General features: G+C 39.6%; 9 protein-coding genes and 2 long non-coding RNA genes across 13 annotated transcripts; 8 read left to right on the forward strand and 3 right to left on the reverse strand.

Annotated features, from left to right (window-relative positions):
- The first annotated feature begins 4,467 nt into the window (after positions 1–4,467).
- On the forward strand, positions 4,468–10,163 carry LOC104446256 (disease resistance protein RPP13). 2 transcript variants are annotated; one of them, XM_039312366.1, is made up of 4 exons: positions 4,468–4,603; positions 5,868–5,979; positions 6,587–6,717; positions 6,798–10,163. In XM_039312366.1, exon 4 carries the CDS (start codon positions 7,061–7,063, stop codon positions 8,879–8,881), a length of 1,821 nt encoding a protein of 606 aa, XP_039168300.1. In that variant the 5' UTR covers positions 4,468–4,603; positions 5,868–5,979; positions 6,587–6,717; positions 6,798–7,060; the 3' UTR covers positions 8,882–10,163. The 2 variants fall into 2 exon arrangements, with proteins under 2 accessions (XP_039168300.1, XP_039168301.1); XM_039312367.1 differs by having other exon boundaries at positions 6,587–6,654.
- A 15,941-nt stretch (positions 10,164–26,104) lies between these two features.
- On the forward strand, positions 26,105–28,323 carry LOC104444271 (disease resistance protein RPM1). The gene is made up of 2 exons (XM_039313347.1): positions 26,105–27,877; positions 27,967–28,323. Exons 1-2 carry the CDS (start codon positions 26,132–26,134, stop codon positions 28,321–28,323), a joined length of 2,103 nt encoding a protein of 700 aa, XP_039169281.1. The 5' UTR covers positions 26,105–26,131.
- A 21,967-nt stretch (positions 28,324–50,290) lies between these two features.
- On the reverse strand, positions 50,291–62,430 carry LOC120294125. The gene is made up of 3 exons (XR_005551607.1): positions 62,411–62,430; positions 51,106–51,229; positions 50,291–50,431 (listed from the first exon to the last, which is right to left on the reverse strand). It is a non-coding gene; the product is annotated as an uncharacterized LOC120294125 (long non-coding RNA).
- Positions 62,431–66,535: 4,105 nt separating this feature from the next.
- On the forward strand, positions 66,536–68,611 carry LOC120293644 (disease resistance protein RPM1-like). Its single transcript, XM_039313348.1, has 2 exons — positions 66,536–67,359; positions 67,444–68,611. The coding sequence occupies exons 1-2, from the start codon at positions 66,536–66,538 to the stop codon at positions 68,609–68,611; spliced, it is 1,992 nt and encodes a 663-aa protein (XP_039169282.1).
- Positions 68,612–74,729: 6,118 nt separating this feature from the next.
- LOC120293645 (disease resistance protein RPM1-like) lies at positions 74,730–77,498 on the forward strand. The gene is given in 3 exon segments (XM_039313349.1): positions 74,730–75,387; positions 75,390–76,603; positions 76,701–77,498. Coding segments are annotated over 3 exon segments (2,670 nt in total).
- Positions 77,499–92,702: 15,204 nt separating this feature from the next.
- Positions 92,703–95,193, forward strand: LOC120293646 (disease resistance protein RPM1-like). The gene is made up of 3 exons (XM_039313350.1): positions 92,703–93,828; positions 93,924–94,896; positions 95,019–95,193. Exons 1-3 carry the CDS (start codon positions 92,703–92,705, stop codon positions 95,191–95,193), a joined length of 2,274 nt encoding a protein of 757 aa, XP_039169284.1.
- A 5,844-nt stretch (positions 95,194–101,037) lies between these two features.
- On the reverse strand, positions 101,038–102,232 carry LOC120294140. 2 transcript variants are annotated; one of them, XR_005551625.1, is made up of 3 exons: positions 102,119–102,232; positions 101,943–102,033; positions 101,038–101,692 (listed from the first exon to the last, which is right to left on the reverse strand). It is a non-coding gene; the product is annotated as an uncharacterized LOC120294140 (long non-coding RNA). The 2 variants fall into 2 exon arrangements; XR_005551624.1 differs by lacking the exon at positions 102,119–102,232 and having other exon boundaries at positions 101,943–102,111.
- A 9,038-nt stretch (positions 102,233–111,270) lies between these two features.
- Positions 111,271–114,559, reverse strand: LOC104444272 (disease resistance protein RPM1). The gene has a single exon (XM_010057921.3). The coding sequence runs from the start codon at positions 114,440–114,442 to the stop codon at positions 111,632–111,634; it is 2,811 nt and encodes a 936-aa protein (XP_010056223.2). The 5' UTR covers positions 114,443–114,559; the 3' UTR covers positions 111,271–111,631.
- An 11,275-nt stretch (positions 114,560–125,834) lies between these two features.
- Positions 125,835–128,399, forward strand: LOC120293392 (disease resistance protein RPM1-like). The gene has a single exon (XM_039312569.1). It carries the CDS (start codon positions 125,862–125,864, stop codon positions 126,636–126,638), a length of 777 nt encoding a protein of 258 aa, XP_039168503.1. The 5' UTR covers positions 125,835–125,861; the 3' UTR covers positions 126,639–128,399.
- Positions 126,666–128,054, forward strand: LOC120293647 (disease resistance protein RPM1-like). Its single transcript, XM_039313351.1, has one exon. The coding sequence runs from the start codon at positions 126,666–126,668 to the stop codon at positions 128,052–128,054; it is 1,389 nt and encodes a 462-aa protein (XP_039169285.1).
- Positions 128,400–133,776: 5,377 nt separating the features above from the next.
- LOC120293648 (disease resistance protein RPM1-like) lies at positions 133,777–136,550 on the forward strand. The gene is given in 2 exon segments (XM_039313352.1): positions 133,777–134,725; positions 134,728–136,550. Coding segments are annotated over 2 exon segments (2,772 nt in total).
- Positions 136,551–144,179: the final 7,629 nt, after the last annotated feature.

Genomic DNA, 144,179 nt, shown 5'->3' on the forward strand with positions numbered 1-144,179 from the left:
TTAAGATTAATATGAAAATATATTCGGTACTTGCAGCGAACTTGCCTAATAAACGGGAAATTTTGACTATGAAGGAAAAAGTCACGCTCAGTCGCACTCAGTCCCATTAGTATAAAACTATATTCAGTACTTGCAGCGAACTTGCCAAGCAACAGGAATCTTGACTATTCAGAAAAATATCAGTCTCATTTTCATTAGTATAAAAGTATATTCAGCACTTGCAATGAACTTGCTCAGTAAAAATAAATTAATATGAACCATATCAGAAGTTTCCGTACACAGAACGTGAATGAATTGAAAAATAATTTTCTTATCATTTCCTTTGAAGAAGAAGAAGAAGAAGAAGAAGCGTTTACAATTCAATGACCCGCCAAACTGATTCAACTCCGAAAGAAGAAGAAGAAGAAGGAGGAGGAGGAGGAGGAGGAGGGGAAGGATTTACAATTTGGACACCCAACAAACTGATTCGACTCTGAATTGCAAAGTCGGGTAAGAGTTCAAGCTCTTTGTTCATTTAATCGGAGTGATTTTCAGAATTAGTGCTCAAATTCAGAATTAATTGAAATTGGAATTGTAAGGTCTGGTTTAGGAGTTGTTAAGCTGAGAAATTATGGAGGATTGATAGTTTAGGGTGTTTTAGAGTTATAGCATTTTACAAAACTCCATTTGAGCTTACGATTTGCCCAAAATAAATTTTCAAAGTTTTCCATGCATAATGAACAATGCGCAAGCAGCAGCTTTTGGTCCAAATTTTGTTGATTTCGGCTCGATTCTGAGTTAATTAGGTTATGGGTCTTCTAATGTTTTAAAATCTTTCTTTTCACAGTAAGCTCACTTGAAATGGGGTTTGACAAAGGGAGTTATCTCGCGAAACCATGTTGTAAATAACTTTGACTATCCACTTCGATTGAAAGTTTTGTTAAGGTGCTATCGTTTAGACCTAGGGAAAAGTACCAAAAAAATCCTTAATTTATGGCATTAATACCAATTCAATCATAAACTTTTAATTTGACCAATTTAGTTCTAGACCTTTTAACATTGGTAATAATTCAGTCCTTCCGATCAATTTTGGCTGGCCGACGCTAACGTGGACACCGGGTGACCGGCAAATGCTTGACCTGGTAATTTTTAATAATTTTTTTTCATTTTTTTCAATTTTTTCCTTTTTTTTTTTTTTTTTTTCCTTTTTTTTCCCCTTTCCTCTTCTTCCTCTTGGCTTCTCCTCCTACGATGGCCGATGAGCCTTAGGTGGCTCACCGTCCACTAGGCAAGGGCCGCAAAGCACTTGCCTGACCTCCCCCAAGGCCATAGGAGAGGCGGTTTTACCCAGGCAAGGCTAGCCTTGCCCAAATCTTGGTGAGGCTAGCCTCGCCATGGCCTAGTCACGGGTGAAGGTGGCTAGACCATTGTTGGGGCTAGCCTCGCCCAAATCTAGGTGAAGCCACATCGCTCGAGGCCCTAGGCAATGTTAAGCCTTACCGAAGCGAGGAGGAAGAAGAGGAAAAGGGCAAAAAATAAAAGGGAAAAAATAAAAATTAATAAAAAAATCGAAAATAATAAATTTAAAAAAAAATTGCCACATTAGTGCTCGCCCGCAGGCCGATGTCCACGCCAATGCCAATCGATCAAAATTGGTCGGAAGAACTAAATTTGTATCAATGTGAAAAAGTTTAGGATTTAATTGGTCTAATTAAAAGATTTAGAGCTGATTGGTATTAATGCCATAGGTTTATGAATTTTTAGTACTTTTCCCTTTAAATTTAGTATTGTCGTTTCACAGTTGTCATAGTATTTTACTCGGTTTTGATGTTAATTCTCATTTAATTGTTAGAATTACCAGATTGGCTCGTTCAATTGAGTGTTGTTGGTTTTGGACATTCCTAGGTGAGTGGTGCTATCTTTTCGTTGAGTTAGTAAATTCATATTTGGAAAGCAATGTAGATTGTGTATGGTATGAGTTACAAAATAGCATGGTCACTACATAAAAAGTTGGATCGAGCATTTACTAGTTCTTGATTATTTACTAATGGTTTACAAAACATATTATGGAAGGTGTTGAGAAAGTTTATAAATATAAATTACATTAGAACTTATTTATGGAATGAGTTCTAAAATGATTTGGGAAATGTTTAATAAAAGACATGTATATATATATTGTTTGATGAACAGAGTTGGGAAAGATAATATATTTTGGGTTTGCAAAACCTTTTTGTGAAAGAATTACATTGACTTTGAGTATAGTTTATGAAAGATAATTTGATTTGGTATGTGAAACTAATTTTTGATACAGATTATGTATTGTTTTTGTGGAAAGAATTGATTGGTGAAATGCTATATTTTGGTTTATGAAATTAACTGTGATATCGACTGGCAAAGGATTAAATGTTATACAATAATATAACTTCATGGGAGTCACCTCTAAAGCCTTGAAGTCAAAGGATAAATGCTACACAACAACTCAAGTCATATGGGAGCCATCTCAATGGGCATTGAGATGTGATGTCATACAAGTTTGGTCAATGAAATAGACTATTAACATATGATTTGAAATTAGGCAAGGGACTGAACCATTGATCATATGTTTTGATACTACTTAGAAAATGAGTATTTTAAATATTGATATAGCTTTGTTGAAAAAATAAAACGTGTTCTTGACTACGTACATACCATACTAAGTGTGACATCTTAGATTTTCAATTCTGTTTTCTACTGGATAAATTGGACATTTCATTGACGCGCCTATAAAGCTGTTCTCAGAGTTGATCACTCTCGAGATAACTAAACTATTTGGAGAAACCATTAAAGATTTTAAGGCAAATAGACTTAAAAATTCAATCAGGAATTGACTTCTCAACCGTGTCCATCTTTAGATGCCATTATGGCACAGAAAAAAATCGATTTGAAATCAGAGATAGGTTGGTTGACAAAGATGTGTGCCTAATCGTGGGTAACACCACTAAATTGGAAAATTCTCGTCAGCATGCACTAAACTGATTTTATTATTATTTTGGTACCCTGTGTCTGTATTTGGATCATCGAGATTTTCACGATAATTGAGAGTCGTCAATGTGTCAAATAGATTCATTGTGGCTCAAAGAAAATCAATCACGGGTCATTTGCACTAAAAATATCTAAAAACTACCCAGTAGCCTAGGTCATGCTAAAAAACTCGCCGAATGAAAATTAACTGTGAATTTAAGTCCGATTTCAGAAATTGAAGATTCTGTCATGTTACAATAAATTCTAGGAACATCGACTCAGCCTCAGAAGAATTTTCAGAGATTCCGAAATTTTTGCAGAAAATCGATTTGGACATTACGGACAATTAGCGGAAATTCGTACAGGCCAAATTAAAGGAAAATTTGACTTTCAAGCTGAGCCTTTAAGTATCAGGGATTGGCAGAAAATTGTGGACTTACCATCAATGCAAGGGATATATATGTGGACTTTTGGTCTAGGATGATGAATTGGATATTTTCTTCTTGACTTATCCCCCTACCCTACGGCAGCTTCTTGATCACGCCTCCTTCGCCCCGTCTTCTTCACATTTCTCTTGTTCTACTTTCAATTTCCTCTGCAACCGAAGCTGCCCATCATCTCGCCTACATCCACCACCGAAATTTCTCCACCAGCTGCTTCTCCCGCACGCCAACCGCCTGTTTCCATCTTTTGTTACTCCTGCCATCTTCATTTTCCTCTTCGAAAACCCCAGCTCGACGCACGCCCCAAATTCCACTGCCCGCAGCTTCATTTCTCTCTCTGCCTTCGCCGCACGAAGCAAGTCAACTGAAGCTGCTCCCTCTTGCCGTTTGTTGACCAGATTTTTCAATCCCTGCACCCCCCCCACCACCGAAAATTCGGTCAACAGCCACACTCACGAAGCCCTTCCGCTGACCGCCCTCAGCTCCACGCGTCTTCAATTCCTGCCGAGCTGCCATCTTCAATTGTTTCTTCAACAGAAATCCCACGTTCACGAAGCTGCTTTCGTCCGTGTCTTCTGCCAGCACGCCTGCACCACCTGGCGTCTTCTTCAGTCGAACAACCAGCAGCGAAGACCCTCCACCGAAGCAGATCCGTGGCCGCGTCTCCCCCCGGCTCGAAGACCAGCGAAGCCACACGATTTCAGTCCACGAAGCTTTCAATCCCAGCGACCAGCGTCTCCACGTTGCTTCTTCCGCGGGCCTCCTCCAGCAGCAACCGCATCTTCAATCAGCGGCCCATCTCCAGCGAATTCAGCCCCGAAACCCAGCGTCCAATCCTTCTCCTTTGGGCCACCAAATCCACTGAGCCCATCTCCACAGCTGCTTCATGTCCAGCCCAATCGTAGGCATCAGCTGCAGCAGCCCGCGAACGTCAGCTCCATCGAAGACCAGGCCCAATTCCAGCCCATGTGAATTTTGTTGCAAGTTCAGCTCGCCAATTGAAGCCCAGCGAAATTTTGAGGCCCAAGCCCAGCGTCTGCAGTGAGCCCAGTCCAACAAAAAAACAAATCTTAGATTGGACTGAGATTTGTTTGGCCCGTTTTAGGCTCTGCTCGAGCGCCCGTCGACATCGCCGAAACTTCATATTTCGGCTGCCGTCACACCGCCATCACAATGATCCGGTCTCCACTTTCAATCAAATGAGTTTTACTCACTAATGCTTTCTTAGTTTGCTAACTATGCTTAAGGGTTGATTAGATTTAATTAAGTGCAATTAAGTTGTTAGATTATAGTAAATTAGTGATTATTAGATAATTGTGATGCATGTTAAACAATTGAATTGTGCAATTAGCAAGTAGAGACGTACTATTATTTATCGAATGCATCTCGGGATTTTTCTCGACCCATCTTGGGCTTCAATTAGGCATTACGGGCCTAAATTGAATTTTTAGTATTTAATTATTAATTTTCGAAATTAATTTAATTATTTTTTTTTTCAAAAATTAGGCAGGGATAGTTGACGACCGGAATTTTTTGCTGATTGTCGTGGTGTAGTCTGTTTATTTAATTGAGCTTTATTTCGTGCTAAATTGAATTATTTGTGAAAGTGGGAAATTATTCTTTAATTGGATAATCGTTGGTTATTAATTGAAAAATAACCGGGCATCAATTGACAATGCCAAAAATATTTGAGTGGACTACAGAAAACGTGGAAGCTATGGAAATGAAAATATTATATTTTGGCTAAGGCCGACCGTGTCCCCACATAAGGCTACTTTATCGAGAATGATAAAAAAAAAAAAATGGAATTGATTGCATGATTGGGATGGTATACTATATTGACTTACGGGCGATATGTCAGCTTAGCAGAAAGCAGTATACCGGTATACTATATCAGCCTACGGGCGATACATCAGCATAGCAGAGAGCAGTATACCTTATTAGTTTTGATTGAAAATGTCGGTACACTATATCAGCTTACGGGTGATATGTCGGCTTAGCAGAGAACAGTATACCTTATCAGCTTAGATTGAACACTGTCGTTATACTATATTGGCCTAAAGGCGATATGGCAACTTAGTAGAGAGCGGTATACACAATCATCTCAGAAGCGAACTATACTATCTATTTATCAGCTTAGTAGTGAATAGTCCTGATATGAACGGACTTTATAGATAGTATGAGACTAGCTGACCAAGAAAGGGTTGTGGTGACATGTCATCGACTAGGTCGATTGCTCAATGATTTGATCTATTGTAGTGACTTGATTGATTTGGGTGTCTATTCGAACTGTGCTAATATGCAGGTAGAATCTAAGGCCAAGGTAAGTCCTCTGACCCTTGCATGCATAGGCAACCCAAATAGCATATTGGTTTACTAATCAGGTCTTAGGGGGTAGAACTTGCTGAGACGTAGTCTTATCCCAGTTGTGGGACAATATTTCAGGACCCTGATGAGAAACCTGAAGAAGAGGAAGATTTAGAAGAAGAAGATGATCCAGAGGAGGATCCTGAATACAACCCGGATGAGGACTGAAATCCCATGACCTTGATTATAGGTGGATAAGTGTTAGATCATACCCATGTGAATAGTATTATATTATATACTATGAGGTGCTTGTATAAAAGTGTAGTTGTGAATTTCAATATAAAAATTATGGCATTGCTATTCTATCCCATTGTTTTATTGTCTGAGAATTTATAACTACTTCCGCATGTGCTATTGAAAATAAAAGGGTCGGCGATATGTAATCCTGGGATATCGCATTTTGAAATCGACCAAAGATGAAGGATGGGCAAGTGACCGAGAATCGGAGCGTGACACTAAGGATTTCTAATATGTGTAGAGTTTTGTGGAAAAATAATACCCGCTTTTGGTATTGTATGTATATGAACTATGGTATTTGAAAATAAAGAGTATTTTACTATTTTGCCATTCTTGTGACCTCATATTTCATTGTTCATTTTGACCTTATGTGCACAAAAATTTGCTGAAAGTAAATAACTTATATTTGAAGTTGTACGTGGGTTATCAATTGGATTTGGGATTATTAAGTTTCGTTATGACCTTATAAATGTGCATAATGGCTACTCGATCTGTTTAGAAGAGATGCACTACTCATTAGGTCGTATTTATTCATTCCACTTATCTTTCATATTTTTCAGGTTCAGTGATTAGCGGCAAGTAAAGCGAGAGTACTATCAACAAGGAACTTTTGGTAGTAGGATTCCAGGTCTGAAGCTAAGCTCGTTGTATGATTTTTTGAGTAAATACTCATTTACTTAAGTTTTGAGATGTAAGTATTCTTGATAATTCATTTTAGAAACTCTAATGTTGGAACAACCTGCTTGCTTATAATCTATATTTTGATAACAGGCTGTCAATTGTGGTTGAGGCTGCGTTCTTCGTGTGGATCCCCTATTCTTTTTGGATTCGGGTGTGACAATCAATACAAAGCGTGCAAGGTGTCTTAATTTGTTATGCGGGTGTGCATCATGACCAAACAGCCATGAGCTGATGGATGACTAGACATCAGAAGCTTGACCATTTCCACATCAAGCCCCCAGCCTGTGGAGGCACTATGTTAGAGAATACCAGCTAGTTTATTCTCCAGAACTTAAATATATGCAAAATAGAGCATGGCAAATATTGCAGTAAACTACCTTGTTAACAAGCTCAAGGACTTTCTAGAGAATGGGGTTCTAGTGAGCGGTGCCGAGGAAGAAGTTACTTTAGTGAAGAGACAATTGGACAACGTAAGGGCATTCCTGAGGATTGCAGATTCCCTGGAAGAGAGGGATGAGGAAGTCAAAGTTTGGGTGAAGCAGCTGAGAGAAATCGCATATGACACTGAAGACTCTCTAGATGAGTTCAAACTTCTCCTGGCGCATGATCATGGAATTGGATTTCCCGGTCTTCTCTCCAAGATGTCCTGCTGTATCAAGAACATGAAAGGTCGATACCGAATTGTTTCGGAGATGAAATCCATCAACTCCAGAATCAGAAACATATATGATGGACACTGGAGAGTCCGAGACAAATTAAATAAAGTCGAACATCGCTATGGCTCTAGTAAGCCAGACGACACATGGCAGGACCAGCGAGGAAATGCTCTTCTTTTAGACAAAGCTGAGCTGGTAGGCATCAGTGAACCGACAAAAAAGCTGGTCGGCTGGCTGATTGAGGGCGCTTCCACTCGGCAAGTAATCTCAGTCGTGGGGATGGGAGGACTGGGGAAAACTACATTAGTGAAGCAAGTTTACGAAGATCCAGAAGTGAAGAAACATTTCATGGTACGTGCTTGGACAACTCTTTCTCAATCTCCAAATATAGAAGAGATCCTTCAAGGCATGGTTCGACAAATTATGAGGCATACCCAACAACCAGTTCCTCCTATAGAGGACAACGTGGATAGATTATACCAAAAGATGATTATCAAGGACCTGCTACAAAATGCGAGGTACCTGATCATCATAGATGATGCGTGGCGCATGAATGATTGGGATGCAATCAAACATGCATTACCTAACAACAACTGCGGCAGCCGAATAATCATCACATCCAGGAATTCTGATTTAGCACATACCTCCTGCGGGGAATTTGGAGGGATGGTTTACAAGATGGAGCCACTACCAGCTGAAGAGTCATGGAAGCTTTTCTGCGCAAAGACATTCCAGGGGAACTCCTGCCCTCATCATCTAGAGGAGACCTGTAGGCTCATTCTAAGAAAGTGCAAGGGATTGCCACTTGCTATTGTGGCCATCAGTGGTGTTTTGGTTTCCAAAGACACGAGAAAAAAGGATGAATGGGATCTGGTTCGCCAAAGTCTTCATACTGAAGTCAATTGCAATGACAAGTTCAGAACCTTCAAAAGAGTCCTATCACTTAGTTTTGATGACCTGCCATACTACTTGAAGTCCTGTTTCCTGCACTTGAGCGTATTTCCCAGGGGTTACCTCATTAGCTGTGGGAAATTAATTCGACAATGGATTGCAGAAGGATTTGTAGACAAGAAAGAAGGCATGACAGTAGAAGAAGTAGCCCGGGACTACTTATATGAGCTCATTAACAGAAGCCTGATAGAGGTGGCTGCTCAAAGAGGCGATGGAAGGATTATGTATTGTTCTGTCCATGATTTTCTGCTGGATATAATTACTTCAAAGTCGAGCAACCACGGCTTTGCAGAAACAGCCATAGATAAACATCATAAATGGCCTGATAAAGTTCGTCGCCTATCTATACAGAACGGCCAGCAAGCTATGCAACAGAGAAGGTCATTGTCTCGGCTACGCTCTTTATACATGTTTGGGGTAGAGAGATCTTCCACGGATGCTGTTCTAGGTAGTGAAATGAGACTGCTCACTGTTCTGGACTTGCAAACTGCTCCTTTGACAAGGATCCCAGCTCAAGTTGCTGAGTGGTGCCACATGAGATATCTGAGTTTAGGTACAGCAAGGTGAGAACTGTTCCAAATTCCATAGCGAAGCTTCAAAACCTAGAAACCCTGGACCTTAAACAGACGTATGTCACAGAATTGCCAGTTGAGATCTTGAAGCTCCAACAACTTCGTCATTTACTCATATATCGTTATAGATGGTACTCTAATGGATGGTACTCCAACTGCGGCTTCAAGTGCCCAGAAGAAATAGGGGCTCTACAGTCCCTGCAAAAGATCTCCTTCATAAGAGTAGGTAATGAGAGAAACAGCAGCTTAATACGAGAGCTTGGGAAGTTGAAACAATTGAATAGGTTAGGCATCGTGAAGTTGAGAAAAGAAAGTGCAAGGGAATTGTGCTCGTCAATTGAAAAATTAACGAAGCTTCAAGCATTATCCATAAGTTCAGTCGATGAAAATGAGATTATTGATCTACAACCCCTCTCTACTCCACCTTCATTTCTCCAGAGACTCTACTTGACAGGACGTCTGGGGGCATTACCACGTTGGATATCATCTCTTGATAGCCTAATGGTATTGAAGCTGAAACATAGTCAGCTAAAGGATAGTCCATTGTCATCTTTGGGGAATTTGCCTAATCTTGTAAATCTCCAGTTGATTCAGGCTTATGAAGGAACCAAGTTGCGTTTCAATGCCAACAGCTTTCTGAAGCTACAGGTTCTGAGCCTTGGTTGTTTTGACAAACTCAAATGCGTGGAAGTGGAGAAGGGATCAATGCCTTGTCTTGAGAGTTTGCTTATTAGGAGTTGTAAGCTAATGGAGGAGCTTCCATCAGGTATTGAGCAGCTGGAAAAGCTGACAAGGCTGCGGTTTATCAACATGCCTGATGAGTTCGTGAAGAAACTTACGCAAGATGGACAAGACGATTATTACCTCAAACTGGCCCATGTTCCAGAAGTATATTACGGTTACTGGAGAAGATCCCGGGGACGCTTTGCTCACCGAAGCCTTTGTGTGAGGAGCGTTGAATTCCCTCCATGCTCAAAATGGGCGGCTGAGCCTAGAATGCAGTATAATGCTTCTCCTGAGGTATGAGTGATTGAATGATTGAAATTCTAGAAAATAGTTGTTATTTTGTGATAAAAATTGAAACGCGTGGTCTAAGGTCACAACAGGATCTGTAAATGACATTTCGTGGTTGGTTCGCATTATTCTGCAGCATCCCTTTGCCTCAGAGAAGAGAACGGTCAAGTGGGATGGTGTATATTCAACTTTGAACTTCCTAGAGTGTATGCGGATTTAAGATTAAATTCTGCTATTACGAGAAGCCAATTCCATGTTTTTCACCACTTTGTGTGATTACTTGAAGGGAAAAGACCATCAAAAACTCCAAACTTTGCCTAAAGTGACAAATTTACCCCAAACTTTTTTTTGTGACATGAAAAACCCCAAATTTTACAAACTATGACACATTTACCTCATTAAGGGCATTTTCGTCTTATTCTTTCTGTTTTTTCTTTTTCTTTTGTTTTAACTTTTTTTTCTTCTCTTTTCCCTTCGCCTGCCATGGCGAAGCCAGCGGAGGCAAGCCGGCATTTGGCAAGGGCTGCCCTCGCCAACGTCAGGTGAGGGTCACTCTCGCTTAGGCTAGCTAGGGCCACTCTCACCGGTATCGGACGAGGGCAACCCTCGGCTGGGTCGGGCGAGGGCGGTCCTCGCCCGTCACCGGCGAGGGGTGCTCTCGCCCGACGCTAGCGAGGGCCAGCGAGGGCCTAGCAAGAGGTGCCCTCGCCGGACTCGGGCGAGGGGTGCCCTCGCCGACGCCGAGCCAGGGGTGCCCTCGCTAGATCCAGGTGAGGGCAGCCCTCCCCGAACGCCGACTTCCCTCCGCCGGCTCCGCCATGGCCGGCGGAGGGAAGAAAGGAGAAAAAAAAAAAATTAAAAGTAAAAAGACCAAAATGTCCCTATAATTTAGGGTAAATGTGTCACATAAATAAAAGTTCACGGTTTTTTGTGTCACAAAAAAAAAGTTTGGGGTAAATTTGTCACTTTTGATAAAGTTTGGGATTTTTTTTGTGGTTTTTTCCCTTACTTGAATGCTTCTTTTTGCGGGCTTGGGCCAAATGGAAAGTGTCTGGTCGACACAATCTTACCTATGAATAACTCAAAAGGACCTTTTCCATCCGATGCAAGACTTGAGGATTTGCAATTAGAGTCCCTTTCATCCACTAAGTAGCCTCGACATTGCTCTTCTCACGAACGGCATCCTCAGTTGGCATAGAAAAAGAAAGATGCACGCCTTAGCCCATCTTCACTCTGAAGGTTTCAAACAAAAGCCAACCCTCCTGGAACTCACTGAATTTTACCTCGGATAGAGACTTTAACATGGTTTTTGCTGCCTTGACTGTAATTTATTGGCCAAACTAATAGATATTTTTAAGCCAACCCATTGAAAAGCTCGGCCCAAGCCCAACTCACTTACTTCTTTCTTCTTCAATGCAATTGAAGCGTACAATGAAAGAAGTTAGCAAGTGGCTGAATCAACGAAGAAAAGAGGAGGCGGCTCATTAGTGGAGAGAAATTTCACGCGTTCACAATCTATACAACTTGACAAGCCGAATCAATAGAAATCGCAACACCTGGTGAGTATTTAATAACAGTGTCAAAAGCTGAATCGAAAACCAAATCAAATCCAACCGAAAAGTTTGATTTTTTATTTATTTAGTTCTGATAATATTAAAATCCAAAACTTTTTTAACTAGTTTGATTTTTATCGGTTTGGTTAACCGAACCAAACCGATATAATCTAAAATTTTTGAATACCTTCTTATACCTCACTTTCCTTCATAAACTATCTTTTCCTTTTATTTTTTATTTTTTATTTTTTAAATCGATTTTTAATTTTTTTTTATTTTCTTTATTTTCTTTTTTTCCTTTTCTTTATTTTTCCCCTTTTTTCTTTCTTTTTCTTCTTCCTTTTCATTGGCCGGTGAGGTCAAGCCTCGTCGGCATGTGGCAAGGCTTCGCTTCACCTAATTAGGTAAGGCCGAGCTCACCCGACATCGGCGGGCTCAAGCTCCTCCGAGATCTAGCCACCTAGGTGGGGCTCGAGCCTCGCCCAACTTGCCTACCTCGCTTGATCAAGGGAGGCTCCAACTCTCCTCTGGGTAGTCACCAGCCACTGACATGGCCAGCAACTAGTCAATGAAGAAGAAGAAGAAGAAGAAGAAGAAAAAAGGAAAAAAAGAATAAAAAATTGATTTAAAAAAATTATTGAAAGGGGTACAATATATAATAGCAAAAAAAAACAAAAGTAAAAACTGAAAAACTAAACTAAATCAAACCGGGATTTTGGTTCTATTCGGTTTCGATTCGAATCAGATTTCGATTCGATTTAGTGAATTTCCTTATTAGTTCAGTTCGGTTTGGTTTTCCAAAAAAACCGAACCGAACCACTTACACCCCTAGTATTGAAGCCAATCATTCATTTAATTGGAGCAATTTTCTGTTTTAGGGCACAACGTCGAACTTATGTCAATTTTGAACTACGATGTTCAATTGAGGGGTTGTTTGTCTGTGGTTCTTGTGGAAATGATAGTTCAAGACACCGTGGAGCTATGGGGTTTGATGAAAATTAGATTCGAAAAATAGGTTGTTTGGAATGAAATTTTGAAGTTCCTGTGCAAGTCACACGTAATGAATAATACTCGCAAGGAAAAGGATGAGCGTGTGCCTTAAACGGGGTTACTCGTTAGAGTGTAGAAGTCATTTTATTGACGATTAAATGTGATTTAGTCGAGTCATTCGTTAGAGTTGTGTATTACTCGGTTTTTAATATCATTTTTCAATTAATTGATAAGAATGCAAGTGCGCAAGCTCTAGTAACCATCTTAGGTTGGTTTTTGGCTTTCCTAGGTGAGTGATACTATTTTTTCTTTTTATTTTAAACTCATGTTTTGAAAAACATTATGGATTAAGTATGATATGAGTTAATAAATGGCTTATTTTGTTGCATAAAATAGAATTGAGCCTTTACTGTTGTTTTGTTGTTTGAAATGGGAAGTCATCTCTTGACTTCAACTCGAGTAATTGCCTATAAATGGTTTGTGAAACCTTCTATGAAAGAAACATGAAAAGCTATGATTTGGTTATTAAACCTGAATTGTGAGATGGTTTCGGGTTTGGTTGTGGATCACTAGAGATTATGTTTGATGGTTTATGCCTAGTGTCTCTTTGATCCATTGAGAGGTGTGTGGCTATGCACATACTAATCTAGGATATTCTTGTAGGCCAAACCATCAGTTAACCTAACCAAGGGGAAATCTTTATCGTCTTGTCACAGACATTACGCATGATCATGACTAGATACTTGAGCATGAGATGTGTCAATGGACCATTCCATTGACATGTATTTTTATGAGATTGACTAATGGACTGGACTATTGATGTTTGCTTTGTTATCGTCTTGAGTATTTTGGTTATGGACATATTATGCTAAAGAAAGAAATATTCCATTTTTAGTCTTGAAGGTTTGTTAAATTCTGGATTTGGCAAAAATGAGTAATGTTTGTGGTTTGAATGTGCATAGTAATCATTCGATCTGCTTACGAAAAATGTATTACTCACTAAGCCGTGGTAGCTCATTCATTCCTTCTTATCATGTTTTTCAGGTCCTTTAGTTAGTGATCGTTAGTGGGAACATTTTGGAGCTAGATATTTGGGAGGAGAATTACCAAAAAAGTTATAAACTTATTGCAATTGTGTCAATTCAGTTCTAAACTTCTTCTTTTTTGCCAATTTAGTCATAAACCTTTTTATAATTGTGTCAATTCAGTCTATCCAATCAAAATTGGCCGACCAGTGCTGACATGGACACCGATGGGGGACAGCCGGCCGACGAACGCTAATGTGGCAATTTTTTAATATTTTTTTATTTTTTTCAAATTTTTAAAATATTTTTATTTTTTTAATTCTTTTTTTCTTCTTTTTTTTCTCACATTCTCCTTCCTGCGCCGAGGCGAGGGCTGGCAAGGTCAACCTCGCCGGCCATTGGCGAGGCTCGCCCCCGCCGGCCAAGAGGTGAGGGCCGGTGAGGTTGACAAGGGTGAGGCCCCACCAAATCGGCAAGGGCGAGGCCTCGCCGCGCGCCCTCGCCTCCGCCAGCGCCATGGGCTAGGGGAAGGAGAAAATGGGGAAAAAAAAAGAAAAAAAGAATTCAAAAATATTTAAAAAGAAGTATTTAAAAATTTAAAAAAATATTTTAAAAATGCCACGTCAGCGTTCATCGACGGCTAGCGTCCACATCGGCGCCGGCCGGCCAATTTTGGCCGGATGGACTGAATTAACACAATTGTAAAAGGTTTAGGACTAAATTGGGCCAAAAAAAAAAAGTTTATGACTGAATTGGCACAATTGTAATAGATTTAGGAGAAAGGATGGTTGTGTCACTCTCCCTCAACCTTATATCGTCCATATAGCATACAAGACTTTCCGGAGGTCCTGGGTGTTGTTTCTCTCAAACTTACATGTTTTTTCCATAATCCTCCCTCCCTCCCTCCCTCCCTCTCTCTCTCTCTCTCTCCCTCTCTCTCTCTCTCTCACCTGATCGGACAACAATTTGGAGTGAAAAAACAACTTCAACCGCGGATGCAATGATCCAGGATTTTTTCACCGATTAGGAGGATGATCCCATTGAATCAGCAAGGAGAGAAACGAGACAGACCACAATCAACTTCCTTGGCCAGACAAATATCCATTCATAACAAGTGTGGAATCTTGATGGAGAGGAAAAACTCTTCCATCAAAAAATTGCATTCATTTCCTATACATTTTGCAACATTTTCAACAGAATGCTGTCAATTCCTAACTATTGGGCGTACGCATCCACAAAAGGACTGGTGTCCACGATAAGAAAATGCCGACAAGTTGCTGTCTCGGTGTGAAAGAATACCACAAAAGTTTCTCGCTAAGGCTCTCATCCTTTTCGCTGAGTAGTCTTATTTTAAAAATGCTGTCGACGAGATCATATCAACTAGCCATTCAAGAAGACCATAATACGTGTAGTTTATAAACAATTCAAAGAAGTCAGTTATGAGAATGTCAAGCATGAACAATCAGTGTCACCTACAAAATTATTTTATTAATTGCAAAACTTCCCGCCCTGCCAAAAAATGTTCTCCATTACATTGTCAGAGTTAGTTACATTTTCGACAGCTTTTATAGTAACCAAATTACATAAACCGACTAGCCACACCCTTCGAAGGATAACCACAAAAACTGGAATCTTCAACCGATCAAAACCTCAGCTTCCAGATTCACTGGTTTCGGGGATAATCCTCGCAGCGCCAAAATTGTCCACCTTGATTATGCTCCTCTAAGTGAGCCAAAACTCCCCATCTAATGCATCCATCAACCCAAAAAGGTGAGCAGGGGCCCTTGCTTGCTCAGTTTTCCAGCTGGCTCCAATAAATCCTGATGCCATCAAAATTTTCACGACACTCGGTTATTCGAGGGCTCTTATGAGACATGGTCGCCTAAATAAGCATACACTCTCCGTTTAAATGCTCTTCCCAATTCAACGACCTCAGATTCCCTCATCTGCCCATGCATTCTGTCTAGCTACATAATCCTAATGTTTCTTTGGGACATCCGATTAGCAACGTTAATGGTCAAGCTGGCCATATCTATGCTGTTCGTCAACATTTGTAAGCTAGCAGCAGAATACGCGAGTTGAACACAAGTCGGTTGAGTAATATCAAAGCTCCCCACATCAATAAGCTCCTGAGAAATAGTACTAGTTAGTGCACAAGAAAGGAAGGCAAGAGAAACTAAGTCAACAGCAAAGACCCCAATAGGGATATTACAGGACTGATACAACCGGTTTTCCAAGAGTGACACACTGAAAATAAATCCAAGAACAAGCATCTTCAAATATCAAAGATAATGGCACTGACATATGACTAAGGTGTTAAATTTAACTACCAAATAAAGGAATCATCAATTAGAGAAGAATTAAAAGGAAGAGTAATGCTTCCAGCATACTGTTTGTGCAAACTGTAGAGCCTCGCAATGTCTTTAGTTAGTTTTGTCATGGTACAGACTACAGTTAGTGACGCCACTTACAGAAATACATCATTCTTGTACTGGCACGCAGCAGGACTTGTCACCTTTGCCGGAAAGTTTGTTCGATAAAATATTTCTTACTGGTTTTTTAAGAACTTAGAAGAGGGGCCTTAAAGATCAAACTAAAGAGGCAAGGAAATTAATGTAGCAATGTCTCACAACAAATATAATCTTGATATATTCTACAGGGAATTGCTAATTTGCTACAATAAATCAAGCTACTTGCAAAGGAAGAAGGGGAGCCAAACACACATCAAGATGATGGTCATAATCAAGTGCCTCTCTTTCAAGACCGATCTGGCCACCAACGAATGAACCGCTGCCTGGGAAAAGATGAGCTCCTCGGTCGCCACATCCGCCAAATCGAAACGGTCACCAATACCAAAATAGACTATGGGTGCGTTTGGTTCAACATTCCCAAGGGACTTTCAGCCTCCAAAGCCCATTGGGGAAATGCTAGACTATTTGGCAACAATTTTGAACTAACTTTCAAGTGAAAGTCAGTATTAGGAAGGCTAAAAGCCCAATGCTAGTAAGGACTAGCTTTGAGCTTTCAGCACTTAGCCAAATGCTAAAACTTAGTTTTTTATTCCAAAATTATCCTCACTCATTCTTCAAATTTCTGATTTTGCCCTCATTATTATTTTTTAAAATGCCAAGTAATGCTAAAAAAATCAAATATATATGAATGCTAAAAAATTAAATATATTTTGGTCTTTTTAAAAACAATATTTATATATTTGATTTTTTTTAGCATTATTGTCAAAATTTATATTTAAAAAGTTGCATCCATTATTTTTTTTCAATTTTAAACAAATAAAAATTAAAAAATTCCGACGAAGGGTTTGGTCTTTTTTTAAAAAATATATATATATATATATATATATATATATGTATGTATTTGATTTCTTAGCATTATTTTCAAATTTATATTTAAAAATCACACACACTATTTTTTCAAATTCTAAAAAATAAAAATAAACAATTTCGACGAAGGATTTGGTCTTTTTTTAATATATATATATATATATATATATATATATATATGATTTTTTTAGTATTATTGTCAAAATTTATATTTAAAAAGTTGCATGCATTATTTTTTTAATTTTAAACAAATAAAAATTAATAAATTTCCCTGAAGGATTTGGTCTTTGTTTTTTTTTTATATATATATATATATATATATATATATGATTTTTTTAGCATTATTGTGAAAAAAAAATTATTTTAAAAGTTGCATACATCATTTTTTTCAATTTTAAGCAAATAAAAATTTAAAAATTCAGATGAAGGGTTTGGTCTTTTTTTTTAAAAAATTATGTATGTATCAATTTGTATTATTGTCAAATTTATATTTAAAAAGTTGCATACATTATTTTTTTCAATTTTAAACAAATAAAATTTAAAAACTAATATTAATCACCCAAAAAACTTTTCAAATGTGTTATCTACCAAATAGCATTTCTCTCCAAGTTGCTTCTCAAAACGTAGTTTACCAAATGGCATTTGCATTTGTCTAAAGTCATTTAGGCTAAACTGCTTTGCATTTTTCCAATGTACTTTCAAAATACTAAACTAAACATAGCCTACGAACTTCCCCTGTCCATTTCATCACAAATTGAATGATTATTGGAGAGATAGAGAGAAGCAATGCACGCTCAAGTATAAATTGTTAAGAAGATGATTTGAACCATTCAAAACAAACAACGACTTTAATTTTGCCCAATTCCTAAATTTAGGTGATTTAGCCCAATTGTCAATATGGGCCAAAGGATGTTATTTACACACTATTTTGTCGACTTCATCTCAACGGGGAGACACAGTGGCCAATTTGTATTAAATTAATGCCATGTCAGAGCTTCTGGCTACACAAATCGCCGATAGCAATCAAGCGAAATATTTTTTATTAATGTGACATACAGTTGATCGAAAAAAGTTATGGCACTCAACGACGTCTTATGAAAGTTTAACACTCGTGATGTACTTTTTCCTTGTAATCATTGATTTAATTGAGTCAATTAAGTCAAAATTTCACTAAATATGATAATTAAGGGAGGGATTATTATTCAATAAAAAGAAAAACTCATCAATGACAAGAAGAATCTTGCCAAATATATTTCTAAAACCTACCAATAATGATCGTTGTCTTATGTTTTGTATGAGCTTAATAATGTTCATCCAACAACTCTTTATTGTTATTTGGGAAAATTCCAAAATGGGCTCGAAGTACCCTTGTTTTTTTTTTTTTTTTTTTTTTTTTCAAATTAGGCCTGAAGTGGATCTTATTTCAAATAAAGGCCTGAAGTTGCCATATCAATCTCAAAGAAAGATCTGAAGTGGTTATGACTATTTCAAATAAGGACCTAGCACCGTTGGCTCGCTAGCTGGCAAAAATTTCAACCAATCAAGAATATTTCCATCCAAATATAATTTCAATTAAAATCAAATTTATATAATAAAAAAAAGTAGCAAAAACAAAGGCAGGAAGGTCTCCTGCCAATGGTCACCATCACAGCACTAGTGAGGCAACAACGATGGCTGGCGGGGTCGTCGGTGCCTGAACGAGAGCCGGCAACCCTCTCCAGAGATAAGAAAGGGCCCCGATAGGGCGGCGAGCACAAATGGGAGCGAGAGCTCCTTCATGTGTTCTTCTTTGTTTTTTAAGTTAAATTTTATTTGAGTTTGGAAAGAAAAAACATAAAAAAGAAAGAAAAACAAAAAATAAATAAATTTAAAAGATGAAATTACGCTTCACCAAACGGTGAGTTCATACCCTTATTTGAGATTGATATAGTTAGTCCAAGCTCTTATTTGAAATAAAACCTGCTAAGACTCTTATTTGAGAAAATAATGACACTTTAGACTCTTACTTGAAATAATGTTCGTTCTTATTCAAGAAAATAATTGCACTTCAAATCTTTATTTGGATTTTTGCCTTGTTATTTTCAACCCTACCAAATTTAAAATTCAATCCTTAAATTTTCAATATTTTATTAATCATATATATCAATGATTTAAAAGATCCAATGAAATATAGAATTTTCTTAATATATAAAATAAGACAGGAATTACTTAATTCATTCAAGAGAAAAAATAATTGATGGCAAATAGAAACTTGCCAAATTTAGTGTTCAACCTTCTTATTATGGTACAAGTCCGGTATTACAATTTACAGTGTGCCTTTACGAAAAGATGGTTCTGAAAGCAAGGTGTGACACCCCGAATTCTTCAAAGATAGGAGTAATAACCCAGCAACCCTTCTACTAGAATAACACAACCTTAAACCACTCAAAATCCCAACTATAAAAATTCCCCACGATAGTGCTCTCACTCTAACAATCACTAACTGAGGAACCTAAAACACACAAAAGATGAATGAATTAAGTAATCACAAGCTAGTGAGTATTGCATATCTCTTATAAATAGATCAAGCACCTAATATGCATAATTACAAAATCAAACCACAACCAGTTAACCCAAATCCAGAATATAACAAACTTATAATTAGGGAATAAGTTATATATGCTTCAATATAGCTATATTTATAGCATAAATATCCATTTCACAATCATATCAAAACAAATATTGATGGCCTAACCCATTGATTGACCAATCTCATCAAAATCACACGCCAATTATCCATTCCTTTAACCAAACTCATATCATATCACACACCAATAGTCCATTCTATTGGCCAATCTCGTGCTTAGGTATCAACCATGGTCATGCATAATGCCTCGTGACAAGGCAACCAAACTCCCCTCTTAGCAAAGTCTCCACCTATATTGCCGATAGTTAGCCCACAAAGATATTCTTAACTAGTATGCATACCCACAAAGCCTCCAAAAACCATTTCATATATCACAATACGTTTTTCAAACTATTTCAAACTTCATTTCATAAACAAGTTCATAAATCAATTTTCATAAACCGTATTTAAATTCAAAGATTCCTCATGAGTTTTGCCAAAAGGTTTTGCAAACCCTGGTCAATTAGTTTAGACTATAATACAAAGGCAAACGAACGTTTCAAGTGCCAAAAGTTAACACAAAGGGATAGTTAAGTGCCAAAATTTACTAAAATGACACTTAAGTGCCACTTTTTTTTATGAAAAATGGGACACTTGAGTGCCACATTCGGCGAGCCTCACCGGAAATCTTACGTGACATTTTTTTTATTAATTTTCTCGCTTACATGGCTCGTTAGAATGCCGAATCAACAAAACACACACAAAAACGACTTCTTTTTGGCATAATTCAAATATAATAAAAAATTAAATTAAATTAAATTTATAATAATAATAATAATAATAATAATAATAATAATAATAATAATAATAATAATAATAATAATAATAATAATAAATTTAATATTTAAAAAAAAATAGAGGAAAAGGAGGAGGAGGAGGGCAGCTGGTGGCCGAGGGCCGAGCCCTCGTCGCCGTTGCCTCCCGTTGTCGCCGGAAGGTGGGGAGGGTCGACCAAGGCCGCCGAGCCCTAGTCGAGGGTCGGCGACCCCAACCGACCAACGGCGAGGGCCTGCGTGCCCTCATCTAGATCCGACGACCCTCGCCCGGATCTAAGGCGAGGGCACACAGTCCTCACCGCCGGTCGGCCTAAGGCCGCCGGCCCCCGACCCGGCTTAGCGGCCCCAACCAACCCTCCCCCACCTCCTCGGCGACGGAGGGGAGGCAGCGCAGTGGTGGCGGCGAGGGCTGAGCCCTCGTCGCCAGCTACCTCCTCCTTTAAAAAAAAATAAATAATAATAACTTTTTAATTTTTTTAAATTTAATTTAATTAATTATTATATTAAAATTCGAATTATACTAAAACGACATTGTTTTGACACTGTTTAGCCACATCAGCATACAAAACGATGTTGTTTTGCGTGCAGCTCGCCGGAAAATTGCCACGTCGGCATTTTGACCGGATTTTCTCGTCGGTGGCATTTAAGTGATCTATTTTACTCCAATTTTGGCACTTAAGTGTCACTTTCGTAACTTTTGGCTCTTAAGTGTCCCTTTATACCAATTTTTGGCACTTTAGAGGTTCGGGTGTCATAATACAAAGATAACATTTTCATATCTAATACGCAAATGATAGTAAATGCTCGATCCTAATATACTCATTCTTAACTCATAGCATAACTAATCTATTTTGTTTTCGAAATTTGAGTTTACAAACCTAAAGAAGAGATAGCACCACTCACCCAGGAATGCCGAAACCAAACAACACATAATTAAACGAGTGGACGACCTTGTAATTCTAACATTTAAACAAGATTCGACGTTAAAATCAAGTAAAATTCTATCTCGATTGCAAAATAGTTAAACTATGCCTATATGCTAACAAAACGACTTCTAAAAGGTAACAAATAGCTAACCCAAAGCGGTTATTCACACCTAAAAGTAAACGCAAGCGGAACTCGAACACAAAACCCTAAAATTTTGCTTTAACTAAACCATTTCGCCAAAACAACTCCTATCAAAACCACAACTCTATAATGTCATCATCCACCATTTCCCTAAAATCTTACAGCTCAACAACTCAAAAATCGGATTTCATGGCTCAATTTTTACAAAATTTCAACTACATAATTGAACTCCAGAAAATACTCCAATTGTAATATGAAAGGACTCCCGACGTTGCAATTCATAGTTGATTTAGCTTGACAAAGCTGTCGCGACCAAATTTTTGGATACCACCTAGGGTTTGACTAATGAATTACTAAGCCTAAACTTAACTTAGGCTCTCCCAAGCCCATATCAATTCGCGACTTAGGTTCAAGTTTTTTTATTTTTCAATTAGGAGTCGTCACTAATCTATTTTTGGTGGGTCGATTAGAAACCCAAGTAAAATAACGGGAGATTTACTTTACTTTTGCGAATCAAAAATTTGTGAGTTCGAGGAGAGATTTGTGAGTTCGATGACTTGATTACACTAGCTTTCACTAACGCCATTTCGGTACATTTCTCTTTTATTTCGAAAAAAATATTTTGTAAGCAGCTTGAATTGATTTTAATTTATTTCCCTAAAATGTGAGATTATTAAGCGGGTGTGTAAATCACCAATTTAACACTCAAACAAAGCAGTGAGTAAATTGCAAGACTTATATCATAGCAACGAAAGCATCTGCAATGTTAGATAAGAATTCACATCGACGGTCTCATATATTATTTATAATTAACACGCAATTTCTTTTTTTTTTATTTTCAATTATTTAATGAAAATCATGCTTTATGCAATGCATGTTACTAATCTAGCATGAAATGATATAACATAGTAATATGACCTAAATTATATGACATAAATAAAATATCAGCATGCAATCTATCCTAGAAAATTAATTAATTTATCCTAAGACAATTTTTTTCGTTTTTCTTCATAAATTCGAAAGTAAAGAAATGCAACAATTAAATGTGCAATCTAAATTAACCAAATGACCTGATTCTGATGATAGGCAATTCCTAATTAAATGAACCTAGCAGCAATCATTAAATGACGTGCATTTCATGAACTTAATTCTATATAACATGGGCATTTTTTGTATTTTTTTATGAAAATTCATAATTAAAATTGCTAAAAATAAAAATCTAAAGTGAGATATTATCTATTTCGACATGCAATTTAATTCAAAAAAATTATTTAACCTAGATACTATCTAAACATGCATTATTCTATCATGCAATTTTATCTAGGAAAATCAATCCTAATCCACATAACATGCAAATGCAATTTTTTTGGATTTTTGGGGTAGATAAAACAATTAAAAGATATACACCAAATAATCCATGATCATCGAAGTTATTATTCATTATTCGAATTTAGAAATGATATCTAATCAAACAAAAATCAATAAATTGATTTTAAGCCTTAAAGATCAAAATATCAATTTTATTCATGCGCGATTAATTATCCCATCAAAGACTTATAGATGGAATAAAAAAAAAAAATCATGTACGGTTGCGAATTAGGTGGTGCGTTGAGAATTTCAACAATGCATTGAGAAATATTTCAAATAAAAAAAAACAAAACATCAAAAACTAAAATAAGATAAACTAAATCTACCTAACAAAATAAAATAAATCTCTACCTAATAAAATAAAATAAATCTACCTAAATTTGAATTTTTTTTCCAAAAATCCGATCGGTAGAATGGACCACGATTGAGGCTCGGCGCGCGTCTAGGCTCAAGGACGGTGGCTGTGGTGGTGGGTCACCGTCGGTCGGAGGTCTCGTTCGTCGGAGCTCCGGCGAAAGTGGACCAGCAGCGAAACAGGGGAGTCCGGCGTCGCGGGGGCTGCAGGGCAATCGCTCGGGGAAGCTCGGAGCAGGCGCGGTGCTGGGCTGAGAGGTGACCAAGGCTGGCAGGGCGGCAACGCAGCGTCCGGCGGGGCAGCAGAGCGGCGGTGCGTCGGAGCAGAGACGGAGCTAGGCGGCTCGGGCGGCTCACGGACAGAGCAGGAGGAGCCGGCTCGAGATCTGCTGGGCGCGGGCAGAACCGGAGCAGAAGTGGCGTCACAGGCAGCAGCTTCGAGCGGGCGGAGCAGAGGGCGCTGGGCTGACGGAGGCGGGTCGCGACGGCGAGGGGCGGAACTTCGGACAGAGCAGGGAGAGGCGGAGTGGCGAGGCAGCAGGGCGAAGTCGCGGTGGGCTTCGGCTCCTGGCGGCGTCGGCACGGCGAGCAGGGACGTCGGATCGCTGGGGGGGAGGGGGTTGCGACGGTGACTGGCAGTAGGCGCGGCGGAGACCGGCGCAGCGGAAGCCGGCAGCGGAACGGCGAGGGGAGACGCGAAGAAGACGATGAACAGATTTTTCTAGTGCTCTCTCTCTCTCTCTCTCTGCTCCCTGCCCGCACGTCCACTCTCTCTTTCCTTTTGCTTTTACTTTTTTTGACTTTTCCACCAGATTTTTCCTTTTTTCTAGTGCTCCTATTCTTCAAAGGGACAAAAAAAAAGAAAACGGAAGAGCTTTCCTCTCTTTCTGTTGTGTTGATTTTTCTTCTACGCAAGAGAAAACCAAAAAAAAAAAACCCGCAAAACCCTGTATGCGTTTAATTTATTTATAGGCCACGAATTAAGGTTTTAATTTTTTCAAATTAATATCCACAAAGATTTTCTTTCCGAACGCAATATTTATTTTTGATACAATTCTTGAAATTTCAAATCCTACAAAGTTGAGCTCGCAATATTTTTTGTCACACCTACCCTATCCGAAAATCTAAAAAATTCTCATCATATCCTGAAAATTTTAAATTTCTATTTTTTCACAAGATAATTTTATATCATTATATAAATAAAAAAAAAAAGGCTTTGGCAAATTTGCTCACCTCGTAGTCTTAGTCCTGGTCTGTCAATTTAAAGCTCAAAATTACCAATTTAAATCCATTCGTCACCAGTCCAATGCAAATGTAATGATAATAAATAAATACATTTAAAACTATATGCTATGTAACTTAATTAATTAATTTTTTTCATTATTTTTTAGGGGTTAAAAATTAATTCCTAATTTTTATGCAATAAATAAATAAATGAATCGTCAAAATTTACGTGTTAACAATAAGGTCTCGTGGCATGTACATGCAAAACTCCTTTGCTTTAATCATCTTTCTTCTTTCCTTTTTTTCTTCTCTCTATTCCCCCCCCCCTTTTTTTTTTTTTCTTGCAAGTGCCCTTAGTCTCATCTGTCCTAGCCGAGCGGCTCCTTTCTCTCTTTATTGACCAAATCAAAGTACTTTTTTAAAAAAAATTTTTTTGTAAAGGTAGTTCCCACCACTTTGAAAAGGCAATATTACACAGGAAGCCTCGCCAATAGAAGAGCAGCTTAAGAGAATTAGGCATGTTGGTACTCAAGTCACAAACAAAGCAAATTAAGTAGCATGCAGTCATACTAAAAGATATGAATAACGGTCATTTACAGCTTACTCAAGACCAAGAGTGTAAGGTTTTTTAATTTGTTAAGTGGGTGTGCATCATGACCAAACAACCATAAATTGATGGAATGACTATGTTGGAATTTGCAATTGCACAAAGCATGATTTTAATATCAATGGTAGATTTTGTTAGAGATGTGCAATTTCATGTGTGTGAAGGAAAAATAATAGAGGATGGACAAGGGACAAGATAGGATAGTTTAGGAATATAGGTCATGAGATGAAATAAAATAGTTTCATTAGATGAAAAAAAATAGTTGTACAAATACAGCTGATGGGGTGTTGGTGGAGGAGCTAAAGAAGTGGATCTATGAGCTCACTCCCCACACATTCATCATGAATGAGTAATGCCTATTTACAGGCAACTTCACTGCCTTAGCATTACAACCACCTTGGAAGATAGCACAAGTTCAGCCAATTCTCTTGTCCTTTTGCAATCATATTTCAACCTACTTTCTTATCTTATGGCTGCAACTCCTCTTTGCTTGCTGCTCACGTCCATCTAAAGTAGTCTAGATTGGACTAGAGATTTCTTTGTCAACAATGGATCGCCAATTTTCAACAGACTAGACGTCACAAGCTTGACCATTTCCACACCAAACCCCCAGCCTGTGGAAGCACTATGTTAGAGAATACTAGCTAGTGTATTCTCCAGAACTTCGACATATGCAAAATAGAGCATGGCAGATATTGCAGTAAACTACCTTGTTGACAAGCTCAAGGACTTTCTAGAGAATGGGGTTCTATTGAGCGGTGCCGAGGAAGAAGTTACTTTAGTGAAGAGACAATTGGAGTACGTAAGGGCACTCCTGAGGATTGCAGATTCCCTGGAAGAGAGTGATGAGGAAGTCAAAGTTTGGGTGAAGCAGATGAGAGAAATCGCATATGACACTGAAGACTCTCTTGATGAGTTCAAACTTCTCCTGGCGCATGATCATGGAATTGGATTTCCGGGTCTTCTCTCCAAAATGTCATGCTGTATCAAGAACATGAAAGGTCGATACCGAATTGTTTCGGAGATGAAATCCATCAACTCCAGAATCAGAAACGTATATGATGGACACTGGAGAATCCGAGACAAATTAAAAGTCAAACATCGCTATGGCTCTAGTAAGCCAGACGACACATGGCAGGACCAGCGAGGGAATGCTCTTCTTTTAGACAAAGCTGAGCTGGTGGGCGTCAGTGAACCGACAAAAATCTGGTCGGCTGGCTGATTGAGGGCGCTTCCACTCGGCAAGTAATCTCAGTCGTGGGGATGGGAGGGCTGGGGAAAACTACATTAGTGAAGCAAGTTTACGAAGATCCAGAAGTGAAGAAACATTTCATGATCCGTGCTTGGATGACTCTTTCTCAATCTCCAAACATAGAAGAGCTCCTTCAAGGCATGGTTCGACAAATTATGAGGCATACCCAAGAACCAGTTCCTCCTCTGGAGTACAACATGGACAGATTATGCCAGAAGATGATTATCAAGGACTTGCTACAAAATGCAAGGTACCTGATCATCGTAGATGATGCGTGGCACATAAATGATTGGGATGCGATCAAACATGCATTGCCTAACAACAACTGTGGCAGCCGAATAATCATCACATCCAGGAATTCTGATTTGGCATATACTTCATGTGGGGAATTCACAGGGATGGTTTACAAGATGGGGCCACTGCCAGCTGAACAGTCATGGAAGCTTTTCTGCGCAAAGACTTTTCAGGGAAACTCATGCCCTCCTCATCTAGAGGAGACCTGTAGGCTTATTCTAAGAAAGTGTGAGGGATTGCCACTTGCTATTGTGGCCATCAGTGGTGTTTTGGTTTCAAAAGACACAAGAAAAAAGAATGAATGGGATCTAGTTCATCGCAGTCTTCGTACTGAAATCGATTGCAATGACAAATTCAAAGCCCTGAAAAGAGTCCTTTCACTTAGTTTTGATGACCTGCCATACTACTTGAAGTCCTGTTTCTTGCACTTGAGTGTATTTCCCAGGGGTTACCTCATTAAGCGTGGGAGATTGCTTCGATTATGGATTGCAGAAGGATTTGTTGACAAGAAAGAAGGCATGACGGAAGAAGAAGTAGCCCACAGCTACTTAAATGAGCTCATGAGCAGAAGTCTAGTAGAGATGGCTATCAAAACAATCGATGGAAGGATCGAGTATTGCCGTGTCCATGATTTTCTGCTGGATATTATTACTTCAAAGTCGAGCATCCAAGGCTTTGCAGAAATAGCCATAGAAAAACATCATAAATGGCCTGACAAAGTTCGTCGCCTATCTATACAGAACAGCCTGCAATCTATCCAGCAGAAAAGGTCATTGTCTCAACTCCGTTCTTTATACATATTTGGGGTAGAGAGATCTTACACGGATGCTGTTCTAGGTAGTGAAATGAGATTGCTCACTGTTCTGGACTTGCAAACTCCTTCTTTGACAAGGTTCCCAGCTCAATTTGCCGAGTGGTGCTTCCTAAGATATCTAAGTTTCAGAGGTAGCAAGGTGAGAGCTGTTCCAAATTCCATAGGGAAGCTTCAAAACCTAGAGACCCTAGACCTTAAAAATACACATGTCACAGAATTGCCAGTCTTTATCTTGAAGCTCCAACGACTTCGCCATCTAATCATATTACATCGTAGAAAAGCACCTTACCCATGGTTTAGGTATGGCTTCAAGTTCCTAGAAGAAATGGTGGCTCTACAGTTCCTGCAAAAGCTATACTACATAGAAGCTGGTGAAGAGAGAAACGGCAGCTTAATGAGAGAGCTTGGAAAGTTGAAACAATTGAGTAAGTTAGCCATCTTGAAGTTGAGAAAAGAACATGGAAGGGAATTGTGCTCGTCAATTGAAAAATTAACCAAGCTTCAATCGATATCTCTAACTTCAGTCAACGAAAATGAGATTATTGATCTACAACCCCTCTCTTCTCCACCTCCATTTCTCCGGAGAATAAACTTGGCAGGATGTCTGGACGCATTACCACATTGGATATCATCTCTTGATAGCCTGATGGTATTGAGCTGCGATATAGTCGGCTAAAGGATAATCCACTGTCGTCTCTTGGGAATTTGCCTAATCTTGTGTGTCTCGAGTTGGTTCAGGCTTATGAAGGAACCAAGTTGCGTTTCAACACCAACAACTTCATGAAGCTACGGATTCTGGTCCTTGGTCCGTTTGAAAGACCCGAGCGTGTGGAAGTGGAGAAGGGATCAATGCCTTGTCTTGAGGATTTGACTATGGAGAGTTGTAAGCTAATGGAGAAGCTTCCATCCGGTATTGACCACCTGGAAAAGCTGGAAGTGCTGAAGTTTATTGACATGCCTGATGAGTTAGTGAAGAAACTTAGGCGGGATGGACAAGATGATGATTACCTGAAAGTGGCCCATGTTCCAGAAGTATATTATGGTTACCGGAGAGATGGGGGATGGCACGTCGTGCTCACCAAAGCATTTGTATGAGGAGTGTTGAATTTCCTCCGTGCTCAAAATGAGCAGCTGAGCCTAGAACGCGTGTAATACTTCTCAAGAGGCACGAGTCATTGAACGACTTATCATAGAAAATAGTTGTTCCTTTGTGATAAAAATTTGAACACGTAGTCCAAGGTTTCTATGGGTCTGTAAATGACAATTAGTGGCTGGTTCGCATCATTGTGCAACGTCCCTTTTCCTTAGATAAGAGAAGGGTCTTAGTGGGATGGTGTATATTCACTTTGAACTTCTTGGAGGATATGCACATTTAAGATGAAACTCTGCTCTTGTGAGAAACCTATTAAATGTTTGTCACCAACTTATATGATTACTTGAGTATTCCTTTTGTGAGCTTGACCCTAATGGAACATCTCATGATATTGCAATCTTACTTATGAATCACTCAAGAAGACCTCTTGAGACTTAGAGATGCAATTAGAGTCGCTTCCATCCACTGAACAGTCTCAACATTGCTCTTCTCGTAAATGGCATCCTCAGCTGGCAAAGAAAAAGAGAGTTTCACACCTTGGAGTCCTTTGCTCTTCTACAAGTCAGTGAAGACACTTTCCCATGTTTTCCTCATTTAGCCCACCTTCGCAGGTGTTAGTTTCAAACAAAGGGCAACGCTCCTGGAGTTCTCCATGGAATTTCATTTTGGGTAGAGACTTTAAAATGGTTTTTGCTGCCTTATCATGACAAGTCTCTTACAGTTGTATTAGTCGTATACTGTCCCTATGCCTGGAATTTTAGCGTATGAGACTTCTGGTGAAGGTCCTAGGTCTTGTTTCCCTCGAACTTCATGTTTTTTCCATAGCGTTACAATATCCTTTCAGCAATTTTAAGTGAAACTTGAACAACTTCAACCATGAACCGAATGTTCCCAGATTTTGCACTCAAAATGAACTTGAGGCAGGCGATCACAATAGACAACAAGCACCGATTAGGAGGAGGATCCATATTGAATCAGCAAGGAGTGAAACGAAAGTGACCACAATCTACTTCCTTGGCCATAAAAATGAATATTCCTGGAAGGGCGATATCTTCTTGCTGGTGAGGAAAAGCTCTTCCGTCAAAATATTCCATTCATTTCCTATTTATTTTGCAACATCTTCAACCGCATGCTGTTACTTCCAAAGTATTGGGCAGACGCATCTCACGACAGGACTGGAGTCAACAATATAAAGATGCTGAGAAGTTCCCAGATCTGCGTTAAAGAATAGCACCATAGCTTCACGCTATAGCTCCAGTCCTTTTCACTAAGTAGTTTCATGTTGAAAATGCTGTTGATGAGATCATACCATCAAGCCACACTAGAAGATTTGTGTAATTGGAAAAAATTCCTTGAGGTCAATTATGAAAATATCAGCACAAGAAATCAGTGTTGCATACAAAATCATTCTTATTGATGACAAAACTTCCCAGCATGCCGGAAAATGTTCTTTATTACAATTTTCAGGGATAATTACATTTCTGAGAGCTTTTATAATAACCAAATTTTATAAACTGATTAGCCACTCACCTCGGAGCATAAGAACAAAAGCTGGAATCTTGAGCCGACCAGAACTTCAGCTTCCATTTCAGTAGTTCAGGGTATAATCCTTTCAGCGCCAAAATTGTCCACCTTGATTGTGCTCCACTTAAGTGAGCCAAAACTCCTCATCTAATGCATCCATCATCCCAAAAAGGTGAGCAGCGGCCCTCGCTTTCTCATTTTTTCAGCTGGCTTCAATAGATGCTGATGCCATCAAAATTTTTATGACACTCAATTATTTGAGGGCTCTTATGCTACATGATCACCTAAATAAGCATAAACTCTTCGTTTAAATGCTCATCCCAATTCAACGACCACAGATTCCCCCATCTGCCTGTGCATGCTGTCTAGCTGCATAATCCTAATGTTTCTTTCAGACATCCGGTTAGCTACGTTAATGGTCAAGCTGACTAAATCTCTACTGTTTGTCAACATCTGTAAGCTAGCAGCAGAATACACAGGGTTGGATACAAGTCGGTTAAGAAATATCAAAGCTTCCGCATCAGTAAGCTCCTGAGAAATAGTACAGGTTAGTGCATGAGAACAGAAGGCAAGAGAAACTAAGGCTCCACTTCTTTCACGGAAAATAAATGATATGAAATATATTTTTTTCAAAAATGATCACTCATATCACTCATAAAAATGAATGTACAAAAAAATCCTCATCATCCATGACAATGTTTAGACATAAATTATCGTAAAAAAATGAAAATATTTCCATTGACTAATTATTTCCAATAATATTAATGATTATTTTTAAAAAAAATATTTTCCAAATCACTTTTTTTCTCAAAATTGTTGGGAATAACGAATCCCGAAAACCGGATTCGACACTAAATCGAACCCCTAAATCAATGCGGAAGCGTAGCCCGGGAAAATCACGTATCACCAATCGTAAAGCACACCATGGATTCGAGCGTACCTTGTTAGCCACAGATTAAACACCAATGCTAAAGACCAAGGAAGAAATTCTGATCCGATGATGTCAATTCGCCTTGAAAGGAAGACGGTATCGCCGTAAGCGTTTTTCTTCTTTTTGGAGGGAGAGTGGGAGAGAACGTACGTTGGAATTGTGCCAAAGGGTGTCTTCTCTCTCTCTCTCTCCTCCCTTTTATATCTTCCCCCATCCACGGGCCCTATTCCCGTGGGCCGGGCTTTTTGGGCCCAACTTGGGCGGACGGGCCAACTCAGGCCCATCAATAAAGAAAAAATCCATCATCTCCCACTCGCACATGGTGGTCCAAAACCAACATGGGCGGACAGGCCCTACTTAACCCCATCAGAGAAAAATCCATCATAGACTCTCACTTAACATGATGAGCCGAACAGAATCCTCTTTTCCTCTCTTCAACATTCATACCGGTGAATAATCCGTGCGACCAGCATACTTTGAGAACTCGTTGCCATACATCTGTTAGGAATATATAGCAGCTCATAATGGGCATTTCACTTCGAGTAGATTTAGTATGCAGTACCCTAGATCGATCGATCACATTTATATCTCTCTTGATCTCTTTTAAACAATGATATATATATATATATATATATATATATATATATATATTGTATTCACAATTATGATTATCCCAAAGATAGTCATAATTAGTTAACCGGTGAATACAAAACTACAATGTGATTCTCCAAAATCGATCTTCCTCTTTCCTTCAAACTCTCAATTTCAGTTCAGCTTGCTTTTCTAGAAATGCCCCATTAGATCGAATCAAACTCATGACCATTGGCAACATCCTAAGATAGCAAACACTAAATAGAAATCTTGAGAATAAGTAAGAGTCATGAGGGGACTAAAAAATTGAGGAATTATTTTCCTCAAGAGTCTCACACGACATAAAAAAGTTGAGATCAAACTTTTGCCACTCTTATTGGTCGTCTCATGCATACGTAGTATGAAATACGTATTACGGTATCAACTCATTTCCCATGGAGCGTATGTCTACACCTTTCAATACCGTACAGATGATAGTTCAGACATACCCAATGTCTAACTTGAGTTCACGTATCTACTCATTCACTAAATTCATCAGAACTCACATCTGGCATCTTAGACAGATAAAGTAAAATATGTGGGGTATTTTACTTTCGGACATCGTAAGAATTATGTCCTCATCTTAACACTCAGTTAAGGCGACATACGTGTTTTAAGCTTGAGCTCTCAATTATCACCTAGATAATAAGTTTAAAAACAGTCTCATCTCTATTTATCACACAGTAAACAGAGGCGATTACCTGTGTGAGTGGGCTAATCTTATATCTGTCCGACATACTTCTCATAACTTAAAGTAATGCACTGAGCATTAAGATGCATAAAGATCAAACAAAGATTCATAGGCATTAATGATGAAAACACAAATTCATCAAATTGTGAACACTTAGGGAAATTAAAATATTCAGTACATCAGACTCTACGCAATCCTAGAGATTTCATATAGCCACAAAACACATCTCTAGGTATTGGCTTTGTCATAGGATCTGCTACCATTCTATGCGTAGTATGTACTATAAGTTCACATCTTTTCGTGCAACCATATCTTTGACGAAATTATACTTGGTATCTATATGTTTGGTCTTGCCATGATATTTTGGATCTTTGGTGTACACTTTTGCTGCTTGGCTATCACAGTTAACCAATAATGAATCTGCAGCACTTCCAATAACACCTAAATGATCCAAAAAATCTCTTAAGCCAAATACCTTCTTATACTGCTGCTGATAATGCCACGAACTCAACTTACATCGTGAACAAGGCTATACACTTTTGTTTCTTACTACTCCAACATATGGTGCCATTATTCGGTAAGAAAACAAACCCGAGAGATAGATTTTCTTTCATCTAAATCTCCTCCCCAAACAGCATCAAAATAGCCTTAGAGTCGCAGATCCCTTCCTTAATAACTCAACGTATTATCAGCAGTCCCCTTTAGATACCTTAGTATTCTCTTAACGGCTTTTCAATGTGCTTGACCTGGATTGGATTGGTAACTACTCACCATTCCAACTGTAAAACATATGTCAGGTCTTGTACACATCATAGCGTACATAAAGCTTCATATAGCACTAGCATAAGGAACATGTTTCATTTGTTCCTTCTCTTGTGGAGTCCTTGGACACGTCTATGGCTCAATCCTTCACCTTTGCAATAGGAGTGTCTATGGGTTTACAATCCCATATCCTTCAATTCAAAATTGGAAGACAACCAACTTTTGATAGTATTGACAAACTACATATTGCTTCCGGCAATTAGTATATCATCAACATATAATGATATGATCACAAATTGATCATTGGATATTTTGATATATACACAATGATCATCATCTATCATTGTAAAGTCATATGCCATTATGGCATTATGAAAACGTATATATCATTGTCTTGACGACTGCTTAAGGCCATATATCGACCCCCAAAGTCGACATACCTTTTCTTCTTGGCCTTTCACTATGAAACCAGCAGGTTGTTCCATATATGCTCCTTCCTCTAATTCTCCATTGAGGAAAGCAGTCTTTACATCCATTTGATGTAACTCAAGATCCATACTAGTCACTATTGCCAGAATAATGCGAATCAAGGTAAATCTCACCACGGGAGAAAATGTATCTTCATAATCAATTTCTTCCCGTTGATTATACCCTTCGCCACAAGGCGAGCCTTATGCCTTTCTATCGAGCCATCAGCCTTTCGCTTTATTTTGAGAACCCACTTGTTCCCAATAGCTCGCGTCCCTTTTGGAAGATCAACCAGTTCCCAGGACTTGGTTTGACTTCATTGACTCCATCTCCTCTTTCATTGCATAAATCCATTTTTCCTTACTAGGGCATTTAAGAGCCTCATTAATATTTCTTGGCTCATCCTCATCTTGTGGAGCAACCATAAAGTTTCCCTTTCAATGTCAAAACATCGACGGAGAATACTTTGGCGACTTGTTCACCGTATGGGAGATTGTACACTTAGCACACCATTCCCCATCATGCTCCCACTTGGATTAGGTAATGATGATGTCGTCACATCAGGTGGTTGCAATTGAGAATGAGTTGAATTCAATTCATCACATCTCATATTACTCCCACTTGGACGAACTCCACTGATATCATTATCTTGATCCAAGGTTTCAAATAGGGAGTAATCTTCCCTATTTCGCCCCTTTTAGGAAATTCATCCACTAAGGATGTGACATCCCGTGATTCAAATTCAGTTATACTCTCACTTTCCTGCTCACCTATGAACACATACCCTTTTGAGTGTTCGCAGTATCTCATGAAAATACTCTTATTTTCTTTCGGGACCCAATTTCCCAAACTTGTGAGAGGACTCATGAGTATAGGCAGCACAACCCCATGGCTTAAGAAAACTTAAGTCTGGTTTTCTAACTGTCCATAACTCATACGAAGTGGAAATAACTGATTTGGAAGGCACCCGGTTAAGTATTTAGGCAGCGATTAACAACATATCACTCCAAAAGTGATAGGTAAGTTAGCATGCGCCATCATGGACCTAACCATTCCAAGAGGGTTCTGTTTCTTCTCTACGCAACACCATTTTGTTGAGGAGTATATGGAATAGACAACGATCTTTCTATTCCTTTTTTTCATCACATAATTTTATGAACTTATCAGATAAATATTCTCAACATCGATCGGATCTAAATACCTTTATTTTCTTGTCTAATTGATTTTCTGCCAGGTTCATAAACCTTCTGAAACAACTTATGCTTCATATTCATGAGAAATCAAATAGACATATCCGACTCGAGTATAATCATCTATAAAAAAAGTAATGAAATAAACAGCCCATTGCATTCCTCTCACAGTCATTGGACCACAGACATCAGAATGGATTAAATGTAGAGGAAATTAAGCTCTTTTTATCTTTTCTAAATGGTTTCCTTGTTGTTTTCCCTACTAGGCAATGCTCACATATGGACAAATCAACTTTTTCAATGTTGCCCAACAAGCCCTCTATGGCTAGTCTATTCATACGTTGTTGGCCCATATGACCAAGTCTAGCATGCCACCTTATTCACATCATTATCATATAAGGTAGAAGACGTGAAACGGGGGAATAACATATTGACATCATCACAGTCAACATTTAGTACAATAAAACCATTTCAGAAAGTGACCACAATCATAGTAGTTTGTATCTAAACACAAATCTACACCTTTATTATGGAAGTTTATACCAAAACCAAGCTTAACCAACACTAAGACAGACACTAAATTTCGACGAATCTCCAGAGCATATAGAACATCAAGATGCGTCCACCATGCATGTTCAATTGGCAGGTGCCAATCCCTTTAACTTCAGCTCTAGAGTCATATCCCACATAGATCCACTTAGTTCCAGTTGGTACTCGTCGGAATTCCACAAAGGATCCTCTATCCTTCGCTATATGGTCTATCGCTTATGAATCTACAGTCCACATAGGATTGGATTCAGCCAATATTTCAGAACTTGACACATAAGCAAAGTTCTTAAATGTACAAGAGGTGTTGACCTTTTCGGCTCACTACAGTTGCGAGTATAGTGACCTCTCTTGTCACAATTGTAACATTTCACCCTTGACATTTTCTTCACTTGAGGACGTTTTCCTCTCTTGTGTTGGTTAACTCTTGATTTCTTGCAATAAGAACTTGATCCTTTGCATTCCCACATATTGACCGAATCAATACGCTTGCGCTTAAAGCACAAAGCCCTTTCTGAGCTAGAACCAGCATTGAAAATATCTATTTTCAGCTCAAATGCCGTTAGACGGTCCTCAGCTAGCTCAAGATGGCGCACAGCATCCTCAAGATCTTCCATAACATGGTCAAGAGCTTTTAGTGCTTCTTGCTTTTTCAGCACATATTGAATCTTCATATTCAATATTTCACAATTGTTGTCGTTCATATCAGCAATAACGTTCTTAGTTGCTGAAAACATCGTTCTGAACACATCAGATATACATGCACGAATAATTAATACCTATCATTTATGCATCCCTATTTGCATAGACCCATCATATTAATGAATAATTTCAAGTAAGGCTTCAAAATCAAAAGGTCACTATGTTTCCAATCATCCTCCAAAAATCCTAACTCAAAATTATTATTAATATAATTGTCTTATGCAAAATCAATTCTATGAAGCTACAAAAGCTTTTAAAACTACCTACAGCTAATTACCCCAAACAACCAGCAATAACAGAAAGCAAATAAAATCTTAACATCCAATAAATTAACAATGCTTTCACATGATACAACTAATATATCGGTTGCTACATCAACAACAATCAGGTAGTAAACATTACATAATTAATCAAAGAAATAAATAGGGAATGTCCCTTCTAATCTATCAGCCATAATATCTGAGAAATTTGAAGGCACATTTGCTAACCATGGAAAAACTTTTTAAGAGCTTTCATGTTGCCTCCAAGGCGCATTCACTCGGCGCCATGTGGCGCTCAATCTAAGGGTTGAAGTTTTGGCCAACTCAATCCTATAGTGCTCTCTTACAAAAGCTTTCACCAGCCTCCTATAACCCGGGACCACGTTGACCTCCCATAGCCGATCTAACACTACTTGCCATTCGGGTGGAAGAGTGTTCATCAAAGCCCAGCACTTTCTCAAAAATCCGGCATAAGATAACCATTCCGGATGATGTCCTGTATCATCTGATTGACCCTGACCACATGTGATACTAAATCATCATCATGCCACCGATAATTAGCTAATTCTGACATCAGCCTTTTAAGTCTTGCATTTCCCTCGTCCGTTCTTGGGATTGCAGGTATCCTTGCATAACACATCATAGTTCCTGCAACAAATGCAGAACTAAAAATGGATCACTTATAATCAATAATAAATATAAGGGAAAATACATAATTTTCCAAAATTCATGCAACAAATGCAGAATTAAAAATGGATTACTTATAACCCACATAGGCATGACTGAAAAAGAAACAACTTTTTTTTTTTTTCGGGTCAACGGTCGTCGGTCAACGGGTCGGGTCAACGGGCGCGCGGGTCGGAGGCCCGGTCGGACCGGTCGGGCCGGTCGGACGAACCGACGCACGTGCCGCGCGCGTGCCCCGGCTGACGTCACGCAGACGTCATCCGGCACGTGCCTCGCGCGTGAGCGTGCTGACGTCACGCAGACGTCAGCCGCACGTGCGCGGCATGCGCCAGGCTGATCGGGTCGGGTCGGTCGCCGTCGGGTCGGGTCGCCGGCCGGTGACCGGCCGGCCAACCGTCGTCGCGCGACGTCATCCCGACGGTTATCGGCCGTTGGGTGACGTCACGATGACGTCGGGCGGGTGACGTCGGCACGCGTCGGTTCGCCGACCGGCGCGTGCCGTTTCGCCGGTCGCCGACACGCACGTGCCGGTTCGTCACCGGCGCGTGTGGCCATTGCCAGCGCTTCGGGCGCGTCGCGCCCACGCGCAGCGGCTTCTGGCCGCGCGTGTGGGCGCGTGCGGCGTCTCTCGGCGGCGTGCGACATGTCGCCGGACTCGTCTCGACGTCGCCTTTCTTCCCATGTGTTCAGAAAACGATTTCGACTTACGAAAACTCAGAAAAATGACCGAACAACGCTCAGGTGTTGGGATTTCTCGCCCCGATCCGTACGGCCGAAAATTTTTCGCGAAAAATCAATCAAAAAACATCAAATTGATCGGGAAAACGTGAACTAGGGCTCGATACCAATGTTGGGAATAATAGATCTCAGAAAACCGGATTCGACACTAAATCGAACCCCTAAATCAATGCGGAAGCGTAGCCCGGAAAATCACGTATCACCGATCGTAAAGCACACAACGGATTCGAGCGTACCTTGTTAGCCACAGATTAAACACCAATGCTGAAGACCAAGGAAGAAATTCTGATCCGATGATGTCAATTCGCCTTGAAAGGAAGACGGTATCGCCGTAAGCGTTTTTTCTTCTTTTTGGAGGGAGAGTGGGAGAGAACGTACGTTGGAATTGTGCCAAAGGGTGTCTTCTCTCTCTCTCTCTCCTCCCTTTTATACCTTCCCCCATCCACGGGCCCTATTCCCGTGGGCCGGGCTTTTTGGGCCCAACTTGGGCGGACGGGCCAACTCAGGCCCATCAATAAAGAAAAAATCCATCAAAAATAAATGAAGCCAAGTCAACGGGCAAAAGCCCCGATAGGGGATGTCACAAGACTAATAATCAACTAGTATTTCAAAAATAAAATGCTGAAGATAGATGCAAGCAAAAGCACCTTCAAATCCCAAAGGTAACGGCATCACCGTATGCCTAAGGCGTTAAATTTAACTATCTAACAAATAATCATCCGATAAAAGAAGACTGCCTTAGCTTTAGCTAAAAGCGTGAAGTCTTCTGTTCAGTTGCTGCCGTGGGAAGAACGTGCGTTAATAAAAGAAGAACGTGAGTTGATTCTTCTTTTCCCTTATTTAAAGATAGCCCATTGTAATAGGGCCACAAATCATGTGGCTAAATGGGTAGCAAAGACCCATAGAAAGAAAGCCCTCCCTCTGAATTGGTTGGCCCATCCTCTGTTGGCCCTGAAAGAACTGCTATGTGATGAGACTCCGCTAGTGAGCTCCTTTTCTTCAAATTATCAATGAAAAGTACATATTTCGGACCAAAAAAACAATAACAATAATAATAATCATCCCATAAAGAAGAACTAAAAGGAAGAGTACTGCATCCAGCATACTGTTTGTGTAAACCGCGAAACCTTGCAATATCCTTAGGGCATGTTTGGTAACACTCCTAAGAATAACTGATTCTATTGTTTTGTTCCCAGAAAAAAAAAAAAAAGAATAGAAATTCGTTTGATAAATTTTTTTCTGGGAACAAAAATTCATTTTTTCTCTCGAAAATAGATTTGGAACAGAATTGAGAAAAAAAAAGTTATTTCTTATTCCCCAAAACAATTCCAAGAATCAAATCTAATTTTTTTCTTTACTCTCCTCTTTCCTTCTCTTTCATTTTCTTCTTCTTTCTTTTGGCTGGTCATCGACTCCCAGGCTCTCATGAGAGCGTCGACGACCCCCACCAATGCCAAGCCATAGCAAGACTCGTCAGCTTAAGCGTCGCGGTGGCTAGGCAAGGCTCTAATGAGCTCACTAGACCTTGCCCGCAAGGCTTTGGCAAACTTGTTGGACCTCACCCAGTTGTCGTCAACCATCGCTATGGCTAGTGACCGACCATAAAGAAGAAGAAAGAATAAGAGAAAAGGGAAAAGAAAAAAAATATATATATATATATATATAATAAAAAGTTAAAAAATTAAAAGAAATAAAAGAATTTAAGAATTCTATTAAACTCATTTCTATCCTAAGAATGAAAATTTTGTACAGTTATTAAACGCGTTCTTTTACTCAAAAATTATTCGAAAATAGAATTAGAAAAAATTATTTCTAATAAAAAAGTGTTCTTTGAAAAGAATGGTTACCAAATTCACCCTTAGCTAATTTTATCATGGTACAGACTAGTTGGTGAAGCCACCTATAGAAATAGGTGATTCTTGTACCAGCATGCCGCAAGACTTGTCGCCTTTCCCCGAAAATTTGTTCGATAAAATATATGTTGCTGGGTTCTAGAAAATTCAGGAGAGAGGCCCTAAAGATCAAAGAGGCGAGGAAATTGAAGTAGCAATGTCTCACAACAAATATCATCTTTGATATATTCTACAGGGAATTGCTAAAACAAACCAATAAATCAAGCTACGTGCAACGGAAGAAGTGGAGGCAAAAAGATATCAAGAGATACCGGTTATAATCAATTGCCTTATGCCGGTTATAATCAATTGCCTTTCTTTCAAGATTTCTGGTGGCTCAGTTGGGCCTCCTGCTTCCACATCCGTCTCTGATGTCAATGCTTGCAAGATCAACATATGGTTTTCAAAGCCAGTTGTTCCAGATGAGGCTAAGCAACAAAAGGAAGTTCGCAGGGGGTTGAATATGGAGTGTCCTACTTTTCCTCACTAGTCCGTTTTCCAAAGGTTTGATAAAATGCCAAGCAGGGGACGGAAAATAAGGTACAGAACACCCGACGTTACGAGTACACAAAGGTATGAGTGACTCAGAACATGTGTCTTGGAATGGTTTTTTAACTTTTAGAAAGCATTTTCGTGTTCATTCGGGAGATTGGTGCTGGTAAAAGTAGCTTTCTCATCCTCATGAAATAGCCTTTTCGCCCCCAGCCTGGGGCCCGACAGCAGAGCAACTTCGTCGGGCAGGAAGCCGGCTCAAGGTCGTTGCGGCCACAATGGTGCTAATGTTAGCAGCAATGGGTTAGGGCTTTGTCTATTTCTCACTTGGCTGGGAAGGTAAGAAATCTACTTAAATAGAGACTAGAGCCCAGAAATTAGCTTGAAACTGGACATATAAGGATCTCTGCCCTAGTGTCACTGAATGATGTTCACTGAATGATGTTCCTATTAGCATGAAGCCATGGAAGGATCAAAGAAGAGCACAATGAAAATTTTAAGGATATGAGCTCAGTTGCTTGTCTAGCATTCGTACTAGTCCCCTTTCCTCGGTGATAATGGACTTTACAAGTATCTCAGCAACAAGTCACATGAACCTCTTAAGCCTTCATGACAACACTAACTCGAACAAGAAATAGCCCAGAAATTGCTAGGTGAATACCAGTAACTTCTTTTGCGTTAGCTTCTGGGGAGGTTTCAGTTCATAAGTCTTGTCCATTTCGAAGCTTTGTACGAAGTTAAGTTGCTTCATATCCATAAAGACCTGGCCAATTCTTTTACTCAAAAAGCAAGCTTTGGAAAGCTTTAACACAATGGTATTCTGAAATAGAGCAGTTAGCCCGCTAATTTATGGTAACCTGAAACAGAATAGTTTGCCAGCAAATTTTCAGTGACTTTCACTGGAAACAATTATCAATAGCTGGCCAATAGTCATTCAGGGAAAATGTCACTCTCATTAACATTAGCATGGACAATTTGTTCAGTACTTGCAGCGAACTTGCTTAGTGAATAGGAACTTTGACCATTCAGAAATAAGTCACTCCCTCAGCAACATTATTATAAAAATTTATTCAGCACTAGCAGCGAACTTGCCTGGTAGCAGATCTTGACCATTCAAGAAAAAGTCACTCTCATTAACATTAGTATAAAAGTATATTCAGCACTTGCAAACAGCTTCTTTGACGAGGTTCCCAGCTCAAGTTGCCGAGTGGTGCTGCCTGAGATATCTAAGTTTCAGGTACAGCAAGGTGAGAACTGTTCCATATTCCATAGGGAACCTTCAAAACCTAGAGACCCTAGACCTTAAACACACATATGTCACAGAATTGCCAGTTGTGATTTTGAAGCTTCGACAACTTCGTCATCTACTCGTATATCATTATGCAAACAGAGCCTACTCATGGTTTAAGTATGGCTTCAAGTTCCCAGATGGAATAGGGACTCTACAGTCCCTACAAAAGCTCTGCTACATAGAAGCAGGTAGTGAGAGAAACAGCAGCTTAATGAGAGAGCTTGGAAAGTTGAAACAATTGAATAGGTTAGGCATCGTGAAGTTGAGAAAAGAAGATGCAAGGGAACTGTGCTTGTCCATTGAAAAGTTGACCAAGCTTCAAGCATTATCTGTAAATTCAGTGGATGAAAATGAGATTATTGATCTACAACCCCTCTCTTCTCCACCTCCATTTCTCCAGAGAGTCTACTTGACAGGACGTCTTGAGGCGTTACCAGATTGGATATCATCTCTTGATAGCCTAACGGTATTGTATCTGAGATGTAGTCAGTTAAAGGATAATCCTCTGCCATCTCTTGGGAAATTGCCTAATCTTGTGCATCTCGCCTTGCTTCAGGCTTATGAAGGAACCAAGCTGTGTTTCAAAGCCTACGACTTTATGAAGCTAAGGTTTCTGATCCTTGGTCCTTTTGACAAACTCAAATGCGTGGAAGTGGAAAAGGGATCCATGCCTTGTCTTGAGGAGTTGATTATTGAGAGTTGTAAGTTATTGAAGAAGCTTCCATCCGGAATTGAGCACCTGGAAAAGCTGAAAGTGATGAAGTTTGTTGACATGCCTGATGAGTTTGTGAAGAAACTTATGCCAGATGGACAAGACGATATTTACCTGAAAGTGGCCCATGTTCCAGAAGTATATTACGGTTGCCGGAGAGGTGGAGGATGGGAAGTCGTGCTCACCAAGGCATTTGTGTGAGGAGCGTTGAATTTCCTCCATGCTTGAAATGACTGGCTGAGCCTAGGCTGTATAATACTTTTGCGAGGTATTAGCGATTGAATGACTGTAATGCTCGAAAATCCTTGTTACTTCGTGATAATAGTTTAAAAGCATAGTGTAGGGTTACTATGGGTCTGTAAATGACATTTAGCAGCTGTTGGCAATATTCTGCAACGTCCCTTTTCCTCACAGAAGAGAAGGGTCAAGTGATGGTGTATATACACCTTTGAACTTCTTGGAGTGTATGCAGATTTGAGATGAAATTCTGCTATTATGAGAAACCATTTAGATGTTTGTCACCACCGTACATGATTATTTGAGTATTACTTTTGCGGGCTAGGCCCAAATGGTGCGTATCAGGTTGTTAAGAGTCCTACTTGTGAAGCATCCGATGCGCCACCTGGGGTGTTACAGTTTCAGTCCCCGAACAGTCCTACAAGTCAGTGAAGACACTTTCCCATGTTTTCTTCTTTAAAAATGGCTTTTGCTGCCTTGACCACGACAAGTCTCTTGCGGTTCCGTTAATCGTATAACGTCCCCATGCCAGGAATTTTAGCATACGAGACTTCTGGTGAAGGTCCAAAGTTTTGTTTTCCGGGAACTTAAATGCTTTTTTCCATAAACATCCTCTCTCTCTCTCTCTCTCTCTCTCTCTCTCTCTCTCTCTCTCCCCTCCCCCAACCTCAATGGACAGTAACTTCACTCTATTTGTTTCGCAAAAAATTTTGACATTTCTGAAAAAAATTCCTATGCAAGGTTCCTGAACCAAGCCTCTGTGGACCCAAGCTTGGCATTTGTAGACCTGGGCCAAGCCTCGATGGACCCAAACCGGAGCATCGATGACTTGAACATGATGGTCAAGTACCCAAGCAAGGGCACCGGGGTCTAGGGGCCCAGCCTCGAGAGACACAGGCCTGAGTGCCATTGACCCAGCCACAAGAGTCGGGTACTTGAGCACTGCCGCCAGGAACCCCAACACAGATACCAGGGTCTTGGACCCAGCCTCCAGGACCTAGACTCGGCCTTTACGAACCCCGACCCACGTGTGACGGGGGCGCATGAGCCAAGTACCTGAGCATGGCTGCCCAAGACTCGCGCTCCTACATCAGGATCTCAGGCCCGGGTGCCTGGTATCTTGATGGAGGCAAAGTAAAACGACAACTTCAACCATGAATCGTATGTTTTAGGATTTTGCGCTCAAACAAAACTCGAGGAAGGCAGTGACAACCGACAATAAGCACCAACTAGGAAGAGGATCCATATTGAATCGGCAAGGAGTGAGACGAAAGTGACCACTGTCAATTTCCCTGGCCATACAAATGCCCATTCACGCAACGGCGGAATCTTGATGGAGAGGAAAAGCTCTTCCATCAAGGAATTGCATTCATTTCCTTCGTATTTTGCAACATCTTCAACAGCAAGATGTTACTTCCAAATTACTGGGCGAACGTTCCACAACAGGACAGGTCTCAACCATAATCAAGTACCTTTCTTTCAAGATTTCTTGTGGCTCAGTAGGACCTCCTGCTTCCCCATCCATATCTGATATCAATGCTTGCAAGCTCAACATAAGGAAGTTCGCTCCATTGGATAGCTTGTGATTCATAAGGATTTCAAAGCCAGCCGTCCCTGATCAGGCAAAGCATGTTCGCAGAGGTTTGAACATGGAGTGTCCTACTTTTCATCACAAGTACGTCCACCGAATGTTCAATAAAATGCCAAGCAGGAAACGGTAAAGAAGGTACAAAACGGTAGACATTCCGAATACACGGAGTTATGAGTGACTCAGAACGTGTCTTGGAATTGGTTTTATTATTATTATTATTTTTTTATTTTATTTTTTTCGGGTATAGCACGTTCATTCAGGAGATTGGTGCTAGTAAAAGTAGCTTTCTCATCCTCATGGGATAGCCTTTTCACCCCCGGCATGGGAAGTCAGCTCGAGGTCGTCGTGACCGATGGTGCTAATGTTAGCAACGATCAGTTAGGGCATGGTCTATTTCTCACTTGTCTGGGAAGGGCAAGAAATCTAGTTCATTGGAGACTAGATCCTAGAAATTCGATTGAAGGTAGACATGTAAAATCTCTGCATGCTGGTCACTGAATGAAGCCATGGAAGAATCAAAGAAGAGAGCACGTTGAAAATTTTAAGCATATGGCCTCAGTTGCTTGTGTAGCATAGTAGGTGAACTAGTCTCCCTTTCCTCAGAAACAATGAACTTCACGAGTATCTCAGCAATAAGTCACATGATCCTCTTACGCCATCATGACAGCACTAACTACAACAAGTTGCACAGAAATTGCTCGGAGAATACCAATAACTTCTTTTTGCCTGAGCTTCTAAGGAGGTTTCAGTTCAAGTCTTGTCCGTTTTGAAGCTTTGTACGAAGTTAGGTTGCTTCATATCCATAAAGCCCTGACCGATTCTTTTACTCAATGAAGCAAGCTTCAGAAAGCTTAAACACAATGGTATCCTGAAACAGAATAGTTTGCCTGCAAATGTTCAGTAACTTTCACTGGATACAATTATCGAAAATCAATGGCCGGCCGATAGCCATTCAGCAAAAAGTCACTTTCATTATCATTAGTATGAAAATATATTCAGTACTTGCAGTGAACTTGCCTAGTAAACAGGAACTCTGACCATTTAGGAAAAAGTCACTCCCACTGACATTAGTATAAAAATATATTCAGTACTTGCAGTGAACTTGTCTAGTAACAGAAATCTTGACCATTTAGGAAAAAGTCACTCTCATGAACATTAGTATAAAAGTATATTCAGTACTTGCAGTGAACTTGTCTAGTAACAGGAATCTTGACCATTCGGGAAAAAGTCACTCTCATGAACATTAGTATAAAAGTATATTCAGCACTTGCAGTGAACTTGCCCAGTAAAGAAAAAAATTGATTAGAACCACATCAGAAGTTTGCGAGTATAAAACATGAGTGAATTGGAAAATAATTTTCTTGTCATTTCCTTTGAAAAGTTAAACAACAATCTTAATAAAAGTTTCAGAGAGTCAGGTATATTTGTACACAAACCAAGCAACTTAAGTAGCACGCAATCCTACTAAAAGATATCAATAATGGTTATTTTCAACTTACTAAGTCAGAGTGTGCGGTTTTTTAATTTGTTAAGCAGGTTTGCATAATAACCAAACAGCCATGAACTGATGGATGACTAGACATCAGAAGCTTTGACCATTTCCACACCAAACCCCCAGCCTGTGGGAGCACTATGTTAGAGGATACCAGCTAGTGTATTCTCCAGAACTTCAATATACGCAAAATAGAGCATGGCAGAAATTGCAGTGAACTGCCTCCTTGACAAGCTCAAGACTTTAGAGAAAACGGGGTTCTATTCAGAGGTGCCGAGGAAGAAGCAGAGCCAAAAAACATCAAGGTGCTGGTCATAATCAAGTACCTCTCTTTCAAGACGGATCTGGCCACCAACGAATGAACCGCTTCCTAGGAGAAAGATGAGCTCGTCGATCGCCACATTCGCTAAATCAAAATGGTCACTAACACCGAAACAGACGATGAACTTCCCCTATCTATTTCATCATAAACTGAATGATTGTTGGAGAGACACACAGAGGGAATGCACGCTCAAGTATAAATTGTGAAGAAGACCGATTTGAATCATTCAAAACACTGAGAACAACTTTAATTTTGTCCTAATTCCTCAATTCAGGTGATTCAGCCCAATTCGTTGATTTGGGCCAAAAGGACGTTATTTACGCTCTATTTTGTTGACTTCATTTCAGCGGCAAGACACAATGGCCAATTTGTATTAAATTGATGCTTGATGCCATGTCGGATCTTTTGGCCACACAAATTGCCTATGGCGATCAAGTGAACAATTTTTAACTAATGTGGCATATAATTGATAGAAATAAGTTACCGCACCCACGTGAGTACCGTATAAAAGTAATGACACTTGTGATGTACTTTTCCTTTTATGAGCATTGACTTAATTGAGTCAATTAAGTCAAAAATTCACTTAATATGATAAATAAGGGAGTTAATTCAATAAATAGAAAAACTAATTGATGACAAGTAAAAACTAGCTAAATATATTTCTAAAACCTTCCAATAATGATCGGTGTCTTATGTTTTGTATGAGCTTAATAATATTTAACTATTAATTTCTAATAATCATCAAACAAATATTTATTGTTAACACCACCAACCATTAAAATTCAGTACTTAAATTTTCAATATTTTAATAACCTTATTTATCATTGACTTAAAAGATCCAATAAAATCCAGAATTTTCATAATAAATCCAGAATTTTCATGATATGGTAAATAAGGTAATGATTCATGCAACATCAAAAACAATTGATGGCAAGTGGAACATGCAAAATATACTGTTCAACCTTCCAATACTGGTCCGTGTTCGGCATCACAGCGTACAGCGAGCCTTTACTAGAAGATGGTGCGAGAAGCAGGCAAGCCTAGTCGACAGAAGAGCAGCCTAGTCCGTCTATCTATGTGATCCTTTCTTTTTGTTACTGTATAAACAAGGTAAAAAACCAGGAAGGCCTACTGAAAAGCCTAGACTAATCAGCCAACAAGACTGAAAGGGCCGATAATGGCTGTGTCTTAAGCAGGCACATTTCCAGATTCATATTCAAGGAAGAAATTTCACAGCATGTTCACTGAGAATCCCATCACTCTGATTCTATCCACTACACAACTTACGGAAGGATCACACAAGATGTCCACCTTTTCTGCAGAAACAAAGTAGTAACAATCTGCAATCTCCAAACGGTAAGTGCCTGATAAACTGGAAGGACCAATTAAAATGAAGTTGGTTTTGAGAGCCGGGACTGCTTAGTAATGATGCCTCCACAGTGATTCAGATTGAGGATTTCAGATCCTAACGAATAAATTATCGCCTTCAGATCTTGCCATTTAATAGAGCTCAGTGGACGAACTTTGACCGCCTCTCTTCATCCGAATCGACCCCGCATGACACACCGGTGACTACTTCTTAAACTTATCCAGAAGGGTGCCATCAATTTAATAGTCATCAAGGTACCTGCTGATGCCCCTTTATTGCTAAAGCTACCGTCACCAGCCATGAAGACGAAATTTGTTTCGCAAATTGTTGTCTAAGGATTTTTAAGTATACTATAAACAGAAAACTCATTTTTGCAAGGTATTGAATTAAGTGAAGTGCACTAATTTACGACATTAGAAGAACATTAAATATATAAACAAATCACATTAATATTTTTCCAAGGCACACTGACTACAATTCACCTCATTTATATAGCAAGCGCGTGGACACTAACCCTTAGACAACAGCCATTGAGACTTGGTCTATTTTTTGCTTACCTGGAAGGGCAAGAAATCTACTTTATCAGAGACTAGAGCCTAGAAATTTGCTCGAAGGCAGACAGATAAGATCTCTGTGTGAGTGTCACCGAATGATGTTTCTATTAGCATGAAGCCATTGAGGAATCAAAGAAGAGCACGAGGGAGATTACAAGTATATGACCTCACTTGCTGGTCCCGTCATAGTTGGTGAAACTAATTTTCACTTTCTCAGCAGTAATGAACCTTACCAGCATCTCAGCAATGAGTCGCTTGATCTTCTTAAGCTTTCGTGACAACGCTAACTCCAACAAGAAGTTGCACAGAAATTGTTAGGTGAATACCAATAAGTTCTTTTTGCCTGAGCTTCTGAAGAGGTGACTGTTCAAAAGTCTTGTCCACTATAAAGTCTTGTGTGAAGTGAAGTTGATTCGTTACCATAAACCCCCGACCGATTCTTTTACTTGATGAAGCAAGCTTTTGAAAGCTTTTAAAACAATGGTGTTCTGAAACAAAATAGTTGACTGCAAATGTTCATTAACTTTCCCCGGAAACAATCATCTGAAATTGAAAGCATGCGAGAAAAGCGCAGGAACACTCTGCGCTCTCGTAGCGCTCTCCCCCTCATCATTGGCGTGAGCTCCTTCTCTGTCCTCGTTGACAGCTTTCCCCTGCACCCAAATCTGAGGCTTCTCTCAATCAAATGGCCTCTCCACCGGATAATCTCCTTTCACCCAGTTTTCGAACCCCAAGCTCACCAAAACCCTAACCCTCCCAGATTCTACCTTTCAATCGCATCATCCCCAAACCTTCTTCTACGAACAATGGCTGACTGAGCCGAATGGACTTGCAAAATTTCTCATACCTTTCAAATGCCTCCACATCACACTTCGATCATCACCGCTTCCCAGTCTTTACCACAAACCCTACCAAACCCTCCACTCAATAGCATAATACCCTATAATCTCCTCTCTGTAATTATCTATACCCCCAAATCAGTCCATATACACACACATTGAGCTCCCTTCACTCCATCAAGCTCGGCCACCAGACCATTCGGTAATCCAAAACCTAGATCTACCAAACAACCGTATATCCAGGCTCACATGGACAAACTCAAAGAAAACCAACTCCGACTAGCAGCACTATGCAAACGGATGGGGGATCTCTGGTCAGAAGATGAAGTTACGGAGCTGGATGCCCACATACCTGGCAAAGACAAGCAGGAAAGTGATCTGACTCTGTACGGAAAACTGATTTCTAAACCAAATGTCAATTTTCAGGCATTTATTAGTACCATGAGGAGGGCATGGAAAACAGATTCTGTCAAATGTGAAGTTATTAATCCTGGTTTTTTCTGCTTCTTATTTGAATCGCTGGAGGATAAAAAAAGAGTCGTAGAAAACGGACCTTGGTCATTTTCAAGTAACTTACTTGTACTCTTAGAAGGCGATCCTAACACCCCTGAACATTGCTATGACTTTTCTCACAACGCCTTTTGGGTGCATATATTGGGATTACCTTGAGCCCGGATAAATGAAGATTCTGTCAGGAACATAGCCTCAAAGCTCGGCAAAGTGGAGAAGGTCCAACTGGAGGCTAGGAACAATAGCTGGCGTAAGTTAGGCAAAGCAAAAGTCAGTCTAAATCTGTCCAATCCTCTGAAAACAGGAACAGTGGTTACTTTCGGAGGAAACAAATGGTGGCTAGACTTTAAATATGAAAGGCTACCTCATTTCTGCTTCTCATGTGGTCGAATTGGGCATTATGCCAATTATTGCCCTGAAATACCTTATGAAGAGACGGGATTGGCTCAAGATAAACCAGGGAAGTATGGCTCTTGGTTGAAAGCAGAAGTTAGCGAACACAGTCCCTGTTGGAAGACCTTCTATGGGCAAATTGACTACCACGATGAAGAGGAAGAAATGGTGCCTGAAACCCCCATGACATCCACTGTAAATGCATCTAGACCAGAACCATTTGTTGTTGAGCCAGAGGCCTTAGCCATAATTCTACCCACGCCCCCAGCAAACGCACCAAGAGATGATACATGGATAAATGATCATAGCTTCCCAAATAAGGGGAAGAGGCCTCAACAAACCCAGCTATTGCTTCTCCCTTCGGTGGAGGAAGACAAAGGTGCTGATTACCTGAGGAAAAACAAAAACAAGCTCAAAACCCCTGTGACAAAGAAGCAGAAAAGGGTTAATCCTTATGAGAAAAGATCCTCTACAATTCATCTTCTAGATGAGGAGAACTTATTGGATACTCCAATCCAATCGATTGAAGGCGTCCTGGAACGGGCTTTGGTGGCTAGCCCTAATAAGCCACCAGGTTATACATGAGGATCCTTTGCTGGAACTGTCAGGGTCTGGGCACACCCTTGACAGTTCAACATCTTAGAGCCTTAGTGGCTCAAGAGAGGCCCGACTTGGTGTTCCTTATGGAAACCAAGAATAAAGAAAACAAGGTCGATAGAATACGGAAAAGCCTGAAGTTTGGCAACTCTATTATAATCAATCCAAATGGAACAGCAGGGGGACTAATTCTAATGTGGGATGATCAAGTGCAAGTGGAAGTTCTAGCATGTTTTGGGGAGATCATCGATGTAAAATGTACAGTTATCAGCAGCGGCGATCAAATGAGAATATCATTTCTTCACGCATCCACCTCTTTCCAAGAGAGACTAAACCTTTGGCAACTGCTATCCTCAATTCACTTATCCAATAACCTACCCTGGCTTTGCATGGGAGATTTCAACGAGGTTCTTTATTATTGGGAGAAAGCTGGAAAAAGGGAAGCAGATAGACACAGAATGATGGCCTTTCGTGCTTTCATGGACTCATGCTCCTTAATGGATATGGAAAGCAAAGGCTGTAAATTTACCTGGACCAACATTAGAGCAGGAAATGACCTAGTGAAGAAAAGGCTTGACAGAGCTTTATGTAATTGGGCATGGAGAGTACAATTTCCAAACGCAGAGGTTCTCGCTCTACCGGCGATTGGTTCGGATCACAGCCCCTTGCTCCTTACACTGGAGCCAAAACCTGTAAGAAGAAAGAAGGAGTTCAGATTTGAGGCATACTGGCTTGAAGAAAAGGAATGTATAGAAGTGATCCAAGAGGCTTGGGGAAAAAACAGCATTCACCACAGAAACTTTGTAAGTAAAATACAGAAAGTGGTAGCCGACTTAACCATATGGAGCCGGAGAAAATTTCACAATGCACTCCGTCAAATAGATCTACTCAAGCAAAGACTAACGGAGTTGACAAACAAGGAAGATGAGCCTCACGACAGAGAGGAGTACAGAAAAGTAGCTGGAAAAATAGAAGGCCTTTGGCGACAAGAGGAAATGTACTAGAGCATTCGTTCAAGAATTCAGTGGCTCACATGGGGCGACAAAAACACAAAATTTTTTCATGCCACGACTGTACAAATGAGAAGTAGAAACAAAATCTCTATGTTACGGATTGATGAAGATACATGGAGCCGGGAGCCTTCAATCATAAAAGAGCATATCAGGGCTTTCTATCAAAGTCTATACACCACGGTGGGGGAGACAAATTATCAACCTATCCTTGACCAGTGCATACAGCTGGTAAATGATGAGATGAATGCAGATTTAATCAAGCCTATCTCAGAGGAAGAAGTAAGAAATGCAGTCTTTCAATTGGGAGCTACCAAAGGACCAGGGCCGGATGGACTTAACGGATTATTTTACCAAAGCCAGTGGCAGGTGGTCCGAGATGATATTCTCAGATTGGTAGACTCCTTCTTCAGCCAAGGCACTCTCGATCCTGACTTGAATAGGACCCATATCGCTCTAATCCCCAAAGTAGCACAACCTGAAAGTATAACCCAATACAAGCCTATTAGTCTTTGCAATTTCAGTTATAAAATCATTGCCAAAGTCATGGCAAACAGACTAAAACCCCTCCTCCCGAACCTAATCTCCCAAGAACAAAGTGCTTTTGTTAGTGGCCGTCAAATCCAGGACAATATTTTCATCGTTCAAGAGGTCCTACATCAGCTACGAGTGAGGAAAAGGAAGCGGAAGTTTGAGGCAGTCCTTAAACTTGACATGCAAAAAGCTTTTGATAGGGTGGAATGGGACTTCCTCTGTGATTATATGCTACCGCTGGGATTTTGTGACAAATGGGTATTCTTAGTCAGAAAATGTATCTCCACAGTCTCATATAGTGTGAGAGTTAATGGTGACCTTTGCAACCCTTTTACCCCATCTCGAGGAATCCGACAAGGGGACCCATTATCCCCCTACCTCTTTATTCTCATGGCCAATGCTCTCTCATCACTCATGACAAAGGCCATTGAAGACCAAACTCTCAAAGGTATCAAACTAAACCCATCTTGCCCCACTCTATCTCACCTTCTCTTTGCTGATGACGCTATCTTCTTCCTTAATGGAACAATCACTGAGGCCCAAAATCTGGCAAACATCCTAAACCAATACTGCTTTGCCTCGGGTCAAGCCATCAACCTAAACAAGTCTGGGATTTTCTTCGGGAAGGGCTGCCCTCATCTTTTAAAATCAAACATTGCGCATCAATTAAGGGTTCCTATCATGGAAAAAACAGGAAATACACGGGAATACCTTCAGATTGGGGTCAAACCAAAAAAGACATGTTTGCTTGGGTCCTTGCTCATGTGGAAAAGAAACTAGAAGGCTAGAAAGAAAAACTCATATCCAAGGCAAGGAAAGCGATCCTTATCAAGACAGTAGTCCAAGCCTTACCACAATACGCGATGTCTCTCTTCAAAATCCCAATATCTATCCGTCGGGCTATAGAACAGCGAATCTCTAATTTCTGGTGGAAGCAAAATTCAGAAAAAAAAAAAAAGGGTTCATTGGAAGAATTGGGACCTTTTAAAAACCCGAAAGGACTGCGGAGGTCTTGGCTTTCGAGATCTTGTGACTTTTAACAAATCTTTGCTAGGGAAACAAGCCTGGCGTCTGATTCAAGCCCCGGAAGCCCTATGGAGCAGAATTCTAAGGAGCCTATATTTTCCAAGAGACACTTTCTGGAATGCTCACAAAGGCCACAGACTGTCTTTGGGGTGGCAAAGTCTCTTGATAGGGAGGGAGGTGATAGAACCAGCAATAAAATGGGAAGTAGGAGGTGGAGAGGAAATCCGGTCGCGAGGATCGTTGGCTAACCATGGGCAAGATTGGCGGACCCCCAAACAGAGAAGACCCACAAAGGGTGGCTGAATTAATACACCAAAACACTAGAGAATGGAACGCACAGAAAATAAATATGCTCTTCTCCGACGGTGTAGCAAAGGAAATACTAGCGACTCCTCTCAGTCTATCCCCGAAGCCTGATCAACTACTTTGGACAGCAAACGGATCAGGATCCTACACAGTAAAGAGTGGCTACAATCTACTCAGAGAGTATGAGAAGCCTTCATCAGCAATGTTGCCCTCTACTTCCTACCAGACCCCCAAAACACTATGGCGCGAAATCTGGAAGCTACAAACTGTTGGAGAAATCTCAGTGAAAGTGTTTTGAAGTTGACAAAACGTTTCCATCGGTCTAGTCCGAAGGTCCGGACTCGCTAGTTAAAGTCGAAGACTTAGGACGGCCAGACTCAAGACTCAAAGTCTATCCTCATTGATGTCTCTAATCCGTTGAAGAAAGGTTATCCGTAACCTGGATGTTTTGTTCAGATTTAACCTTATCTTCCGGAGAAGATCTCGTGGCTGGAGAAGACATATCGAATCCTTTGATTGATCAAGTTTGATTCAATGACTGAAGATTCGATGATTGTCTAAATATTATTGGAAGGTTCTACTTATGGAAACCGAGATCCTAATTGTATGGGCGAACAGGATTGATGGGCTATCAACACGTTCCTTTAATAGCTCAACAATCTTCCTAATTGATTCCGTCCAACGGGTAGATTGGAGGAATTCCTTTGGTAAGTGCCAACGGGTATGATGGCATAAAGGAGTATATAAGGAAGATGTTCTTAGTTGTTCAAGAAGTGCGCGATAGAAGAATTCCAAAGTCTGAAGCTCCTATTTGTTTAGATAAATCCTTTGAGCGAATACTTGTATACAAAAGAGAGTCTATATTTATGAGAGACCTTGAGGAGGTGTGGTAGAACATCTACACTTTGTGGAATCAAGGCAAAGCCGTGCTTTGTAACTTCTCTTTTGATCATAGTGAAATCCAGCCGTGGGGCTGTCGGTGCGGAAGAGTGGACGTAGGCTTGAAATAAGCCGAACCACTATAAATCCCGTGTTCAATTTTCTCTTCCTTACTCTCTATACCTCAATCGTATTTCAATTTGTTAAGAATTGCTTTTGTATTTGAGACAAATTGTTTGTGCGCCTATTCACCCCCTCTAGGTGTTTATACTAGCAATATCAATTGGTATCGAGCACAGTGTACTTACTTTATTTGAAGTGTTTTACTTCATAGTAAAAGATCCATGGCTAGTATGCTAGCACCGGGGCTGATGGAAGGGTAAAGCAATACCGAGACCACCCTACTTTGATGGAAAGGATTACAACATCCGGAAGAACAAGATGAAAGCTTTCCTACGATCAAAGGATCCTCGGAATGGGATGTTGTAGAAAAGGAATTACTCCTACCATCGCATCGGTCTCGAAAGAGGAAAAGAAATTGAAGAAACCGGAATGTCTCGGGAAGAAATAATCAAGAGACAAACACTCGATGCAAAAGCAATTTACTCCTTATATTGTGCTTTATCACCAACTGAATATAATAGAATATCTTCTTGTGGTACAGCAAAAGAAGTTTGGGACAAATTGCATATCACCTATGAAGGAACAGATCGAGTGAAGGAAACAAGAATCAACATTCTTCTCGGTCAATACGAAGCCTTGAGAATGAAACCAAGAGAATCAATATCCGACATGTTTAGTCGTTTTACAAATATTGTGAATGGTCTTGAAAATCAAGGTCAACCAACCGATCCCATGAAGGTAAACAAGCTCTTTGCGTGGACTCTCCGAGGATTGGAATCACATAAAGACTTCGATAAGAGAGACGCAGAGAATCATGCCACTATCCGTCGACGAGTGATTGGAACTCTTCAGTCTATGAAGTGGAAAGAATCAATGAAGATGAAAATCCAAAAGGTAAGAAATCCATTGCATTAAAATCAAATGATGATTCGATGATCTGATTCTGAAGATGATATGGATGATGAGGAGCTTGCTCTCATGATAAGAAGATTCAGAAAACTAAATAGAAAAGGAAGAAGGTTCAACTCAAAGAAACAAAGCTTTCAAAGACAGCAGACCAAGTCCGTTGATGATGAGGAACCAAATAAAGATGTAGTCTGCTTTGAATGCAAGAAAAATGGACACATCGACCCAACTGTCCTATTCGAAGAAGAAGAGAGGAAAAGCTGAAAAATTTCGAAAAGCTCTCAAAGTTTGAAACCTGGAGTGATGCGAGTGTGAAGAAAGTGATAATGAATATGCCAATCTATGTCTCGATGGCACAATCGACTCGGACTGGGGATCGACTTCGGAAAGTGAATTTGAGGCAAGTGATTTTAAAATTCCTGTCAAAGTTTCTAAATATATTGATGAACTATGCTTTAGTCTTAAGACTTCTCTCAAAAGAATTTCCGAACTGAAAAAAGAAAACTCAGCTCTAAAACAAAAGGAAAATGTTTTAGCGAAAGAGTTAAAAGTCTAGACTTGTATGTTTCAATCTTAAAGAAAATGAAGATAATCTTTTAAAAGAAAATACTTTTTTAAAAACAGACTTATCAAATATATCAAAGAAATTTTCTATAAGGTCTGAAAACTTGAGAAAATTCTTTCAAAGCACAAAGACCTTACTTCAATAAGTCGGTCTAGGTATGACAGAAGAAACAATCCCCTTGATTGATTTTCCTAAAGTAAAAGAAAGAATTAAGAAAAGGCTTTCGAGTGAGGTTTACAAAAATCACTTCAAGAAAGTTTTTGTAAAACCTGTAGGTAGAAATGCTCTCAGATGTTCTAAGTGCAACAGTCAGGATCACTTTGAAAAAGAGTGTCCTATGGTATGGAAACCTGTTAAGAAAGTATGGGCTAATATTGTTTATCTTACTAACACCAAAGGACCCAAGAAAATTTGGGTACCAAAGAAAGCTTGAGACTTTATTTTAAATGCGGGTCTCCGTCAAGAAACGAGGTAAAGTGGTATCTTGACAGCGGATGCTCAAGACACATGACAGAGACTCAAATTGCTTTATAAAGATTGCTCAAGTAAATGGTGGAAAAGTTTCATTTGGAGGAAACAGCAAAGGAAGTATTGTGGGATTTGGAACCGTGAAAATTGGAACTCTCACAATAAGTAATGTTTCCTTAGTGGAAGGACTCAATTACAATCTTCGGCATTAGTCAATTGTGTGATTTTGGTTTCAAGATCTTCTTTCAAGAAGGAACATGTTCGGAATCAATAAAGACTCTACTCGGTCTTTCATGGGTCGAAGACATGGAAATATCTATCTTCGGATGTGAAACCAAATGAATCGCAATGCCTTATCTCAATTCAAGACGAAGCAAGCTTATGGCACAAAAAGCTTGGTCATGTCAACATGAAGCAATTAGCCAAAATTTCTTCAAAACAGCTTATTCGAGGACTACCTGATTGCCATACCAAAAGACCGATTCATGCACTCCATGTATTCGGGGAAAGCAGGTAAGAAATTCTTTTAAGCCAATTAATTATGTCTCTACTAATCATGTACTACGCTTGCTGCATATGGATCTCTTCGGACCAACCAAAACTCAAAGTATTGGGGTAAGAAGTATTGCCTAGTAATTGTTGATGATTACTCCCGTTTTACTTGGGTATATTTCCTTGCAAGTAAGTCAGAAACCTTTTCGTATTTTGAAAAATTTGCTAAATTGGTTCAAAATGAAAAAGGATGTGTTATCTCTAGTATAAGAACAGATCATGGAACTCTATTGATGATATAGCAAATGTTGAAACGGCTTTTGAGCCCAAAATGGAGTTGTGGAAAGAAAGAACATATCTCTTCAAGAAATGGCTAGAACTCTTTTTAATTGAAAGTAAAATTTCTTCTCGATTTTGGGCTGTTTGTTTCAACAGCTTGCTATATCATCAATAGAGTCTTCTTAGATCTATTCTTCAGAAAACCCTTATGAGTTATTCAAAGAAAAGAAGCCTATTGTTTCATACTTTCATGTATTTGGTTGCAAATGTTTTATATTGAAAAATGCAAAAGATCGAGTTGGTAAGTTTGAAGAAAGATCGGATGAGGGTATCTTCCTTGGATATTCTACTTCAAGCAAAGCTTACGAGTCTATAACAAGAAGAGTCGGCCTAGAGGAGTCAATGAATGTCATTTCAAGACTCAACGCAAGATGAATCAAATCAGACTCATCAAGAAGAGTCTGAACCTACTTCAGACCCTCCAAAGTCTACAACTCAAGAAGCATCTCAAACTCTGGAAAACCAGCATCGGGTTGTTAGTGAAGATCCAAATAAAGAAAGAGATCATCAACTGACAAATCAACAAGTAACTGGAAGCATAAGTCCGGTCATCCCAAAGATCTTATAATTGGCGAAATTTATGAAGGAATTCCGGCACTGATCCAAAAGGCGAGAAGAGTCTAGTCTTTGTGGCACTCGTTTCGAAATTGAACCAAAGAGCACATAAGAAGCTTTGTCCGATGAAAGCTGGATTGAAGCTATGCAAGAAGAGCTCAGGGTTCAGCATTAATGATGTCTGGAATTAACATCCAAACCAAAAGGTAAAACTATTATTGGAGCTAAATGGGTGTTCGAAACAAGATGAATGAGAAAGGAAAAGTCGTACGAAATAAAGCAAGACTCGTGGCCAAAGGGATATACACAAGAAGAAGGAATAGACTATGATCGACTTACGCACCGCAGCAAAGGTTAGAAGCTATTCGACTATTACTTGCTTTTGCTTGTTATAAGAATTTCAAAGTTATTCCAAATGGACGTCAAAAGCGCCTTCCTAAATGGATTTATCCATGAGGAAGTTTATGTGGAACAACCACCAGGGTTTGAAGACCCAAAGAAGCCAAACTCAGTCTTCGGACTGAAAAATGCTTTGTATGGTTTAAAGCAAGCACCTCGGGCTTGGTACGACGGAGTTAAGTAAGTTCCTAATACAAAATGGTTTTGTCAAAGGTAAAGTAGATACGACTTTATTTATCAAGAAAGAAAACAAAAGTTTCTTACTTGTTCAAATATATGTGGATGATATTATTTTTGGATCCTCTAATGAAAGTCAGGCAAGAAATTTTCAAAGTCTATGCGGGATGAGTTTGAAATGAGTATGATGGGAGAGTTAACATTCTTTCTTGGTCTTCAAGTAAAACAATTGAAGGAATGAACTTTTATTTATCAAGAAAAAATATGTTAATGATCTTGTCAAAGGTTTGGACAGGAAAAGTGCAAAAAGACCGACATACCAATGTCAAGTTCTTTAAAGATAGACAAAGATGAAGAAGGGAAGAAAGTTGATCAAAAGCTGACAGAGCATTATTGGATCACTTCTTTATCTAACCGCCTCTAGACCCGATATTTTGTTGAGTGTTTGCATCTGTGCTAGGTTTCAATCAGATCCTAGAGAATCTCATCTCGGTCTTTGCGAAACGCATCATTAAATACATCGCTTCATCATCAAGCATCGGTCTTTGGTATCCTAAGAAAGGAGACTTTAAACTTCTGGGATATTCAGACGCAGATCTGGCCGGTTGCAAAGTTGATAGAAAGAGCACTTCAGGAACTTGCCAATTGCTTGGAAGTAGGACAGTGTCTTGGTTTTCAAGGAAACAAAGCACCGTGTGTCTCTTTCAACAACAAGAAGAGTATGTAGCTCTTGGAAGCTGCTCGCAAATTCTATGGATAAAACAACAGCTAAGAGATTTTGAAATTGAAGACTCATGCACGGAGATTAATTGCGACAACACCAGCGCTATCAACCTCACCAAAAATCCAATTCTTCACTCAAGAGCAAAGCATATAGAGATTCGACATCACTTTATTAGAGATCATGTTCAAAATGGAGATGTTTCAATTCAATTTGTTGACTCAAAGAATCAATCGGCCGATATACTCACAAAGCCTTTGGAGAAAATCAATTTGAGTCTATACGGTCCAGACTCAACATTTTGAGGTATGAGGATATCAAAGTTTAAAGACATCGGACTCGGGCTAACAAGACTTTATCTACTTGTCTTGGCTCGACCTTCGATCGTAAGTCTTTCTCTCTCCAATCTTATCTTGAAAAGGTACGATCATCGAACTTGTTTAAATTGTTGCTATATTTAATTAATGTAAATATTGCATCGATTCATTTTCAAAAGGGAAGTTATTTTGAAATAACTACTTTTGCGGATAAAAACGATTATTTTGAAAAGGCATATTTTTATTTCCTTTGTGACGGTTCGTTTACTCTTCTTTTAACCGATTATGCACGTCGATTTCTCTTCACTTTTCTATTCACTTTTCTCTCAAAACCCTAGAAAGCATCGATCCTCAATTCCCGTTTGTCTTCTTCGCTCAATCTTCAAAAAGTTGTCATCTTTTCGGGAAAGTCAAGCAAGGAATCTTCCAAACACCGAGAAAGATGTCATCTTCACGAAAGTCCTCAAGAATCGCAAAGCGGGGAACCACGGAGAATGAGTGAGGGGCCTACGCACTTCGATCTTACCGAAGATGAAGTTACTCGGATCAGCAACCGAGCCCACAACATTCTCAGCAGCGTCATTCTCCACCATCTAGTCCTCAAGGCGTTGTTCATCAGCATCAAGAAGAAATCATCGAGGATGCAGACCCTGTAAGAGTTCAAAAGCCCGCTTTTATTTACAAGCTATATCGTGCCTTAAAAGGAATTCGTACTCCTTTGAACTATGTTGATGAGTTTCTTAGAGACAAAGGATATAGAACGAATATATCTTTCTGCGAAAAATGGAAAGTTTGGGAATCGCTCGTAAAGGGGTGGCCGAGGAAACCCTTGCGAATATCCCAAGTGATCCTCGTGATCGGTGACCGAATCGTAGATGGGAATGACGATGACAATCTGTTGATTCTATTTCAACCGAAAATGGGTATTGCGGCTGAAATTCAAGGAAAAAGGGAGATTTGTTCAAATCAAAGGAACAAAAGGATCGTACTGAAATTGCCTGAAGCGTGGGGTAATAAACCTAGGAGTGTGGACTTTGATTTTCTGGATCTTGTGAAAGTGAACTTGAGGGAAAAGTTCGGTTATCTTCAACTTGAAAAGTTTTGCTCGACTAACCGAGGCTTATGCTTGAATTGACTGCATATTTCTATTCAAATCTTAGCTTTTGGATGCGAATAGATTCTCCTTCGTTAAAGAACAAGACTATGTTGTGGATATGAATATGCTGGCAGATGTGTTAGAAGTTGAGAGAGGCAGATATCAACCAATCAAAGTTTCCATTGCTGGGGCCACACTTGAACTGGTGAAGGACAGAAGAACAGATGAGAAGATTACCTACTCACGGATGAATGCATTCAACATCTTGCTTCACAAGATTATGATCAATTGCCTTTGGCCGAAATCAACTTCCAAAACTGATGTTTCAAGCTCTGAGGCAAAGTTGATGTATGCCATCCTCTATGGTAAGAAGTTCTCTCTCCCTCATACTGTTATGTTTCACATGTATAGAGCGCGTGATGAAGGACAGAGGTCAACTCCCTTACCCAAGCCTTGTTACGAAGTTATTCGAGACATCCGAATATTCAGCCTCCGCAAATCTTTTGTGTTCGATCTTGCGATCATATGGTGGTAGGACTGAAAATGGTGACCAAAATGCGTCCGAAGGAACCGAGCAAGGAATTGGAGAAATTCAAGGAGAAGACTCCTACCAAATCTCATCAACTCTCTTCGCCGCTAAGAGAAAAGGGAAGGAGCCCATGGTCGCTTCTTCAAAGAGAAGAAGAGCTCTCCTCGTTGAGGATGAAGATGATGATGAAGACATCACCATCTCGCAATGGCTTTGAAGAATTTAGGTCGTCCTGTTCCACGAAAGAATCGGAACAAAAGACGAAAGAAGCGAGAGGAGAAGGAAGAAGAAGAAAGAGAAGCAGAGCAAGAAGCGAGAGAAAGAAAGACTGAAGAAGAACGAAGAGAAGAAGGAGAACCCGAGGAAATCTCTTCTCCCACTGTAGGCATGGAAACGGGGAGATCGGGAGAAAGGAGTGACGTCTTCATATCCCGATGCAAGTGAAGGAGCCGGTCCGTCGCCCGCACCCGAAGATGTTTATGCATCTCGTTTCGAGAGGAAGGTCATGAAGCTTCATCGCCAAACCTCGCGAGATTATGCCGATCCACCATCGCTCGTTTTTACTCCATCGATCGAGCCGAAGCAAGTACTCACCGATAATGGAGTAGATTTTCGCAGAATCATGGATATTCTCTTGGAGATGAAAGGTCGATTTATGCCTTGGGATGCGAAGTTCAAAGTTTGAAGAATGAAAGTCAAGCTTCTTCCTGTTCATTGAATGATAAGATGCAAGCCCTCTCTATTGAGAATCGGCAAATGCCAAGAGTGAGGAGGTTGTACGGCTAAAGGAAGACTTTAAAAGGCCGGAAGGCATCGTTCGTCTATGGAAGATATCCAGCTTGTCCGCGTTCCCAAGCAATCTTAACTTCATCTCATCCTTTTAATGATGACAAAAAGGGGGAGAGATGCAAGTGATTCGCAAGATTTGATTCAAAATCTTTTCATTAAACTTTTTGTTGGATTGTTTTGAGGTTTATGGTTTGAACCTGTTTGACTTTGTTTTGTTTTGTGTCTGGATGAGAACTGAACTAGACTTGGACTTGACTTCTTCTATTAATCAATATTGATATCTTATGAATGGCTTAATCATATACTAGACTAACCTATTTTCTGTGGTTGCAGATTCTAGTGTTATTCTATTAGCCATTTATTTCTATAAGATATGCATATGTGTTTGAGAAATGTTTTGCGGGTCAAAGTTATCCAAATCTGCAGGAAGGTTTTGTCACCATCAAAAAGGGGGAGATTGTTGGAGAAATCTCGGTGAAAGTGTTTTGAAGTTGACAAAACGTTTCCATCGATCTAGTCCGAAGGTCGCAGACTCGCTAGTTAAAGTCCGAAGACTTCCGGACGGCCGACTCAAGACTCAAAGTCTATCCTCATTGATAGTCTCTAATCCATTGAAGAAAGGTTATCCGTAACTGGATGTTTTGTTCAGATTTAACTTTATCTTCTAGAGAAGATCTCGTGGCTGGAGAAGACATATCGAATCCTTTGATTGATCAAGTTTGATTCAATGACCGAAGATTCGATGATTTTCTAAATATTATTGGAAGGTTCTACTTATGGAAACCGAGATCCTAATTGTATGGGCGAACAGATTGATGGGCTATCAACACGTTCCTTTAATAGCTCGAACAATCTTCCTAATTGATTCCGTCCAACGGGTAGATTGGAGGAATTCCTTTGGTAAGTGCCAACGAGTATGATGGCATAAAGGAGTATATAAGGAAGATGTTCTTAGTTGTTCAAGAAGTGTGCGATAGAAGAATTCCAAAGTCTGAAGCTCCTATTTGTTTAGATAAATCCTTTGAGCGAATACTTGTATACAAAAGAGAGTCTATATTTGTGAGAGACCTTGAGAAGGTGTGGTAGAACATCTACACTGTGGAATCAAGGCAAAGCATGTGTAACTTCTCTTTGATCATAGTGAAATCCAGCCGTGGGGCCGTCGGTGCGGAAGAGTGGACGTAGGCTTGGAATAAGCGAACCACTATAAATCCTGTGTTCAATTTTCTCTTCCTTACTCTCTATACCTCGATCGTATTTCAATTTGTTAAGAATTGCTTCTGTATTTGAGACAAATTGTTTGTGCGCCTATTCACCCCCCTCTAGGTGTTTATACTAGCAATATCACAAACCAGTCCCAAAGTTCAATTCCTAGTATGGAGCCTGTGTAACAATGCTCTCCCCACCAAAGAAAATCTATTTAAGAGAAAGATAATACCAGATCCAAGATGCTCTATCTACAACCAACACCTAGAAACGGTCGAGCATTTCTTCGCGCTATGCAGCTGGACAAAAGAGATCTGGTCAGACCCGCAACTGAAGATCGATACCTCCCCATAGAAGATAACTCGTATAGACAAATGGGTTTCGGAAATCTTTACCTCGGCAGTGGATCGTCAGTCAAAAGCTTTTTTCGCCGAGATTCTATGGCAGATCTGGAAAGCAAGGAATGCCATGATATTCCAAGCTCGAAGGCCCAACCTCAGGCTGATCTTTGAAGATGCGACTACCATGAACCTCCTGTACATCAACCGGCATCTACAGAACAAAACCCAGCACCATAAGTCAACGGCATCCACAAAGCAGAACCTAGATCCAATGAACAGCGGCCCCAAAAACAGAGCAGAACCCAGTTACGAAGAAGAGCGGCCCCATACCTGTATAATCCATGTCGACAGCGCCTGGTGTAGCTCCTCCATGTCCGGTTCGATAGCAGGAGTAGTTCGAAACAGCACCGGACTTCTCACGGACGGTTTTGCGAAGCCAATCCACGCGCCCTCTGCCCTAATCGCTGAAACCCTAGCTGTGAAAGAAGGTTTGCTCTGGCTTCTTCAAGGCTTCGAACAGAACAGCCACGCACGCTCGGGTAAGTACTTCCAAACCAAAAAGACTTTGACTTCCAACTCATCTCAGACAATCTTGAAGCAGTTCAAAGCATCTTGGGCCAAAAGGAAGGCGTATGGGCTGCACGAATAGTAACCGAGGACTGCAAATCCCTCTTGAAGCTCATGCCCAATGTCAAATTAACCCACAAGCCCATAGAAGAAAATAGAGCAGCGGATTGGGTCGCAAAAGCCCACAAAGCAGGAGAACTTCCCCTTAATTGGCTAATCTGTCTCCCCCCCTTCTCTTTTGTTAATTTTATGCTTAGATGTCGAAACTTTGTGGCACTCTAATGATGGCTAAGTAATGGAAGCTATCTTTCTGACCCAAAAAAAAAAATTTGAAAGCATGCCAATGCCGATAGCCATTCAAGAAAATGTCAGCTGTCATTAATATTAATCTGAAAATATATTCAGTACTGCAGTGAACTCGCTTAGTACTTAAGAATTTTGATTAGAACCATATCAGAAGTTTCCGATGAGTTTCCTGGATATAAAACAGTAGTGGATTGGAAATTAAGTAATTTTCCTATTATGTCATCTGAAAAGTTAAACATCAATTTAATAAAAAAATTCACAGAATTAGGTATGTCAAGACACAAACCAATCAAATTAAGTAGCATGCAATAATAGTAAAAGATATTGAAATGTCATTTTCAACTTAGCCTAGACAAAGAGTGTAAGGGTTTTTTTATTTATTAAGCGGGTGTACATCGTGACTAAAGTATGAAGGTTGCTTCATTGCCTTAAACCTCCAACCGATTCTTTTCCTCAACGAAACAAGCTTCAGAAACCTATTGAAACAATGGTATTCTGAAACAGAATAGTCGGCTGCAAATGTTCAGTAACCTTCCCCGAAAACAATAACCTGAAATTACTAGGATGCCAATGCTAATAACCATTCAGGAAAATGTCGCTGTCATTAACATTAATATTAAAATGTATTCAGTACTTGCGGTGAACTCACCTAGTAAACAAGAATTTTGACTAAAACCACATTAGAAGTTTCCGAGAAGTTTCCTGGATATAAAACAAGAGTGGATTGAAAATTAATTAAGTTCCTATTATGTCATCTGAGAAGTTAAACAACAATTTAATAAAAAAAATTCACAGAATTATTTATGTTAATACACAAACCAAGCAAATTAAGTAGCGTGCAATAATACTAAAAGATATCGATAATGTCTTTTCAACTCAGCCTAGATAAAGAGTGTAAGGGTTTTTTATTTGTTAAGCGGGTGTACATCATGACCAAACAGCCATGAACTGATGGAACGGCTAGACGTCAGAAGCTTGACCAATTCCACACCAAAACCCAGCCAATGGAAGCACTAAGCTAGAGGGAGACCATCTAGTGTAATATGTGGGTTTTGACCCAGTTAAAAGGAAAAAGCAGAAAAGAAAAAGGAGATTCTTATTATAAAGGAAACAGAAAGGGGCAGCGACAAGAGACCAGATAGCTCGTGCAAGAGAAAGAAAAGAGAACAAAGAAGGAAAGAAGGAAAGGGGAAAGAGGATTCGCGCATCCATGGCACAGGAATCTTGATAAGCCTACATATTGCAATGCTGGGTAAGTACTGATATTTTTGTTCATTCAATCGGAGGACGTTTTAGAGATATGGCTCAAATTCAGAATTAAGTTAAATTTGAATTGCAAAGTCCAATTTAAAATTTGTTGAGCTAAAAAAAATTATCAGCTTTTAATAATTTAGGGTGTTTGGACCTGTAGCATTTTATGGAAATTAATTTGAGCTTATGGTTTGTCTGAACCAAGTTTTCGAAATTTCCCACCAGGATAAACAGTGTGCAACAGCAGATTTTGGGCTGATTTTCGTCAGTTGCCGTCTAGTTTTAAGTTATGGGTGTTCTAATACTTCAAAAGATCTTTATTTTGACTAAAAGCTCATTTGACACGAAGTTTGGTGGAGAAAATTATATTACAAGAATGTTCGACATGCAAACTCCAATTGCAAATGGCTTTGAATAATCACTTTGGACAGGTAATTTTTTAGCGCATGTGTTTTGTTAGCAATTAAGTGCAATTTAGTCGAGTTGTTAGTTAAAGCAATGTTTTGACGTTGATTCCCGTTTAATTGATAGGATTACGAGATCATTAACACGTTTAGCCATGTTGTTTGGTTTTGGAGCATTCCAAGGTACGTGGTGCTATCTCTTTTTTAATATTATAAACTCATGTCTTGAAGTAATAAAGATTTGAGTATCATATGAGTTATTAAAGCATGTTTATCACATAAATCTGGATTAGATATTTACTACGTTTTGGTATTTTATGAAAGGTTTGAGAATTGTCTTGAGAAATGTGTTGCGAAATTTGTGAACCTAGTTTATGAAATGGATTCCGAAATGATTTGTGAAATATATTCTGATTATGAAATGCATTCAAAAATGTTATAAGAAATGCTTGAGAGAGGTATTTCTAGCATACGAGATGTGCTATAAAATTGCTATCTGTTTCAGTATAAAAAATGTGCTACGATTTATGAGATTGATTCTAAATTGGATTTCTAATATTAGAGGAAAATGGTTTGGTGTTGAATATTGCCATGAACCCCATTAGGATTTTTGGATATGTATATTGGTGTCATGATATCCTTCTAAGCCGAAACATTAGTTTAAAATGTGTCATGGTTTATAAAATGTAGGTGGAGACCTTGTCAAAGAAAGAATCTTAGTTGCCTTGTCAACAGGCATAGTATTGTAAACATGGTAATATATTGAGTAAAAGATTAGTCGATGCATGGACCATCGACATGTGATTTGATGCAAGATAAATCGATAAAATAGACCGTTAATGTGTGGTATGAGATTAATCAATAGAATAGATCATTAATATGTGATTTGATGTGATTAATCAATGGAATAAAACATTGATATGTGAATTGTTAAGATTTATCAATGAAATAGACCATTGATGTTTGTTAAGATATTATTGATTTAACGACTATAAATATCTATACATGGTTGTGTTAAAGTGATATAACTCATTTTTATCTTGTATGTGTTATATACTAGAATTATGATAAATGGGTTTTGAAATTGTTTTGTAAAGTGCATAGTAGGTACTCTATATACTTAGAAGAGATACAGTTTACTCATTGAGCTGTCATTGTTCACCCATTTCCTTCCCAATGTTTTTAAGTTCCTTGGTTTGCAACCATTAGTACAAGAGTGCTATTGATGGGGAACTTTGGTAGTTGATTTTTCAGTGTGAGTTGAGATAGTTTGATATATGTCTGAACGATATTTGTTGGCTTTAGTTGAGCTGAAAGTGTAAATATTCTTTTGTTGGATTATAAAAATTTCGGTATGTTGTTTTTGACTTTGTAGTTGCATTCTTCAGGTGAAAAGAAGGATGGTTGTAGCACTACCCCTATTCTTACAGGATCCGGGTTGTGACAGCTAGTGTATTCCCCAGAACTTCAAAATATACAAATTAGAGCATGGCAGAAGTTGCAGTAAACTACCTACTTGACAAGCTCAAGAACTTTCTAGAGGATGGGGTTCAAGTCTTGGGAGGTGCCGAGGAAGAAATTAATTCGGTGAAGAGACAAGTGGAGTACATAACGGCATTCCTGAGGGTTGCAGATTCCCTAGAAGAGAGTGATGAGGAAGTCAAAATTTGGGTGAAGCAGCTGAGAGAAATCGCATATGACACTGAAGACGCTCTTGATGAGTTCAAACTTCTGCTGGCGCATGATCATGGAATTGGTTTTCCCGGTCTTCTCTCCAAGTTGTCCTGCTGTATCAAGAACATGAAAGGTCAATACCGAATTGCTTCGGAGATGAAATCCATCAACTCCAGAATCAGGAACATATACGATGGACCCTGGATAGTCCGAGACAAATTAAATAAAGTCGAACATCACTATGGCTCTAGTAAGCCAGACCACACATGGCAGGACCAGCGAGGTAATGCCCTTCTTTTGGACAAAGCTGAGCTCGTGGGCATCAATGAACCGACAAAAAAACTGGTCGGCTGGCTGATTGAGGGCGCATCCATGCTGGAAGTAATCTCAGTCGTGGGGATGGGAGGACTGGGGAAAACTACATTAGTGAAGCAAGTTTATGAAGATCCAGAAGTAAAGAAACATTTCATGGTACGTGCTTGGATAACTCTTTCTCAATCTCCAAATACAGAAGAGATCCTCCAAGGCATGATTAGACAAATTATGAGGGAGACTGAAGAACCAGTTCCTCCTCCAGAGGACAACAAGGACAGGTTATGCCAGAAGATGATTATCAAGGATTTGCTACAAAAAGCAAGGTACCTGATCGTTGTGGATGATGCATGGTGATTAAATGAATGGGATGCGATCAAACATGTGTTCCCTAACAACACCTGTGGCAGCCGAATAATCATCACATCTAGGAATTCTGATTTAGCACATACCTCGTGCGGGGAATTCAGAGGGATGGTTTACAAGATGAAGCCACTGCCAGCTATACAGTCATGGAAGCTTTTCTGCGCAAAGACATTTCAGGGGAATCCATGCCCTCCTCATCTAGAGGAGACCTGTAAGCTTATTCTAAGAAAGTGCGAGGGGTTGCCACTTGCTATTGTGGCCATCAGTGGTGTTTTGGTTTCAAAAGACACGAGAAAAAAGGAGGAATGGGATCTGGTCTGTCGCAGTCTTCGTAGTGAAATCAATTGCAATGACAAATTCAGAACCTTAAAGAGAGTCCTTTCACTCAGTTTTGATGACCTGCCGTACTACTTAAAGTCCTGTTTCCTGCACTTGAGCGTGTTTCCCAAGGGTTGCATTATTGACTGTGGAAGACTAATTCGATTATGGATTGCAGAAGGATTTGTAGACAAGAAAGAAGGCATGACGGAAGAAGAAGTAGCCTATGACTACTTAAATGAGCTCCTGAACAGAAGCCTGATAGAGGTGGCTGTTAAAGCAAACGGTGGAAGGATGAAGTATCTCCGTATCCATGATTTTCTGCTGGATATTATGACTTCTAAGTCAAGCAACCAAGGCTTTGCAGAAACAGCCATAGAAAAACATCAAAAATGGCCAGATAAAGTTCGTCGCCTATCTATACAGACCAGCCTGCAAGCTATGCAACAGAAAAGGTCATTGTCTCAACTACGTTCTTTATACATGTTTGGGGTAGAGAAATCTTCAGTGGTTGCTGTTCTAGGTAGTGTAATGAGACTGCTCACTGTTCTGGACTTGCCAGCAGCTCCTTTGACAAGGTTCCCAGCTCAAGTTGCTGAGTGGTGCTACCTGAGATATCTAAGTTTCAGGTACAGCAAGGTGAGAACTGTTCCATATTCCATAGGGAACCTTCAAAACCTAGAGACCCTAGACCTTAAACAGACATATGTCACAGAATTACCAGTTGTGATCTTGAAGCTCCAACGACTTCGCCATCTACTCGTATATCATTATGCAAACATAGGCTACCCATGGGGTAAGTCTGGCTTCAAGTCCCCAGAAGGAATGGGGCTCTACAGTCCCTGCAAAAGCTCTGCTTCATGGAAGCAGGTGACAGGAGAAACAACAGCTTAATGAGGGAGCTTGGAAAGCTGAAAGAATTGATTAGGTTAGGCATCATGAAGTTGAGAAAAGAAGATGGAAGGGAACTGTGCTCGTCCATTGAAAAGTTAACAAAGCTTCGAGCAATATCTCTAACTTCGGTCAATAATAATGAGATTATTGATCTACAACAGCTCTCTTCTCCACCTCCATTTCTCCAGAGGATATACTTGACAGGACGTCTGGAGGCATTGCCACATTGGATATCATCTATTGATAGCCTAACGGTATTGCACCTGAGATGGAGTCAGCTACGGGATAGTCCACTGTTGTCTCTCGGGAATTTGCCTAATCTTGTGTGTCTCGAGTTGCTTCAGGTTTATGAAGGAACCAAGTTGTCTTTCAAAGCCAACGATTTTATGAAGCTACAGTGTCTGGTCCTTGGTCCTTTTGACAAACTCAAATGCGTGGAAGTGGAGAAGGGATCAATGCCTTGTCTTGAGGAGCTGGTTATTGAGGGTTGTAAGCCATTGGAGAAGCTTCCGTCTGGTATTGAGCACCTGGAAAAGCTGAAAGTGCTGAAGTTTGTTGACATGCCTGATGAGTTCGTGAAGAAACTTATGCCAGATGGACAAGAAGATTATTACCTGAAAGTGGCCCATGTTTCAGAAGTATATTACGGTTACCGGAGAGATGGGGGATGCGACTTCGTGCCCACCAAGGCATTTGTGTGGGGAGCGTTGAATTTCCTCCATGCTTGAAATGACTGGCTGAGCCTAGGATGCTGTATAATATTTCTCACGAGTTATTAGTGATTGAATGACTGTAATTCTAGAAAATCTTTGTTACTTTGTGATAATAGTTTAAAAGCATATGGAAAAGTTACAGTGGGTCTGTAAATGACATTTGGCAACTTGTTTGCATTATCCTGCAACGTCCCTTTTCCTCAGAGAAGAGAAGGGTCAAGTGATGTTGTATATTCGCCTTTGAACTTCTTAGAGTGTATGCAGATTTAAGGTGAAATTCTGCTATATTGAGAAACTATTTAGATGGTTGTCACCACCCTACGTGATTATTTGAGTATTCCTTTTGCGATTCTCATAGGGGCAGGGGTAGATCAGGTGGTCGATTGTCGAGAGGAGGTAGAGGCTGTCGTCCTTCCTATCTGTTGTCTGCTTGGGAAGTAACTGAGGATGAAGAATCTCGCCCCCTACTTCATAAGGAAGGCTTCTCAAACTTTAAATAGGAAAGAAGGCACGGCTGCTTTGTCGAGCCACGCCACGGAATCAAAAGCTCCAAATGGACCACTTTTTATAAGCAGAATTGGTGATGCGGGATGAACAAGAAGTTGAGTTACGATGCCCAATTGCGTGCTAACCTAGAACCCGTGTTGATCGATTAACACGGCAGGATGGTGGTCATGAAAGTCGAAATCCACTCTGTCGAATCAACTAGCCCCGAAAATGGATAGCGCTAAAGCATGAGACCTATACTCGGCTGTCAAGGCAAATCCCAAGCCTTGATGAGTAGGAGGGTGCAACAGTCACTGCAAAACCCAGGGTGTGAATCCGGGCAAAGAGGGGAAAGGTTCCATGTGAATGGCACTCATACATGAGTCAGTCGATCCAAAGAGACGGTAGAAACCCCTCGGACAGCACTTCATGCGCGAGTTTCGAAAGGGAATCAGGTTAAAATTTCTGAACCGGGGGCTAGGCCCAAATGGTACATGTCAGGTCATTATGGTCTTACTTATGAAGCATCCGATGCGCGACCTGGGGTGTTGCAGTTAATGCCACTTTCGTACCCCGAACAGTCTCAACATTACTCTCTTCATGAATGGCGTTCTCAATTGGCGAAGAAAAAGAAGAATGCATACCTCAAGACTTTTTTCTGCTCTTCTACAAGTCAGTGAATTCACTTTCCCATGATTTCCTGATTTAGCCCATCTTCACAAGTGTCCTTTTCAGAAACTGCCAGCCCTCCTGGAATTCTCCACTGATTTTCACTTCGTGTAGAGACTTTAGAATGGACTTTGCTGCCTTGACCGTGACAAGAGTCTCTTACGGTTGTGTTAGTCGTATACCGTCCCTATGCCAGGAATTTTAGCATGCGAGACCTTCACCCTTCTGGTGAAGGTCCCAGGTTTTGTTTCCCGGAAACTTGCATGCTTTTTCCATATATCTCGTCTCTCTCCCTCGTCAACTCCAATGGACAGCAACTTTAATACTCTGTATTTTTCGTGAAAAATTTGACATTTCTGAAAAATATTTTCCTATGCCAGGTTCCTGAACCCAGCCTCTGTGGACCCGAGCTTGGCATTTGTGGACCTGGGACAAGCCTCAATGGACCCAGCCCTGAGGATCTATGACTTGGACACGATAGCCAAGTACCCAAGCAAGGGCACGGGGTCTAGGGGCCCAGCCTCCAGAGACACGGGCCTGCGTGCCAGTGACCTGGGTGCAAGAGTCCAGTACTCAAGCACCGCCACCAGAAACCCCAACATAGATACCGTGGTCTTGGACCCGGCCTCAAAGGACCTAGGCCCAGATTTTGTGAACCCAAGCCCAAGTGCGAGTTACGTGGGCGCACGAGCCAGGTCGCGGACCATGGTTGCCCAAGACTCGGGCACATGCGTCGGGGTCTTAAGCCCGGGTGCCTGGTATCTTGATGGGGGCAAAGTGAAATGACAACTTCAACCATGAATCGTACGTTCCAGGATTTTGCGCTCAAAAAGAATTCGAGGCAGGCAATGACAACTGACAATAAGCACCGACTGGGAAGAGGATCCATATTGAATCAGCAAGGAGTGAGACGAATCACTTGTAAGTAACAACAGGACAGGTCTCAACAATATAAAGATGCTGAGAAGTTCCCGGATCGGTCTACAAAAATAGCACAAAAGCTTCTCGCTAGGGCTCTGGTCCTTTTCGATGAGTGGTTTTATGTAGAAAATGCTGTCGATGAGATCATATCATCTAGCCATTCTAGGAGACCAGAATACGTGTAGTTAGAAAAAATAAAATGAAGTCAGTTATGAAAATGTCAGCATGAACAATCCGTGTCACATACAAGATCATTCTTATCGATTACAAAACTTCCCGCCATGCCAAAAAATGTTCTCCATTACATTGTCAGGGATAATTACATTTCTGACAGCTTTTATAGTAGCCACAAATTACATAAACCGATCAGCCACACCCTTCGGAGGATAACCACAGAAACTGAAATCTTCAACCGACCAAAACCTCAGCTTCCAGATTCACTGGTTTCAGGGATAATCCTCTCAGCGCCAAAATTGTCCACCTTGATTATGCTCCTCTTAAGTGAGCCAAAACTCCACATCTAATGCATTCATCATCCCAAAAAGATGAGCAGGGGCCCTTGCTTGCTCAATTTTTCAGCTGGCTTCAATAAATGCTGATGCCATCAAAATTTACATAACATTAGGTTATTCAAGGGCTCTTATGAGACATGACCGTTTAAATAAGCATAAATTCTTTGTTTAAATGCTCTTCCCAATTCAACGACCTCAGATTCCCTCATCTGTCTATGCATACTGTCTAGCTGCATAATCCTAATGTTTTTTTGGGACATCCGGTTAGCTATGTTAACGGTCAAGCTGGCCATATCTCTGCTGCTTGTCAACATTTGCAAGCTAGCAGCAGAATACGCAGGGTTGGACAAGTCGGTTGAGAAATATCAAAGCTTTCCGCATCAATAAGCTCCAGAGGAATCGCACAGGTGAGTGCACGAGAAAGGAAAGGCGAGAGAAACTAAGACTCTGCTTGTTTCCTGGAAAATGAATGATATGGAAAACATTTTTCAAAATAATCGCTTGTATCGCTCATAAAAATGAATGGATAAAATTATATTCATCATCCATGACAATTAATGAAAATATTTCCATTGACTAGCCATTTCTTATTTTTTGGAAAATATTTTTCATATTACTCATTTCCTGCTAGACAAATGGAGCCAAAGTCAACAGGAAAGACCCCATAGGGATGTTACAAGATTGATAATCAACTGCCTTCTCAAGAATAACATGCTGAAAATAAATGCAAGCACAAGCACCTTTAAATCTCAAAGATAATGGCAATGCCATATGACTAAGGTGTTAAATTTGACTATCAAACAAATGAATCATCAAACAGAGAAGAATTAAAAGGAAGAGCAGCGTGCTGTTTATGTAAACTGTAGAACCTTGCATTATCTTGAGTTAGTTTTGTAATGGTACAGACTACAGTTAGTGACGCCACTTACAGAAATAAATAATTCGGCAAGACTTGGCACTTTTTCCCAAAAATTTGTTCAATAAAATATTTCTTACTGGCTTTTAATTCAGGAGAGAGGCCCTAAAGATCAAAGTAAAGAGGCGAGGAAATTGAAGTAGCAATGTCTCGCGACAGATATCATCTTTGATATATTCTACGAGGAATTGCTACAATAAACCAATAAATCAAGCCACGTGCAAAGGAAGAAGTAGAGCCAAAAAGACATCAAGAGATGCTAGTCATAATCAACTACACCTCTTTCAAGATTTCCGGTGGCTCAGTGGGGCCTCCTGCTTGCATGATCAACATAAGGATTTCGAAGCCAGTTGTTCCAGATGAGGCTAAGCATCGAAAAGGAAGTTCGCAGGGATTTGAACATGGAGTGTCCTACTTTTCCTCACAAGTCCGTCCACCAAATGTTTAATAAAATGCCAAGCGGGTGGCGGATAATAACGTATAGAATAGCAGACATTACGAATACACCGAGGTATGAGTGACTCAGAACACGTTTCTTGGAATTGTTTTTTAAATTTTTAAAGTTTTTTTTCGGGTTCATTTGGAGAATGGTGCTGGTAAAAGTAGCTTTCTCGTCCTCATGGGATAGCCTTTTCACCCCCAGCCTGTGGCCCCGGCAACAGAGCAAGTTCGTTGGCCCAAGGTTGTCATGGCGCTAACATTAGCGGCGATCAGTTAGGGGTTGGCGGTGGCCATTGCGGCGGCAGTGTCAGGGATAATGCGTGCTTCAAGTGCAGTAAGTTAGGGCACTGGGCACAGGATTGTGACGGTGCTCCAATTGGATGATGCTTCTATTAGCATTAAGTTACGGAATAATCAAAGAAGAGCTCGATGAAAATTTTAAGAATATGACCTCAGTTGCTTGTCTAGCTTAGTAGGTGAACTAGTCTCCCTTTCCTCAGCGATATTGAACTTTACGAGTATATCAGCAATAAGTCACATGAACCTCTTTAGCCTTCATGACAACACTAGCTCCACCAAGAAGTTGCTCAGAAATTGCTGGTTGAATACCAATAACCTCTTTTTGCCTGAGCTTCTGAGGTGATAGTGCAAAGTCTTGTCCCGCTATAAAGTTCTGTATGAAATCAAGTTGCTTCTTTACCATCAGCCGATTCTTTTACTCAATGAAGCAAGCTTTAGAAAGCTTTAACACAATGGTATTCAGAAACAGAATAGTTTGCCTGCAAATGTTCATTGACTTTCACTGGAAGCAAATATCTGAAATCAATAGCACGCCGATGCCATTCAAGAAAATGTCCCTCTCATTAACATTAGTATAAAAGTATATTCAGTAAAAGTATATTCAGCACTTGCAATTAACTTGCCTAGCAAGCAAAAACTTTGATTAGAACCTTATCAGAAGTTTCCGTATATAAAACATGAGTGAATTGGAAAATAATTAACTTTCTTATCATTTCCTTTTCCTTTGAAAAGTCAAACATCTATCTTAATAAAAGTTTCACAGAGTTAGGTATACTAGTACACAAACCAAGCAAATTAAGTAGCACGCAATCATACTAAAAGATATCGATAATGGTTATTTTCAACTTAGTAGATAGAAAGAGTGTAAAAGTTTCACAGAGTTAGGTATACTAGTACACAAACCAAGCAAATTAAGTAGCACGCAATCATACTAAAAGATATCAATAATGGTTATTTTCAACTTAGTAGATAGAAAGAGTGTAAGGTTCTTTAATTTGTTAAGCGGGGTGTGCATCTTGACCAGACAGCCATGAAGTGATGGATGACTAGACATCAAAAAGCTTGACCATTTCCACACCAAACCCCCAGCCTGTGCAATCGCTATGTTAGAGGATACCAGCTAGTGTATTCTCCGGAGCTTCGATATATGCAAACAGAGCATGGCAGAAATTGCGGTAAACTACCTACTTGACAAGCTCAAGGACTTTCTGGAGAATGGGGTTCTATTCAAAGGTGCAGAGGAAGAAGTTACTTCAGTGAAGAGACAATTGGAGTACATAAGGGCATTCCTGAGGGTTGCAGATTCCCTGGAAGAGAGTGATGAGGAAGTCAAAGTTTGGGTGAAGCAGCTGAGAGAAATCGCATATGACGCTGAAGATGCTCTTGATGAGTTCAAACTTCTCCTGGCGCATGATCATGGAATTTGTTCTCCTGGTCTTCTCTCCAAGATGTCCTGCTGTATTAAGAACATGAAAGGTCGCTACCGAATTGCTTCGGAGATGAAATCCATCAACTCCAGAATCAGAAACATGTATGATGGACACTGGAGAATCCATGACAAATTAAAAGCCGAACATCGTTATGGCTCTAGTAAGCCAGATAACACATGGCAGGACCAGCGAGGAAATGCTCTTCTTTTAGACAAAGCTGAGCTCGTGGGCATCAGTGAACCGACAAAAAACTTGGTCGGCTGGCTAATTGAGGGTGCTTCCATGCGGGAAGTAATCTCAGTTGTGGGGATGGGAGGACTCGGGAAAACTACGTTAGTCAAGCAAGTTTATGAAGATCCAGAAGTGAAGAAACATTTCATGATACGTGCTTGATAACTCTTTCTCAATCTCCAAAAATAGAAGAGCTCCTCCAAGTCATGGTTCGACAAATAATGAGGGAGACCCAAGCACCAGTTCCTCCTCTGCAGGACAACATGGATACATTATGCCAGAAGACTATTATAAAGGACCTGCTACAAAAAGCAAGGTACCTGATTGTTGTAGATGATGCGTGGCACATAAATGAATGGGATGTGATCAAACATGCATTGCCTAATAATAGCTGTGGCAGCCGAATAATTATCACATCCAGGAATTCTGATTTAGCATATACCTTATGGAGAATTCAGAGGATGGTTTACAAGATGGAGCCACTACCACCTGAAGAGTCATGGAAGCTTTTCTGTGCAAAGACATTTCAGGGGAACTCCTGCCCTCCTCATCTAGAGGAGACCTGTAGGCTTATTCTAAGGAAGTGCGAGGGATTGCCACTTGCTATTGTGGCCATCAGTGGTGTTTTGGTTTCAAAAGACACTAGAAAAAAGGGTGATTGGGATCTGGTTCATCGAAGTCTTCGTACTGAAATAGATTGCAATGATAAATTCAGAACCTTGAAGAGAGTCCTCTCACTTAGTTTTGATGACCTGCCATGCTACTTGAAGTCCTGTTTCCTGCACTTGAGCGTATGTCCCAGGGGTTCCCTCATTAGCTGTGGGAGATTAATTCGATTATGGATCGCAGAAGGATCTGTAGACAAGAAAGAAGGTATGACAGTAGAAGAAGCAGCCCATGACTGCCTGTATGAGCTCCTGAACAGAAGCCTGATAGAGGTGGCTGTAAAAACAAGAGATGGAAGAATCCGGTTTTGCCGTATCCATGATTTTCTGCTGGATATTATTACTTCAAAGTCAAGTAACCAAGGTTTTGCAGAAACAGCGATGGAAAACAATCATAAATGGCCGGATAAAGTTCGTCGCCTATCAATACAGAACAGCGTGCAAGCTACACAACAGAAAAGGTCATTGTCTCAACTACGTTCTTTATACATGTTTGGGGTAGAGAGATCTTCCATGGATGCTGTTCTAGGTAGAGAAATGAGACTGCTCACTGTTCTGAAGTTGCAAACAGCTTCTTTGACAAAGTTCCCAGCTCAAGTTGCTGAGTGGCGCCACCTGAGATATCTAAGTTTCAGGTACAGCAAGGTGAGAACTGTTCCATGTTCCATAGGGAACCTTCAAAACCTAGAGACTTTAGACCTTACACACGTATGTCACAGAATTGCCAGTTGCGATCTTGAAGCTACAACGACTTCGCCATCTACTCTTATATCGTTATTCAGGCCCAGCTTCCTTATGGTTCAAGAATGGCTTCAAGTCCCCAGAAGGTATAGGGGCTCTACAGTCCCTGCAAAAGCTCTGCTCCATAGAAGCGCGCGACAATAGAAACAGCAGCTTAATAAGAGAGCTTGGAAAGTTGAAAGAATTGAATAGGTTAGGCATCGTGAAGTTGAGAAAAGAAGATGCGAGGGAATTGTGCTTGTCGATTGAAAAATTAACCAAGCTTCAAGCAATATCTGTAAGTTCAGTCGATGAAAATGAGATTATTGATCTACAATCCCTATCTTCTCCACCTCCGTTTCTCCAAAGAATCTACTTGACAGGACGTCTGGAAGCATTACCACATTGGATGTCATCTCTTGATAGCCTAATGGTATTGCAACTGATATCTAGTCAGCTAAAGGACAATCCATTGTCGTCTCTGGGGAATTTACCTAATCTTGTGTATCTCGAGTTGTTTCAGGCTTATGAAGGAACCAAGTTGTGTTTTAATGCCAACGGCTTTCTGAAGCTACAGGTTCTGAGCCTTCATTGTTTTGACAAACTCAAATGCCTGGAAGTGGAGAAGGGATCAATGCCTTGTCTTGAGAAGTTGTTTATAGCGAATTGTAAGCTAATGGAAGAGCTACCATCGGGTATTGAGCACCTGGAAAAGCTGACATTGCTGCGGTTTATCGACATGCCTGATGGGTTAGTGAAGAAACTTACGCGAGACGCACAAGATGATTATTACCTGAAAGTGGCACATGTTCCAGAAGTATATTATGGTCACCGGAAAGATGGGAGATGGGATGTTGTCATGCTTACGAAGGCATTTGTATGAGGAGCCTCAAATGTTCTCCATGCTCGAAATTAGCAGCTGAGCCTAGAATGCAGTATAACACTTCTCATGAGGTATGAGTGATTGAATGATTGAAATTCTAGAAAATAGTTGTTATTATGCGATAAAAGTTTAAACGCACGGTCTAAATTAAACATGGGGCCTGCAAATGACTTTTTGGTAGCTGGTTCGCATTATTCTGCAGCTGTGTTTTACTCCAGAAAAGAGAAGGGTCAAGTGGGATGGTGTATATTCAGCTTTGAACTTCTTGGAGTGTGTGCAGAATTAAGATGAAATTATGCTAGTATGAGAAACCAATTACATGTTTATAACCACTATGTGATAATTTGAATATTTCTATTTTGGGTTTGGCTCAAATGGGACGTGTTCAGTCGTTACAATCTTACTTATAAATCGCTTAAGAAGACCTTTTCATGTGATGCAAGACTTGAGGTGTTGCAACTAGAATTACTTTCGTCCAGGAAGTCTCAACATTGCTCTTCTCACGAACGGCATCCTCAGTAGGCATAGAAAAGAAAGACGCAAACCTTAACCCATCTTCACTGTGTTGGTTTCAAACAAATGCCAACCCTCCTGGAGTTCACTGAATTTCACCTCGGAGGGTTTTGCTGCCTTGACCATGACTAGTCTGTTGGGTTGTATAGTTGTATAACGTCTTTACAGCATACAAGGCATTCAATTCCTATACCTTTTGCAACATTTTCAACAGCACTCTGTCATTTCCAAACTATTGGGCTGACTTATCCACAAAAGGACTGGTGTCCACGATATGAAAATGAGGAGAAGTTGCTGTCTCGGTGTGAAAGAATACCGCAAAAGCTTCTCGCTAAGGCTCTCATCCTTTTCGCTGAGTAGTCTTATGTTGAAAATGCTGTCGATGAGATCATATCAACTAGCCATTCAAAAAGGCCATAATACGTGTAGTTTATAAACAATTCAATGAAGTCAGTTATGAGAATGTCAAGCATTAACAATCAGTGTCACATAGAAAATTATTTTATTAATTGCAAAACTTCCCGCCATGCCAAAAAATGTTCTCCATTACATTGTCAGAGATAATTACATTTCTGACAGCTTTTAGAGTAGCCAAATTACATAAACCGACCAGCCACGCCCTATGAAGGATAACCAACAAAACTGGAATCTTCAACCGACCGAAACCTCAGCTTCCAGATTCACTGGTTTCAGGGATAATCCTCTCAGCGCCAGAATTGTCCACCTTGATTATGCTCCACTTAAGTAAGCCAAAACTCCCATCTAATGCATCCATCATCCCAAAAAGCCGAGCAGGGTTGCTTGCTCAGTTTTTCAGCTGGCTTCAATAAATGCTGATGCCCTCAAACATTTAACACTCGGTTTTTCGAGGGCTCTTAAGAGACATGATTGCCTAAATAAGCATAAACTCTTCATTTCAATGCTCTTCCCAATTCAACGACCTCAGATTCCCTCATTTGCCTGTGCATGCTGTCTAGCTGCATAATCCTAATGTTTCTTTGGGACATCCGGTTACCTACGTTAACAGTCAAGCTGGCCAAATCTCTGCCGTTTGTCAACATCTGTAAGCTAGCAGTAGAATACGCATGGTTGGACACAAGTTGGTTGAGAAAGATCAAAGCTTCCTGCATCAGCAGGCTCCTGAGAAATAGTACAAGTTAGTGCACGAGAAAGGAAGCCAAGAAAAACTAAGGCTCCACTTGTTTCATGAAAAATAAATGATTTTGACCACTTATATTGCTTATAAAGATAAATGGACAAAAATGTCTTCATCATTCATGATAATGTTTCGATATAAGTTATTGTCGATGATGATGTAAATATTTTCATTGCCCAATTATTTCAAGTGATTCAAGCAATTATTTTTTAAAATATTTTTCAAATCACTTCCACGATATAAACGGAGACAAAGTCAACAGCTTGGGTCTCTCCATACTACCTCGCGTATGGGTTGTCACATTCTCCACCTTTTACAGCATAGGGCCTACGCCCTTTAAGGACCTTAGGCCTATCACTATATATATATATCCCAAGCCTTATATGTATATGTAAACCCAAGCCTTATAAACTAATCCATAACTCCTCTCTAAGTAATGTGGGAAAGGAGACATGTGCTTAGCGTCGCTTGCGTACTGCTGAGGCAATTTTAGTCTGTCTTCGTACTGCCCGAGTCTGGGTCGTCACGGTTTTTCTCTATTTGATGATTCATTTGTTAGATAGTTAAATTCAACACCTTAGTCATATGGCATTGCCATTACCTTTGAGATTTGAAGGTGTTTGTGCTTTCATTTACAGCATGTTATTCTCGAAATACTAGTTGATTATCAGTAATGTAAAATCACCCAAACTAGCTTATAAGGTTTGGATTCCTCTAACTGTACATACGCATTTTCTTGAGATAGTATGAGCTACCTTGAGAATAATAAAACCGTGAGGACTTAAAACTGTGAGGATTTAGTATTTAAAGCGAATAATATATGTACAGTAACGGGCCCAAGGTCCTCACTGAGAACTAAAAGGAATACTGCATCCAGCATACTGTTTGTGTAAATTGTAAAACCTTGCAATATCTTTAGTTTTGTCATGGTACAGACAGCAGTTAGTGAAGCCACCTACAGACATACATCATCATTGTACTGGCATGCAGCAGGACTCGTCGCCTTTCCCCGAAAATTCATCCAGAAAAATTCTTACTGGCTTTCAGAATTCAGGAGAGAGCCCCTAAAGATCAAAACTAAAGAGAAGGAAATTAGTGGCAATGTCTCACAACCAATGTCATCTTTGATACATTCTACAGGGAATTGCTACAATAAACCAATAAATCAAACTACTTTCAAAGGAAGAAGCAGAGCCAAAAAAGATATCAAGATGCCGGTCATGATCAAGTACCACTCTTTCAAGACGGATCTGGCCACCAACGAATGAACCGCTTCCTGGGAAAAGGATGAGCTCCTCGGTCGCCACATCCGCTAAATCGAAATGTTCACCAACACCGAAACAGTCTGAATGATTATTGGGGAGATACAGACAGGTAATGCATGCTAAGTATAAATTGTGAAGAAGACCGATTTGAATCATTCAAAACACTGAGAACGACTTTAATTTTTCCCTAATTCCTAAATTTAGGTGATTTAGCCCACTTCGTTTATTTGGGCTGAAGGACGTTATTTACGCACATTTTTGTTGACTTCATTTTAGGGGCGAGACATAGCTAATTTGTATTAAATTGATGCCATGTCAGATCTTATGGCTTTACAAATCGTTGATGGCAATCGGGTGAACAATTTTTAATTAAAATTATACATGATTGATTGAAGAATGTTACGACACTCAAACTAGTACCGTACAAAAGTTATGAAATTCCTAATATACTTTTCCTTTAGAAGCATTGACTTAATTGACTCAATTAAGTCAAAATTCACTTGATATGATAAATAAGGGAGGAATTACTTAATTCAATAAATAGAAAAACCAATTGATGACAAGCAAAATCTTGCCAAATATATTTCTAAAACCTAAAAATAATGATCACCGTTTATGTATTAGCTTAATCATATTTAACTATTAATTTCTAATAATCATTAAACAACTCTTTATTATTATTTTCAACACTTCCAACACGATTGACCAAAAAAAAAAACACTACCAACATGTCAAATTCAGTAGTGAAATTTTAAAAATTTTAATAACCTTATTTATCAATGACTTAAAAGATCTAACTAAATCCAGAATTTTCATAATATGGTAAATAAGGTAGGAATTACTTAATTCCATTCAACAGAAAAAAAAAATGATGGCAAATGGAAATTTGTCAAATATTCTGTTCAACCTTCCAATAATGGTCCCTGTTCGGTATCACAGTGTACAGCGTGCCTTTCTTTTAGTTGCTGTATAAACAAGGCAAGAAACCAGGCAGGTATACTCATAAGCCTAGACTAATCACCCAACAAGACTGAAAGGGCCGATAATGGCTGTGTTTTAAGCAGGAAAATTTTCAAATTCATATTCAAGGAAGGAATTCGACAGCATGTCTACTTACTATCCCATCACTGTGATTCTATCCACTACCCAATTCATAGAATGATCACACAAGATGACCACATTTTCTTTGCAGAAACATAGTGGTAACTGTTGGGAATGACTAATCCCCGAAATACCGGATTCGACACTAAATCGAACCCCTAAATCAATGCGGAAGCGAAGCCCAAGAAAATGACACGTATCACCGATCGTAAAGCACACCACGGATTCGAGCGTACCTTGATTGCCACAGATTAGACACCGACGCCGTGGAGGGAAGAGAAATCGAGCCTTGTTCGATCCGAGGAGGCAAACTCCTTCAATTGCTTTGCTGTTTCGCTTTTGGAGAAAATCGGAGAGAGGGAGAGAGCGTTGAGAGAAAAACAGCGTACGTACAATTAACCAACAGTTGTTTTTCTCTCTCCTCCCTTTTATACCCCTCTTCTTTCCACGGGCCCTATTCCGTGGGCTAGGCTTTCTGGGCCCAACTTGGGCGGACAGGGCCTTAAGCCCAAATTAAATAAAGCCTTCATCTCCCACTCGCACAAGGTGGGCCGAACAGGATTCTCTTTACCTCTCTTCAACTTTCATACCGGTGAATAATCCGTGCGACCAGCATACTTTGAGAGCTCGTTGCTATACATCTGTTAGGAATATATAACAGCTCATAATGGGCGTCACATTCTGAGTAGATTTAGTATGCGTACCCTAGATCGATCAATCACATTTATATCTCTCTTTGATCTCTTTTAAACAATGATATATATTGTATTCACAATTATAATCATCACAAAGACAGTCATAATTGGTCGACAAAGTGAATACAAAATTATAATGTGATTCTCCAAAATCGATCTTCCTCTTTCCTTCAAACTCTCAATTTCAGTTCAGCTTGCTTTTCTAGAAATGTCCCATTAGATCGAATCAAACTCATGACCATTGGCAACATCCTAAGATAGCAAACACTAAATAGAAACCTTGAAAATAAGTAAGAGTCTTGAGGGGGACTAAGAAATTGAGGAACTCTCTTCCTCAAGAGTCTCACACGACATAAAAAGTTGAGATCAAACTTTTGCCACTCTTATTGGTCGTCTCATGCATACGTAGTATGAAATACGTATTACGGTATTAACTCCTTTCCCATGGAGCGTATGTCTACACCTTTCAATACCGTACAAATGATAGTTCAGACATACCCAATGTCTAACTTGAGTTCACGTATCTACTCATTCACAAAATTCATCGAACTCATCCGGCATCTTAGACGAGATAAAGTAAAATATGTGGGGTATTTTACTTTCGGACATCATAAGTATTATGTCTTCATCTTAACACTTAGTTAAGGCGACATGTGTATTTTAAGCCTGAGCTCTCGATTATCACCTAGATAATAAGCTTAAAAACAGTCTCATCTCTATTTATCACATAGTAAATAGAGGTGATTACCCGCGTGAGTGGGCTAATCTTATATATGTCCGACATACTTTCTCAACTAAATGTAATGCACTAAGCATTAAGATGCATAAAGATCAAACAAAGATTCATAGGCATTAATGATGAAAAACACAAATTCATCAAATGTGAACACTTAGGGAAATTACAATATTTAGTACATCGTCTCTACGCGAGCCCTAGAGATTTCATATGGCCACAAAAACACATCTCTAGGTATTGGCTTTGTCATAGGATCTGCTACCATTCCATGCGTAGTATGTACTCTAAGTTCACATCTTTTCGTGCAACCATATCCTTGACAAGATTCTACTTGGTATCTATATGTTCGGTCTTGCCATGATATTTTGGATCTTTGGTGTACACTTTTGCTGCTTGGCTATCACAGCTTGACCAACAATGAATCTACAAAGACTTCCAATAACACCTAAATGATCCAATAATCTCTTAAGCCAAACATCTTCTTATACTGCCGATAATGCCACGAACTCAATTCCATCGTGGACAAGGCTATATACTTTTGTTTTCTTACTGCTCCAACATATGGTGCTATTATTCGGTAAGAGAACAAACCTAGAGGTAGATTTCCTTTCATTTAAATCTCCTCCCAATTAACATCGAATAGCCTTAGAGTCGCAGATCCTTTCCATAATAACTCAACATATAATCAGCAGTCCACTTTAGATACCTCGGTATTCACTTAACGGCTTTCAACGTGCTTGACCGGATTGGATTAGTATCTACTCACCATTCCAACTGCAAAACATATGTCGAGGTCTTGTACATCATAGCGTACAACAAGCTTCCTAACAACACTAGCATAAGGAACATGTTTCATTTGTTCCTTCTCTTGTGGAGTCCTTGGACACAGTCTATGGTTCAATCCATCACTTTTTGTAATAGGAGCGTCAATGGGTTTACAATCCCATATCATTCAATTCAAAATTTGGAAGACAACCAACTTTTGACAGTATTGACTAGCTCCATATTGCTTCCGGCAATTAGTATATCATCAACATATAATGATATGATCATAAATTGATCCTTGGATCTTTTGATATATACACAATGATCCTCATCTATCATTGTAAAGTCATATGCCATTATGGTATTATGAAAACGTATATATCATTGTCTTGACGGCGTTTAAGGCCATATATCGACCCCAAAGTCGACATACCTTTTCTTTTGGCCTTTCACTATGAAACCAACAGGTTGTTCCATATATATTTCATCCTCTAATTTTCCATTGAGGAAAGCAGTCTTTACATCCATTTGATGTAACTCAAGATCCATACTAAACACTATTGCCAGAACTATGCGAATCAAGGCAAATCTTACTATAGGAGAAAAAAAATATCTTCATAATCAATTCCTTCCTATTGATTATACCCCTTCGCCACAAGGCGAGCCTTATGCCTTTCTATTGAGCCATCAGCCTTTCGCTTTATTTTAAGAACCCATTTGTTCCCAATAGCTCTGCGTCCCTTTGGAAGATCAACCAGTTCCCAGACTTGGTTTGATTTCATTGACTCCATTTCCTCTTCCATTGCATTAATCCATTTTTCTTTGCTAGGCATTTGAGCCTCATTTATATTTCTTGGCTCATCCTCATATTGTGGAGCAACCATAAAAGTTTCCCCTTCAATGTCAAAACGTCGACGGGGAATACTTTGGCGACTTGTTCGCCGTATGGGAGATTGCACACTTTGCACATCATTTCCCATCATGCTCCCACTTGGATTAGGTAATGATGATATCGTCACTTCAGATGGTTGCAATTGAGAATGAGTTGAATTCAATTCATCACTTCTCACATTACTCCCACTTGGACGAACTCCACTAACATCATTATCCTGATCCAAAGTCTCAAATAGGGAACAATCTTCCCCTATTTCGCCCTTCTTAGGAAACTCATCCTCTAAGAATGTGACATCTCGTGATTCAAACTCGTTATACTCCCACTTTCCTGCTCACCTATGAACACATACCCTTTGAGTGTTCCGAGTATCTTATGAAAATACTCTTCTTTCCTCCGGGGACCCAATTTCCCAAATTTGTGAGAGGACTCATGTGTAAAGGCAGCACAACCCCATGGCTTAAGAAAACTTAAGTCCGGTTTTCTACCTGTCCATAACTCATATGGAGTGGAAGTAATCGATTTGGAAGGCACACGGTTAAGTATATAGGCAGATTAACAAAGCATCACTCAAAAGGTGATGGGTAAGTTAGCATGCGCCATCATGGACCTAACCATTTCCGGTAGGGTTCTGTTTCTTCTCTCTCGCAACACCATTTTGTTGAGGAGTGTATGGAATAGATAACTATCTTTCTATTCCTTTTTCATCACATAATTTTCTGAACTCATCAGATAAATATTCTCGACCTCGATCGGATCTCAATGCTTTTATTTTCCTGTCTAATTGATTTTCTACCGGGTTCATAAACCTTCTAAAACAACTTATGCTTCAGATTTATGAGAAATCAAATAGACATATCCAAATCAAGTAGAATCATCTATAAAAGTGATGAAACAAACAGCCCCTTGCCTTCCTCTCACATTCATTGAACCACAAACGTCAAATGGATTAAATGCAGAGGAACGTTAGCTCTTTTACCTTTTCCAAATGGTTTCCTTGTCGTTTTCCCTTCTAGGCAATGCTTACATATGGACAAATTAACTTATTCAATATTGCCCAACAAGCCCTCTTTGGCTAGTCTTTTCATATGTTGTTGGCCAATATGACCAAGTCAAGCATGCCACACATTCACATCATTATCATAGGTATTATGAGACGTGATAAGGGAATAACAAACATTTGTGTTAACATAATCAACATCCAATACAATGAAACCATCTAGGAAATAACCACAACCATAGTAATTTGTATCTAAAAACAAATTCACACCTCTACTAAAGAAGTTCAAATTAAAACCTAATTTAACCAACACTAACGAGACACTAAATTCCGACGAATCTCAGGAGCATACAAGACATCATGCGGGAATAGAGTGCGTCCACCACGCATATTTAGTTGGCATGTGCCAATTCCTTTCACTTCAGCTCGAGTTGTTTCCCACATAGATCCACTTAGTTCCAGTAGGTACCGCCGGAATTCCACGAAGGATCCTCTATCCTTCGCTACATGGTCCGTCGCTCCCGAATCCACAGTCCACAAAGGATTAGACTCGGTTAAGAACACGAACTCACCAAAAAGTAAAGTTCTGAAAAACACAAGGGTGTTTACCTTCTTTGGCTCACGACAGTCAGCTGTGAGCATAGTGACCATTCTCGGGGTCACGGTTGAAGCATTTCACCCTTGCCGGCTTTTTCATGCGAGGACGCTTTCCTCTTCCATGTTGGTTAAATTTGGGTTTCTTCCCGAAGGACCTGCTTCTTCCTTGCCTTTCCCTTTATCAAACCAGCTAGGGCGCTTGCGCTTGGAGCTAAGCTCCATTTGAGCTAGAACTAGCATGATATAGTTCAAAGACATCGGCTTAGACGCTAAGAGGCGGTCCTCTTCCAGCTCAAGATGGCACACAGCATCCTCAAAAGTTTTGATAGACTCATTATGGGTCAGGTGCACCTTCATATGCTCCCAACTGTGAGGCAAGGAACGAATCACTGCTTGCACCTGCTGCTCATCTGTGAGGACATGGCCAGCATCTTGCAGCTCAATTATCATGTTTGACATCTTTCTAAGATGTTGCTTCATGGTCTGACCATGAGGCTTCTTATAGGAGTCAAACCTAATAGTGAGCTGTCTCAATCTGGTCACCGAAGTATGACCAAATCTAGCTGCCAATGCCTCCCACATTTCTTTGGCATTGTCGAATTGCCTAAACTCCCGCATGACATCATTTTCCATGCTGCTCAGCAACGTGATGCGGCAGAGAGTTCTTTCGTTTCCAAGCAGCAAAAGCTTCTTTATCTCTTTTGTGCTACGCAGTATTTCCATCTTCAGGTTCAACCATGGTCAGGTTAAGAGCTTCAAGTGCCTCTTGCTCTTCCAGCACATATTGGATTTTCATGTGCCATATCTCATAGTTGTCACCATTGAGCTTTTCACCTTTGTTCAGCTCGGCAACTATGCTCTTTGTGGCTGAAGCCATTGATCTGAACACATCAGACATATGCACAAATTATTAATGCCTATCATTTATGCATCCCTATTTGCATAGACCCATCATATTAATAAATAATTTTAAGTAAGGCTTCAGAATCAAAAGGTCACTACGTTTCCAATCATCCTCCAAAAATCATAACTTAAAACTATCATTAATATGATTGTCATATGCAAAATCAATTCTAAGAAGCTACACAAACTTCTAAAACTACCCACGACTAATTACCCACAACCAGCAATTAAAGTAATAGATAATAGATATCAAATAACACAACAATGCTTTCATCTTATAATACAATCAATACATTGGTTGCTACATCAACAACTATCGGGTAGTCAAACAAGTACATAATATGTCCACAAACACATTTAACAAAAAAAATAATAATAAATACAACTAACACCAAGTGGCGACACTAATGGGAAAGATCCTATTTTGTTCAATTTCTTGATCTTTTCCCTTGTCATAATACAATAATATTCATTTACAAAATCCATAATGATTTTCTTATATGAAGTAGCTCCGTTGACATCCCATATGCAATTCAACACATCTTGCCATTCAAGTGGAAGAGTGTTTATGAAAAATCGCACCATCTCCGACTGTGACGTAGGACGACCATTCCATATGACCTTTTGAATTTTCCCGTTGACTTCAAGGACGTGATCAATTAAGTCACCACTCCCATCGATGATCGGTCGCCTCGGCTATCAACTTAGACTGCCTTTCTTTTGTTCATCGGTCACCGCGCGAATAGGTGTGCTCAACCTCGGGAGGCATTGTTCCTGCAACAAATGCAGAACAAATAAGGGATTACATATAATCCACATAGACTTAATTGAAAAAGAAACACATTCTTTTCCTCTCTTTTTTTTTTTTTTGGGTCAACGGTCAACGGTCAAGTCAACGGTCAACGCTCGTCGCGGTCAACGCTCGTCGGTTGTCGGACCGGCAGGACCAGTCGGACCGTTCGGGCGGACCAGCCACACGTGCCGCGCGCGTGCGGGATGACGTCACACGCCGTCGGCGGCACGTGCCCACGCGCGTGCCATCGTCGGGTCGGGTCGGTTCGCGGGTCGGGTCGCCGCCCGGCCAACCGACGTCATCGCGTCATCGATGACGTCAGCCCAGCGGTTATTGACCGTTGGGTGACGTCATGCTAACGTCAGCACGCGTCGGTCCGTGGACCGGCGCGTGCGTTCCGCCCGGCCGGCGGCGCGCACGCGCGCGATTCGCCCGACCGGCTAGGCTTTCTGGGCCCAACTTGGGCGGACAGGGCCTTAAGCCCAAATCAAATAAAGCCTTCAAGTAACAATCAGCAGGAATTCGACAGCATGTCTCCTAATGGTAAAGTGCCTGATAAATAGGAAGGACCAATTAAAATGAAGCTGATTTTGAGAGTTGATACAGCTGTGGAGTGACTGCCTCCGCAGTGATTCAGATTGAGGATTTCCGTTCCTAACAAGTTATTGCCTTCAGATCTTGCCGTATAATAGAGCTCAGCGGAGGAGGTTTTACCGCCTCTCTTCATCTGAATCAACACCAAATGACACACCGGTGACTACTTCTTGAGCTTATCCAGAAGGGTGCCATCAATTTAATAGTCATCAAGGTATCTGCCGATGCCCCTTTATTGCTAAAGCTTCTGTCACCACTGATGGAGACGAAATTGTTTTTGCAAATTGTTGTTTAAGGATTTTGAAGTATACTATAAACAGAAAACTCATTTTTGCAAGGTATTAAATTAAGCGAAGTGCAATAATTTACGCCATTAGAAGAACATTAAATATATAAATCACATTAATAATTTTCCAAGAGATAGATTACAATTCACCTCGTTTATACAGCATATGTGTAGGCACATGCCCCTAGACAGCAGCCTTTGTCCTACTTAGACTTGGTCTATTTCTCACTTGGTTGGGAAGGGCAAGAAGTCTACCTTACCAAAGACTAGAGCCTAGGACTTTGCTCGAAGGCAGACATATAAAATCTCTGTGTTAGTGTCACTGGATGATGTTTCTATTAGCATGAAGCCATGGAAGAATCAAAGAAGAGCACGACCAAAATTATAAGTACATAATTTCAGTTGCTAGTCTAGTCATAGTAGGTGAAACTAATTTCCACTTTCTCAGCAGTGAACTTTACCAGCACCTCTGCAATGAGTCACTTGATCTCCGTACGCTTCATGACAACACTAACTCCAACAAGAAGTTGCACAGGGAAAAAAAAAAAAGGATACCAGTAACTTCTTTTTGCCTGAGCTTCTAAAGAGGTGATGGTTCAAAAGTCTTGTCCGCTATAAAGTCTTGTGTAAGGTTAAGTTGCTTCATTACCATAAACCCCCGACCAATTCTTTTACTCGACGAAGCGAGCTTCAGAAAGCTATTGAAACAATGGTATTCTGAAACAGAATGGTCGACTGCAAATGTTCAGTAACTTTCCCTAGAAACAATCATCTGAAATTAGTAGCACGCGGATGCCAATAGCCATTCAGGAAAATGTCAGCTATCATTAACATTAGTTTGAAAATATATTCAGTACTTGCAGTGAACTCGCCTGGTACACACAAGAATTTTGATTAGAACCATATCAGAAGTTTCTGATAAGTTTACTAGATATAAAACAATAGTGGATTGGAAATTAACTAATATTCCTATTATGTCATCTTAAACATCAATTTAAAAAAAAATCACAGAATTAGGTATGTTAATACTCAAACCAAGCAAATTAAGTAGCATTCAATAATACTAAAAGATATTGAAACGTCATTTTCAACTTAGCCTAGACAAAGAGTGAAAGGGTTTTTTATTTGTTAAGCGGCTGTCCATCATGACTGAAGTATGAAGTTAATTTGCTTCATTGCCTTAAACCCGAACCGATTCTTTTACTCAACGAAGCAAGCTCCGGAAAGCTATTGAAACAATGGTATTCTGAAACAGAATAGTTGACTGCAAATGTTCAGTAACCTTCCCCGAAAACAATCGTCTGAAATTAATATCATTCCAATGCCAATAGCCATTCAGGAAAATGCCATTGTCATTAACATTAATATTAAAATATATTCAGTACTTGCAGTGAACTCACCTAGTAAACAAGAATTTTGATTAGAACCATATTAGAAGTTTCCGAGAAGTTTTCTGGATATAAAACAAGAGTGGATTGGAAATTAAATAAATTTCCTATTATGTCATCTGAAAAGTTAAACAAAAATTTAATTAAAAAAATTCACAGAATCAGGTATGTCAACACACAAACCAAGCAAATTAAGTAGCGTGCAATAATACTAAAAGATATCGATAATGTTATTTTCAACTTAGCCTAGATAAAGAGTGTAAGGGTTTTTTCTTACCAAAAAAAGAGTGTAAGGGTTTTTTATTTGTTAAGTGGCTATACACCAGGACCAAACAGCCACAAACTCATGGAATGGCAAGACGTCAGAAGCTTGACCAATTCCCCACCAAAACCTAGCCACTGGAAGCACTAAGCTAGACGAGACCATCTAGTGTAATATGTGGGTTTTGACCCAGTTAAAAGGTCAAAAAAAAAAAACGGAAAAAGAAAAGGGGGATTCTTATTATAAAGGCAACAGAAAGGGGCAGCGACAAGAGAGAGGGAGAGGCACGACCATATAGCTCGTGCGAGGGAAAGTAAAGAGAATAAAGAAGAAGGAAAGAAAAGGGAGGGGTTCGCGCATGCATGGCACGGGAATCTCGATAACCCTACATATTGTAACGCTGGGTAAGTACTCGACATTTTTATTCATTCAATCGGACGAGTTCTTAGAATTATGGCTCAAATTTGGAATAAAGTAAAATTTGAGTTGCAATGTCCAATTTAAGAATTGTTGAGCTAAGAAATTATAGGCTTTTAATAATTTAAGGTGTTATGGACATACAACACTTTACGGAACTTAATTTGAGCTTACGGTTTGTCTAAAACAAATTTTCGAAATTTTCCATGGTGGTGAACAGTGCATGACAGCAGCTTCAGGCTGCTTTTCATCGGTTGCCGGCTAGATTCAAGTTATGGGTGTTCTTGTATTTTGAAAGGTATTTCTTTTAACTAAAATCTCGTTTGACATGAAGTTTGGTGGAGAAAGTTATAGCGCAAAAAAGTTTGACATGCAAACTCTTATCACGAATAGCTTTAAATAATCATTTTGGACAAGCGACTTCTGAGCACATGGGAGTAATTTTGTTAGGGACTAAGTGCATTAGTCGAGTCATTAGTTAAAGTAGTATTTGACTTGGTTTTGAGGTAGATTCTTGTTTGATTGATAGGATTACAAGATGATTAGCACATTCAGCTACGTTGTTTGGTTTTGGGGCATTACCAAGTGCATGGGGCTATATCTTCTTTAATATTGTAAACTCATGTCTTGAAGTAATAAAAATTTGAGTAACGTATAAGTTATTAAAGCGTGTTTATTGCAGAAATCCAGATCAGATATTTACTATGTTTTGGTATTTTATGAAAGGTTTGAGAATTGTTTTAAGAAATGTGTTGCGAAATTTGTGAACCTAGTTTATAAAATGGATTCTAAAATGATTTGTGAAATATTTTCTGATGATTTATGAAATACTTGAGAGAGGTATGTCTACCAGACAAGATGTGTTGCAAAACTATTATCTGTTTTGGTATATGAAATGTGTTATGGTTTTATGAGATTGATTCTAGATTGGATTTCTGATATTAGAGAAGAATGGTTTGGTGCTGAATATCGCCGTGAACCTGATTAGGAGTTTTTGGGTATGTATATTGGTGTTAATGATATCCTTCTAGGCTGAGTCACTAGTTATAAAATGTTTGATGGTATATAGGTGAAGACTTTATCAAGGGGGGGAATCTTGATTGCCTTGTTAGCAGGTGTTGTATCGTGACCATGGTAATATATTGAGCAAAAGATTGGTCGATGCATTGACCATCAACGTGTGATTTGATACGAGATAAATCGATAAAATAGACCATTGATATGTGATCTGATGAAATTGATCGATGGAATAAACCTTTGATATGTGAATTATTGAGATTTATCAATGAAATAGACCATTTGTGTTTGTTAGGATATTATTGAGTTAACGAATATTTTCTAATCAATAAATATATGTATGGTTGTGTTAAAACAATATAACTCATTTTTATCTTGTATATATATTATATACTAGAATTGAGATAAATGAGTTTTGAAATTGTTTGGTAAAGTGCATAGTAGATGCTCGATCTGCTTAGAAGAAATTCGGTTTACTCACCAAGCTGTCATTGCCCACCCCTTTCCTTCCCATTCTTTTCAAGTTCCTCGATTAGCAACCATTAGTATAGGAGCACTATCGATGGGGAATTTTGGTAGTTGATTTTTTGGTGTGAGTTGAGATAGTTTGATATATGTCCGAGACGACATTTGTTGGCTTTAGGTGAGCTGAAAGTGTAAATATTTTTTGTGTTGGATTGTAGAAATTTTGATATGTTGGTTTTGACTTTGTAGTTGCATTCTTCAGGTGAAAAGAACGGTTGTAGCATTACCCCTATTCTTATAGGATTTGGGGTGTGAAAGCTAGTCTATTCCCCAAAACTTCAAAATATGCAAAATAGAGCATGGCAGAAATTGCAGTAAACTACCTACTTGACAAGCTCAAGGACTTTCTAGAGAATGGGGTTCTATTGAGAGGTGCCGAGGAAGAAATTACTTTAGTGAAGAGACAATTGGAGTACATAAGGGCATTCCTGAGGGTTGCAGATTCCCTGGAAGAGAGTGATGAGGAAGTCAAAGTTTGGGTGAAGCAGCTGAGAGAAATCGCATATGACACCGAGGACGCTCTTGATGAATTCAAATTTCTCCTGGCGCATGATCATGAAATTGGTTCACGTGGTCTTCTCTCCAAGATGTCCTGCTGTATCAAGAACATGAAAGGTCGATACCGAATTGCTTCGGAGATGAAATCCATCAACTCCAGGATCAAAAGCATATATGATGGACCCTGGAGGATCCGAGACAAATTAAATAAAGCCGAACATTGCTATGGCTCTAGTAAGCCAAACGACACATGGCAGGACCAGCGAGGGAATGCCCTTCTTTTAGACAAAGCTGAGCTCGTGGGCATCAATGAACCGACAAAAAGGCTGGTTGGCTGGCTGATTGAGGGCGCTTGCACGCGAGAAGTAATCTCAGTCGTGGGGATGGGAGGACTGGGGAAAACTACCTTGGTGAAGCAAGTTTACGAAGATCCAGAAGTGAAAAAACATTTCATGGTACATGCTTGGATAAGTCTTTCTCCATCTCCAAATATAGAAGAGATCCTCCAAGGCATGGTTCAACAAATTCTGCGGGAGACCGAAGAACCAGTTCCTCCTCTAGAGGAAAAGGACGGGTTATGCCAGAAGATGATTATCAAGGACTTGCTACAAAATGCGAGGTACCTGATCATTGTAGATGATGCATGGCACATAAATGATTGGGATGCGATCAAACATGCGTTGCCTAACAACACCTGTGGCAGCCGAATAATCATCACATCCAGGAATTCTGATTTGGCGTACACCTCATGCGGAGAATTCAGAGGGATGGTTTACAAGATGGAGCCACTACCACCTGAACAGTCCTGGAAGCTTTTCTGCGCAAAGACATTTCAGGGGAACTCGTGCCCTCCTCATCTAGAGGAGACTTGCAGGCTTATCCTAAGAAAGTGTGAGGGATTGCCACTTGCTATTGTGGCCATCAGTGGTGTCTTGGTTTCGAAAGACAGGAGAAAAAGGATGAATGGGATCTGGTTCGTCGTAGTCTTCGTACTGAAATCGATTGCAACGACAAATTCAAAGCCTTGAAGAGAGTCCTTTCACTTAGTTTTGATGACCTACCATACTACTTGAAGTCCTGTTTCTTGCTCTTGAGTGTATTTCCCAAGGGTTACCTCATTAAGCATGCGAGATTAATTCACTTATGGATTGCAGAAGGATTTGTAGACAAGAAAGAAGGCATGACGGTAGAAGAAGTAGCCCAGGACTACTTCAATGAGCTCCTGAACAGAAGCCTGATAGAGATGGCTGTTGAAACAAGCGATAGAAAGATCAAGTATTGCCGTATCCATGATTTTCTGCTGGATATCATTGCTTCAAAGTCAAGCAACCAAGGCTTTGCAGAAATAGCCGTAGGAAAACATCATAAATGTCCGGACAAAGTTCGTCGCCTATCTATACAGAACAGCTTGCAAGCGATCCAACAAAAAAGGTCATTGTCTCAACTACGTTCTTTATACATGCTTGGGGTAGAAAGATCTTGCATGGATGCTGTTCTAGGTAGTGACATGAGACTGCTCACTGTTCTGGACTTGCAAACTCCTTCTTTAAAAAGGTTCCCAGCTCAAGTTGCTGAGTGGTGCTACCTGAGATATCTAAGTTTCAGGTACAGCAAGGTGAGAACTGTTCCAAATTCCATAGGGAACCTTCAAAACCTAGAGACCCTAGACCTTAAATACACATACGTCACAGAATTTCCAGTTATGATCTTGAAGCTCCAACGACTTCGCCATCTATTCATATGTCGTCATGGAGAGACGCCCTACCCAATCTTTAAACACGGTTTCAAGCCCCCAGAAGGAATAGGGGCTCTACGGTCCCTGCAAAAGCTCCTCTGTGTGGAAGCAGGTGACGAGGGAAACAGCAGCTTAATGAGAGAGCTTGGAAAGTTGAAACAATTGAATAAGTTAGGCATCGTGAAGTTAAGAAAAGAAGACGGAAGGGAATTGTGCTTGTTGATTGAGAAATTAACAAAGCTTCAAGTAATAGCTGTAAGGTTAGTCCATGAAAATGAGATTATTCATCTACAACCCTCACTTCTCCACCTCCATTTCTCCAGAGAATCTACTTGACGGGACGTCTGGAGGCATTACCACATTGGATATCATCTCTTGATAGCCTAATGGTATTGAAGCTGAAATATAGTCGGCTAAAGGATGATCCATTGCCGTCTCTTGGGAATTTGCCTAATCTTGTGCATCTCAAGTTGCTTCAGGTTTATGAAGGAACTAAGTTGCGTTTCAAAGCCAACAACTTCTTGAGGCTACGGATTCTAGTCCTTGGTCCTTTTTGATATATCTAGTATGAACAAAATAAAGGAGTTAGGGAAGAGAATAAGAACACAAGATTTATAGTGGTTCGGCTTAATCCAAGCCTACGTCCACTCTCCCACGCTAACAGCCTTCTTGGCTGGATTCCACTATGCAATCAACAAGAGATTACAACTCCGAGTGCAAACACTTAGTAGTAGATCACACTATCTCACTAAGTCACTCTCTTGGTATTTCTCTCACGATTACAAACGTTTAAGCTCTCAAGAGACAAGTATATAATCTAAAGTCGCTTAGACTTTGAATTATAAATTCTACGCTCCGTCTCTTACTTGCTCATCGGTCCATGATCTCCTTAAATACTCCTCCACTTCCAAACTACCCGTTGGACAGTATCCCGGAGAATCGTCTTCCAATATACCCATTGGACAGCTCGTATCTAGAAGATTTGGTAGCCGTTGAGTGACAAAGGTAAAATCCCAAATTGATTCCGATCGCCCATACAAACGAAATCTTGGTTTCCATAAGTAAAGCTTCTTCGTGTAGAAAGTTCTTGTCTTCAAGATTCAATCGTCAATCAATTAGATTGAATCAATCAAATCAATCTTGATGTGGAATCCAAACCAGATCACTAGCCGTTGTATGATTGGGCTTGAGTTACGATTCATTGAATCTGGATGTAAAGTCTGAGTCTGTAGACTTTACAATATGAGTCTCTAGACTTTACAATCTGAGTCTCTAGACTTTACAATCTGGGTCTGAACATATCTGCTTCTGAACAGATTTAGCTTTAAGGTCTGTACCCAGTTCAACTTCAGCATAGAGTCTGTCTTCTGGTTCATCATTCACGTTCGATCTGGGAATTAGTCGGGGTTGACGGAGACTTCGATGTAGAATAGACTTTGACACTAAAAGTCAGCGGAGTCTTCAGACTTTGAGTCTTGAGTCTGGCAATCTTCAGACTTTGAGTCTTGAGTCTAGCAGTCTTCAGACTTTGACACAGAAGTCTGGAAATCTTCAGAATATATTTTGGACATGTGTTCCGTTCAGTCTTCCGGTCGTCTTTGACTTTGATAATATCCTCTACATGTTCTAACATCTTCATGGTCTATTACTCAACCATCAAACATGTTAGTAGCCTTTGATTTATTTTGTCATCTTCAAAACATCATAAGGGATTTCCCTAACAATCTCCTCTTTTGATGATGACAAAACAATCTCTGAATATGCAGATTTGTAAACATGCTTTTAATTTAAATCAAAGGATATCAGAAGATAACAAATAGATTGAGCATAATAATATATAGAAAATAATCGCAGCTCAATATTATGCCATAGATAATATAATATTAACCAATCAGCACATATGCATATTCATAACTTCTCCCCCTTTTTGTCATAATCAAAAAGTCTATAATGATGGATTCACGTAGAGAATATGACAACAAATATCTTGCATGAATCACAATTTCCAAAAATCAGCTTTTATAAAGTAAATCGAATATTGAAGATATGCAATATAGCTCACTTCGATTATATCAGCAAATATCCAATAAAAATCACAGATGCATCATGAAATTCACGTACACTTTTTGTCATAATAAATGATAATATCTATAAGAGATTTGTTAATGACAAAAGGTAATAAAAGATGCACTAACCGGATTTTTTTTTTTTTTTGAACAAATTCTGACACATTTACCTTTCATTTCATCCATAATAAGATCACGATCAATCAAAAAGGATTTTTCCATAATTGATCAAAGCTCCCCCTCAATTTGTTGCCTTTTGAGATGATCACGATTCTTTTCCTTTTCTTTTGGATTTGCTTTCTCCCCTGTGATCATGACAATATTTGCGAATAGAATTGTTGCTTGTGCACGTTGAGCAGAATATTTTTTCCATTATTTCCTTTGTAGCAACAACATCAATTTTCGCAGGAGATATTTTCTTATTGCACCAAAATTTGCGTAGATTCGCAATCATCCTTCCCTCAACGAATTTCCTGCAATAAACTCATTTCCCTTTTTTTGGTATCCATCAATTTGGATCCTTCCATGACGTTAGAGCAAAATATATAATCTCCATAATCAAATATTCTTTCATCATAACAAAGTATTCAAAGAAAGAATATTATGCACAATAATATCTTGCATCATAAATTAATATCACGTAAAACAGATTTTTATTTGGCAAAATATGATAAAATCTGAGAGTATAAAATCAAACCAAATAAATTCTTTCGTCTTTAAGCATGATATCAAAATGATCACACGAATCAAATTAAATTTCGAATCACAAATCACACAATTCTTTCTTCAATAAAGCAAATAAAAAATATGATCATTATAAAATCTTAATCAATCAATGATATATCGAATTTCAAGCATAATGAGAATTATGTGCCCAAAAACATTCCTTACCAACTTCTTCTTTTCCTTTATTTCCTTGATTTCCTCATCGGATTTCGAGTGCGGGTTCGAATCGACTCGATTCCCGAGTCTCTGTCCGAGTTAGACTCGCATTCTGAATGTGCCATCAAGCATAGATTTCTTTGCTCATCATCTTCTTTCATGATTCTTTTCTGGCCATTCTGCTTGTATTTTCTTCCATCGAAATATGGTGGCCTTGTGTTGATTTGCCCTTCCATAAGTCCTGGTGCCAACATACTAGCCATAAAAGATCTTTAGCTCAAAAGTAAAAACACTTTTATAAACCGAGCACTTGGCTCGATACCAATTGAGAGTGCTAGTATGAACAAAATAAAGGAGTTAGGGAAGAGAATAAGAACACAAGATTTATAGTGGTTCGGCTTAATCCAAGCCTACGTCCACTCTCCCACGCTAACAGCCTTCTTGGCTGGATTCCACTATGCAATCAACAAGAGATTACAACTCCGAGTGCAAACACTTAGTAGTAGATCACACTATCTCACTAAGTCACTCTCTTGGTATTTCTCTCACGATTACAAACGTTTAAGCTCTCAAGAGACAAGTATATAATCTAAAGTCGCTTAGACTTTGGAATTATAAATTCTACGCTCCGTCTCTTACTTGCTCATCGGTCCATGATCTCCTTAAATACTCCTCCACTTCCAAACTACCCGTTGGACAGTATCCCGGAGAATCGTCTTCCAATATACCCATTGGACAGCTCGTATCTAGAAGATTTGGTAGCCGTTGAGTGACAAAGGTAAAATCCCAAATTGATTCCGATCGCCCATACAAACGAAATCTTGGTTTCCATAAGTAAAGCTTCTTCGTGTAGAAAGTTCTTGTCTTCAAGATCCAATCGTCAATCAATTAGATTGAATCAATCAAATCAATCTTGATGTGGAATCCAAACCAGATCACTAGCCGTTGTATGATTGGGCTTGAGTTACGATTCATTGAATCGGATGTAAAGTCCGAGTCTCAGACTTTACAATATGAGTCTCTAGACTTTACAATCTGAGTCTCTAGACTTTACAATCTAGGTCCGAACATATCCGCTTCGAACAGATTTAGCTTTAAGGTACGTACCCCAGTTCAACTTCAAAGCATAGAATGTCTTCGGTTCATCATTCACGTTTCACCTGGAATTAGTCGGGGTTGACGGACTTACGATGTAGAATAGACTTTGACACTAAAGTCTAGCAGTCTTCGACTTTGAGTCTTGAGTCCGGCAATATTCGACTTTGAGTCTTGAGTCTAGCGGTTTCAGACTTTGACACGAAGTCCGGAAATCTTGAGAATATATTTTGGACATGTGTTCCGTTCGGTCTTGGTCGTCTTCGACTTTGATAATATCCTCTACATGTTCTAACATCTGCATGGTCTATTACTCAACCATCAAACATGTTAGTAGCCTTTGATTTATTTTGTCATCTTCAAAACATCATAAGGGATTTCCCTAACACTTTTGACAAACTTGAGTGCATGGAAGTGGAGAAGGGATCAATGCCTTGTCTTGAGGAGTTGACTATGGAGAGTTTTAAGCTAATGGAGAAGCTTCCATCGATATCGAGCACCTGGAAAAGTTGAAAGTGCTGAAGTTTATTGACATGCCGATGAGTTCTTGAAGGAACTTAGGCAAGAAGGACAAGACGATGATTACACGAAAGTGGCACATGTTCAGAAGTATATTATGGTTACCGGAGAAATGGGGGATGGGATGTTTTGCTCACCAAGGCATTTGTATGAGGAGCGTTCAATTTCCTCCATGCTCAAAATGAGCAGCTGAGCCTAGAATGCAGTGTAATACTTCTAAGGAGGTATGAGTAATTGAATGACTGTAATCCTAGAAAATAGTTGTTACTTTGTAATAAAAGTCGGGACAAATGCATTGGAAGTTCTAGGACTTGTCATGAAAGTGCAATTGAGTCCTAAAATTTTCAAAAAATCCAAGAAGTCCTAAAACTTGTGAAGTTGGTGCAATCGAGCCCTAAAACTTATTAGCATTTTCTGTTTTTCAAGTTGAATGAATTAATGAAATGACTTTATTGAACCAACTTGACAAGTATAGGACTTAATTGCACTATTTGAAAATTTTAGGACTCAATTGTATTTTCATGATAAGTTTTTGGACTTGATTGCACTTATTGTAAATTTTAGAACTCAATTGTACTTTCTTTACTATGAGTTTGTAAGCGACATTTAGCAGCTAGAAAAGCATTTATGTGCGACATCTCTTTTTCTCAAATAAGAGAAGGGTCAAGTTGGATGGTATATACTCAGCTTTGAACTTGTTGAGGTGTATGCAGATTTAAGTAGAAACATTGTTATTAAGAGGAACCAATTACATGTTTGTCCTTACCAATTACATGTTTGTCCTTACCAAAAAAAAAAAAAAAAAAAAAAAAAATACATGTTTGTCACCGCCTCATATGATTATTTTTGCATGCTTGGCCCAAATGGAACATGTCAGGTCATTATATCATTACTTATGAATCACTCAAGAAGGCCTCTTCTATCTGATGAGGGACTTTGGGTGTTGCGATTAGAGACGCTTCCGCCTATTGAGCAGTCTCAACATTGCTCTTCTCATGAATGGGGTAATCAGTTAGTGAAGACACTTTCCCATGTTTTCCTCATTCAGGCCTCCTGCAGTTCACTGAATTTCACGTCGTGTAGGGACTTTTAAATGGTTTTTGCTGCATTGACCTTGACTAGTCTCTTTCAGCTGTATTAGTCGAACACCTTTCCCATGCCAGGAATTTTAGCGTGTGAGACTTCTGGTGAAGGTCTTGTTTCCCTCGAACTTACAATCTATTCCCATAGTGTTACAAAATTCTCTCTCTCTCTCTCTCTCTCTCTCTCTCTCTCTCTCCCCTACCCCATGGAACAGCAATTTTAAGTGAAAGTTGAACTTCAATCCTGAATCGAATCTTCCAGGATTTCACACTCAAAAAGGAACTTGAGGCAGGCAATGCCAACTGACAATAAGCACCAATTAGGAGGAGAATCCGTATTGAATCAGCAAGGAAGTGAAACGAAAGAGTCCACCATCAATTTCCCTGGCCATACATATATCCATTCACATGAGAGTTGAATCTTGATGGAGAGGAAAAGGCCTTCCATCAAAAGATTGCTTTCATTTCTCTATGTCTTCAACAGCATGCTTTTGCAGCGTCTTCAACAGCATGCTGGCAGACATATCCACAACGGACTGGTCTCAACAATATAAAGATGCTGAGAACTTCCTCGACCGGTGTGAAAGAATAGCACAAGCTTCTCTCTAAGGCTCCCTTGCTTTTTGTTGTGTAGCTTTATGTTGAAAATGCTGTCGGTGAGATCATATCATCTAGCCATTCTAGGGGACCAGAATATGTGTAGTCGGAAAAAATTCAATGAAGCCGGTTATGAAAATGTCAGCATCAACAATCAACATCATACAAAATCATTCTTTTTGATTGCAAAACTTCCTGCCATGCCAAAAAAAAATTCTCTGATACATTGTCAGGGGTTATTACATTTCTGACAGCTTTTTATAGTAGCCAAATTACATACACCGATCAGCCACACCCTTCACACGATAAGAACAAAAGCCAGATTCTTGAACCAACCAAAACCTCAGCGTCCAGATTCAGTAGTTTCATGGATAATCCTCTCAGCACCAATATTGTCCACCTTGATTATGCTCCACTTAAGTGAGCAAAAACTCCCCATCTAATGCATCCATCATCCCAAAAAGGTGAGCAGGAGCCCTTGCTTGCTCACTTTTTTCAGCTGGCTTCAATAAATGATGATGCCATCAAAATTTTCATAACACTCCGTTATATGAGGCTCTTATGATACATGATCGCCTAAATAAGCATAAACTCTTCGTTTGAACGCTCTTCCCAATTCAACGACCCTCATCTGCCTATGCATGCTGTCTAGCTGCATAATCCTAATATTTCTTTGGGACATCCGATTTGCTACATCAACTGTCAAGCTGGCAATATCTCTACTATTTGTCAACATGTGCAAGTTAGCAGCAGAATACACAGGATTGGACACAAGCCGGCTGAGTAATATCAAATATTCCCGCATGAATAAGCTCCTGAGAAATAGTATAAGTTAGTGCAGGAGGAAGGAAGGCAAAAGAAACTAAATCAACAGCAAGGACCCCGATAGGTATGTTAGAACTTAGAAGGCTAGTAATCAACCGGTATTTCAAAGATAACATGCTGACAATAAATGCAAGCACGAGTACCTTTAAATTTCAAAGATGCTGGCATTGTGCTAAATTCAACTTTTTAACAAATGACTATGAATCATCAAATAGAGAAGAAATGAAAAGAAATGGGTACTGCATCTGGCATCCTGTTTGTGTAAACTGTAGAACTTTGCAATGTCTTTAGTTAGGTTCGTCATGGTGCAGACTACAGCGAGTGCAGACACCTGCAGAAACATATCATTATTGTACTGGCATGCAGCAGGACTTGCGGCCTTTCCCCAAAAATTTGTACAAAAAAATATTTCTTACTGGCTTTTGGAAAATTCAGGAGAGAGGCTGTTAAAATATGATCCATTTTGTGAAAACTCTATAACTCACTAGACTACTCATGGTTAATGGAGAAGGAGCAAAGTCGGCAGCGACTCTCACATGTTGGAGAATTTTCTGGTACATGGGCAGCAAACCACGTGGACAGCAAAAAGCAAAAGAAAAGTCAAGAATAGCAGCTAAAGGAGAACAAACTAGAGAAGTCTCGTACGTGCATGGGAAATCTTGTATGAAAGTCAAAAATGGCTGCTTGACCATGAATAAAGAATGATCTAGAGTATGTGGGCAGCCGAGAGAACAGAAAAATACAGAAAAATGGAGAATCAACTAGAAGTCCTCAATGTCGGTGGAGAATGGCGGTGACACGCCTATAAATAGGGGTTGGGGTGTGTGTTTTGAGTAGCCTAGAAAAACTACACACACTCCTTCCAAAACCCTTCCTTTGTAATAAAACCTTTCATAATAAAAGCTCTCTTTTTTAACCCATACACCCTTGCCTTTGTAGCCCATATTTCACACATACACACTTGCACACATACACGGTTCCGCAAAACACCAACAGTGGTATCAGAGCCACGTCTTTGGTTGGTATTGGGCGTTTGTCCTACCTACCCACTCCTAAAAATACCCTTTCCAAATACCCACTAACTAAAACATAGACAATTCTACCACGTCCTCATTTCCCATTCCCATTTTTTATGGGAACAACTATGACTTTTGGAGCATAAAAATGACTACATTCTTGATGGCCCAAGACTTATGGGACATCGTGGAAAAAGGTCACGAGGCTCCGCCAGAAGGTGCAAGTGTTTTGAAGGATCAACTACAAAAGGATGCAAGGGCGCTATATTTTCTCCAACAAGCACTCTCGGAAACCGTATTTCCGAGAATAATTGGAGCAAGGACTGCAAAAGAGGCTTGGGATATACTACGAGAAGAATTTCAAGGATCGGAAAAGGTACGCACTATTCGTCTTCAAACACTAAGGAGAGATTTTGAGAATTCTAAAATGAAAAATTATGAGACCGTACAAGAATATTGTGGAAAATTAAAGGAACTCGTTAATCAAATGAGAGCCTATGGAGATGGGATAACTGATCAAAGGGTTGTTGAGAAAATATTGGTGTCACTTACCAAAAAATACAACTCCATAGTTACAACTATAGAAGGAACTAAAGACTTGACGACCCTCTCAATAAGTGAATTAATTGGCTCTCTAGAAGCATATGAGAAAAGACTAATGGCACAAGATGAAGATTCGGTCGAAAGTGCCTTTCAGTCTAAAGTAAATATACGGTCTCATCAAACTAAAAATGATGAAAGGAGCTCATGGAAAAACAAAAGAGGAGGAGAAATTATAAAAAAAAGAAAATTATCCACCTTGTGGTATTTGCAAGAAAACAAATCATTTGGAGAAGGATTGTTGGTTTAAAAATAAAAAAACAATGCCGCTTTTGTAAAAGATATGGCCACGTAGAAAAAGATTGTCGCTCGAAAACAAATAATCGAGCAAACTATGTAGAAAAAAAAGAAAGTGAAGGGAATACATTCTACACAGGCCAAGCGGCAAATGACAATAAAAGTGAAACATGGTACATCGATAGTGGGTGTAGCAATCACATGACAGGGGACGAAACTATATTCACCGATATTGATAAGTCGGTGAAATCCCAAGTAAAATTGGGCAATGGTGCATTAGTAGATGTCAAAGGAAAAGGCACCATCGCCGTGGAAACGAATAAAGGCCCAAAATATATACGTAATGTATATCTAGTCCCTCGTCTTGCACAAAATCTCTTAAGTGTGGGCCAAATGATACAAAGTGGGTATTCTTTATATTTTAATAGAGATGCCTGCATTATCTATGATAAATATAAAAATATCATTGCCTCTGTTAAGATGAAAATAACAATTTTCCTATTCAATGGAAATTGGTCAAAGATATAGCCATGAAAGCTCAACTTGATGATTCATGGTTATGGCATAGAAGATTTGGCCACTTCAATTTTGCTGGACTAAAAATTCTCCATTAGAAAAATATGATGAGAGATTTTCCAGCCATCACAGAAATTTCAGATGTTTGTGAAGGTTGTCTTCTTGGAAAACAACATAGACAGTCCTTCCCATCTGGAGTTGCATGGAAAGCCAAGAAGCCATTAGAACTTGTCCACAAGGATGTGTGCGGTCCGATGAGGACACCTACACCCAGTCAAAATAAATATTTCATTCTATTCATTGACGATTATACAAGAATGACGTGGGTATACTTTCTTCGAGAAAGATCTGAGGTTTTCTCTATCTTCAGAAAATTCAAGAACCACGTCGAGAATCAAAGTGGCCAAAGAATCAAAGTCCTAAGAAGTGACAGAGGCACAGAATACAATTCAAAAGAGTTTAATAAATTTTGTGAAGATGAAGGAGTCCATCATCAACTAACTGTTGGCTACGCCCCAGAACAAAATGGAGTAGCTGAAAGAAAAAATAGAACCGTCATGGAAATCGCAAGGTCTATGCTAAAGGAGAAAGGCCTTCCCAACACTTTCTGTGCAGAAGCAGTTTATACTGCTGTATACCTACTAAACAGGTGTCCAACTAAAGTTGTACAAAATAAAACTCTAGTCGAAGCATGGAGTGGACGGAAGCCTTCAGCAAAGCATCTCAAAGTGTTTGGATGCATTTGCTACGTCCACATCCCTGCTCAAAAAAGGAGTAAACTAGATGAAAAAACAGAAAAAGGAATATTCCTTGGCTACAGTGACCAATCAAAAGGCTATCGAATTTACAACCTAAGAACTAAAAAGTTAATGATTAGTCGGGACGTCGAGTTCGACGAAAATGCTGCCTGGAATTGGGAGGACGAGAAGATTGAGAAGAAGTACATAACCTTGCCAGAAATACCACCTACTCAAGAGGAGACAACGTCACAAGAAGAAGGAGTAGTACCAGATTCCACCACTCACAACGTAACTCCACCAAGCTCTCCAAGGGTGACGCAAGAAGAATCTACTCCAGAGTCTCCAATACTAAGGGTAAAAGCCCTTAGAAGAATTTACGACACATGCAACTTTGCTATTTTGGAACCAGAAAACTACGAACAAGCATCCAAAGAAGAAGTTTGGATAAAAGCCATGGAGGAAGAGATCAAGATGATCGAGAAAAATGAAACTTGGGAACTTGTCGATCGACCCAAAGACAAAGAGATCATTGGTGTCAAGTGGGTCTACAAGACGAAGCTCAACTCAGATGGATCAATCCAAAAGCATAAAGCAAGGCTTGTGGCGAAAGGATACCTGCAACAACCAGGTATTGACTATACTGAAACTTTTGCTCCCGTAGCCCGCCTTGATACTATTCGAGCACTTATAGCTTTAGCGGCACAAAAAGAATGGAAGATATATCAACTAGATGTGAAGTCGGCATTCCTAAATGGATATCTTCAAGAAGAAATTTATGTAGCTCAACCAGAAGGCTTTATTGTCAAAGGCAATGAAGAAAAAGTCTTAAAGCTTAAGAAGGCCCTATACGGGTTAAAACAAGCACCACGTGCGTGGTATAGTAGAATCGATGAGTACTTTATCAAGCAAGGATTCAGGAGGAGTATGAGTGAGCCGACACTCTACATCAAGACCCAAGGTAAGTCCGACACTCTCATTGTCTCTCTATATGTAGATGATCTTATATATACAGGAAACAATGAGACAATGATCCGAGAATTTAAAAAAGAAATGATGAAAACATTTGAAATGACGGACTTGGGCTTGATGAACTATTTCCTCGGTATTGAAGTTAATCAAGATAAAGGAATTTTCATCTCACAAAAGAAATATACAAAAAGGCTCCTTGAAAAATTCAAAATGAGTAATTGCAAAATAGTGGCAACACCACTTGTGATGAATGAGAAACTATTGAAAAATGATGGAGCTGAAAAAGCATATGCTTCACTCTACAGAAGCCTAATTGGGAGTCTACTATACCTTACTGCTACAAGACCGGATATTATGTATGCGACAAGTTTACTATCATGGTTTATGTAGAGTCCAAGCCAAATTCATTTTGGAGCAGCCAAGAGAATTCTAAGATACTTACGAGGAACTACTGATTATGGTATTTGGTACCGACCTAGTGCAACAACTAAGTTGATCGGTTATACTGATAGTGATTGGGCAGGATCATCCGATGACAGGAGGAGCACCACTGGTTATGCATTCACATTAGGTTCTGGAATATTTTCATGGATATCCAAAAAACAAGACTCAGTGGCACAGTCTACTGCCGAAGCTGAATACATCGCAGCTACAATGACTGCCAGTCAAGCAATATAGCTTCGAAGAATTTTAGAAGACATTGGAGAAGCACAAACGGAATCAACTCCGATACTTTGCGACAATAAGTCCGCAATCGCTATATCAAAGAATCCAGTATTCCATGGAAGAACCAAACATATCAACATCAAATATCACTTCATACGAGAGGCGCAGAATAACAAAGAGATCGAGCTAAAATATTGCAAAACTGAGGAACAAGTAGCCGACATCTTCACTAAAACACTATCGCGAGCCAAGTTTGAGACATTACGAGAAATGCTTGGAGTATCACAAAAATGGATCAAGGAGGAGTGTTAAAATATGATCCATTTTGTGAAAACTCTAGAACTCACTAGACTACTCATGGTTAATGGAGAAGGAGCAAAGTCGGCAGCAACAATTTGTACAAGCCTAGAAGACTCTCACATGTTGGAGAATTTTCTGGTACATGGGTAGCAAACCACGTGGACAGCAAAAAGCAAAAGAAAAGTCAAGAATAGCAGCTAAAGGAGAACAAACTAGAGAAGTCTCGTACGTGCATGGGAAATCTTGTATGAAAGTCAAAAATGGCTGCTTGACCATGAATAAAGAATGATCTAGAGTACGTGGGCAGCCGAGAGAACAGAAAAATACAGAAAAAATGGAGAATCAACTAGAAGTCCTCAATGTCGGTGGAGAATGGCGGTGACACGCCTATAAATAGGGGCTGGGTGTGTGTTTTAAGATATAGAAAAAACTACACACACTCCTTCCAAAACCCTTCCTTTGTAATAAAAGTTTTCATAATAAAAGCTTCTTTTTTTTTTTTTAACCCATACACCCTTGCCTTTGTAGCCCATATTTCACACATACACATTTGCACACACACACGCTTCCGCAAAACACCAACAGAGGCCCTGAAGATCAAACTAAAAAGAGGCGAGGAAATTGAAGTAGCAATGTCTCACAACAAATATCATCTTGATATATTCTACAGGGAATTGCTACAGTATACCAATAAATCAAGCAACATGCAAAGGAAGAAGTAGGGCCAAAGAGATATCAAGGGATGCTGGTCATAATCAAATACCTCTTTTTCAAGACCCTAGACCTTAAACACACCTACGTCACCAAATTGCCAATTGTGATCTTGAAGCTTCAACGACTTCGCCATCTTCTTGTATATCGTTATGAAAACACAGCCTCCTCACGGTTTAGATATGGTTTCAAGTCCCCAGAAAATATAGGGGCTCTACAGTCCCTGCAAAAGCTCTGCTCCATAGAAGCAGATGACAGGAGAAACAGCAGCTTAAGGAGAGCTTGGAAAGTTGACAGAATTGATTAGGTTAGGCATCGTGAAGTTGAGAAAAGAAGATGCAAGGGAATTGTGCTCATCAATTGAAAAATTAACCAAGCTTCAAGCAGTATCTGTAAGTTCAGTCAATGAAAATGAGATTATTGATCTACAACCCCTCTTTTCTCCACCTCCTTTTCTCCAGAGAATCTACTTGATAGGACGTCTGGAGGCATTACCACATTGGATATCATCTCTTGATAGCCTAACGGTATTGCAACTGAGATGTAGTCAGCTGAAGGATAGTCCACTGTTGTCTCTTGGGAATTTGCCTAATCTTGTGCATCTCAGGTTGCTTCAGGTTTATGAAGGAACCAAGTTGCATTTCAAAGCCAACAGCTTCAAGAAGCTACGGTTTCTGGCACTTGGTCCTTTTGACAAACTCACATGCGTGGAAGTGGAGAAGGGATCAATGCCTTGTCTTGAGGAGTTGATTATTGAGAGTTGTAAGCAATTGGAGAAGCTTCCATCCGGTATTGAGCACCTGGAGAAGCTGAAAGTGCTGAAGTTCATTGACATGCTTGATGAGTTCGTGAAGAAACTTATGCGAGATGGACAAGACGATTGTTACCAGAAAGTGGCCCATGTTCCAGAAGTATATTACGGTTACCGGAGAGGAGGGGGATGGGATGTCGTGCTCGCCAAGGCATTTGTGTGAGGAGCGTTGAATTTCCTCCATGCTTGAAATGAGTGGATGAGCCTGGGATGCAGTATAATACTTGTCACGGTGTATTAGTGATTGAATGACAGTAATGCTAGAAAATCATTGCTACTTTGTGATAAAAGTTCAAAAGCATAGTGTAAGGTTACTATGGGTCTGTAAATGACATTTAGCAGGTGGTTTGCATTAGTCTGCAACCCTTTCCCTCGGAGAAGAGAAGGGTCAAGTGATGGTGTATATTTTGCTTTGAACTTCTTGGTATGTACGCAGATATAAGATGAAATTCTGCTATTGTAAGAAACCATTTAGATGTTTGTCAACAATTTATGTGATTATTTGAGCATTCCTTTTGCGGGCTAGGCCCAGATGGCACGTATCAGGTTGCTACAGTCTTACTCGTGAAGCATCCGATGCGCGACATGGGGTGTTGCAGCCAATGTTCACGAGTGCTGTTTTCAAACAAATGCCAGCCCTCCTGGAATTCTCCATTGAATTTCACTTCGGGTAGAGACTTTAAAATGGTTTTTTCTGCCTTGACCACGACAAGTCTTTTACAGTTGTGTTATATTGTAATAACCTAGTTTGATTTTATTTTTTTTTATTTTTTTTTGGGGTGTTGACTGAGAGAAGTGGAGGCGCGGCCATGTGGCGTGGGGCAGCGCTTCGGAGGAAACTCCAAATGAAAGGAACAAAACCAAAAGACGTGGGGGCAGCTCGCATGGGTGAAGGTGTAGTGAAGAGAGAGAGAGAGATCGGTGGGCTGCTGGTCCTTTTTCCGAATTGAAGAAAACAAAAAGCAGAAAAGAAACAAATAAAAGAGGGAAGGGATAAGGGAAGAAGGGAGTGTCGGCAGGTGGTGGGCCAAGGAGGAAACGTGCGAAATGGATTGAGAGAGAGAGAGCCGTGAAAGTGGCTAAGAAGAGACCGGTCAAAGAAGAAAGGAAAATTGAAGACCAAGCAGAGAGTTGTCGGGTGAGGGAAAGCACGCGCGAGGGAGAGTGAGAGAGGGGAAGACCGAAGGAAATGGGGAAAAATTAACAGGATTTCAATATTAATTCAATCTTGGTCCCACGACTTCTATTCAATTCAATCTGATCCCCAAAAATTCCCAAGATGAAATATGTGATCCTCACTTGCTTTCTTGCACTATAATTCCCTCAAATAACAAATCTTTGATAGCAAAAACGGCCATTTTCCCTCAATTCCAAATTCTACTTTATTTTTCTCGACATCTAATTTTCTGAACAAACAAATCCGGTTGATATTTAATTCGAACGCAAAAAAAGCCCAAACAACTTCCATTTACTGATTCACTTACACCAGATGCCAAAAGTCTCTTCAAATTGGCCAATCCGTATTTCCGTGCATTTTCCGAATCGTCCATCTCGATTTCCCGAAAAATCCCGAATTCTCCAAAATTTCCTCAAAATGTGAGGCAACGTTCTTAGAATGACACGACATGACTTCCAATTTCTGAAATTGAATTCAAATTCGTGATTATTTTCAATCAAACATGCTTTTAGTGTGATCTTACCTACTGAGTAGCTTTTAGGAATTTTTAGTGCAATTGATCCGTAGTCGATTTTCTTCGAACCACAATGAACCCATTCGACACATTGGCGACTCTTCGTGGTCATGAAGATCTCAAGATTTCAAATACGGACATAAGGTACCAAAATGACGGTAAAATCAAACTAGTGCCGGCCAACGAGAATTTTCCAATTTAGTGGAGTCACCCACGATCAGCCACACATCTTAATCGAACCGACCTATCTCTAATCTTAATTCGATTTTTAACTATGCCGTCATGACCTCTAAAGATGAGCACGGTCGAGAAATCAATTCCTTATAGAACTCTCAAGTCTATTGCATTTAAAATCCCTTAATGGCTTCACCAAATAGGCCAATTATTTCGTGAGTGGCCATCTCAGAGAAAAACACTATAGTCACGTTGAAGAAATGCTCGACTTATCCAATTGAACTCAGAACCTAAAAATCAGGATGTCACACAGCAATCACGGGATGATGGAAGGAAATGAGGAGACTTTCACTGTTTTGATTCTTTTTTTATTCTCATACGAAGAATCACATTTTTTTATTCTCAATTATCTTCCCAATCTATTCCCAGGAATAAAAATCTTACCAAACACGATTCTTGTTCCAAACTGATTTTGGAAACAAAAAATCAGAATCATGCACTGTTTGGCTCGTTGCCAAACAGCCCCTTAGCTTGACAAGGTCCTGTGGCATGTACATGCAAAACTCCTTTGCTTTAATCATCTTTCTTCTTTCCTTTTTTTACTTCTCTCTATTTCCCCTTCTTTTTTTTTTTTTTTTGCAAGTGCCCTTAGTCTCATCTGTCCTAGCCGAGCGGCTCCTTTCTCTCTTTATTGACCAAATCAAAGTTTTTTTTTTTTTTTTTTTTTTTTTTTGGTTAGGGTAGTTTCCACCACTTTGAAAAGGCAATATTACACCGGGAAGCCTAGCCAATAGAAGAGCAGCTTAAGAGAATTAGGCATGTTGGTACTCAAGTCACAAACAAAGCAAATTAAGTAGCATGCAGTCATACTAAAAGATATGAATAACGGTCATTTACAGCTTACTCAAGACCAAGAGTGTAAGGTTTTTTAATTTGTTAAGCGGGTGTGCATCATAACCAAGCGTGCATCATGACCAAACAACCATAAATTGATGAAATGACTATGTTGGAATTTGCAATTGCGCAACACATGATTTTAATATCAATGGTAGATTTTGTTAGAGATGTGCAATTGCATGTGTGTGAAGGACTAATAATAGAGACAGGATAAGGTAGGATGGTTCAGGAGTATAGTCATGAGATGAAATAAAATAGTTTCATTAGATGAAAAAAAAAATAGTTGTACAAATACAGCTGATGGGGTCTTGGTGGGGAGCTAAAGAAGTGGATCTACGAGCTCACTCCCCACACATTCATCATGAATGAGTATTGCCTATTTACAAGCAACTTCACTGCATTAGTATTACAAGCACCTTGGAAGATAGCACAAGTTCAGCCAATTCTTTTGTCCTTTTGCAGTCATATTTCAACCTACTTTCTTATCTTTCGACTGCAACTCCTCTTTGCTTGCTGCTCACGTCTGAGAAAATATCACAAAGCGTCAACGATTTTCTAGAATTGCAGTCATTCAATCAAACTGCGTCCCAGGCTCAGCCACTCATTTCGAGCATGGAGGAAATTCAACGCTTCTCTCACACAATGTCTTGGTGAGCAAAGCGTCCCATCCCCCACATCTCCGGTATCCGTAATATACTTCTGGAAACTGGGCCACTTTCAGGTAACAATCGTCGTCTTGTCCATCTCTCTTGAGTTTCTTCACGAACTCATCAGACATGTCAATGAACTGCAGCACTGTCAGCTTTTCCAGGTGCTCAACACCCGATGGAAGCTCCTCCATTAGCTTACAATTCGCAATAATCAACTTCTCAAGACAAGACATTGATCCCTTCTCCACTTCCACGCATTTGAGTTTGTCCAAATGGATGAGGCCCAGACACTGTAGCTTCAGAAAGCCGTTGGCATTGGCACGCAGCTTGGTTCCTTCATAAGCCTGAAACAACTCGAGATGCACAAGATTGGGCAAATTCCCCAGAGACGACAGTGGATTATCCTTTAGGTGACTACATTTCAAATGCAATACCATTAGGCTATCAAGAGATGATATCCAACGTGGTAATGCCTCCAGACGTCCTGTCAAGTGGATTCTCTGGAGAAATGGAGGCGGAGCAGAGAGCTGTTGTAGATCAATAATCTCATTTTCGTCCACTGAAGTTACAGATATTGCTTGAAGCTTTGTTAATTTTTCAATCGACGAGCATAATTGCTGTGCATCTTCTCTTCTCAACTTCAAGATGCCTAACCTGTTCAATTGTTTCAACTTTCCTATCTCTCTCATTAAGCTGCTGTTTCTGTCGCCACCTGCTTCTATGCAGCAGAGCTTTTGCAGGGACTGTAGAGACCCTATTTCTTCTGGGGACTTGAAGCCGTACTTACAGCATGAGTACGGTGTGTCTGAATAACGATATACGAGTAGATGGCGAAGTCGTTGGAGCTTCAAGATTGCAACTGGCAATTCTGTGACATACGTGTGTTTAAGGTCTAGGGTCTCCAGGTTTTGAAGGTTCCCTATGGAATTTGGAACAGTTCTCACCTTGGTGTACCTGAAGCTTAGATATCTCAGGCAGCGCCACTCAGCAAGTTTAGCTGGGAACCTTGTCAAAGGAGCAGCTTGCAAGTCCAGAACAGTGAGTAGTCTCATTTCACTACCTAGAACAGCATCCATGGAAGATCTCTCTGCCCCAAACATGTGTAATGAACGAAGCTGAGACAATGACCTTTTCTGCTGTATAGCTTGCAGGCTGTTTTGTATAGATAGGCGACGAACTTTGTCTGGCCAATTAGGCTGTTTTTCTATGACTGTTTCTGCAAAGCCTTGGTTGCTTGACTTTGAAGTAATAATATCCACCAGAAGATCATGGATACGGCAAAATTTCATCCTTCCATCGTATGTTTTAACAGCCACCTCTATCAGGCTTCTGTTCAGGAGCTCACTGAAGTACTCCTGGGCTACTTCTTCTACCGTCATGCCGTCTTTCTTGTCTACAAATCCTTCTGCAATCCATAATCGAAATATTGTCCCACAGTCAATGATGTAACCCTTGGGAAATACGCTTAAGTGCAAGAAACAGGACTTCAAGTAGTATGGCAGGTCATCAAAACTAAGTGAAAGAACTCTCTTCAAGGTTTTGAACTTGTCGTTGCAACTGATTTCAGTGCAAAGACTGCGAAGTACCAAATCCCATTCATCCTTTTTTCTTGTGTCTTTTGAAACCAAAACACCAGCGATAGCCACAATGGCAAGTGGCAATCCCTCACACTTTCTCAGAATAAGCCCACAGGTCTCCTCTAGGTGAGGAGGGCACAAGTTCCCCTGAAATGTTTTAGAGCAGAAAAGCTTCCATGACTCTTCAGCTGACAGTGGCTCCATCTTGTAAACCATACCCCTGAATTCCGCGCATGAGGTATGTGCTAAATCGGAATTCCTGGATGTGATGATTATTCTGCTGCCACAGGTGTTGTTAGGCAATGCATGTTTGATCGCATCCCAATCATTCATGCGCCACGCATCATCTACAACAACTAGATACCTTTCTTGTTGTAGCAAGTCCTTGATAATCGTCTTCTGGCGTAACCTGTCCTTGTTGTCCTCTAGTGGAGGAACTGTTTCTTCGGTCTCCCTCGTAATTTGTCCAAACATGCCTTGAAGGATCTCTTCTATATTTGGAGATTGAGAAAGAGTTATCCAAGCACGTACCATGAAATGTTTCTTCACTTCTGGATCTTCGTAAACTTGCTTCACTAATGTAGTTTTCCCCAGTCCTCCCATCCCCACGACTGAGATTACTTGACGAGTGGAAGCGCCCTCAATCAGCCAGCCGACCAGGTTTTTTGTCGGTTCACTGATGCCTACCAGCTCAGCTTTGTCTAAAAGAAGAGCATTCCCTCGCTGGTCCTGCCATGTGTCGTCTGGCTTACTAGAGCCATAGCGATGTTCGACTTTATTTAATTTGTCTCGGACTCTCCAGTTTCCATCGTAGATGCTTTTGATTCTGGCGTTGATGGATTTCATCTCCAAAGCAATTCGGTATCGACCTTTCATGTTCTTGATACAGCAGGACAACTTGGATAGAAGACCTGAAATACCAATTCCATGATCATGCGCAAGGAGAAGTTTGAACTCATCAAGAGCGTCTTCAGTGTCATATGCGATTTCTCTCAGCTGCTTCACCCAAACTTTGACTTCCTCGTCGCTCTCTTCCAGGGAATCTGCAACCCTCAGGGATGCCCTGACGTACTCCAATTGCCTCTTCACTAAAGGAACTTCTTCCTCGGCACCTCCCAATAGAACCCCATTCTCTAGAAAGTCTTTGAGCTTGCCAAGTAGGTAGTTTACTGCAATTTCTGCCATGCTCTATTTTGCAGATATCGAAGTTCTAGAGAATACACGGTACTTCCGCTGGCTGGGGGTTTGGTGTGGAAATGGTCAAGCTTGTGACGTCTAAGTCTGTTGAAAATTGGTGATCCATTGTTGACAAAGAAATCTCAAGTTTACAAGCATATTGTGTAATATTTGACTTGGTCAAAAGGCATATAGCCTCCGCCCGACCAAAACAAAAAGAGGCATATAGCCTTTGACTTGGTCAGTATTTAAGAGCACACGTGAAAAGAGAAAAGGAAAGGAAACCAGAAGGAAAGAAAGAAAAGGAGAAGGAGCACACAATATGGAAGCAATTATCTGAGGTGACAGTGCAAAGTCTTGTCCCGCCATAAAGTTCTGTAAATCAAGTTGCTTCTTTACCATCGGCCGTGGACCTGAGCAGGTCCTTAAAAAGGCTCGAGGGGGACCACCCCGACAGGAGGGATAACCTCCCAAGGGTGAGAGACCCTGCGTCGGGGCCCCCGTATTCCCGTGGGAGGGAAGAAAAAATAAAACTACCCCCACTGCCTCGCCCGCCACAGCTCTGGAAGCCGGAAGGGTGAAGGAGAGGGATGGCACACGGTAAGGGTAGAACGGCAGCCCTCTCGGTAGCCGATCCCAGGCCCGAGAAGGGACCTAGTAGCCCAATGACCCGTGCCGGAAAGGAAACTTTGCGGATTCTTTGACTCAATGAAGCTAGCTTTAGAAAGCTTAAGACAATGGTATTCAGAAACAGAATAATTTGCCTGCAAATGTTCAGTGACTTTCACTGGAAGCAATTATCTGATTTCAATAGCCCGCCGATAGCCATTCAAGAATGTGTCACTCTCATTAAAATTAGTATAAAAGTATATTCAGCACTTGCAATTAACTTGCCTAGCAAGCAAAAATTTTAATTAGAACCATATTAGAAATTTCCGTATATAAAACATGAGTGAATTGGAAAATAATTAACTTTCTTATCATTTCCTTTTCCTTTGAAAAGTTAAACATCTATCTTAATAAAAGTTTCACAGAGTTAGGTATATTAGTACACAAACCAAGCAAATTAAGGAGCACGCAATCATACTAAAAGATATCAATAATGGTTATTTTCAACTTAGTAAATAGAAAGAGTGTAAGGTTCTTTAATTTGTTAAGCGGGGTGTGGGCGTAAGACACCACAAGTGCCATAATCAAGACGCGCACGGGGCCATAAAGTCAAAACTAAACGATACACTTAAGCCGCCACTTTTTTTTTCGAGTGGGACACTTAAGTGCCACCTCGGCGACACTTCACGGAATCTACGTGTGCAATATTTTCTTATTATTTTTGCCTATGTGGCTCCGGAGCTCCAAATCAGCATAAAAATTAAAAAAATTAAAAAAATTAAAATTTTTAATTTTAAAAAATTTTAAAAAATTAAAAAATTTTAAAAATAAGAAAATTTGAAAAATTTTAATTTTAAAAAATTTTAAAAATTTTTTAAAAAAGAAAATTTTAAAAATTTTAATTTTAAAAAATTAAAAAATTTTAAAAAATAAGAAAATTTTAAAAATTTTACTTTTAAAAAATTTTAAAAATTTTAATTTTAAAAAATTAAAAAATTAAAAAAATTTTAAAAAAAAAGAAAATTTAAAAAATTTAAAAAATTTAAAAAAAAATTTTAAAATTGTTTTTAAAAAAATTAAAAAATTTTAAGAAAATAATAAAATTTAAAAAATTTTAATTTTAAAAAATTTAAAAAATTTAAAAATTAATAATAAGAAAATTTAAAAAAATTTAAAAATTAAAAAAGGGGGGGGCGGCGGCGGAGGTGGCGGCGGTGAGGGAGCCGGTGGTGGTGGCAAGGGAGCCGCCCCATTCGGCCTCCCACTCCCCACTTTTTTATAATTTTTTATAATTTTAATTTTTTTAAAAAATTTTCTTAATTTTTAAAAATTTTAAAATTTTCTTAAATTAAAAAAAAATTAAAATTTTCTTAATTTAAAAAAAATTAAAATTTTCTTAATTTTTTTAAATTTTTTAAAATTTTCTTAATTTTTTTAAATTTTTTAAAATTTTCTTAATTTTTTAAATTTTTTAAAATTTTCTTAATTTTTTAAAATTTTCTTAATTTTTTAAAATTTTTAAATTTTTTAAAATTTTTAAAATTTTTAAAATTTTTTTAATTTTTAAAATTTTTCTTATTTTTAAAATTTTAAAAATTTTAACATTTTTAAAATTTTTCTTAATTTTTTAAATTTTTTCTTAATTTTTAAAATTTTTCTTAATTTTTTAAATTTTTCTTATTTTTTTAAATTTTTGAATATTTTAAATCTAATTTAATTAATTTATATACTATTATTTACACGTAGACGCGAAACGGCGTCGTTTTGCATTTTCTCCGCCACGTCGGCGTGCAAAACGACGCCGTTTGGGACCGAGCTCGCGGAAAGTCGCCACGTCAGCCATTTGGCCGGATTTTCACGGAGTGGCACTTAAGTGTCCCATTTTACTCAGATGATGGCACTTAAGTGTACCATTTTAAAGTTATGGCGACTTAAGTGTCGTCTTGATTTATGGCGCTGCAAGCACAGGGTGTCCCGCACTCGCGGGGTGTGCATCTTGACCAGACAGCGTTGAAGTGATGGATGACTAGACATCAAAAGCTTGACTATTTATACACCAAACCCCCAGCCTCTGCAATCACTATGTTAGAGAATACCAGCTAGTGTATTCTCCGGAGCTTCGATATATGCAAAATAGAGCATGGCAGAAATTACAATAAACTACCTACTTGACAAGCTCAAGGACTTTCTAGAGAATGGGGTTCTATTCAAAGGTGCCGAGGAAGAAGTTACTTCAGTGAAGAGACAATTGGAGTACATAAGGGCATTCTTGAGGGTTGCAGATTCCCTGGAAGAGAGCGAAGAGGAAGTCAAAGTATGGGTGAAGCAGCTGAGAGAAATCGCATATGACGGTGATGATGCTCTTGATGAGTTCAAACTTCTCCTGGCGCACGATCATGGAATTTGTTCTCCCAATCTTCTCTCCAAGATGTCCTGCTGTATCAAGAACATGAAAGGTCGATACCGAATTGCTTCGGAGATGAAATCCATCAACTCCAAAATCATAAACATATATGGACACTGGAGAATCTGTCACGCCCCAAACCCCGAGCGCCTGCCCATCCCTCTCTAATCAATAATATCTTGTAACTTCCCAGGACGAATCGCCGACCCTTTTTGTTTTATTGCACATGCGGAAGCAGAAATATAATCCCCTGACAGTAATCATCTCAGGATAGAAAAGTAGGACAATAGATTCAAAACAAACATGCTTTTATATTCACATAGAGTCAAATACAAGGTCTATAATCAAAAGACTTCAAAAGTCTAGCCTTCCAAAAAGAAGCGGTCCTAGTCGACCCACACTTCCGATCACCTCCTCTCTGGTCCAGGTCCTCACACAATGACCCTGAAAATTGTTATTCAATAACCAGTGAGACAATGTCTCAGTAAGTTCACCCACTAAACCCCGATTAGGAGGGAAATACGCTTAGAGGCGCCCTAACCACACAATCATACAATTGGCACAGAGGACTTACCTCGCCTCAAATCCACCCTGCAGGTCAGCACAGTTTGTATATCTCATGCATGAAATCGATGCACCCAACAATTGAAACGCATTACTCAACTCAATAAATCGCAGGAGTCTAGATTGTAGGGTCAAATCGTTATGACACATCCCATATCATGTTACACAATTTTGTCCCATAATCTGACGCATCTATTCCACTCAACATGCGTTCCAATTAATAATTACGCCCGCTCTAGGGCACGACCTACTCGAAGTTCGGCGGTCTACTGGCGTAGCTAGGCATCGTCTCACCCCATTGAGTACTGTTACGTCTCTCTCAGAGACGACTTTCCCGAAGGAGCATAAGTCCAGAATCTACTGCGACCCGAATCCCAATAAATGGATATCCCATGAAGGGTGACGTCCATCCAACATAGTTCGGGGACGGGTTCTCTTAACCATCACACGACCAATCAATCTCAGCCTAGGACACTGTGCATTGCACTCAAATGTCTCAATTAAAATAGTGATCCTGGCCTATTTTATTCGTATTAAAAATATCCAGTGAAATTGGTCGTGCATGGGTACACGGTCAGATTGGACCTGAAAAATTCATGACCTTCTTTTAAAATCCCACTGGTTTATATAGTACATAAAATCATTTTCGGTGTTAAAACCCGACACCCAGAATTTTCTGAATAAATATTGAATTTTATAAATTTACGGAATAAATGTCCAAATATCCAATTAGCACTCAATTTGCATAATTTAACATTCGATTGCAGAAATTAACCACACCATTGCAATCAGCACGAAATTCCAATCATCGACTATCTCAGCCTAATTTCTGGAAAAATAATTAATAATTAAATAATTACTGAAATTAATTAAATAAATGCAATAAATACTAAAAATACTAACTTAGGCTAAATAATTCTAATCTAACCACCCATTCAGCTAAATAAATTATTCTAACCATTCTAACTAAATCACAACATACTAACCTAATTTACTAAAGTCTCTAACCACCTAATTAAATAATCTAACTAACCTAATTTAAGTAACTAACTAATAATTAAACTAATTACAGTTAAATAAATCTAAACACCCCTTAGACATCATTAGCCTACTAAGAAGAGTTTAGTAAATAAACTCACCGGGTTAATTGCGGAAACCGGTTCACCGCGACGACGATGCAACAGCGGCCAAAATCTTAATTTTCGGCGGCATCGGTGAACTCTCAAGCTGGGCCTAAGCGGGCCCAACAACTCTCAAGCTAGGTGATTTAGCCCAATTGTCAATATGGGCCAAAGGACGTTATTTACACACTATTTTGTCGACTTCATCTCAACGGGGAGACACGGTGGCCAATTTGTATTAAATTAATGTCATGTCAGATCTTCTGGCTACACAAATCGCCTATAGCGATCAAGTGAACAATTTTTAATTAATGTGACATACAGTTGATCGAAAAAAGTTATGGCACTCAACGGCATCCTATGAAAGTTTAACACCCGTGATTTACTTTTTCCTTGTAATCATTGATTTAATTGAGCCAATTAAGTCAAAAATTCACTAAATATGATAATTAAGGGAGGGATTATTATTCAATAAAAAGAAAAACTCATCAATGACAAGAAGAACCTTGCCAAATATATTTCTGAAACCTACCTATAATGATCGTTGTCTTATGTTTTGTATGAGCTTAATAATATTCATCAAACAACTCTTTATTGTTATTTGGGAAAATTCCAAAAATGGGCTCGAAGTACCCTTGTTTTTTCAAATTAGGGCCTAAAGTGGATCTTATTTCAAATAAAGGCCTGAAGTTGACATATCAATCTTAAAGAAAGATCTAAAGCAGTTATGGCTATTTTAAATAAGGACCTAGCATTGTTGGCTCGCTAGCTGGCAAAAAATTTCAACCAATCAGGGATATTTCCGTCCAAATATAATTTCAATTAAAATCAAATTAAAAAGTAGCAAAAACAAAGGTGGGAAGGTCTCCTGCCAATGGCCGTCATCCCAACACTAGTGAGGCAACAACAATGGCTGGCGAGGTCGTCGGTGCTTGAACGAGAGCCGGCGACCCTCTCCAAAGATAGGAAAGGGCCCCGATAGGGCGGCGAGCACAAGTGGGAGCAAGAGCTCCCTTCATGTGTTCTTATTTGTTTTTTAAGTTAAATTTTATTTGAGTTTGGAAAGAAAAAACATAAAAATTAAAAATTAAAAAATTAAATTTAAAAGATGAAATTACCCTTCACCAAACAAAGTGAGTTTATGCCCTTATTTGAGATTGATATAGTTAGTCCAAGCTCTTATTTAAAAATAAATTCACTAAAACTCTTATTTAAGAAAATAATGACAGGCTCTTGCTTGAAATAATGTTCGTTCTTATTCAAGAAAATAATGGCACTTCAAATCTTTATTTGGATTTTTGCCTTGTTATTTTCAACCCTACCAAATTTAAAATTCAATCCTCAAATTTTCACTATTCTATAAATCATATATATCAATGATTTAAAAGATCCAATGAAATATAGAATTTTCTTAATATATAAAATAAGACGGGAATTACTTAATTCATTCAAGAGAAAAAATAATTTGTGGCAAATAGAAACTTGCCAAATTTAATGTTCAACCTTCTTATTATAGTTCAAGTCCGGTATTGCAGTTTACAGTGTGCCTTTACGAAAAGATGGTTCGAAATGCAAGGTGTGACACCCCAAATTCTTCAAAGATAGGAGTAATAACCTAGCAACCCTTCTACTAGAATAACACAACCTTAAACCACTCAAAATCCCAACTATAAAAATTCCCCACAATAGCGCCCTCGCTCTAACAATCACTAATTAAGGAATCTAAAACACACAAAAGATGAATGCAATGAGTAATCACAAGCCAGTGAGTATTGCATATCTCTTATAAATAGATCAAGCACCTAATATGCATAATTACAAAATCAAACCACAACCAGTTAACCCAAATCCATAATATAAGAAACTTATAATTAGGGAATAAGTTATATATGCTTCAATATAGCTATATTTATAGCAAAAATATCCATTTCACAATCATATCAAAACAAATATTAATGGCCTAACCCATTGATTGACCAATCTCATCAAAATCACACGCCAATTATCCATTCCTTTAACCAAACTCATATCACATCACACACCAATAGTCCATTCCATTGGCCAATCTCGTGCATAGGTATCAACCATGGTCATGCATAATGCCTCGTGACAAGGCAACCAAACTCCCTTCTTAGCAAAGTCCCCACCTATATTGCCGATAGTTAGCCCACAAGGATATTCTAAACTAGTATGCATACCCACAAACCCTTCAATGGGCTCATAGTGACACTAAACATCAACACCAATCCACAACAACATTCTCCACGATCCACAAAGCCTCCAAAAACCATTTCATATATCACAATACGTTTTTCAAACTATTTCAAACTTCATTTCGTAAACAAGTTCATAAATCAATTTTCATAAACCATATTTGAAGTCAAAGATTCCTCATGAGTTTTGCCAAAAGGTTTTGCAAACCCTGGTCAATCAGTTTAGACTATAATACAAAGGCAAAAGAATGTTTCAAGTGCCAAAAGTTGGCACAAAGGGACACTTAAATACCAAAACTTACAAAAATAACACTTAAGTGCCACTTTTTTATGAAAAAATGGACACTTGAGTGCCACATCCGACAAGCCTCACTAGAAATCCTACATGGTATTTTTTTATTAATTTTCTTGCTTACGTGGCTCGTCGGAATGCCGAATCAACAAAACACACACAAAAACGACGTTGTTTTAGCATAATTCAAATATGATAAAAAAATTAATTTAATTAAATTTAAAATAATAATAATTTATTTATTAAAAAAAACAGAGGAAGAGGAGGAGGAGGAGGAGGAAGGCAGTGGTAGTTGAGGGCTAAGCCCTCATCGCCGCTGCCTCCCCGCCATGGCCAAAAGGTGGGGGAGGGTTGACCAAGGCCATCGAGCCACGGCCAAGGGCCGACAGTCCCAACCAACCGGCAGCGAGGGCCTACATGCCTTCACCTAGATCCAGCGACCCTAGCCCGGATCTAGGGTGAGGGCACGCAGTCCTCACCGCCGATCAGCTAAGGCCGTTAGCCTCGGCCCGAGCTCGGCGGCCCGACCCGACCCTCCCCCACCTCACCGGTGACGGAGGGGAAGCTACCTCCCTCCTTTAAAAAAAAAAATATATATATATATATATAATTATTAATTAATTAATTTTTAAAATTTTAATTTAATTAGTTATTATATTAAAGTTCGAATTATACTAAAACGACGTCGTTTTGACACTTTGTTTAGCCACATCGGTATAAAAAATGACGTCGTTTTGCGCGCAGATTGCGGAAAATTGCCACGGTAGCATTTTGACAGGATTTTCTCGCCGGTGGCATTTAAGTAATCTATTTTGCTCCGATTTTGGCACTTAAGTGTTACTTTTATAACTTTTGACATTTAAGTGTCCCTTTGTACCAATTTTGACACTTGGTGTCCGGGTGTTATAATACAAAGATAACATTTTCATATCTAATACGCAAATGATAGTAAATGCTTGATCCAAATATACTCATTATTAACTCATAGCATAACTAATCTATTTTGCTTTCGAAATTTGAGTTTACAAACCTAAAGAAGAGATAGCACCACTCACCCAGGAATATCCAAACCAAACAACACATAACTAATAAAAGCAAAACCTCCTAATTCTAACATTTAAACAAGATTCGACGTTAAAATCAAGTAAAATTCTATCTCGATTGCAAAATAGTTAAACTATGCCTACATGCTAACAAAACAACTTCTAAAAGGTAACAAATAGCTAACCCAAAGTGATTATTTACACCTAAACACAAGTAGAACTCGAATACAAAACCCTAAAATTTTGCTCTAACTAAACCATTTCACCAAAACAACTCCTATCAAAACCACAACTCTATAATGTCATCATCCACCATTTCCCTAAAATATTTTTTTTTATGACCCAGGGAACCCGCGCACCGTACCAACATGGACAGCCCAACAGGCCCGGGATAACGGGGGGTAAACCCTGGGGCGACGCTAGCGGAGGACCCACCACCCTAACGTCGCACTTAAGATCCCGTGTAGCTAGTGGGATTCGAACTCCTCTCCTCTCGCAAAGGATCATGGGAGCACTTATCCAACTAGGCCACTGCAGGCGGTGGTTCCATTTTCCTAAAATCTTACAGCTCAACAACTCAATAATCGAATTTCATGGCTCAATTTTTACAAAAATTCAACTACACAATTGAACTCCAGAAAATACTCCAATTGGAATATCAAAGGACTCCCAACATTGCAATTCACAGTTGATTTAGCTTCACAAAGCTGTCGGGACCAAATTTTTGGGTACCTCCTAGGATTTGGCTAATAGATTATTAAGCCTAAACTTAGCTTGGGCTCTCCTAAGCTCATATCAATTCGCAACTTAGGTTCAAGTTTTTAATATGCCAATGATTTTTCAATTAGAAATCGTCACTAATCTATTGTTAGTGGGTCAATTAGAAATCCAAATAAAGTAACGGGAAATTTACTTTACTTCTGCGAACCAAAGATTTGTGAGTTCAGAAACTTGATTACACTAGCTTTCACGAACGCCATTTCAGTACCTTTCTCTTTTATTTCGAAAAAAATGTTTTGCAGGCAGCTTGAATTGATTTTAATTTATTTCCCTAACATGCACCAATTTAACACTCAGATAAAGCAGTGAGTAAATTGCAAGACTTACATCATAGCAACGAAAGCATTTGCAATGTTATATCGAATTCACATCGACGGTCTTACATATGATTTCTAATTAACACGTAATTTCTTTTTCTTTTTTTCAATTATTTAATTAAAATCATGCTTTATGCAATGCATGCCATTAATTTAACATGAAATGATATAACATAGCAATATGACCTAACCTATATGACATAAATAAAATAAAAGCATGCGGTCTATCCTAGAAAATTAATTAATTTATCCTAAGACAATTTTTCGTTTTTCTTCATGAAATTCGAAATTAAAGAAATTAACAATTAAATGTGCAATCTAAATTAACCAAATGACCCGATTCGATTACGGGAAATTTCTAATTAAATGAACCTAGCAACAATCACTAAATGACGTGCATTTCATGAACTTAATTCTATATGACATGGGCATTTTTTGTATTTTTTTATGAAAATTCATAACTAAAATTGCTAAAAATAAAAATCTAAAGTGAGATATTATCTATTTGACATGCAATTTAATTCAAAAATATTATTTAACCTAGATACTATCTAACATGCATTAAAAAAAAAACCTATCTATTCTATCATGCAATTTTATCTAGAAAAACCAATTCTAATATACATAACATGCAAATGCAATTTTTTTGGATTTTTGGGATAGACAAAACAATTAAAAGATACACACCAAATCATCCATGATCATTGAAGAAATTATCCATTTTTCAAATTTAGAAACGATATCTAATCAAATAAAAATCAATAAATTGATCGTAAGCTTTGAAGATCAAGATCAACATAGTCACCGTCGCAACCCCCAGCGATCCGACGTCCCTGCTCGCCGTGCCAACGCCGCCAAGATTGATGTGCATCATGACCAAACAACCATAAATTGATGGAATGACTATGTTGGAATTTGCAATTGCACAAAGCATGATTTGAATATCAATGGTAGATTTTGTTAGAGATGTGCAATTGCATGTGTGTGAAGGAAAAATAATAGAGGATGGACAAGGGACAAGGTAGGATAGTTCAAGAATATAGGTCATGAGATGAAATAAAATAGTTTCATTAGATGAAAAAATAGTTGTACAAATACAGCTGATGGGGTGTTGGTGGAGGAGCTAAAGAAGTGGATCTATGAGCTCACTCCCCACATTCATCATGAATGAGTAATGCCTATTTACAGGCAACTTCACTGCCTTAGCATTACAACCACCTTGGAAGATAGCACAAGTTCAGCCAATTCTTTTGTCCTTTTGCAATCATATTTCAACCTACTTTCTTATCTTATGACTGCAACTCCTCTTTGCTTGCTGCTCACGTCCATCTAAAGTAGTCTAGATTGGACTAGAGATTTCTTTGTCAACAATGGATCGCCAATTTTCAACAGACTAGAAGTCACAAGCTTGACCATTTCCACACCAAACCCCCAGCCTGTGGAAGCACTATGTTAGAGAATACTAGCTAGTGTATTCTCCAGAACTTCGACATATGCAAAATAGAGCATGGCAGATATTGCAGTAAACTACCTTGTTGACAAGCTCAAGGACTTTCTAGAGAATGGGATTCTATTGGGCGGTGCCGAGGAAGAAGTTACTTTAGTGAAGAGACAATTGGAGTACGTAAGGGCACTCCTGAGGATTGCAGATTCCCTGGAAGAGAGTGATGAGGAAGTCAAAGTTTGGGTGAAGCAGATGAGAGAAATCGCATATGACACTGAAGACTCTCTTGATGAGTTCAAACTTCTCCTGGCGCATGATCATGGAATTGGATTTCCGGGTCTTCTCTCCAAAATGTCGTGCTGTATCAAGAACATGAAAGGTCGATACCGAATTGTTTCAGAGATGAAATCCATCAACTCCACAATCAGAAACATATATGATGGACACTGGAGAAACCGAGACAAATTAAAGTCAAACATCGCTATGGCTCTAGTAAGCCAGACGACACATGGCAGGACCAGCGAGGGAATGCTCTTCTTTTAGACAAAGCTGAGCTGGTGGGCGTCAGTGAACCGACAAAAAATCTGGTCGGCTGGCTGACTGAGGGCGCTTCCACTCGGCAAGTAATCTCAGTCGTGGGGATGGGAGGGCTGGGGAAAACTACATTAGTGAAGCAAGTTTACGAAGATCCAGAAGTGAAGAAACATTTCATGATCCGTGCTTGGATGACTCTTTCTCAATCTCCAAACATAGAAGAGCTCCTTCAAGGCATGGTTCGACAAATTATGAGGCATACCCAAGAACCAGTTCCTCCTCTGGAGTACAACATGGACAGATTATGCCAGAAGATGATTATCAAGGACCTGCTACAAAATGCAAGGTACCTGATCATCGTAGATGATGCGTGGCACATAAATGATTGGGATGCGATCAAACATGCATTGCCTAACAACAACTGTGGCAGCCGAATAATCATCACATCCAGGAATTCTGATTTGGCATATACTTCATGTGGGGAATTCACAGGGATGGTTTACAAGATGGGGCCACTGCCAGCTGAACAGTCATGGAAGCTTTTCTGCGCAAAGACTTTTCAGGGAAACTCATGCCCTCCTCATCTAGAGGAGACCTGTAGGCTTATTCTAAGAAAGCGTGAGGGATTGCCACTTGCTATTGTGGCCATCAGTGGTGTTTTGGTTTCAAAAGACACAAGAGAAAAGAATGAATGGGATCTAGTTCATCGCAGTCTTCGTACTGAAATCGATTGCAATGACAAATTCAAAGCCCTGAAGAGAGTCCTTTCACTTAGTTTTGATGACCTGCCATACTACTTGAAGTCCTGTTTCTTGCACTTGAGTGTATTTCCCAGGGGTTACCTCATTAAGCGTGGGAGATTGCTTCGATTATGGATTGCATAAGGATTTGTTGACAAGAAAGAAGGCATGATGGAAGAAGAAGTAGCCCACAGCTACTTAAATGAGCTCGTGAGCAGAAGTCTAGTAGAGATGGCTATCAAAACAATCGATGGAAGGATCGAGTATTGCCGTGTCCATGATTTTCTGCTGGATATTATTACTTCAAAGTCGAGCACCCAAGGCTTTGCAGAAATAGCCATAGAAAAACATCATAAATGGCCTGACAAAGTTCGTCGCCTATCTATACAGAACAGCCTGCAATCTATCCAGCAGAAAAGGTCATTGTCTCAACTCCGTTCTTTATACATGTTTGGGGTAGAGAGATCTTACACGGATGCTGTTCTAGGTAGTGAAATGAGATTGCTCACTGTTGTGGACTTGCAAACTCCTTCTTTGACAAGGTTCCCAGCTCAATTTGCCGAGTGGTGCTTCCTAAGATATCTAAGTTTCAGGGGTAGCAAGGTGAGAGCTGTTCCAAATTCCGTAGGGAAGCTTCAAAACCTAGAGACCCTAGACCTTAAAAATACACATGTCACAGAATTGCCAGTCTTTATCTTGAAGCTCCAACGACTTCGCCATCTAATCATGTTACATCATAGAAAAGCACCTTACCCATGGTTTAGGTATGGCTTCAAGTTCCTAGAAGAAATGGTGGCTCTACAGTTCCTGCAAAAGCTCTACTACATAGAAGCTGGTGACAAGAGAAACAGCAGCTTAATGAGAGAGCTTGGAAAGTTGAAACAATTGAGTAAGTTAGCCATCTTGAAGTTGAGAAAAGAACATGGAAGGGAATTGTGCTTATCGATTGAAAAATTAACCAAGCTTCAATCAATATCTCTAACTTCAGTCAACGAAAATGAGATTATTGATCTACAACCCCTCTCTTCTCCACCTCCATTTCTCCGGAGAATAAACTTGGCAGGATGTCTGGACGCATTACCACATTGGATATCATCTCTTGATAGCCTGATGGTATTGGAGCTGCGATATAGTCGGCTAAAGGATAATCCACTGTCATCTCTTGGGAATTTGCCTAATCTTGTGTGTCTCGAGTTGGTTCAGGCTTATGAAGGAACCAAGTTGCGTTTCAACGCCAACAACTTCATGAAGCTACGGATTCTGGTCCTTGGTCCGTTTGAAAGACTCGAGCGTGTGGAAGTGGAGAAAGGATCAATGCCTTGTCTTGAGGATTTGACTATGGAGAGTTGTAAGCTAATGGAGAAGCTTCCATCCGGTATTGACCACCTGGAAAAGCTGGAAGTGCTGAAGTTTATTGACATGCCTGATGAGTTAGTGAAGAAACTTAGGCGGGATGGACAAGATGATGATTACCTGAAAGTGGCCCATGTTCCAGAAGTATATTATGGTTACCGGAGAGATGGGGGATGGCACGTCGTGCTCACCAAAGCATTTGTATGAGTGTTGAATTTCCTCCGTGCTCAAAATGAGCAGCTGAGCCTAGAACGCGTGTAATACTTCTCAAGAGGCACGAGTCATTGAACGACTTATCATAGAAAATAGTTGTTCCTTTGTGATAAAAATTTGAACACGTAGTCCAAGGTTTCTATGGGTCTGTAAATGACAATTAGTGGCTGGTTCGCATCATTGTGCAACGTCCCTTTTCCTTAGATAAGAGAAGGGTCTTAGTGGGATGGTGTATATTCACTTTGAACTTCTTGGAGGATATGCAAATTTAAGATGAAACTCTGCTCTTGTGAGAAACCTATTAAATGTTTGTCACCAACTTATATGATTACTTGACTATTCCTTTTGTGAGCTTGACCCTAATGGAACATCTCATGATATTGCAATCTTACTTATGAATCACTCAAGAAGACCTCTTGAGACTTAGAGATTGCAATTAGAGTCGCTTCCATCCACTGAACAGTCTCAACATTGCTCTTCTCGTAAATGGCATCCTCAGCTGGCAAAGAAAAAGAGAGTTTCACACCTTGGAGTCCTTTGCTCTTCTACAAGTCAGTGAAGACACTTTCCCATGTTTTCCTCATTTAGCCCACCTTCGCAGGTGTTGGTTTCAAACAAAGGGCAACGCTCCTGGAGTTCTCCATGGAATTTCATTTCGGGTAGAGACTTTAAAATGGTTTTTGCTGCCTTATCATGACAAGTCTCTTACAGTTGTATTAGTCGTATACTGTCCCTATGCCTGGAATTTTAGCGTATGAGACTTCTGGTGAAGGTCCTAGGTCTTGTTTCCCTCGAACTTCATGTTTTTTCCATAGCGTTACATTATCCTTTCAGCAATTTTAAGTGAAACTTGAACAACTTCAACCATGAACCGAATTTTCCCAGATTTTGCACTCAAAATGAACTTGAGGCAGGCGATCACAATAGACAAATAGCACCGATTAGGAGGAGGATCCATATTGAGTCAGCAAGGAGTGAAACGAAAGTGACCACAATCTACTTCCTTGGCCGTAAAAATGAATATTCCTAGAAGGGTGATATCTTCTTGCTGGTGAGGAAAAGCTCTTCCATCAAAAAATTCCATTCATTTCCTATTTATTTTGCAACATCTTCAACCGCACGCTGTTACTTCCAAAGTATTGGGCAGACGCGTCTCACAACAGGACTGGAGTCAACAATATAAAGATGCTGAGAAGTTCCCAGATCTGCGTTAAAGAATAGCACCATAGCTTCACGCTATGGCTCCAGTCCTTTTCACTAAGTAGTTTCATGTTGAAAATGCTGTTGATGAGATCATACCATCAAGCCACACTAGAAGATTTGTGTAATTGGAAAAAATTCCTTGAGGTCAATTATGAAAATTTCAGCACAAGAAATCAGTGTTGCATACAAAATCATTCTTATTGATGACAAAACTTCCCAGCATGCCAGAAAATGTTCTTTATTACAATTTTCAGGGATAATTACATTTCTGAGAGCTTTTATAATAACCAAATTTTATAAACTGATTAGCCACTCACTTCGGAGCATAAGAACAAAAGCTGGAATCTTGAGCCGACCAGAACTTCAGCTTCCATTTCAGTAGTTCAGGGTATAATCCTTTCAGCGCCAAAACTGTCCACCTTGATTGTGCTCCACTTAAGTGAGCCAAAACTCCTCATCTAATGCATCCATCATCCCAAAAAGGTGAGCAGCGGCCCTCGCTTGCTCATTTTTTCAGCTGGCTTCAATAGATGCTGATGCCATCAAAATTTTTATGACACTCAATTATTTGAGGGCTCTTATGCTACATGATCATCTAAATAAGCATAAACTCTTCGTTTAAATGCTCATCCCAATTCAACGACCACAGATTCCCCATCTGCCTGTGCATGCTGTCTAGCTGCATAATCCTAATGTTTCTTTCAGACATCCGGTTAGCTACGTTAATGGTCAAGCTGACTAAATCTCTACTGTTTGTCAACATCTGTAAGCTAGCAGCAGAATACACGGTTGGATACAAGTCGGTTGAGAAATATCAAAGCTTCCGCATTAGTAAGCTCCTGAGAAATAGTACAGGTTAGTGCATGAGAACAGAAGGCAAGAGAAACTAAGGCTCCACTTCTTTTACGGAAAATAAATGATATGAAATATATTTTTTCAAAAATGATCACTCATATCACTCATAAAAATGAATGTACAAAAAAATCCTCATCATCCATGACAATGTTTAGACATAAATTATTGTAAAAATGAAAATATTTCCATTGACTAATTATTTCCAACAATATTAATGATTATTTTTTTTAAAAAATATTTTCCAAATCACTTTTTTTCTCAAAATAAATGAAGCCAAGTCAACGGGCAAAAGCCCTGATAGGGGATGTCACAAGACTAATAATCAACTGGTATTTCAAAAATAAAATGCTGAAGATAGATGCAAGCAAAAGCACCTTCAAATCCCAAAGGTAACGGCATCACCGTATGCCTAAGGCGTTAAATTTAACTATCTAACAAATAATCATCCGATAAAGAAGACTGCCTTAGCTTTAGCTAAAAGCGTGAAGTCTTCTGTTCAGTTGCTGCCGTGGGAAGAACGTGCGTTAATAAAGAAGAACGTGAGTTGATTCTTCTTTTCCCTTATTTAAAGATAGCCCATTGTAATAGGGCCACAAATCATGTGGCTAATGGGTAGCAAAGACCCATAGAAAGAAAGCCCTCCCTCTGAATTGGTTGGCCCATCCTCTGTTGGCCCTGAAAGAACTGCTATGTGATGAGACTCCGCTAGTGAGCTCCTTTTCTTCAAATTATCAATGAAAAGTACATATTTCGGACCAAAAAAACAATAACAATAATAATAATCATCCCATAAAGAAGAACTAAAAGGAAGAGTACTGCATCCAGCATACTGTTTGTGTAAAACATGAGAAACCTTGCAATATCCTTAGGGCATGTTTGGTAACACTCCTAAGAATAAATGATTCTATTGTTTTGTCCCCAGAAAAAAAAAAGAATAGAAATTCGTTTGATAAATTTTTTTTTCTGGGAACAAAAATTCATTTTTTCTCTCGAAAATAGATTTGGAACAGAATTGAGAAAAAAAAAAAGGTTATTTCTTATTCCCCAAAACAATTCCAAGAATCAAATCTAATTTTTTCTTTACTCTCCTCTTTCCTTCTCTTTCATTTTCTTCTTCTTTCTTTTGGCTGGTCGTCGACTCCCAGGCTCTCATGAGAGCGTCGACGACCCCCACCAATGCCGAGCCATAGCAAGACTTGTCGGCTTAAGCGTCGCGGTGGCTAGGCAAGGCTCTAATGAGCTCGCCGGACCTTGCCCGCAAGGCTTTGGCAAACTTGTTGGACCTCTCACCAGGTTGTCGTCAACCATCGCTATGGCTAGTGACCGACCATAAAGAAGAAGAAAGAAAGAAGAAGAGAAAAAGGAAAAGAAAAAAATATATATAATAAAAAGTTAAAAAAATTAAAAGAAATAAAAGAATTTAAGAATTCTATTAAACGCATTTCTATCCTAAGAATGAAAATTTTGTACAATTATCAAACGCGTTCTTTTACTCAAAAATTATTCCGAAAATAGAATTAGAAAAAATTATTTCTAATAAAAAAGTGTTCTTTGAAAAAGAATGGTTACCAAACTCACTCTTAGCTAATTTTATCATGGTACAGACTAGTTGGTGAAGCCACCTATAGAAATAGGTCATTCTTGTACCAGCATGCCGCAAGACTTGTCGCCTTTCCCGAAAATTTGTTCGATAAAATATATGTTGCTGGGTTCTAGAAAATTCAGGAGAGAGGCCCTAAAGATCAAAGAGGCGAGGAAATTGAAGTAGCAATGTCTCACAACAAATATCATCTTTGATATATTCTACAGGAATTGCTAAAACAAACCAATAAATCAAGCTACGTGCAATGGAAGAAGTGGAGGCAAAAAGATATCAAGAGATACCGGTTATAATCAATTGCCTTTCTTTCAAGATTTCTGGTGGCTCAGTTGGGCCTCCTGCTTCCACATCCGTCTCTGATGTCAATGCTTGCAAGATCAACATAAGGTTTTCAAAGCCAGTTGTTCCAGATGAGGCTAAGCAACAAAAAGAAGTTCGCAGGGGGTTGAATATGGAGTGTCGTACTTTTCCTCACTAGTCCGTTTTCCAAAGGTTTGATAAAATGCCAAGCAGGGGACGGAAAATAAGGTACAGAACAGCCGACGTTACGAGTACACAAAGGTATGAGTGACTCAGAACATGTGTCTTGGAATGGTTTTTAACTTTTAGAAAGCATTTTCGTGTTCATTCGGGAGATTGGTGCTGGTAAAAGTAGCTTTCTCATCCTCATGAAATAGCCTTTTCACCCCCAGCCTGGGGCCCGACAGCAGAGCAACTTCGTCAGGCAGGAAGCCGGCTCAAGGTCGTTGCGGCCACAATGGTGCTAATGTTAGCAGCAATGGGGTAGGGCTTTGTCTATTTCTCACTTGGCTGGGAAGGTAAGAAATCTACTTAAATAGAGACTAGAGCCCAGAAATTAGCTTCAAACTGGACATATAAGGATCTCTGCCCTAGTGTCACTGAATGATGTTCCTATTAGCATGAAGCCATGGAAGGATCAAAGAAGAGCACAATGAAAATTTTAAGGATATGAGCTCAGTTGCTTGTCTAGCATTCGTACTAGTCCCCCTTTCCTCGGTGATAATGGACTTTACAAGTATCTCAGCAACAAGTCACATGAACCTCTTAAGCCTTCATGACAACACTAACTCGAACAAGAAATAGCCCAGAAATTGCTAGGTGAATACCAATAACTTCTTTTTGCCTTAGCTTCTGGGGAGGTTTCAGTTCATAAGTCTTGTCCATTTCGAAGCTTTGTACGAAGTTAAGTTGCTTCATATCCATAAAGACCTGGCCAATTCTTTTACTCAAAAAAGCAAAGCTTTGGAAAGCTTTAACACAATGGTATTCTGAAATAGAGCAGTTAGCCCGCTAATTTATGGTAACCTGAAACAGAATAGTTTGCCTGCAAATTTTCAGTGACTTTCACTGGAAACAATTATCAATAGCTGGCCAATAGTCATTCAGGGAAAATGTCACTCTCATTAACATTAGCATGGACAATTTGTTCAGTACTTGCAGCGAACTTGCTTAGTGAATAGGAACTTTGACCATTCAGAAATAAGTCACTCCCTCAGCAACATTATTATAAAAATTTATTCAGCACTAGCAGCGAACTTGCCTGGTAGCAGATCTTGACCATTCAAGAAAAAGTCACTCTCATTAACATTAGTATAAAAGTATATTCAGCACTTGCAGCGAACTTGCTGCGTAAACAAAATTTTTTATTAGAACCATATCAGAAGTTTTCAAGTATAAAACATGAGCGAATTGGAAAAAAGTTGACTTTCTTATCATTTCCTTTGAAAAGTTAAACAACGATCTTAATAAAAGTTTCACAGAATTAGGTATATTAATACAAAAAGCAAGCAAATTAAGTACCGCACAATCATACTAAAAGATATCAATAATGGTTATTTTCAACTTAGTAAAGACACAGTGTAAGGTTTTTTAATTTGTTATGCGGGTGTGCGTCATGACCAAACAGCCATGACTGATGGATGACTAAACATCAGAAGCTTGACCATTTCCACACCAAACCCCCAGCCTGTGGAAGTACTATGTTAGAGGATATCAGCTAGTGTATTCTCCAGAACCTCGATATATGCAAACTAGAGCATGGCAGAAATTGCAGTAAACTACCTATTTGACAAGCTTAAGGACTTTCTAGAGAATGGGGTTCTACTGGGAAGTGCCAAGGAAGAAGTTACTTTAGTTAAGAGACAATTGGAGTACGTCAGGGCATTCCTGAGGGTTGCAGATTCCCTGGAAGAGAGTGACGAGGAAGTCAAAGTTTGGGTGAAGCAGCTGAGAGAAATCGCATATGACACTGAAGATGCTCTCGATGAGTTCAAACTTCTCGCAGCGCATGATCATGGAATTGGTTCTCCTGGTCTTTTCTCCAAGATGTCCTGTTGTATCAAGAACATGAAAGGTCGGTACAGAATTGCTTTGGAGATGAAATCCATCAACTCCAGAATCAAAAACATATTTGATGGACACTGGAGAATCCGAGACAAACTAAGTAAAGTAGAACACCACTTTGGCTCTAGTAAGCCAGACGACACATGGCAGGACCAGCGTGGCAATGCCCTTCTCTTAGACAAAGCTGAGCTCGTGGGCATCAGTGAACCGACAAAAAAGCTGGTTGGCTGGCTCATTGAGGGCACTTCCACACGCGAAGTAATCTCAGTCGTGGGGATGGGTGGACTGGGGAAAACTACATTAGTGAAGCAAGTTTACGAAGATCCAGAAGTGAAGAAACATTTCATGATACGTGCTTGGATAACTCTTTCTCAATCTCCAAATATAGAAGAGCTCCTCCAAGGCATGGTTCAACAAATTATGAGGGAGACCCAAGCAAAAGGTCCTCCTGTACAGGACAACATGGATAGATTATGTCAGAAGATTATTATCAAGGACTTGCTACAAAAAGCAAGGTACCTGATTGTTGTAGATGATGCGTGGCATATAAATGAATGGGATGTGATAAAACATGCATTGCCTAATAACAACTGTGGCAGCCGAATAATTATCACATCCAGGAATTCTGATTTAGCAAATATCTCGTGCGGGAATTCAGAGGGATGGTTTACAAGATGGAGCCACTGCCAGGTGAAGAGTCATGGAAGCTTTTCTGTGCAAAGACATTTCAGGGGAACTCCTGCCCTCCTCATCTAGAGGAGACCTGTAGGCTTATTCTAAGAAAGTGCGAGGGATTGCCACTTGCTATTGTGGCCATCAGTGGTGTTTTGGTTTCAAAAGACACGAGAAAAAAGGCTGAATGGGATCTGGTTCATCGAAGTCTCCGTACTGAAATAGATTGCAATGACAAACTCAGAACCTTGAAGAGAGTCCTTTCACTTAGTTTTGATGACCTCCCATACTACTTGAAGTCCTGTTTCCTGCACTTGAGCGTGTTTCCCAGGGGTTACCTCATTAGCTGTGGGAGATTGATTCGATTATGGATTGCAGAAGGATTTGTAGACAAGAAAGAACGTATGACAGTAGAAGAAGCAGCCCAGGGCTACCTATATGAGCTCCTGGACAGAAGCCTGATAGAAGTGGCTGTTAAAGCTGGCGATGGAAGGATCCAGGATTGCCGTATCCATGATTTTCTGCTGGATATTATTACTTCAAAGTCGACTAACCAAGGCTTTGCAGAAACAGTGATAGAAAAACATTATAAATGGCCAGATAAAGTTCGTCGCCTATCAATACAGAACAGCCTGCAAGCTACCCAACAGAAAAGGTCATTGTCTCGACTACGTTCCTTATATCTGTTTGGGGTAGAGAGATCTTCCATGGATGCTGCTCTAGGTAGTGATATGAGACTGCTCACTGTTTTGGACTTGCAAACAGCTTCTTTGACAAGGTTCCCAGCTCAAGTTGCCGAGTGGTGCTGCCTGAGATATCTAAGTTTCAGGTACAGCAAGGTGAGAACTGTTCCATATTCCATAGGGAACCTTCAAAACCTAGAGACCCTAGACCTTAAACACACATATGTCACAGAATTGCCAGTTGTGATTTTGAAGCTTCGACAACTTCGTCATCTACTCGTATATCATTATGCAAACAGAGCCTACTCATGGTTTAAGTATGGCTTCAAGTTCCCAGATGGAATAGCTACTCTACAGTCCCTACAAAAGCTCTGCTACATAGAAGCAGGTAGTGAGAGAAACAGCAGCTTAATGAGAGAGCTTGGAAAGTTGAAACAATTGAATAGGTTAGGCATCGTGAAGTTGAGAAAAGAAGATGCAAGGGAACTGTGCTTGTCCATTGAAAAGTTGACCAAGCTTCAAGCATTATCTGTAAATTCAGTGGATGAAAATGAGATTATTGATCTACAACCCCTCTCTTCTCCACCTCCATTTCTCCAGAGAGTCTACTTGACAGGACGTCTTGAGGCGTTACCAGATTGGATATCATCTCTTGATAGCCTAATGGTATTGTATCTGAGATGTAGTCAGTTAAAGGATAATCCTCTGCCATCTCTTGGGAAATTGCCTAATCTTGTGCATCTCGCCTTGCTTCAGGCTTATGAAGGAACCAAGCTGTGTTTTAAAGCCTACGACTTTATGAAGCTAAGGTTTCTGATCCTTGGTCCTTTTGACAAACTCAAATGCGTGGAAGTGGAAAAGGGATCCATGCCTTGTCTTGAGGAGTTGATTATTGAGAGTTGTAAGTTATTGAAGAAGCTTCCATCCGGTATTGAGCACCTGAAAAAGCTGAAAGTGATGAAGTTTGTTGACATGCCTGATGAGTTTGTGAAGAAACTTATGCCAGATGGACAAGACGATATTTACCTGAAAGTGGCCCATGTTCCAGAAGTATATTACGGTTACCGAAGAGGTGGAGGATGGGAAGTCGTGCTCGCCAAGGCATTTGTGTGAGGAGCGTTGAATTTCCTCCATGCTTGAAATGACTGGCTGAGCCTAGGCTGTATAATACTTTTTGCGAGGTATTAGCGATTGAATGACTGTAATGCTCGAAAATCCTTGTTACTTCGTGATAATAGTTTAAAAGCATAGTGTAGGGTTACTATGGGTCTGTAAATGACATTTAGCAGCTGTTGGCAATATTCTGCAACGTCCCTTTTCCTCACAGAAGAGAAGGGTCAAGTGATGGTGTATATACACCTTTGAACTTCTTGGAGTGTATGCAGATTTGAGATGAAATTCTGCTATTATGAGAAACCATTTAGATGTTTGTCACCACCGTACATGATTATTTGAGTATTACTTTTGCGGGCTAGGCCCAAATGGTGCGTATCAGGTTGTTAAGAGTCCTACTTGTGAAGCATCCGATGCGCCACCTGGGGTGTTACAGTTTCAGTCCCCCGAACAGTCCTACAAGTCAGTGAAGACACTTTCCCATGTTTTCTTCTTTAAAAATGGCTTTTGCTGCCTTGACCACGACAAGTCTCTTGCGGTTCCGTTAATCGTATAACGTCCCCATGCCAGGAATTTTAGCATACGAGACTTCTGGTGAAGGTCAAAAGTTTTGTTTTCCGGGAACTTACATGCTTTTTTCCATAAACATCCTCTCTTCTCTCTCCCTTCCCTCCTCACCACCACCCCCCGCCCCAACCTCAATGGACAGTAGCTTCACTCTATTTGTTTCGCAAAAATTTTGACATTTCTGAAAAAAAAATTCCTATGCAAGGTTCCTGAACCAAGCCTCTGTGGACCCAAGCTTGGCATTTGTAGACCTGGGCCAAGCCTCGATGGACCCAAACCGGAGCATCGATGACTTGAACATGATGGTCAAGTACCCAAGCAAGGGCACCGGGGTCTAGGGGCCCAGCCTCGAGAGACACAGGCCTGAGTGCCATTGACCCAGCCACAAGAGTCGGGTACTTGAGCACTGCCGCCAGGAACCCCAACACAGATACCAGGGTCTTGGACCCAGCCTCCAAGGACCTAGACTCGGCCTTTACGAACCCCGACCCACGTGTGACGGGGGCGCATGAGCCAAGTACCTGAGCATGGCTGCCCAAGACTCGCGCTCCTACATCAGGATCTCAGGCCCCGGTGCCTGGTATCTTGATGGAGGCAAAGTAAAACGACAACTTCAACCATGAATCGTATGTTTTAGGATTTTGCGCTCAAACAAAACTCGAGGAAGGCAGTGACAACCGACAATAAGCACCAACTAGGAAGAGGATCCATATTGAATCGGCAAGGAGTGAGACGAAAGTGACCACTGTCAATTTCCCTGGCCATACAAATGCCCATTCACGCAACGGCGGAATCTTGATGGAGAGGAAAAGCTCTTCCATCAAGGAATTGCATTCATTTCCTTCGTATTTTGCAACATCTTCAACAGCAAGATGTTACTTCCAAATTACTGGGCGAACGTTCCACAACAGGACAGGTCTCAACCATAATCAAGTACCTTTCTTTCAAGATTTTTTATGGCTCAGTAGGACCTCCTGCTTCCCCATCCATATCTGATATCAATGCTTGCAAGCTCAACATAAGGAAGTTCGCTCCATTGGATAGCTTGTGATTCATAAGGATTTCAAAGCCAGCCGTCCCTGATCAGGCAAAGCATGTTCGCAGAGGTTTGAACATGGAGTGTCCTACTTTTCATCACAAGTACGTCCACCGAATGTTCAATAAAATGCCAAGCAGGAAACAGTAAAGAAGGTACAAAACGGTAGACATTCCGAATACACGGAGTTATGAGTGACTCAGAACGTGTCTTGGAATTGGTTTTATTATTATTATTATTATTATTATTTTCGGGTATAGCACGTTCATTCAGGAGATTGGTGCTAGTAAAAGTAGCTTTCTCATCCTCATGGGATAGCCTTTTCACCCCCGGCATGGGAAGTCAGCTCGAGGTCGTCGTGACCGATGGTGCTAATGTTAGCAACGATCAGTTAGGGCATGGTCTATTTCTCACTTGTCTGGGAAGGGCAAGAAATCTAGTTCATTGGAGACTAGATCCTAGAAATTCGATTGAAGGTAGACATGTAAAATCTCTGCATGCTGGTCACTGAATGAAGCCATGGAAGAATCAAAGAAGAGAGCACGTTGAAAATTTTAAGCATATGGCCTCAGTTGCTTGTGTAGCATAGTAGGTGAACTAGTCTCCCTTTCCTCAGAAACAATGAACTTCACGAGTATCTCAGCAATAAGTCACATGATCCTCTTACGCCATCATGACAGCACTAACTACAACAAGTTGCACAGAAATTGCTCGGAGAATACCAATAACTTCTTTTTGCCTGAGCTTCTAAGGAGGTTTCAGTTCAAGTCTTGTCCGTTTTGAAGCTTTGTACGAAGTTAGGTTGCTTCATATCCATAAAGCCCTGACCGATTCTTTTACTCAATGAAGCAAGCTTCAGAAAGCTTAAACACAATGGTATCCTGAAACAGAATAGTTTGCCTGCAAATGTTCAGTAACTTTCACTGGATACAATTATCGAAAATCAATGGCCGGCCGATAGCCATTCAGCAAAAGTCACTTTCATTATCATTAGTATGAAAATATATTCAGTACTTGCAGTGAACTTGCCTAGTAAACAGGAACTCTGACCATTTAGGAAAAAGTCACTCCCACTGACATTAGTATAAAAATATATTCAGTACTTGCAGTGAACTTGTCTAGTAACAGGAATCTTGACCATTTAGGAAAAAGTCACTCTCATGAACATTAGTATAAAAGTATATTCAGTACTTGCAGTGAACTTGTCTAGTAACAGGAATCTTGACCATTCGGGAAAAAGTCACTCTCATGAACATTAGTATAAAAGTATATTCAGCACTTGCAGTGAACTTGCCCAGTAAAGAAAAAAATTGATTAGAACCACATCAGAAGTTTGCGAGTATAAAACATGAGTGAATTGGAAAATAATTTTCTTGTCATTTCCTTTGAAAAGTTAAACAACAATCTTAATAAAAGTTTCAGAGAGTCAGGTATATTTGTACACAAACCAAGCAACTTAAGTAGCACGCAATCCTACTAAAAGATATCAATAATGGTTATTTTCAACTTACTAAGTCAGAGTGTGCGGTTTTTTAATTTGTTAAGCAGGTTTGCATAATAACCAAACAGCCATGAACTGATGGATGACTAGACATCAGAAGCTTTGACCATTTCCACACCAAACCCCAGCCTGTGGGAGCACTATGTTAGAGGATACCAGCTAGTGTATTCTCCAGAACTTCAATATACGCAAAATAGAGCATGGCAGAAATTGCAGTGAACTGCCTCCTTGACAAGCTCAAGGACTTTAGAGAAAACGGGGTTCTATTCAGAGGTGCCGAGGAAGAAGCAGAGCCAAAAAACATCAAGGTGCTGGTCATAATCAAGTACCTCTCTTTCAAGACGGATCTGGCCACCAACGAATGAACCGCTTCCTAGGAGAAAGATGAGCTCGTCTATCGCCACATCTGCTAAATCAAAACGGGCACTCACACCGAAACAGACGATGAACTTCCCCTATCTATTTCATCATAAACTGAATGATTGTTGGAGAGATACAGAGAGGGAATGCACGCTCAAGTATAAATTGTGAAGAAGACCGATTTGAATCATTCAAAACACTGAGAAAGACTATAATCTTGTCCTAATTCCTCAATTTAGGTGATTTAGCCCAATTCGTTGATTTGGGCCAAAAGGACGTTATGTACGCTCTATTTTGTTGACTTCATTTCAGCGGCAAGACTCAATGGCCAATTTGTATTAGATTGATGCTTGATGCCATGTCGGACTTTTGGCCAACAAATCGCCAATGGTGATCAAGTGAACAATTTCTAACTAATGTGGCATATAATTGATAGAAACAAGTTACGGTACCCATGTGAGTATCATATAAAAGTAATGACACTTGTGATGTACTTTTCCTTTTATGAGCATTTACTTAATTGAGTCAATTAAGTCAAAAATTCACTTCTTCTTTTTTTTTTATCGATCCTATTCTACTCCTATTCTAACTCTCACTTTTATACTTTGCTTCCTTGCTTTTTTTTTTTCACCCCAACCCCGAAAAGGTGGGGATTCGAACCCTCCACCTCTCCCTTCCATATGAGAAGGGTGGCCACTGAGTAAACCACAATAGTTAGTCAAAAGATTTTGACTTTTTTTTAATTTGACTTTTTTTGAATTTTTGAAAAAGTCAAAAATTCACTTAATATGATAAATAAGGGAGTTAATTCAATAAATAGAAAAACTAATTGATGACAAGTAAAAACTTGCCAAATATATTTCTAAAACCTTCTAATAATGATCGGTGTCTCATGTTTTGTATGAGCTTAATAATATTTAACTATAAATTTCTAATAATCATCAAACAAATCTTTATTGTTAACGCTACCAACCATTAAAATTTGGTACTTAAATTTTCAATATTTTAATAACCTTATTTATCATTGACTTAAAAGATCCAATTAAATCCAGAATTTTCATAATATGGTAAATAAGGTAATGATTCATGCAACATCAAAAATAATTGATGGCAAGAGGAAACATGCAAAATATACTGTTCAACCTTCCAATGATGGTCCATGTTCGGTATCACAGCGTACAGCGTGCCTTTACTAGAAGATGGCGCAAGAAGCAGGCAAGCCTAGTCGACGGAAGAGCAGCCTAGTCCATCTATCTATGTGCTCCTTTCTTTTTGTTACTGTATAAACAAGGTAAAAAACCAGGAAGGCCTACTCAAAAGCCTAGACTAATCGGCCAACAAGACTGAAAGGGCCGATAATGGCTGTCTTAAGCAGGCACATTTCCAGATTCATATTCAAGGAAGAAATTTGACAGCATGTTCACTTAGAATCCCATCACTCTGATTCTATCCACTACACAACTCATGGAAGGATCACACAAGATGTCCACCTTTTCTGCAGAAACAAAGTAGTAACAATCTGCAATCTCCAAACGGTAAGTGCCTAATAAACTGGAAGGACCAATTAAAATGAAGTTGGTTTTGAGAGCTGGGACTGCTTAGTAATGATGCCTCCACAGTGATTCAGATTGAGGATTTCAGATCCTAACGAATAAGTTATCGCCTTCAGATCTTGCCATATAATAGAGCTCAATGGAGGAGCTTTGACCGCCTCTCTTCATCCGAATTGACCCCGCATGACGCACCGGTGACTACTTCTTAAACTTATCCAGAAGGTGCCATCAATTTAATAGTCATCAAGGTACCTGCTGATGCCCCTTTATTGCTAAAGCTACCGTCTTCAGCCATGGACACGAAATTTGTTTCGCAAATTGTTGTCTAAGGATTTTTAAGTATACTATAAACAGAAAACTCATTTTTGCAAGGTATTAAATTAAGTGAAGTGCACTAATTTACGACAATAGAAGAACATTAAATATATAAACAAATCACATTAATATTTTTCCAAGGCACATTGACTACAATTCACCTCATTTATATAGCAAGCGCGTGGACACATGCCCTTAGACAACAGCCATTGAGACTTGGTCTATTTTTTGCTTACCTGGAAGGGCAAGAAATCTACTTTATCACAGACTAGAGCCTAGAAATTTGCTCGAAGGCAGACATATAAGATCTCTATGTGAGTATCACTGAATGATGTTTCTATTAGCATGAAGCCATGGAAGAATCAAAGAAGAGCACGAGGAAGATTACAAGTATATGACCTCAGTTGCTGGTCCCGTCATAGTTGGTGAAACTAATTTCCACTTTCTCAGCAGTAATGAACGTTACTAGCATCTCAGCAATGAGTCGCTTGATCTTCTTAAGCTTTCATGACAACACTAACTCCAACAAGAAGTTGCACAGAAATTGCTAGGTGAATACCAACAACTTCTTTTTGCCTGAGCTTCTGAAGAGGTGACAGTTCAAAAGTCTTGTCCACTATAAAGTCTTGTGTGAAGTTAAGTTGATTCGTTACCATAAACCCCTGACCGATTCTTTTACTCAGTGAAGCACACTTTTGAAAGCTTTTAAAACAATGGTGTTCTGAAACAAAATAGTTGACTGCAAATGTTCATTAACTTTCCCCGGAAACAATCATCTGAAATTGATAGCATGCCGATGCCGATAGCCATTCAGGAAAATGTCAGCTGTCATTAATGTTAATCTGAAAATATATTCAGTACTTGCAGTGAACTCGCCTAGTACTTAAGAATTTTGATTAGAACCATATCAGAAGTTTCCGATAAGTTTCCTGGATATAAAACAATAGTGGATTAGAAATTAACTAATTTTCCTATTATGTCATCTGAAAAGTTAAACATCAATTTAATAAAAAATTCACAGAATTAGGTATGTTAATACACAAACAAAGCAAATTAAGTAGCATGCAATAATACTAAAAGATATTGAAATGCCATTTTCAACTTAGCCTAGACAAAGAGTGTAAGGGTTTTTTTATTTGTTAAGCGGGTGTACATCATGACTAAAGTATGAAGGTTGCTTCATTGCCTTAAACCTCCTACCGATTCTTTTACTCAACGAAGCAAGCTTCAGAAACCTATCGAAACAATGGTATTCTGAAACAGAATAATCGGCTGCAAATGTTCAGTAACCTTCCCTGAAAACAATAACCTGAAATTAATAGGATGCCAATGCTAATAACCATTCAGGAAAATGTCGCTGTCATTAACATTAATATTAAAATGTATTCAGTACTTGCAGTGAACTCGCCTAGTAAACAAGAATTTTGACTAGAACCACATTAGAAGTTTCCGAGAAGTTTCCTGGATATAAAACAAGAGTGGATTGAAAATTAATTAAGTTTCCTATTATGTCATCTGAGAAGTTAAACAACAATTTAATATAAAAAATTCACAGAATTATTTATGTTAATACACAAACCAAGCAAATTAAGTAGCGTGCAATAATACTAAAAGATATCGATAATGTCATTTTCAACTCAGCCTAGATAAAGAGTGTAAGGGTTTTTTATTTGTTAAGCGGGTGTACATCATGACCAAACAGCCACGAACTGATGGAACAGCTAGACGTCAGAAGCTTGACCAATTCCACACCAAAACCCAGCCAATGGAAGCACTAAGCTAGAGGAGACCATCTAGTGTAATATGTGGGTTTTGACCCAGTTAAAAGGCAAAAGCAGAAAGGAAAAAAAAAAAGGAAAAAGAAAAAGGGATTCTTATTATAAAGGAAACAGATAGGGGCAGCGACGAGAGAGGAGAGAGGCACGACCAGATAGCTCGCGCAAGGGAAAAAAAAGAGAATAAAGAAGGAAAGAAGGAAAGGGAAAGAGGATTCGCGCATACATGGCACAGGAATCTTGATAAGCCTACATCTTGCAATGCTGGGTAAGTACTCAATATTTTTATTCATTCAATCGGAGGACGTTTTAGAATTATGGCTCAAATTCGGAATTAAGTGAAATTTGAATTGCAAAGTCCAATTTAAAAATTGTTGAGCTAAAAAAATCATGGGCTTTTAATAATTTAGGGTGTTCGGACCGGTTGCATTTTATGGAAATTAATTTGAGCTTACGGTTTGTCTAAATCAATTTTTGAAATTTTCCACTGTGATAAACAGTGTGCGATAGCAGCTTTCAGGC

Source organism: Eucalyptus grandis, chromosome 5 (assembly GCF_016545825.1).
Source record: "Eucalyptus grandis isolate ANBG69807.140 chromosome 5, ASM1654582v1, whole genome shotgun sequence".
Taxonomy (NCBI): domain Eukaryota; kingdom Viridiplantae; phylum Streptophyta; class Magnoliopsida; order Myrtales; family Myrtaceae; genus Eucalyptus; species Eucalyptus grandis.

Coding starts and splice junctions, on each gene's coding strand:
- LOC104444272 (XM_010057921.3), bottom strand. CDS start 114,442: ATGGCAGAAATTGCAGTAAACTACCTACTTGGCAAGCTCAAAGACTTT.
- LOC120293644 (XM_039313348.1), top strand. CDS start 66,536: ATGGCAGAAGTTGCAGTAAACTACCTACTTGACAAGCTCAAGAACTTT. Junction 67,360..67,443: donor GATTTGCTACAAAAAGCAAG/GTACCTGATCGT, acceptor CACCTGTGGCAG/CCGAATAATCATCACATCTA.
- LOC120293392 (XM_039312569.1), top strand. CDS start 125,862: ATGGGAGGGCTGGGGAAAACTACATTAGTGAAGCAAGTTTACGAAGAT.
- LOC104444271 (XM_039313347.1), top strand. CDS start 26,132: ATGGGAGGGCTGGGGAAAACTACATTAGTGAAGCAAGTTTACGAAGAT. Junction 27,878..27,966: donor CATCTCTTGATAGCCTGATG/GTATTGAGCTGC, acceptor GAGTTGGTTCAG/GCTTATGAAGGAACCAAGTT.
- LOC104446256 (XM_039312366.1), top strand. CDS start 7,061: ATGGCAAATATTGCAGTAAACTACCTTGTTAACAAGCTCAAGGACTTT.
- LOC120293647 (XM_039313351.1), top strand. CDS start 126,666: ATGGAAGAAGAAGTAGCCCACAGCTACTTAAATGAGCTCGTGAGCAGA.
- LOC120293646 (XM_039313350.1), top strand. CDS start 92,703: ATGGCAGAAATTGCAGTAAACTACCTACTTGACAAGCTCAAGGACTTT. Junction 93,829..93,923: donor TGCTATTGTGGCCATCAGTG/GTGTCTTGGTTT, acceptor ACAAATTCAAAG/CCTTGAAGAGAGTCCTTTCA. Junction 94,897..95,018: donor CTTCAAGTAATAGCTGTAAG/GTTAGTCCATGA, acceptor ATCTCTTGATAG/CCTAATGGTATTGAAGCTGA.